We start from the raw sequence: 131281 nt of genomic DNA on the forward strand, positions 1-131281 counted from the left end.
GCCCCAACTTTACCCATATGTGTTTTGGGACTAACTTGGACGGGATCACTTTGGGATGGGTTTAGATTGATCCCGCCCAATACCCAAATCAATTTTCTACATATTTTTTTCCTTTAATTCATTTTTTATTTTTTATATAATTTTAATATTTTTGACTTATTAAATTTCTTTTAGTTTTATTAAATAAACATGCAAGTGCTTTATACTCAGGATTCCCGCCAAAAATTGGATTAACAAATAAAGGAAAAGATAGATATACAGCCATATTCTAACGTATATCAAGATGGCTAAGGTACTTAGGGTTTTGAATATTTATCTTCATCATTGTCCAAGAATGACAGGTCTAAACTGATTGAAATGCTGGAAATTCTTGTGAATAATGAGTAGGAATACTACTAGATTATATTCGTTGGTGTGACTATAAAAATTGTTAAAGATAATTTTTGAATTTAAGACTCCGTTTGGATTGACTATTTTTTCAAAAAATAAGTTTTTCAATTACAATATTACAGTAATGTACAATAACTCAAAAAACATCCCATCCATATTAGTATATCAAATATTTCAAAAAAAATTTATAGTAAAAATTTTTCATATACACTATTACAATAAAATATTTCAAAAACACCCTCCAAAAACAGCTAATCCAAACGGAGCCCTTGTTATTTGGGCTCAATGGGTACCCAAGTATTTCCCAAAATTTCCCATCAATTAATGGGTACAATTGGGATTTGTCTCATTTCAAACTCAATATCAAATTCTAGTATCCATCCCACCCAAAGTCCTCATGGGTATGGGTAACCCATTGGGATTAGGGACAAATTGCCACCTCTAGTTTTTAGTTATAAAGCTGATGCGGGTTTAGTGAATCACAAAAAGGAACACAAAACAGATAATCGTAAAAGATGAATTGATAAATGGGAATTATATTAAGAAAGAGTCAAACACAACACAGACTCTCTCTCTCTCTCTCTCTCTCCCTCCCTCTCTCTTGTCTGTGGGTACTACTTTTTTTTTTATTTTTTTTTATTGAGATTGAAATGTAACACTTGTTCTCGAGAATAATGCAATTTCAGAATACAACAATAAAGGTTTCGCCTTAGATTTAACTGCTATCTTTTAATCCTTCTTACCGTACGCCGACCTCTTCCTTGTTGTAGCCATAGCTTCTAGGTCAAATTTTAATAGTTCATTTTTTCTATTTTATTTCCTACATTTAGTTAAAGAATTATGGAACTGAAAGACTTGTGGTTTTTTTTTTTTATCTTCGATGTTTTTGGTTTCTCTTGTTTTGTTGAGAATTTATAGTCTATTAAAATTTGACTCGAAGCTATCGGTACAACGAGGAGCAGGTCAGCAAAGGATTACAAGACAACAATTAAATCTAGGTTCAATTAAATCTAGGATTAAAGCTCTATTGCCGTCCTCTGAACTTTGAAGGTTGCGTTATTTTGGAAACCCAGAGCGATGCAGTTCGATCTCAATCACACAACGTGCCCACAAACAAACAAACAAGAAGGGAAACAAAATTAGATTTTGTTGGTTTTTTGTTTGACTTTTTCTTAACACAGTTGCCATTAATTCATCTTTTGCGACTACCACATATGATATGGCACTTTAGCTTGATTTCTCATTACTTGAACTCACATATTCTATGACATTCGCGGGTAATTAAAATTTTGTCTAAAAAACAATGTCCACGTATAAAAATGGCTAGGCTGAATGTTGTATTTCACTTCTATACAACTGTATTATACTTATTATATAGGAAAATTTTCGATCAAAAGATCTCATCTTGGGCAGTATTCATGAGACTTTATTTTTTCTTTGCTAGAAAACAAAACATGTTTTTGTTCTCAAAATTAGTCTGTCAATTTTACCAATTCATATTAACTGAATAAATACAAGTCTATGCTAAACTTTACCATAAGGTGCAACACATGTGCATTTCACCCATCATGTCCACGATACAAGCGAACGGGTGGTATAGTGGCCTTACGTATTATCTGCATGATAACATCTAAACTCTGCATTGGCTACTCAGGCTCGACAAACTGGTTGCTCATGGTACTTTCATCCGTCAGATCTCTAGACGATCTCCAAGAAAGATCCTTGATATCACATGGGAGGGTCCTCAAATACTGCACATTGTTGTTGGCATAGTTAAACGAATCGTTGTGATAGTTGATTTTTCCTATTTGAAATTTGGAAGTTTTTGGTTCAGTAAGCTCTAGTAATTTAGTTGTTTAGAGTATGGAGTAACTAATTGATTGTTTTTTGTTGTTAGAGAAAAACAAGCATGAGAAGTTGAAATGAGTTATTGTAAAGATAGTTTTAGCTAATTTTTATGTCAGTCTCGACAAAAGAGTTGAAATATACTTTATTTCTATGATTAATAATAGATTCATCTTCTCTCAGATATTTATATATATGTTAAGTATCTTCCATGAAGACCCAACTACTTAATTGGTTGGGACGTTAGCTCTTTTTTTTTTTTTGGCTGGGTAGGTTCGACATCGGTTACCACCACAGGTCTAGGTAGGCATCCAGGATCATGGGTCACTCACAGAGATAATTATAGATCGCTCATCAATACAGTTCTCACATCGATAGCGGAATTTGAACACATGACCTTTTATAATCCATCCTTACCAACTAAGTCAACTTGTGTTGGCGTAGGGGCTTTAATTGGGTTATCATAAGATACCTAGTTCAACTCTAAAACCTTTGCCCTTTTCCCTTTCTCCTTATAAGTTGTGGAGTCCCCCTTGAACCAACAAAAAGTCCTCCGTGCATTTTATGTGCCAACTATCCAGAATTATGAATTTTTTTTTTTATTATTGTTTTGATTGGGGTCGAGATACCATTCCTTAATTTATTTATATCGAGAAAGAGTACAGCGAATTGGAGGGGGGCCAAACCTGACCTCTGTTAAAGTAAAAGAGACAGCTAAGGTAATATGCAGATATGAAAAAAACTGCTATTCTAAACACAAAACAGATGAATTGAAAAAAATCATCCACATGAGGGTGTGCCCCACATTTGTGGGATTTTGAGTGAGCATGGGAATTTGGTTTAACATCTTAATGTGTTTGCATTGTTTTACCTGTTTTTGAGAGCTGTTTCCTCGCTTTCTTTGAAATAACTTGGGTAAATTGCTTCCTCGTTTTTGAGTGAGCTGTTTATTGTCTTCTGAATGAGTTTTGGTTTCAGCAGGATCCTTAAATGGATAAGAGACAACCAACATGACATATAATGTCACCCACATGACCATATATCTGTTATCTTGCTATCATATATATTCTTGCTTGAATAAAACATTTGCATAAATGTAAGAAGCTATTTCCACTCAAGATTGTATTTATTTGAGTAAAATATAGAAGCTCCTCGTGGTTTCACCAAAAGTCAATCAGCCACCCTTTGGTTCAAAATGTCCGCACTTTTACTTTTAAATTGATATGAAATTTCATCCTTAACCTCTATGTGACCTGCAAATGACGTATTATTATTTTTTAAATATTTTTTACTTTTCATTTTTTTCCTTTTCTTTATGGTGCTCAAATTACTTTAATTTAACTATTATGGGTTTTTTTACCAATTTCAAAACTTTTGAAACACTTTTAAAATTTTAAAAAATTATCATCATCCATCTTTCTCTTTTCTCTTTCATCCTTTCTCAATCTCTCTACTCGGAGAAATTTCCAATTTTGTGATGAATTTTAAAAAAATTCTACAAAAGGGGTAATTTTGGTGGGATATTCCGTAGGGGGGTCTTCGCATTTCGCGAGAATTTTTTCTAGAAAATAGTAAGACCTAAATGCGAGCTCCTAAATGTTTTTAAAAAAAATTCTTCAAATAGCTCGCATTTGATAAATTTGACCTCCAAAAATGGTATTTAATTTTTTTGTTAGATTTCGCATTTATAAGTATGACTTTCAGAAAATTAAATTCAAACTTGCTAGAAAAAAATTTTAAAATGAAATTTACGAGCTCCCAAAAAAATGTAAAATTAACTGTAAATGTTGTTTGTTTTGTAGAATTTGTCTTTACTAAAATGCTGTCGGTAGTACAATCTTATTTTAAAAGCTCTACTAAATTCTTATATTTCGGAGAAATGTTAGAGAAATGTTATTTAAAAATCTGTAATTAGCAGAGGAATAAATTTTTTTTATTTTAAAACTTGCACGTGGCTAAAGTCATCAAATATGTGCTCTAAAAAAAATCATATTCACAATAATCTTTTTAATATAATTTACTATACATGCATATTTCTTTTGTATTAAAAAAAATTGGTAATTGTATGGTTGGAAATACGTTATTTTATTATAATACATTTAAATGGTGAAAAAAGTACACATGCACAGTTCTTTCTATTTCGTATATCAATGTAAAAATAGAATGAAATTGTTAACATGTAAGGTGTTGACTATATTTTATGAATAAAATACTAACTTTTTTTTCCTTTTTTATCAAATAAATTTTTTTTATCAAATTCTAATTTTCCTTTGTTATTAATGAATCGTATTTATTTGTTGACACCGATGAATATTAGTTATAAGAATCTAATAGTTAATAGTCATTAATATCTGGATGAATTTCAATTGTAATTTTAGAAATTTCATAACGCAATGTTAATTTAAAAAATCGTATAAGTTATTTTTATGAAGTGCATGTTATTTGTTTGGTAGTTGAAAAGGAAAAGAAAAAAATTAAATCAAATATCTAGCGATTAAATCTTGTGTGTTTTACCTTTTACAATTATTTGCAAGATTACTATTTTGATTAAAAATATAAAGCGATAATCAAGGCAAATTTATTGTCATGCAAAAATTCTAAAAACCCTAAGTGCTGAAGTCGTAAAACACTATATTGTAAATCTTAGAAACCAAATCCTTGTAAACCCTAAAACATTAAATCAAGGTTGTTGGGTTCATTAAAATCCATTAACAAATATTTGTGCGGCACGATAGGATTACTATTTTAATTAAAAATCTAAAGTCCTAATCAAGGCAAATTATTGTCAAACTAAAATCCTACAACCCTAAAACCGAAAGTGCTATTCTCCTAAAACACTAAATCTTGATCTCTAAAATCCTAAAATCCTGAATCCCTCAAAATAGATGGAAAAGTTGTGAGAAAGGGAAAGGAAAACGGGTGTGCCACTTGCTGAAGAGAGAGACAGATCCAAGCCTCGGATCCGAGGGTTGAATATAGATCCGAGGTCGGATCTTGAGGATCCGAGGTCTTCCTATGATGGATCCGGGGTCGGATCTTCTGACCTCGGATACACTCCTCCAGAAGTACAGACGAGGGATCGGATCTCCCTTTGCTCTCACGGATCCGAGCTCGGATCCGTGCCATTAAATTTCCAACTTTTTCGCTTCTTTCCTTTTTCCTTCATTTTTGCTTCTAATTTCTTGTGTACTTTATTCTCTGGACAATCCTTACACTTGTTTTAGCTCGTGCATGAACTTCATATATCGATATCCATCACAATTTCACAAAATTAATGCATTAATCCACTCATTTAATCCACTCATTAATCCACTCACAATTTCACAGAATTGAACATTTTGGCCATTAACACATATATTGGAAAATATTTTAAAAATTTTTTACAGAGTTTCCCCATAAAAATGGACAAAACTCCCTGTCAACAACCTCAATTTCAAGAAAATTAACCACAATACAACATTTTCAAATAAAATTCCAACATTTTTAAGCCATAGACAACTCAAATCATGCATTTCAAGACACAATCCCCATAAGATAAAGTAATCCCTCACCCACACTTAAATTTAATAATGTCCTCATTGTGAAGAAGGTAATAGAAACTGAAACTTCCGTCAAAATAAGTGGTGATTCAATTTGAAGCCATTAATCCTTACGATCATCCAAATTCGAACACAATGAAACAAAAGAGTACAAAAAATCATGAGTAGCACAAGAGAATCCAAAATGAAAACTACAAAGTTTAAACCGAACACAATAAAAGAAAAATTACAGCAACAGAAGATGTAATCAGCTAAAGATCTTCATGGCTGCTCAGAACGAGGGTCTACTGCCTCCTCATTTCCATGAGGACCCTGTGATGTACCAATATGCCCCTCCTCCTGCTGAGGCGTCGGAGTAGGTGACCGGCGGATATGGAAATGATTCTCGATCGCACGAAGACGACGATCATGTCTGTCGAGTCGCTCTGTCTCTGTCATCATCCTCTCGGTCTGGTTAATGCGCTCGACGACTCGTGTCTCCATACAGCAGATGGCATTGAGGAGCTCTTGCCACTTGAATCGCGGCGGAGGTGGTGGTCGTGAAACGGGTGGAGGAAGAGTCTGCTGTGCCCCTGTCTCTTGAGCTTCTGGTTCCTGCTGAGTGTGAGGTGGGGGCTGTGCAAAAGTCGAAGCTTCTCCAGTGTTTCGAACTAGAGCAGCTCCAAAATCTGTAGAGATACTCAAGAATTTGAGTATTGAGACACTGATCTCGTCGGTGGACCTAGTGACTATGGCTCGCTCGATTCCAAGAGGAACCTTGAGCTTCTCAAAAATGAGGGATAGCAGTCAAGGGAATCCAAAGCAAGTCTCGTCAGCCCTCATGCGAGCTGTGGTCCACATGTAACTGATGATGATGCTGGGCAAAGGAATACCAGTCAACTGCCCACCCACACCATGCATCATCTTATCCAAGAAGTACAGGTCACTATTGCGGAGTTCTCGTTTTCCACTCTTCTTGGGTACCACATTGAAGGCGAAGAGATAGAAGATCAAGTGGTACCTATGCTCGAAGGAGTCGGCATATACGGTGAGCTTCTTTGAACTTCCCCGCTCCCTATATTGACCCTTTAGACGTGCTACCGCTTCTCCCACCTGCCAAGGGTCGCGTGCCTTGAATTCCTTAGTCAATTTAACCTCCACTCCTTTGTCTTTGAGTTTGGCGATTTTGGCGACTGTATCCTGGTTAAGAGCCACTCTCTTTTCTCGAACCCAAGAGACGATGAGGTTGCCACTGTGACTCTGTTTGTTTTCTACATTGACGTAGAACTCCCGGACCAGGTTGGGGTAGTAGTGTTTTGGCAATTGAAGGATGTTCTCCCATCCGAGTTTCTTGAATGCCGTAGAGATGTGGTAGTGCGCATCCACCTCCGGTGCCAGGTGCTTTTCAATGATAATTTCCTTATCTAAACCTGCTTCGTACCACTGTTGATTCTCGAGTGACGTGAATCTAGTGGTGTCATAATGTGGAAGTGGCTCGTCGCGGCTAGTGAATGCGGTCTTCCGACGAGACCGAGGTGGTGGCTCAGGCGAAGGAGATTCTTCCTCAGTCGACTCTTCATGTGAGAGAGTGCGTTCCTCGCTTGAAGATGGTGTAGAAGTACGAATACGAGCCCTCCTTGTGTAGCAATCTATTTGTAGTCATAATTTAAAAGTTTTAAAAAAAATTTGACAGAGTTTCTCCTATAAAGCGGTCATAACTCGCGGTCAATCAAACATAAAAACTCCCAGTATCCTGCATATGCAAAAGCATTAACACATATAACACACCATCCGAGCATTCCCTTAACAAATATATCAACAAATCAATGGATAGGGTATGTAGCGATAAATGAATAAAACTGTTGGGCTGCACGTTTAAACTAGTTAATTCAATACTTATCATAGTCAAGAACAAATCATGCATTTGACAAATGAACAATGTCAGTCAATAATGTAATTGTTTGAAATAAATCCTAAATCGAACACAAATGAACTAGATTGAACCCTACGCCAAACTAGAGTGCACTGACATGAGTTTCCAATTTCTAGGAACTCAATCAAATCAAGACTTATAATTCGGACAATTTCTCCTATTGTGACCCGTCTGATGACAGTTTCGACATCTTCTTGGTTCGTCTGGATCCCTTTCATCCATCTCATTCCGAATTCTGCTAGCTCGAACCCGCCCTGCCCGACGTGCAACAAACTTGCTCCTGTCTGCCTGCAGCTCCCATCCAGGATGGAGCCAAGTATCTTGATGCGGCAGTGGGTTAAACTGCCCTGAATACTGCACGGCCCACATCGTTTTGGTAAATTGCTGATCCACTAGCAATCCCGGATTGTCACCTCTATTCCTGCACACCGCCAAAACTTGTGAACAAGGAAACCTGTAATTCTGTCACTTTCCACAAGAGCATGCGTTATAAAAAAACCTGACAGTTTGCGTATTGCCTCATTTACCATCGACACGCCGGCCTGTGATAACCTTGTATACGCCCGATGGGCTATCGAACTCAATGACTCTGTGGGCGCCTGCCTTCTGCTCAGCATTCTTAAAACGCTGCCATATCTTTGGGGGAAATGGATTGCGACAATGTGAAGAATCTTCCCTTCTTGTCTTAAATAACTCAACTGTCCAATGGAATGTCATATCAATGCATGCACGAATTGGCAAATGGCGTGCCCCGCGCAAGACATTATTATAACTTTCGGATATGTTGGTATTTAGAATACCCCAACGATGGCCATCGTCGTGTGTTAGGCACCACTTTTCAGGACTAATGGCTGACAGATAATTCCAAACATCTGGAAACATGTTTCGTAGTTCTCTTCTGAACATCCGCCACTTGCGCAATTGTCTTGCCCTTCCCATTACCCAACACAACTTTTTAAGGTGTAAATCTTTGAAGTGTGTCATCAAATTACTCCTAACATGTCGCAGGCAAAACCTATGGTAGGCCAAAGGTTCCTCCCAATAGTCAAAGTGTGTCATGGTATAGATGATACCATTGTGGCTATCGGAAATGACACAGATAGGATGTCGATCAAGTGCCACATTATATCTTAATTGTTCCAGGAACCACGACCAACTGGAAATCGTCTCCTCATCAACCATGGCATAAGCAATTGGCAGAATCTTGTTGTTCGCATCTTGAGTGACTGCAATAAGGAGTTTGCCCTTGTATTCGCCACGCAAATGAGTGCTATCAACACATATAATCGGCCTGCACATGTGGAATGCTTCAATAGCCGGTCCAAAGCCCAGAATACATAGTTAAAAGTTTTAACTCGATCCGAACTATCCGAATGATGTGACCATTCCACCACGGTGCCTGGATTGGATTGCACCAGGGCATCGAGATACTGTGGTAGCTCGGCAAAGTTCGCTTCCCAAGATCCAAACACAAGCTCAATTGCTTTACGTCTGACATACCAAACTTTTTTGTAAGACACATCAACCTTCAAGTTTTCTTTAACGAAACTTAGTATGTTCTTGACCTTCAACCCAGGATCATTTTCAATGCTACGGAGTATGTGCCTTGAAATAACGGAAGCCGTCAGGCTTGTATTGTTATTTCTAATCATGTCGCCTAAGCAGTTATGGTCATTGACCCATTTTGTAATTTGCCACATTTCATGAGTCTTTTTCTTTACGGTTCTAACACACCAGTCGCATGGTGGATACGATGGCGCGGTTGAAGTGGAAGGAGTTCTTTCAATTGATGATTTGCATTTAGTAAACCACGTATTACTCTTACTCTCAATAACTCTGAACTCCCTATTATGATTGATCGACCACATCCTAACTGTCCGACTGAGCTACTGCTTACTCTCAAACCTCATATGGAGGTGTATATTATTATTCTCCTCATTGAATGTGACAATACGCTCCCATCCCATGTGGAGAAATATGGCATGATGGCCCTGAATCTCCAAAACTTCGAATCGAATCCAAGCCATGAAAATATTCTTGGGCACCCATGGACCCTGATGTGAGTCTTGGTTCTAATGAATCCATAGATCGATCATTATGCATATAGTGAGATGCCGATGAAGTCTCTGGAACGATTGAATTAGAACCGAAGTTAAACTTTGTTGAATCCATGAATGCATGTACAAGCGACATCATTGGACCAACATTAATTATTGGTCCAGTGAATACGCTATTAACTACAGGCATTTGAACGATTTCTTCTTTCTCGATATAAATCTCCGCCATGTATGAAACTCTTTCGATCCAAAGATCGTACATTACCTCAAGAGTTTCATCATCCACCACTGCGGAAACAGTATATTTGGAACTCTCCAACGGTTGACGAAGAAACAATTTCAGCTTGAACATCCTTTTATCGACCCCAACATAGTGATAAATCCTGTCAACCAACTCTCCGTATCAAATTCTATGCCTCAAAGTGAATGTCCGGTTGGAAGTACGAGGCAAATAACAAACAAAGTCACCCTCGTAATGTATTTCTCCTCCCCAATATAGGTTTACCCGCAGAGATCTTTCTACAGACATGTCTGCGAAATGAATCCCTATTTTGAGGACAATAAATTAGAATTAGTAGTCCAAGAGTCCAAACAAAATGAAAGAGGGTGGACTCTAGGTCGAAATTGGCACTATTAAATAGACTAATTTCGATTCAAATGTTTATGAAAAAATTGAAAATAGGTATGAAATATGCTATAAATGACGATATGAATAGCCTAAAACTCCCAACGAAATTTTTAGAAAATTTGGACAGATTCTCCCCTAAAAATAGACTAAAACTCCCTGCCAACCAATCCATAAAATAGACTAAAACTCCCTGCCAACCAATCCAAACAGGGTATATATGAAGTTGTAATGACATTTGCCACACTACATATTATCAAGAGACCCTATAATTTTCAAAGTACAAGTATAAGAAAAGTACGAGAAGTTATATATATTTGGGCTCCACATTCATTGACTACAAGTGGGCACTTGCCACCCAAATTTGGTACATAACCCTTGCCCCCACATTAAGTATTACAGACTTTGCCTACTACGTGCTTATCATTTTAGAGAATTATTTTGTACATTAAAATAGTCAGAGATACTGTATTATTATCAATTTAAATTACACAAGACTTATTAAAGTACTAATTATTGTAATTATTATCATTTCAAATTATACAGAGCGTATTAAAGTACTAATTATTGTAAATGGCTTTGATAACTACATTAGTGAAAAATAAGTACTTGTCAAATATATTTATATACACTTGTTAAAATACGACAATAGTGTCTAAATGTATATAAAAAATAATTAAATGGCATGCTAAAACTGTTAAAGCAACGGAAATGCATCCAAGACAACTTCAATGCTCGGCATCAATTTTTTGGTCACGCTAATATATATTGTAATTTTAGCAAATTTTATTTTTTCATTTTAGTTCAAGGCCCTTATTTTTCTAAAATCTTCTCTACGAATGCAACTCTAATGTACGATTTACCCATAGCTACCCTAGAAAAATTCGTTTCTCATTTGCATGTCATGTTTAATTCCCTTAATTAGAACCCATTTTGTATTTTAAATGGAACTTGCCCCTTTTTTCTTTTTTCTGTTTTATCTTCTTCAACACAAAAAAATAGACTTTTTTTTAAAACGCTATTTCAAGGAGAAATTTCTAAAATTATGATGAATTAAAAAAAAATTCTACAAAATGGGGCATTTTGAGTATGGGATTCGGTCCAAAGGGTCTTCGCATTCAACAAATGCGAGCTCCGTGAGTTCGCATTTGCTGAATGCGAAGTCTCCTTGAATTTTTGACCAACGAAATCCAAAAAAAAAAACAAAAAGATAACCAGACCTCGCATCCATAAATGCGAGGTCACTGAAATGCGAGGTCAGTGAAAAGAAACAGAGCATAAGATCTGCTATGTCCGCGAACAAATCCGAGCTCGGATAATTTACGGATCCAAGCTCGGATACTTTCTGGAATCCCTCGGATCCAACAGGCTTCGGATCCGTCTCAACAGATGATCAGACGAGCCCTCGGATCTGAGTGAAGAACTATGGATTCGAGGTCGTATCACCCCCTCAAAGGGTCCGAGGTCGGATCCGTCTGGGCTGAGTCGGATCCGAACTCTCCTGCACTAATTGCAGAAACTGCAAATAAACTACAAAAAATTGGAAACAGAAAAATTGCAATAATTCGAAAAATGTAACGTATATCCTCAAATCTACCACAAAATTTGCAAAAATAAGCACAACCAACATCAAATTTAAACCCAAATTTCACAACAAATCTGAACTTGCCGTTGGATTCAAGTATTAATTAAACTTAAAATGCTATAAGTGAGGCATTGCAAATGGAAAAGGCTCACATTTATGCTGTTTGGCAGTCGCAATGGGAGGCAATGCTGGCAAATGTTGGGTTGGCAACGGGCTGTGGCTTCCGGCGGAGCAGAACAACAGAGATGGTGGCGCCGCTCCTCCTATTTCTGCCGTTCGGCGTTTGGGCAGCACAGAATAGGACAAATGGTAGCCAGCTCCGGTCTTTGGATGCTTCGAATGTGCAGAACCCGGCTCTGTTTTCTTTGTTTTGCTGTTCGAATGCTCAGTTTTCTTCGCAATGGCTGTTTGACAGTTTTTTTTTTTTTCAAAACGAGCCTCAATCTTGTTTTTTGCTAGCTTGAGCCCGCGAATTGCTGGGTTTGGTAGTGAGTACTGAGCTCGCATTTCCCGAATGCGAGCTCAGTCAGTGAGCTGGCATTTCGCGAATGCGAAGACCCATTTCAAGAACACGAGCCAAAAATCGCCCCAGTTGTAGAATGTCTTTTCTTTTTCATCATAAACTAAGAATTCACCCCTCTACTCGCCACCATCGCCCGGCACCAGCCAACACCATTTGCCACCATCCTTTTCTCTTCTTTCACCTCCTCCCCACTTCCCCCTTCTTTCTCCACTTTCTCTTTCCCCTCTCTCCTTCTCTTTCCTCCCTTTTCTCTCTCCACTTTCCCACCCCTTCCCCTATTTCCCTCTCCTCCATGGTGACCAGATTTCTAGAGAAAAGATCTGGCTCAGTAGAGAGAAGATCTAACCAAATCTTGTCGCAACCAGAAATCTGGTCAATGGGAAGATGGGAGATAGAGGGGCACAGACAGAAAATTGGGGAGAGGAAAGAGGGAAAAGAGGAAAAGGAGGAGGTAGGAGGAAGTGGGGGAGAAGGGAGAGCAGAGGAACGGGTGGTAGAGGATGGCAGATGGTGGTGGTAGTGGCGGTGAAATAAAGAAAGAGAAGAAAGAAAGAAAAAAGTAGAAAACAAAAGGAAAGGAAAACGCAAAAAAAAAAAAAACAAAGGAAAAAAAAGAAAGAAAAAATTAAAAAAAGAAGAAATTGACGAAAAAGGTACCATGTATTTTACCCTATTTCTTTTGTTGGGATTAATCTTCTTTCCTAAGTTTTTTTGGTGAGAGATTCATCTCTTTTACAATTTCCTAGTGAGATTTCTTCTTCCAATATCTTTCCAAGAAGAGTTTTCTCATCTTTTAAGATTTCATTATGTGAATTTTTTTTTTGTGAAATCTAAGAATTGTTAGGCTATATCTAAAGTTTCTCACTTCTAAATAATTTTTCTTTGGGTTTGAAATATTTTTCTATTAGATATGACTATTAGAACATTTGCACAAATCTATTTGGCTGCTATAATCAATCTAGATAGAAGACATTTTGATGCTTAAATTTTATCTTTATCTTTATTAGCTTTTTAAATCCGCTTTGTAGATTGATTTTCAAATCTATATGCATTCATTGCAAATTTGATGTAATTTCTATTATTAGTGTCAATTTAACGCAATTAAATTTTGTTTTTGATCAAAAAAACGTCAGTCGTGATGATGGATAAAATTACCTTGATTACCCAATTCAAGAAGTTAAGCTGATGGATAAAATAACAAGATAACAATAAAGAAAGAAAACATCATTCTTATTTATTTGTTTATCCTTTCACCCCTCCCCGCACCTTCCCAAGTACAAGAAAACATCATCCTTAATTGAAAAGAAAAACACTTAAAAAGAACCTTATCCTCAGTTGAAGAAAAAGTATAAACAAAATTAATTGACCATGTAGAACGAATATTGCACGTATGTGAATAGAAAAGTGAAGGCAGAATTTAGCCCCCGCGTTCTAAATTTCCATCTCGAATGTACTAATAACTCGTACCATTGGTACTAATAACTTCTAGCTTTAGTATTAAATTTCTACAAGTTGTGGATAGAAAATGGAGAGGTGTGAATTTAGTCCATCCTAGGTATGAATTATCCTTTGTACAAACTTAATTACGTAGCATTATCATACTAAATGTCAAATATTTATTGATGGAAATCTTGACTGGAAAAAGATCGGTGGATGCAGAATTTGGCGATGGCAATAGTACTCTGTAGGTTGGCTGAGAACTAAAGATTAAGAGTAAAAATGGTTTTCTTGATATTCTGGACCAAAATGCTGGTGCATCATGTGGCCCGTGAGGAAATGATGCTATTGCAAAGAATTGCGTTAATCTGCACCAGTCGAAATCCGGCTGATTGTCCAACTATGGGGGATGTAAGTATCAATTTAGCAAGAGGCCAAGCCAAAGAAGAAACTACCCGGAGGTGGTGTAACTGGAAGCGGCCTCGATAGAAAACATTACATCACAAAATATTATGTGCTTAGCATCACCCAATTATTATTTTGCTATTCATTGATAGGAAGGAGGGGAACTACGAACGGTTCTCTCCTTTTCTTACAAAGCCGTTTTAGTCCTTTTTGGAAGCCTCTGAAGGTCGGGATTTTTAATTTTTTTTTCCATATGTTAAACTGAAAATAAAGGCAATTTTATGACCTTTTGAGTTTTTTATTAAATACCAGTCTTTCAATAAAAATCATTTTTTTCTGTCAAAATTTTAAAATAGACCAAATTATATTTATTATACGGGAGGAAAAAGGTATGAATGACAAAATTCCACAATTGATCTATGAATGCTAACCAATCTGCTGTGAATATAAGCACATGTACAGTGCAATTAAAAATGTTTTCCTATCTTGTTATTAATATGAGAAACGAAAGCACATAATGAAAATGAAATTGCAAGCAATAGAGTTTTAAGCCCGAAGATAGGAGTTTTTTTTTTTTTTTTTTTGGATCCGAAGATAGGAGTTCAATTACTCTAAAATTATTAATTTAGTCTGTACTATTTGTAAATTTAATTTGCTATGATGGTTCGTTTGCTGTATAGAATTCACATGGTTATCCTTTAAATACATTTATTTTTCTAAAAAGAAATACTCTATTTATATTCAAGCAAAAAGGAATGATATATTCTTTAATTTTGTCTTATAAATGTGTCGTTAAATTAAAAGCATAATCTTTTTGCTAATTTATTTGAGAATGCTAATCACTACTAAAAAAATAGAAAATCATAGAAAGCAATTTTTCTTTGGCATATTACTATTATTTGATAGAATGATTTATGAAAATACTGAATCACGTGCAAAGCATGTGGCATATTACCATTTAGATACTAAACACACAAGTCTAATATCTAAATAAGCATGTTTATAAAGTCATTAAGTTTGTGATTTACAACTGGATATGAGCATGTGACCACAGGCAAGAGGTCGAATTCTACACTATCGAGCCTAATAAATTTAACTCGACAAAGTCAAAGTTCAATTCAACTCAACACATTTATAGCCTCTATTTTGACATCTTAAAATCAAACTTAAAAATAGAAGTCTCTATGTTATTGCTTAGTAGCAATATTTTAGTCTAATCAAAATTTTAGTAGTTTATTGGAGTAAAAAAATGGTATTGTTTAGGAACTGATATTATGTTAATTAATTTATTGTAGTTGTTAAAACTTATTTATCAAGTTATCTAATCTATAAATAGGAAATCTTATTATAGCCAACAGTTAAGAAGAGAGTAAAGTTTGATGGACTTGTTCTTAGAGTGTTATTGATATTATATATTTGATTTATTCCTCTTTTTCCATATATATTTTTATGCATGTAAATTGCTTCCCCATATTGATTTTCTGAAATTTATCTCCTATAGCTTCTTGGTGTAAATTTTTGAAGCATACACCTAGTATCAAACACTGGCATTGGTCAATGTCTTGCCACAAATTGCATGATCAAGCACCGAGGATGATTCTACTTGCTTATCATTTGGCCGCCTTAGTTCTAGTTCACTCCCAACACATTTAACACTACCATGTACCAAAGAATTTCCCGAACATATATCATCATCTAGCGCAGGACAGGTTTCCACTTTCTTTCTTTTTTTTTTTTTTTACAAGAAAACCCACAACTTCTTCTTGAGAGTACGCATTGAGTAAATTCCGACCCGTGTAATAGCCTACCAACTACATGGAGAATTAAGATGTTCTAGACAAATTTTGTGTGACGGACAGATGTTCTAGGAGAGATTCGAACCCGAATTGATAGAAAAACATGACACCAACTCTACCATCTCTATTATCTCGGCCATCTCTGGCTTCCACTTTTTTGTCTTCTCTTACTAAATTTTTTTGCAATTCCACATTCGCAAGGCCCCTATCTGCCCCAATATCAGATATTTCATTACTAGAAGCAGATGGATTTACAATATAACTACTAGAAGTAGCAAAAGCCATTGAATCCCCTTCTCCATCAGATAGGTGATTAAATCAGTTGGTGTTCACTACAACAGCAGATGGACGTCTGATTTGGTTCAAGTCTGATAACTTCGTCGACCAGATGGACGTCCGCATCTCTGCTCTGCTGCGACTTCCTTACCTTTTCTGGCTCTTTTCTAAACAGATTAATGCCCTACATGTTTTGTCACTGAAATTTACCACGAAAACAATGTAGGAACAATATCCACTCTAAACAAATATATATGAGTTGCAGAATTTCTTTTTTCAAAAAAAAAGGAAAAAAAAAAATAAGACGCACTCAAGAAACATAGAGTAGCGGCTGAAATGAAAAAGAAATATAAGAATTCTGCTAATGGTTAAAGGGAAAATAATATCACAGAGGAAAAAATCCTAGGCTGGTTTGTAGAATCCAAAAATTCGACCAAAAAGTTTGTAGAATATAAAAATTCGACCAAAAAGTAATTTTGTGTTTTCTAAAGGGTGTCCATTAAGCACTCGTTAACACACTTAAATTCCACCACCTACCATACATATTAATAATTATTATCCTTACTTGCATTTAAACACTTTCTCTATTAAACCACCTACCGAGCCTCATCATTTTATTGTTTGCACGTCACCTAACTCACTTGCCTCTTAGACCTCTGAATATTTTTTTGACTTGTGACTTCTAAAAATCCCCAATTCCTCAAGCATTCAACTGCCACAATATCAATCAAATCTAGAAATTGGGGGAAAATTTTCTTAAATCAATTTAAGAAAGTACCCTATTTAAATCAATTGGGAAAAAATCAATAATTGGAAAAACTATGATATATTTGACTATTAGACTCTTAAAATTTAGTATTAGGACACTCAGCGTGTTATGTTCCATACTTTCCTATTTATCATTATGCTCGTGAAAGCTCGATATTCTTAACCGACATCTAATCTGTACTCCACTTCTGCAACCAATATCTTTCTTTCGAAATAAATTTGGAATGATATTCGACAATGTCTCAAGTTTATTTTGTATTGACTTCTAATATTTCACACATGCACCAATTATGCACGCCTCAACCTCTTTCTTCATTCTTCTTTTTTTTTTTTTGGGAAAAACTCTTCAAGCATATGTACCATAATGTACTTTAGTATTTTTTTTTATGTGAATTCCTTAGTGCCATATTCAAGATCTTGAGGTTGTCTGAGACAATAGTTACAAAGAAAGAACAAAGTTCAAGCACTGAAGAGAGTGATGAGAAGCTAGGAGGTTCACATTTGATAATTCACCAGTTTTTGTGCCTGGCGCAATATTTTGATGGTGAATTTGACTGCTTTGGGTATTGGATTCTTGAATTTCATACAAGGGAATGGAGGTAAAATAGAGCGGGGAATAGGAGAATTGGTATGTAGCACATAGGTGGTCTTATGTTTTTGGCCATTCTTGAAAGGATTACTTGGAAAGGAAAATATGGGATTCCATAATCCACAGTTTGCATGTCTTCTGCTCTGGTATTTGTGCTTGTACAGGTTTGTAGATCAAGCTGGGGAATATGAGACTTTTGTTGTTTTAAAGTTAACTGGTTTTTTTTTTTTGTAGGAAAAAAATCTTGGGCTGGATAACATAAAGAGGGATGAATATGCTTCTTTTTTTTTTTTTTTTTTACGGTTTAGGAAGCATCTTTTTTTTTTTTTTTTTTTTTGAAAACATCGAGTTTCAGGCTACAATAATCTCAAGGTGCGACAAGAGGGCTATGCCCTCCCACTGTGGGTACGAACAAAAGGGGTTCCCCTACTATCCAACTACAAAGTAGCTCTAACCTCTCTCGAGAGTTGCTGAAATGACGTGGTGTAAAAGTCATCCTGGCGATCCATCGTTGCTAACTTATCGGCCGCGGAGTTTGCCTCTCTGAATATGTGCTTAGCTGTAGTATTGAAGCTGTGAAGCAGGGCCCTAATCTGCCGTAACAAGCGACACAGCGGCCATTTTGCCAAGGCCCCTGAGTCTAACTTTAGTATATACATCACTAAATACACATGTATTTAATAGTCTAACAAACAACAACAAGGTACTTTCTCTGACCTAATTTCTAGTGTCATATTTGGATAATCTAATTCTTCAAAAATAGTGCTTTCATTACAATGTTTGTACTTCTTTTTTCAATTCTACCTCTTTAATTGATAGTTTTTTGTTGTTAGAGAAAAAAATCATGGGAAGTTGAAATGAGTTATTGTAAAGATAGTTCTAGCTAATTTTTATATCAGCCTCAACAAAAGAGTTGAATATATACTTTATTTCGATGATAATAATAGATTCATCTTCTCTCACATATTTGTATGAATGAATGGTCAAAATGGTCACTAAACTATCAAAATGACATTGTTTGATCACTAAACTTTTTTTTGGTGGCTAAAAAAGTCACCAAACTGGAAAAAAAGCGTGTAATTTAGGTCATTTGGTCAATTTTTACTGGCGAACCATCTGGTAAAATGGGTATCCCAACTAGAAGAATATTTTCTCATGGATAAAAATGTCCTAGAAAAATATGGCCTTAAATCTCTTCCACCTCAATTTCTTCATCGCAATCACAACCAGTCACGAAATTTGACATAAGAAAAAACAAGCAGATGAAACATTATAGCTATGCCTTCGATAAACCTTTCCCATGAAGAAATTGTTATATTCAGCAAAACGAGAAATGAGAATTTTTAGACCTCCTCGGCTTGGTGCTCTTGTGGGCCTTTTATTCATCGCCCAACATTTCATCATCTTCTGCCACGTCATGATGTATACAAATGCCAGTATCATTGGACCTCATAGAACTCCATTTATTCATTGTTGCACCATTCATGTGTCTCTTTGCCAGCCCGATAGGCAACAACAGTTGCTTCCTTTGCAGACTTAGCAGCACCTACAGCCTAAATTCAATGACAAAGCCCGACATCTGGTAGAGTGGGAAGGAGGGGAGAGGAACGGCAGTAAGGAGGGGATGGGAAGGAAAGAGAGAGAGTAAGGTGATGGAATTGTGCAATAGTGGAGGTGGGAGATGAAGAAGTAGAAAGAAGAAGAGAAGGATGCCACTGGTGATTTTTTTTTTTTATGTTAGTTACATTTTTTTTTTTACAATAGTGAAGGTGGGCGGTGAAGAAGCATAAAGAAGAAGAGAAGGATGCTGCTGGAGATTTTTTAGATCTAAGGCGTGCTTGCGAGGAAAAAATAGGTTGGCCGTATTTTTTGGATATGTTTGCCCTTGCACAAATATTCCTCCAATTAAACTAGCCATGTAACTGGATGATTCACCAGTAAAAATTGACAAAATTACTTGGACGGCACGTATTTTTTAGTTTAGTGACCTTTTTGGCCACAAAAAAGGTTAGGTGATTAAGCGATGCCATTGTTAATGGTTGAGTGACCATTTTGACCATTCATTCTATTTGTATATTTTTTTGGTAATAAAAAGTTTGGATGGATTCGGTTTCATTCACTCCCACGGATCAGCGTAGGCATTGAGGACCATAGGTCGTTCATAGAGGTACTTACAAATCGCCCACCAACACAACTCTCATATCAGCAGTGAGATTCAAGCACGCAACCTTTTATGAGAAAGTGACTCGTCCTTTCCAACCAAACCAACTTGTATTGGCGCTGGGACATTAACTAGGTTATCATAAGATATCTAGTTCAACTCTCAAACCTTTGCCTTTTTCCCTTTCTCCTTATGAGTCGTGGAGTCCCCCTTGAACCAACAAAAAATCCTCCGTGCATTTTATGTGCCAACTATCCAGAATAATGAATTGAATATCTAATATTCTATTTATTGTCTTCTGAATGATTTTTTGTTTCATCAGGATCCTTAAATGGATAAGAGGCAATCAACATGACATATAAATTCACCCACATGACCATATATCTGCTATCTTGCTATCATATATATATTCTAGCTTGAATAAAACATTAGCATGGATATAAGAAGGTGTTTCCACTCAAGATTGTATTTCTTTGAGTAAAATATAGAAGCCCCTTGTGGTTTCACCAAAAGTCAATCAGCCACTCTATGGTTCAAAATATCCACATAACTTTCTTGTACTTTTAAATTGATATGAAATTTCACCCTTAACCTATATGTGACCTGCAAATGATGTATTATTATTTTTTTAAAATATTTTTTACTTTTCATTTTTTCCTTTTCTTTTTGGTGCTCAAATTAATTTAATCTAACTATTATAGGTCTTTTTACAAATTTCAAAACTTTTGAAACACTTTTAAAATTTTAAAAATTATCATCATCCATCTTCCTCTTTTCTCTTCCATCCTCTCTCTCTACTCGACTCCATTGCCCACCACCAACCAAAACCATTTGCCACCAGTCTTTTCTCTTCATTCACCCCTTCCCCACTTCCCCCTTCTTCCTCTACTTTCTCTTTCCCTTCTCTCCTTCTCTTTCCCCCTTTTCTCTCTCCACTTTTTCACCCCTTCCCTTCTATCCCTCTCCTCTTCGGTGACCAGATCTCTAGAGAAGAGATCTGGCAGATCTTGTCGCAACCAGAGATCTAGCCACTGGGAAGAAGGGGCATAAAGGGGGATGGACAGGAAAGTAGGGAGAAGAAAGAGGGAAAAGAGGAAGAGAATGAAGGAGGAGGAAGTGTAGAAAGGGGAGAGAAGAGGAGGAAGTGGTAGGTGATGGCAGTCGGTGATAGTAAAAGGAAGATGGCTAAGGTGGTAGTGGTGTAGTAGTGGTGGCTGTGTGGTAATGGAGAAATAAAGAAAGAGTAGAGAGAAAGAAAAAAGTAGAAAAGAAAAGGAAAGGAAAACATAAAAAAAGGACAGGAAAAAAAAGAGGAGAGGAAAATTCAAAAAAAAAAAAAACAAAAAATTAACAAAAAGGTACCATGTATTTTACCCTATTTCTTTTGTTGGAATTAATCTTCTTTCATGAGTATTTTTGTTGAGAGATTATTCTCTTTTATAATTTCCTAGTGAGATTTCTTCTTCCAATATCCTTCTAGTAAGAGTTTTCTCATCTTTTATGATTTCCTTATGTGAGTTCTTTTATTTTTGTGAAATCTAAGTGTTTTTAGGCCAGATTTAAAGTTTCTCACAACTATTGTGTCAGATCTAAACAGTTTTTCTTTGGGTTTGAAATTTTTTTTTTTTTTTTAGATATGACTGTTAGAACATGTGCACAAATCTATTTGGCTGCTCTAATCAATCTCAATAGAAGATATTTTGATGCTTCAATTTTATCTTTATCTTTAAATCCCTTGTGTACATTGATTTTCAAATCCATATGCATTCATTGCAAATTTGATGTACTTTCTATTATTAGTGTCAATTTAATGCAATTAAATTTTGTTTTTGTTCAAAAATGTCAGTTTCGATGATGTTGGTAAAAAATGAATTATGATAGATAGAAATTTTGTAGCAAAACTTTAATTCCATCGTTTTGGACGTTATTGTCTTACATACATAGAAGCTTAGTACTTTATTGATAGGGGAATACAAATTCTTACTTACATTTGAATTTTTGAAAACATCATCCTCCATATGTTCTTTCCCACTGACTCCGATGTCAGCTTCAGGTCCACGAGCCAGCCAAGAAAAGGGGGGGGGGAAGAAAACGATATATTTGGCAGCTATATAAGATTTTGGACAAAAACATTCAAAGTGTGATAGAATTTGAGTGAATCCTGGTTTCAAAGTTTGTTTTTGATCATCTGATTCAACTAACTACCATTTTAATGGATCATTTGCAAAATTAACTTGATTAGCCAATTCAAGAAGCTAAGCTGATGAAAAAATTAATAAAAATAAAAATAAAAAGCATCATCTTTTTGTTTTTATCCTTTCACCCCTTGCCACATTTTCCATCCCCAACTGTCAGGCACAAGAAAACATCATCCTTAGTCAAAAAGAAAAACACTTAAAAAGGCCCCTATCCTTAGTTGAAAAAAAAATTATAAATAAAATTAGTTGACCAACTAGAACGAATACTACAAGTATATGAATAGAAGGGTAAGGGTTAAATTTACACCCAGCATTCTAAATTTTTATCTCAAATGCACAAATAACTTGAACCATTGGTACTAATAAATTCTAGCTTTAGTGTTAAAATTTCTACAAGTTGTGGATTGAAAGTGGAGAAGTGTGAACTTTGTCCATCCTAGCTATGAATTACCCTTTTGTACAAACTTAATTACATAGTATTATTATACTATTAAAATCAACTCGTTTGGTTTCTACTGGGTAATGGCAATGACTATCACTATCAAGGACCCCTACAATGATAATGGGTTTATTCAAAATTCCTGTATCCATTTACTAATGTTTGGTAATAGCTTATCTATGGTGTCGCGCCCTATTTTTGAAATAAAGCAAAAAAAAAATGGTTTAAAAAATGAGTGAATTCAATTTTTGATTGGGAAAATGATTTTTGATTTAAAAAGAAAACGAGTAAAGAAAAATGAAAAGGGCCTAAATGGGGTTTGAAAGTGCGACGATTTTGGCCCAATTTATAGTTTAAAAAGGGTTTTTGAAATAAAAATCGGAGTCGCCACTCGGTATTGAGTTAAGGTGTACCAAGTCACCTAAAAATAAAATTTTCAAAGAAAAAGTAGAAAACCCTTTTTAAATGACTAAGTCTACAAAAATCAGAAAAAAAAAGATTCGGAAGTCACATTTGAAGAAAGGGAAGGCAATCCCCTTTAAACCAGAAGCGGATCCAATCTTTCATCCAGACTCCTTGATCGTTTGTCCAAAGGTGGTAGTAAGCAAAAAAGAGATGTCTGCAACTCTCAGGGAGAAGTGACTTCCCTTCTTTGTCATGAGTGAGAAGCTCATGCGCTGAAGAAACAACTTCATCAAAGAACGAGCCATCGATCGAAAGCCCACCAAGTCGATAAAGGTCCCAAAGTGTGATTGACAACTCCCCAACGAGCGTATAGAGTGTGTTTGTCGAGGGATACCAATATTTGAAGAAAGCTCGCAAGATATTTTCGCAGTGGTCGTAAGAGAATTGCGACGTTTAGACAGCTTCAAATATGCCGGCATGTGTGAGCACTTCTTTATATCTCCCAAGGATGTCCTCAACCCACTCCCAATAATGGGAAGTGAAGCACATCTCGCCAAAGAAAGACGAAGGAATCTTTCAAGTAGTTTTGTCAATATTGAACGGAAGCGTGAATTTGGCTATTTCTGGATCTCCATTATAAAGTGACGAGTTTAATACGACCACTTCTTCTTCCCTCGACGTAGTGGAGAAGGTCGACGGGGCTACAATTTCTTTGGTCCACTTACTGGTCCAATCTTCAAGATGAAAACATCCTTCAAGAGGTATAAAGGATTCAGCGAAGGTGCCGATTGCTGGTTTATCAACATATAGTGACAACCTCTTTGATTGAGGTCCACCCCGCTCATCCGTCAGTGAAATATGGGGCAATGGCGTGGCGTAGTCCTTAATTTGCATGATAGCTGAAATTTTGTAAAAGAAAATATTAGATGATGAAGGGAACTTCTTACAAAATTTTGGTAGTTAAATTACCTATTCGGTTGAGCCTTTCTCAAATCCTTGAAATTGTTTCAAACTCCTCTTCAAGCACGGTTTTGGTTTTCTATGAAAAAGCAAGTTAATAAAGCTGAGATCGAAATCATGTATGATAGAAACATTTGGGACGCAAAAATAACTAGTGCGAAAATTGAGATCAAATTTCTAGCCATTAGGAATAGCTCAGAAATAATATTTTGAGCCAATCTTCATTCTCAAATAATATTTAAAGGGCCTACATGATTTCGAATAATATTTAAAAGGCATCTCAAATAATATTTCGAGCCAATCTTCATTCGGTCAATTTCAATCTTCCAGCCGAGACCCAAACTTTATTCTCAAATAATATTTTGAGAATTTATTTGGTAAAGCCGTGGGCCTCTAAGCTTCTCAATTGACCAAAGTTTCTTGTAATAATTAAATATTGCGAGTAAAAGACAAATGATGAAGCCGCAAGTACCTAGTAAGCGAAGGAAGTTTTTTTTTTGGATTGCAACCGACGGATGGTGATCGACTCTGGCGGCAGTGGCAACTTGATGATGCGGCTGAAGAGAGAAATAAAACTCGTTCAAGAGTTTGCCACCTAGGCATGGCTATTTATAGGGGAAAGTTTGATGTGAATCCTAGCCAAAAAGAAAGTCTTCTTCCATACGGATTGGGAAGAAAGTCGATTCCTTGTTGGAATGACTTTACTGAGCCAAAACTGATTTGTCAAAGGCCTCGCGGACTATGTTAGTAGTAGCCGGCCAAGTAGTTTGCTATGGCAAAGAATTCTAATTTGGCTTGGGATTGACAATCATGGTTGATATAGGAAAAGTCTTGTGGACCACGAGAGAGTCATATTGGAAATTGAAGCCACCGAAACTTGTCTGATGATGCACGTACCGGTGGACTTGAAGCTTTGGCATGGTATGTTTGACCCTGGGATTGATATTACTAAATTTTGCATGGATTGGTGGTACCCCACATGGCCATCTTATGACCAATTCAAAAATTAGGCCTGTCAATCGGGCCTAATGAGCCGGGCTTTGATGAGTTCAAGCTCAACTCATTTAATTTGAAACATTTTCGGGCTTCGGGTTATGAGTTTCGGATTCGTAAATGTGAAGCTCATACTCAACTCACATAATATTCGGGTTGTGAGCCTTAATCGGGTTTAGCCCAAGCTCACTTATTACTCCTTAATTTTCTTAATATAATTACTATAACTATTAAGTTGTAAAACTAAGTTAACATTTACAAGACTATAATATTAAAACTAAACATGAACAAATAATAGTTCTTAAAAAGTATATAAACCAAAAAATTTTTCAACAATATTTATATTTAATCCATTTAAAATGCATGAAAAATAGTAATAAAACATGCGATCATAAGCCAATACATCTTTAAAAGTTGAAACTTTTTTTATAATCTTGTGATTTAAATCCAAATATGCTTGATGATTTTTGTGTTTGTAGACCAAAAAAAAATCAACCAATAATATGCCAATACAAAAATTTACTCAACCAATAAGAAAAATTAGAGATTTAGTTATGCATTACTAATATTGGCTCTCAAGAAATCTCATGAAAGAATCTTTAGATGTATTTTTGTGTTTTGTAATTTATATATATATTTAGTATTTAGTAAAAATATATTTGGATATATAAATATACATAATATCAAAATATAAATATTATATATATAGGTAATTAAAGGGCTGGGCCTATATCGGGTTTGAGCCTAATAAGGCCCAAGCTCGGCTCACATTTAATTCGGGCCTAATTTTTAGGCTCAAGCTCAGACCGGCTCACTAAATGATCGGGCTCATCGGGCTTTCTGTCGGGCCGAACGAGCCGAACTCGGGCTGGCCCAGCCCCATTGACAGTCCTATCAAAAACCATGACATTGCAAAGCTTTAAGTCCATTCACGGACTTTACTGTAAGGCTTCAATATGGAGTAATCTGGCCTCGGGACTTTCCTAATCATCATCAACATCAAATACTACTTGGAATTCAAATACTACTTGGAATCTGGCAGGCACATTGTTTGGCTTAATCAAGACACGTGATTATGAATCCATATAAAGTGTGAAGTTCAAGTGAATTAATCAAGACCCGTGGCTATATTAATGCATAAATCTCAGCCCTGCGGCTTTCAAATCAAATTGGGAAAAAAAAATGTCGAAACTTGTCCGTTCAAATCTTGCTTTAGTTTTCAGCATTCACGAACAAGTTTCGATGAGGCATTTGTAGACGGTGGAATTTCAATTAATTCTTAAAATTACCATTGGTCTATAAATGATTTTTGTGGCTTATTTCTATCCAATTGGGTATTGCCGTATGTCATGTATACTTGGAAAAATTGGTTATTAAATGGCCAATTATACTTTGCCACGTATCAGGTTGAAGTGTTCCAATCAATTGAAATTACTGGGATGTCTCCGCCAACTAAATCATATTATGTCACCTGTCTATTGGATAAATATCTAAATATTTATTTCTTATTAAAGGGATAATATTTAGAGTTGTTTAATCCAAGTATATTTCTTATATACTGTAATAGTTTGTCCAATCAAACGGCGCCATGTCATAGGTCCCTACAAGTTTGGCCAATCAAGGGACTACTTATTGGTATTATTTCTTTATTAATAAATGCAAAATAAAGAGATAATATTGAAGATGGCACAATCCTAATATGACTGCACGTCTTGCAAGACAAGTAAAGTGGTATACATGTTTTCAACCTCTACCTCATACCACAGTTATAAATAGGGGTCTCTCTACCAAATCGACACACAGACACACCAGGAGGCATCTCATACACTCAAGCGATAAAGCTCCAAGCTACGAAGGTCTGGGTCTTCAAGAGCTTCAAGTCTTCCATATATCAAGGCTTAAGCCTCCAAATATTTTCAAGTTCTTCAAATCTTCCATATGAAGATTTGAAGAAATCGGTGGTTGATCCAAGAACAAGCTGTGAAGCCCTTGGATTGGCGTTCGAGGAAAAGAATCGAAGGAAGCTCTCTATAAGTTCGAGAAAATTTCAGAGATTGTACCCACATATTTTCCTAAATTTGTATATTACATATTTGTCGTGTATTTCTTTTTTCTTGTCGTTTTGCAGACTTGAAATTTAATCGCGTACACTATCACATGGGAGAGTCCTCAGATATTGCACATTATTGTTGGCATAGTTAAACAAATTTTTGTGATTGTTGATGTTTCCTATTTTTAATTTGGAAGTTTTTGATTTAGTAAGTTCTAGTAATTTAGTTGTTTAGAGTTTGGAGTAACTAGTTGATAGTTTTTTGTTGTGAGAGAAAAAGATCATGAGAAGTTGAAATGAGTTATTGTAATGGTAGTTCTACCTAATTTTTATGTCAGTCTCAACAAAAGAATTGAATATATACTTTATTTCTACGATTAATAATAGATTTATCTCCGCTCACATATTTGTATATGTGTTAAATACCTTCCGTGAAGATCCAACCCCTTAATTGGTTGGGACATTAACTAGGTTATTATAAGATTCCTAATTCGACTCTCAAACCCTTCCCTTTTTCTCTTTCTCCTTAAAAGGTTTGGAGTCCCCCTTTAACCAACAAAAAATCCTCCATGCATTTTATGTGCCAATTACCCAAAATTCTGAATTGAACATTTAATATTCTATTGATTGTCTTCTAAAAGAGTTTTGGTTTATCAGGATCCTTAAATGGATACGAGGCAACCAACATGACATATAATGTCATCCACATGACCACATATCTTCTATCTTTCTATCATATATATTCTTGCTTGAATAAAACCTCAGCAGTGATGTAAGAAGGTGTTTCCACTCCAGACTTTAGCTATGAACGTAGCAAAGAGGATTTGAATTACCCAAAATCACATATGCAGAGGTGGAGTTGGGCTTCTGTTTAACAATATTGTATTTTCTAGCTATTAGTCACGACGACATACTTTCATTGAATATAGTAGCTGACTCCAGATATACGTTGCGGGAGAAAAATCGAACCTCATCCTCAGCTGAAGCTCCCTGGGATTGCAGATTCATTGAAAACACTCTCCAACAGAAGCATATTCTGTGAAAATAGCCAAATTGGTTGCCATCAAAATCACCATTTTAAATCTAACAATTTTTTTGAATGCCTTAAAATCTTTGGTCATTAATCTGCTTCTTCACATTTTACAACCTACTCTTTGGTCGGCTTATCTCTAACAAGTTTGGCCATGCCGAAATTACTCGACAGGATGTCCCTCAAAAAATCATAGCAGTTACTGTTCTCTATAAAACTTACTTTCTTCTTTCCTCTTCCAGCCAAAACCTGATTTAACTCTTTTATGGTAAAGAGATCAAACAAATCTAGCCTTTCTATTTAGGGACCTCTCTCGAGAATTTATTTCTGTGAGTATAATACAGTGTGGTTTCACCAATAGTCAATACGCCACTCTATGGTCTCAGAATTATCCAAATAACTTTCTTGTACTTTTAAACTAAGATGAAATTGCACCCATAACCTGTATTTGACCTACAAATAATGTACTATTATTTTTTAAAATGTTTTTATTTTTCATTTTTTCCCTTTTCTTGTTTTTACAAATTTCAAAACTTTTGAAGCACTTTTAAAATTTTTAAAAATTATCATCCTCCATCCCTCCCATCCTCCCTCTATACTCGCTATCACCGCCCGCCACTAGCCAACACCATCTGCCACCACCCTCTTCTCTTCTTTCCCCACTTCCCTACTTTCCCACTTCTTTCTCTACTTCCTCATTCCCCTTCCTCTTTCTCTCCTTATCTTTTCCCCTCTTCTCTCCCCATTTTCCCGCCCCTCCTACTCAATTCTTATTTAGCATAGAGAAATATCCAAAATAATTTTATAAATGCTTATTTAGCATTTTTAAGCATGTTTATATGATCAAATATGGGAATGTAATGATCTATGCAATGTTTTAATTTACGCATATTCCAATTACATGATCAATGTAATAATTAGTCTTAGAATATTGTTAAGCATAATTGAATGGTTTAAATTGCTAAAATGTGACTTGTTCATGATGCTTGCATGTATACATTCATTATATGGTGACATTTTAGCAAATTTGAATTTGTAAACTTTAGAGAATGGCTAGTTTATCTTGTATAACAAAATGATGCATTTAAATGGAAGTTTATTGCTTAATCTTCATATAAACCATGATTGGATGATGAATTTTGAACGTATGAAGAATTTAGCAATTTGTATGGAATTTAGGAGTGAAAAATGTGTGAAGTGAAGTGTTTTATTGTACCTTGAGGAATTTCTTATCAATTTTATACGAATACATCACCAAGACAAAGGCATAATGTTACGAATCGTCGTTTTATGTTTATTAATACCTTTGTTCTTGTCTTTGCTTCTCTTGAACCGTAGTAGTTTGTTACTCATTCTTAGGTTTCTATTACTAATGGTTACAAATGGAACTCATGAAGCTTCCTTTTTGTAGAATTGCGGCAAATGGATTATAAATTTCATGATGGATTCTGGAAGTTCATATTTGTGCACTTCAATCACATTAATAGGGGAGTATTCCCTTCTTTATCTTAGTTTCCTCCTTTACACATTGAGGACAATGTTTATATTAAGTGTGGGTGGGATGGGAGAATTGAGAGTATATGCATTATATGTGATTGACTTGTTGGTTGAAAATATTGGACTTATGCTGGAAAATGTTATTGTGCTTAGAAATTTTTCAAACTCAGGTTTGTTGGCAAGGAGTTTTGTCCATTTTTAAGGGGAAACTCTACCAAAATTTTTTTAAAATCTTGTCCAAAATTGCAAAATTACCTCAAAAGGTTTCAAAATTTTTCAATTTTATTCAAGGGGTAACAAGTTCCATATCATTAGTAACTCAAATTCCTTCTACTTTTGAGATGAATATATGTGGCTTGACAACTTCTTTTCTCATTTAATTTGAAAATAACTATTATGTGATTATTTGTGCATTTCTAGGAAAGCAGATCGTGTAAAGTGGAGAAAGTTATGCCTAAATTTTGCAAAATTGATGAAATTTCTTCTCTTTACTCGATTTTATATAGTTAAGTGATAAATAAGGTCAATAATTGTAATACTCTTCTCATAATTATTCTTTTGGGGGAATAATTATTATCTTTATTTTGAAAAAAAATAAAAAATAAAAAAAGAATAAAAGTTATTATACTCCAATAGTTCTTATACTTAATAATCAGGAGTTTTCATCTACAAATGTTGACTTTCACGTAAAACAATACTAGAATTAAAAGTATGCAAAATAACTTGAGAATGTAAAGTGTTGAATAACCAACGATTTTTATCTAAAAATGTCGATTTTCGCATCAAAAGACACTTTCACAACTTGAATAATATTTAACTATGTTATATGAATAAAATCCCTTGTTGAACTTGAGAAAAAAGATGATCATGGGCTTAGCTAGCATTTTTATTGACCATGGGAATTACTTGCTTGTGAAATTGGGTAAGGATGAGAAATGGAATTAAATTAGTTATAATTACGATATAATTGGCTCTCCTTTACTTGATATTATGAGTACTTGAGTTTAATTAAGTGATTGTATAATAGTTATTTACCTTGTTTTGAGGAAATGAAGTTAAATTGTACATATGTTTATTTTCAAATTTTTGAATCATTATTGGATTGTATTTCTAATTGCTTGAGAACAAACAATGGTTCAAATGCAGGGGAATTATATTATTATCTTACACACATATAAGCTTGGTAATTTATTGATAGGGGAATACAAATTCTTACTTACATTCGAATGTTAGAAAACATCATCATCATCCATATGTTCTTTCCCACTAACTTCTGATATGTCAGCTTCAGGTCCACGAGCCAGCCAAGAAAGGAAGGGGAAGGAAACAATGATATATTTGGCTGCTATGTAAGATTTTGGACAAAAACATTCAAAGTATGATAGAATTTGAGTAAATCCTAGTTTCAAAGTTAATTGTCATAATTTGATTCAACTAATTACCATTTTATTGGATCATTTGCAAATTTAACTTGATTAGCAAATTCAAAAAGTTAAGCTGATGAAAATAGTAATACAAATAAAAATAAAGAGAGAAACATCATCCTTATTTTTTTTACCATTTCACCCCTCTCCACACCTTCCCATCCCCAACTGCCAGGTACAAGAAAACATCATCCTTGATTGAAAAGAAAAACACTTAAGAAGACCTTTATCCTTAGTTGAAAAAAGAGCAGCCACGGATTTAAGGGGGGGCTGGTGGGGGCTTAAGCCCCCCCCCAAGCCGCCGGAAAACCCCCTATATATAGCCTGGGTCCATCACCAAGGCAATGATGTTTGCCCCATACCTGGCACTACCAAGATTGAGAACCTCGATCAGAATATAGGAGCTTTGTCTGTAAAACTGTCCGCAGAGGAAATGGCAGAACTCGAATCTATTACTTCGGCTGGAGTCAAGGGTGAGAGATACGGGCCTGAAATCAGCACTTGGCAAAGTTCTGAAACTCCACCTCTGTCAACCTGGAAGGGCATATGACGAGCAAGTTTGGTTTGATATTTCGTGGACTTTTGTTCAGCTTTAGCTTGGAAGAGCACATGAGTGCAAGTTTGGTTCTATATATATTTCGTGAACTTTTTTTTTGGTTTCGCTGTTTAACGTCTTGTGGAGTAATCACAGGGTACAACATGTGCAGTATTTGAGTTTTGCAGTAATCACGAGGTTCCCGGGTTCTGGACATAATATAATCGAGGGCTCAAGGGCTGGCCCAAATAATTTTACTATAAAGGTGATGCAGTTGTATCTTGAACCAATTGTTCAATTTGTGGTTAGCATGTTAATTTCCTATTTTCTACTTTAATGACGACACTTGCTATTTGAACTTACATGGGATAAATCTATTACTATATAAAAAGCATGATGAGTCTTTAGTGTCCTCGATTCTATAAAAGAACGTAAATTTCAATTTACTTTTAATAAAAAAGGATGAAATTTCAATGTATGCTAACATAACTTTTATCTTTTTTTAATTGAAAATAGTTATATTTATATTGATAATTATATTTTTATTTTTGCACAAGTGACATATTGGAGCATCTTCTCATAATGTGCAACTTAGGTGGTTTGTGATGTTATAAGATATTTAATCAAAGGTTATTTTTTGTCTTAATTTTAGTTATGACTATGTTACATATTTATAAAATAGACATACCTTTATAATTAAAGTTAATATTTGATATTTTAAGATATCATATATTTAAATAAAATAAAAATTATTTTGAATATAACATATTAAGGTAATTTTGTTTGAAAAAATTTTGGCCCCCCCAAGGAAAAAATCCTGGCTCCGCCACTGAAAAAGAGTATAAATAAAATCAGTCGGCCAATGAGAACGAATATTGCACGTATGTGAATAGAAAGGTAAGAGCTAAATTTACACCCCACATTCTAAATTTCCATGTCGAATATACAAAACTTGTACCATTGGTAGTAATAACTTCTAGCTTTAGTGTTAAAATTTTTACAAGTTGTGGATTGAATGAAAATGGAGAAGTGTGAACTTTGTCACTCCATCCTTAGTAATAATTATGCTTTATATAAACTTAATTATGTAGTATTATTATACTAAATGTCAAATACTTATTTTTATATGGATGAGTAGTACATCACCTTCATTTAAGTATTATTGATTCGCACATTCTCAAATCTAAATTAAATGCACTCAAGCAACGTGGCAATTTTATTAAGAGTGAAAATTACTTTTCTAATATACAATGATTTGTTACGTTTCATGTTCTTCATTTAGGTTAGTGGAAAAGAAAATAACCTATTGAATGATATTTAGTTGGTACTTGGTAGTTTAACCATTTTACACCATTTAAACATGTGGCCTTTCATTGGTGTTAAGTTAGATTAGTAATTACAATCCCATGTGGCTTCCTTGTATCCTTCCCCTTTTGGTTTAAATTGTTGCGGTCACATTAGTTTTGCAAAGTACAACTCCTTCAATTTTAAAGGTTCTCAAATATTTAATTACATTAAAAGAAAACAAGTACAAGGAATCTACTATAGTAGTAAAATCCTATATGATTTTTGAAGAAATGACCAAATAGTGACTCATAGCACAACAATGCCATCCCGAGAAGATCTAGGGAAGGTTAACAATTTTTGGGCAACTTGGAGAGCTTCCTGAGGATGGCGACTCCGACTGGGTGCTCTTTTGAAGCTTCAATGACCAATTTTTGCAGCATCAAAGCATTCTTTAGCATAACCCCTGCAAACTGAATAACATTTTCAGTGTTCTTTTATCAGAGCCATACTTCTCTCTTTTTTTTTTTCATCAATATTTAGAGAAATTAGCCTATTCTTTGAGACTTTAAACTTTAAAAAAAAATTCAAGTAAACTTATCCAAAATAAAACACTTCGCTTAAACTTTTAAAAAAAACATTAAGTTTTGTTTACCAAAGAAACTAAGAAAGCTTCATCCTTAACCATAAAAAGAATGCAAATAAATTTAGTTGGCCAACTTGAACGAAGATTGCACGGATGCAAATATGGAGAATAAAATATGTGGAACCCTTTCTCAATTTTGTCAAAAAAAATTGTTATATGCAAAATATTTTTGTATTAAAAATTGATACGCAACCTTAGTTAAAATCTCTTCCACTCAACCCATCCCTTCCCGCTAAAAAATGGTTATAAGTTTGTCCTCAACCATGTTATTAAGATTCTCTTTAATAGTCTTCATATCCTAAATACATTCATTTTGGTGATAATGTTTATGTATCAACCCAATTTAAGATTTATATTATTTATTTTAGAAAAATATAATTTCTTCTCATTTTCAAACAATTTCTAAATTCTAGCATCACAAAAATGGTATTTTCTAGTTAATTATTCCATATTTTAGGCTAATTTGATTTCAAGGAGTTATTATTTTTAAAGTAGTCAACAAATTTTTATCTCATCGAAATGTTAAAACATACCTACTTCTGAATTTAATGAGCAATTATATCACTTTAAACATATAAAAAATAGTTAATCTAATATAAATTAATAGTATATATACGTACAATTACAGTTGAATGCATGACATGTGAATCAAATTTGAAGTTTAAACTTCAATTTAGGTGAGTTGTCTCAATAATAATGGTGTATACACTATCAATGTATAAAAGATTAGTTTATAAAAAATCAGCTACTTCATATTATCTTTTATAAACCAAAATGTAACTTTTTATTCTTCTACATTTAATGTGAAACTAAATCTTAGATATTATTCTTATATAAATAGTACAACAAATCTTATGACTTTTATGTAACCAAATATTTTACTAGAAATTTTTTCCTAAATATACAATGCTCTTATATTTAACTTAAATTTATCACTACAAAGAGTTTTGCCAATGATATAATAATTTTGTATTAACAAATAATTAATAATCACTACATGATTTGTATATTAAAGAAATAATTAATTATCACTACAGGATTTAGTTTCATGTATGTCTTAATATTTTATGAACCTACAACATTACCATCTACAAGTAATCGTGCAAAAAATCATTATTCTACATTTACATTTCCAAAATTACAAAATTCAATATAGTTTTCGTATTCTCCACAAATACAACTTATTAAGACTACTTCGTGTGAAAAATATATGCATATTTTTAAAAAATTACAAGTTTGGAGAAAATTAGTATTTGCAGCTTTATATTAAAATCTCATATTGCACCCCATTAATACAATATAAGAATTTTAGATGATTTCACATTATAATAATCATAAATTGTTTGTTGTAAGTTTTGAATTATCCTTACAAATTTGTGATTCCCGTGCATTGCACGGGCCATAAAGCTAGTAAATAATATCTAAATGGCACTTCTTTTTTTTTTTTATCTTTTTACCTAGTAACATCCATATACGTTTATATATTCCAATAGAAAATAACCAAAAACTTTATATTTATTTTTTTTATGGCAAACCTCGTACACGAGAGTGGAATGCCAACCCCAATTTATTAATAATCATAAAAGTACACGAAGGACTCCTTAAGTATAATGAAATCCTAGCGAACTCTTTATTTTTTTTTAAAGAAGACAAGCGATCAAATTAAGAAACCATAAGCAATTCATCTCAAATTTAGGAACCCTGAACATACTAATTTTTCCATAATTAAGCGCATTAAGAAAAAACAGTGAAACACAGCAGTAATAGGATATAACTGCATTAATGATAGATGGATAATAGGGTCGTTGAGGTCTTTCCAAACGAAGACCCAACCTTCTCCACGGCCTTCACCACATCCATACCCTTAGTGACACGGCCGAACACGACGTGCCTGCCGTCGAGCCATGCAGTCTTCTCGGTGCAGATGAAGAACTGAGAGCCATTGGTGCTGGGTCCGGCATTAGCCATGGATAAAACCCCTGGGCCAGTGTGCTTCTTGATGAAGTTCGCGTCCTCGAACTTGGATCCGTAGATCAACTCGCCTCTGGTGCCGTTTCCGGTGGTGAAGTCGCATCCCTGGCAAATGAAACTGGAGATCACGGTGGAAGGTCGATCCCCTGAAGTGCAAGGGCCTGCCGCTCCTTTCGACGCCCTTAGAAATAAAGATTGCATCACGTGCTTTGCACGTGATATATTACCATTCAGAAATCAAACATACAAGTCTAATATTTAAATAAGCATGGCCATAAAGTTATTAAATTTGAGACATGAAACTAAATATAAGCATTTGACCATAACCCAAACTTCACACTATCTGGCCTAATAAATTTAACTCAACAAAGCCAAACTTAATTCAACTAAACACACATATAGGCTTTTATGTTAGCAAATTCAAACTAATTTACAAAATATAAGTTCCTGAAATTAGTAAAAAGGAAATCTTAAATGTTTAAAATGTTGTATTTGTATCAGTCTTCTCCTTGAATCAAACATATAAAACACTAATATAGAATTCTTGCAAAAGATAGTGCATTGTGAGCCATGGAAGAAATCTTAGAAAAACGATATACAAGTAAATTAGATGGCAATGAGAAGACTAAACTTTTAGTTTAGGAAAAAATAGAAGAGAGATGTCGATCACCATACCAATTAATATGTTTTTTGAGTTTTTTATTTGTACCAAGAGAATCTAGTAGCTCGTTCAAAAACTTAATTAGCATTTGATGATTGTATTAAATTACCAAAGCATTCATCTAAATGCTGCATTTAAGGTAATATAGATTGCCAAACGTATCTTTCAAATTAAGAATCATGCTCCTTCAAATCCTCTATTTAAAGCAATCTAGCAATAAAGTTCAAAGATATTAAGTTACAAATTAAGGAGTCATATATGTTGATTTCTTTTCATCCTATATCCAATATTGCAAAACTTTCTTCGTTGTTGCAATAGTTAAGACTACTCTGCTTCCTCGATGTCTCTAAAGCTAGATCTTATTCTTGTGCATAAGTTCCAAAATATGCTTTTATAAATTGCTATCCAAGTGTATCGTTTTCTCAACCTTTTTTGTTTTCTGCTTTTATTGGACCTATTAGTGAAATATGCAAGTTCCTTAGTTGTGTATTAATGGTTTGGTAAAAAATGTCCTTACCGTTTAATACGCAATGCAAATTGAGTATCAATTGAGTGCTTAACCTAATTTATTTAGTATCAATTGATATTTGATGGTTAATAAGTATAAACTATTTACAAGATTACTCTTCTCTTCTGACGTATAAACAATTTACAGAATTGCTCTTCTCTTTTGAAGCATGAATTGTTTACAAGAAAATTCCATTCTGATCTGACATGACTAGTTGTTGCATCTGCTGTAAAGCAAGCCATCTTTGATGTAAGGTCAACAGAAAGTCAAATGGTTTATGAGGTCTTGGATATTGATTGTGGCATCAATCTAACTGATTTTGGCAATTATTCTTATTTTGTGAATACACTGCCGTGTCACATTTTGTTTAAAAAAATATATATATAACAGATACAGTGGAGTCAGGTTTCATTTAAAAAAAATTTCCGGCGCGAGCATTTTTCATTTAAAAAAAAGTTAGCCCACCTTGCATCACATGCAAAGCACGTAATGTGTTATCCTAAAATATGTGATATATTACCATTTAGAAATTAAACACGCAAGTCTAATATCTAAATAAGCATGGAAATAAAGTCATTAAATTTGAGACATGCAACTAAATATAAGCATGTGACCATAACCCAAACCCCACACTATCGGATCCAATACATTTAACTCGACAAAATCAAACTTAATTCAACTTAACACATACATAGGCCTTTATGTTTGCATATTAAATCAAATTTAAAAAATATAAGTTCCTGAAATTAGCAAAAAGAAATCTTAAATGTTTAAAATGTTATATTTCTATCGATCTTCTTCTAGAAACAGACACATAAAACATAGATATAGAATTCTTACGAAAGATAGTTCATTGTGTGTCGTGGTAGAAATCTTAGGAAAACAACATGCAAGTAAATTAGAAGGCAAAGAGAATACTAAAACAAAAACTTCTAGTTTAGGGAAAAATAGTAAAGAGATGTCAATTACCATACCGATTATTATGTTTGTTTATATGTGACGGGGTTATAATATACGTACAAGTTAAAAAATCTGAAATACAGCCGTTTCACTGCAAGTGTATAGGTCAACTAGTAATTTAGGGTATATATTGGGTCGATCCCACGAGAAAGATTGAACAATTACCGGCACTACTAAGGGGGCGCTTGGTTCAAGCTTAGGAATTGGAATTGTAATTGGAATTATAGACTCTGGTTTCGGAATTAAAACTTTTCATTCCAATATCTTGCTTGGTTCACACATTGGAATTAGCATTATTCCAATTCCTGATGCTTGGTTTGATGAGTGTTTCGGAATTAAATGCAATTAAATTCCAAATTTACCCCTGATATAACAATTCTTCTAAAACAAAAGAATTACACATACGACAAATTAACATTTTCATAATTGTAACTACAATAGTTATTAACTTTTTGATAAAACATAAGAAAATCATAAATAATAAAAAAATTAATACCAGAAAATAAATATAGTGGCTGCATTAACAAGAAGTAAATTCCCAAAAAAAGGAGTTTTTAAACAATCACCCAAAAAGTGACGATTTTTGAGTCTCTTCCCAAAGGGTGAAAAATGCATCCAAGGAATGTGTTCTTCCAAATAAAAACGCAACTTTCAAATACGTTATTTTATGTTTTGGAAATTTGTTTAAATATGAAAAATTGGTTAAATAACCCATAAGATACCAGCTCTTTATGAGAAACTGGCAGGTTTTGTACCAGCTTTATGGAAAAAATTGATTAAATAGTGCCCAAAGGAAAACTAGTATGTTTTGTATTTAACATAAATTAAATATGTGAAAGTTAAAAAAAAAAAAAAATTGCCCATAAGATACCAACTCTTTAAGGGAAACTGGCAAGTTTTGTAGTATGTTTTGTACCAACTCTTTATGGAAAACATACCAACTCTTTATGGAAAAAATTGATTAAATAGCGCCCAAAGGAAAACTAGTATGTTTTGTATTTAACATAAATTAAATATGTGAAAGTTAAAAAAAAAAAAAAGAAATTACTCATAAGATACCAGCTCTTTATGAGAAATTAGCAGGTTTTGTATTTAATACGCTATTTAACCAATTTTTTATATTTAAACAAATTTACGAAAATTAAAATAACGTATTTGAAAGTTGCATTTTTATTTGGAAGAACGCATTTCTTGAATGTGTTTTTCACCCTTTGGGAAGAGACTAAAAAATTGCCAGCCTTTAGGAAGTTAGTTTAAAAACTCTTTCTTTTTGGAAATTTACTCCATTAACAAGTCGTTTGTGGTTCCTACATTAGATAATGATATGAAATAGATCTCTCCTTACATATATGAACAAAAGAAGGAGACTCAAATCACAAAAGCTAACCATACCAAATACAAATCAATTGTCTAATCCAGTCGAGAGTGCCACTCAATGTCTACAATCTCCAAAAGACTAATCATATAACCATATAACAATCACCATAACAAAAAGAAATTGCCATCAAATCATCACTTTCCAGCTAACAATAATTTTACTTCAGCGAGTAGATGGAGGATAAAGGAGGTTAATTACATATTGTCGTTTCATTTCTGCAGGAAGATTGTAGAACACATGAAGCTTGGAAATCTGCTCCGAAAGTATGTCGGCTGCATTCATTACATCTCCACTCAGTAAAGCAAGTTTCATTAACTCAGCAACAACTTGATCTCTTCTATCGGAGACCAATTGCTCACGTTTATCCTCATTTGACATGGCTGCTGCCATAGTTGTGAAATTAACTTAAATTCCCTCCACGAAATCTCCAAATTTGCTGGTGAGAAGTTGCAATGATGCATCAAGATCACCCCTTGTTGTTGATGCAGATTTCATTTTTTTTGACACATTTGCAATGGGAGGGGATTGTTTCTTTTGTTTCTTGGAATTTCTTGTGCTTGTTGAGCTTGGTTGAGTTGATTGCTCCATGGAATTTACTTCATCTTCTTCTACCTTATCATTATCCGAGTTTGACATAGCATCAAGCCCTTCATCTCCTTCCTCCAAATTTTGGACATCTTCCATATCTTGGACAGCTTGTGCAAAATCTTCAGCAACATTTCCAGTGGCTCTGTCTCTTCCATGTACAATTTCAAGATCTCCTAAATATGGAAATTTGACATCCCAAAGGCCCTTCGCATCCTTATGAGTCTAGAGATAGAATAGAAAGATAAATGATAATCTTAATAAAAGGTTGAAAAAGAACATATCAGAATGTAAAAAGTAATCAATTTCTTACCTTGCACCAATCATCATACCACTGTTTTTCACAAGAAATCTTTTTCTCAGCATCATTCCAACTACAACCACTTTCTTTGCACATTTCAACAATTGCATGGAACCTATTTTTCAGCCACTTAACTTTTGATTCAATATGTGGGCTGACTTGTTTGGTAAAAGTAGGTTGCTTACGCAAGATAATTTTAAGCAATTCGCTCATATAATTATTTTTAAATCCTCCATCTGATTTCCACATTGGATCACAAGCCAACTCTTGCAATGATTCTATGAGCACTTTTACCTCTTCACCAGTCCAAAAACATTTATTTTTCCCTCTTCCACGTACAATTTCATCATTCTCCATCCTATCATTTAGAAGTCAACCCATATATATCAATTAATTTTGATACACAATAGCATATAACTGAAATTTATAATATAACAAAACACATAAAAGAACATACAATTAAAAGTCAATCCAAATTTAAAAGAACATACATCAAGTGTCAATCTAATTCACAAATCCACTACAAGAGTATATCAAATGTCAATCCAAATTTAATGAGTCTAAGAGCTAAACATCCATTCATAGCTAAATACTAAGTCCAGCCCTCCAATTGTCAAACATTTCATGTGCTAAATTATTTCTAAAATTTGCCCATTGATCACTTGGCAAAATAGTGGATATGTACTCTACTTCTTCATCACTGTCTTCATCTTCACTTTCATTTTCTTCACTTTGTAGTAATTCTTGTGGATCAAAAGTCATGAACTTCCTTATCAAGTTGTGCAGCAGACAACATGCCATAATTATTCGCACTTGTGTTTGAATTGGAAAAAATGAAGGGGATGCTAGAATCTTCCATCTTCCTTTTAGCAATCCAAAACATCTTTCTATGATATTTCTAGCTTTAGAATGTTTCATGTTGAAATATTCCTCTGGTCTTTGTGGTCGATAACCATTGAATTCATTAAGGTGATATATTTGCCCTCGATAAGAGGCAAGAAATCCATCAGCATTACAATATCCAGCATCCACCAAGTAATAACAACCTTCAAAATTCAATCATGTACAAATTAATACTAGACTACCTTATTTTCGAAAAAAATTGATTGAATGGTATTGAATACTGCAATATATGTTTACCTTGTGGGACTCTAAGACCATTTGGTCTAGAGATAGCATTTCGAAGCACACGACCATCATGTGCCGAACCTTCCCAACCAGGCAAAACATAGATAAATTGCATATTAGGAGAACAAACCTCTAATACATTCGTTGCAATACTTCCTTTTCTCATTTGGTATCTTGATTTTTGTTCGGTGGGTGGTGTCACATCTATTAATGTCCCATCTAAGGTACCTAAACAATTCTATTTTAACAAAAATAAAAAATATAAATGAGTTAAAATGTCTATATTGGATAGTTTAGATGAAAACATACATTTTATTAAATGATTGTATTTTAATGTTTGAATTACCTTAAAATATTTCCATCTCTCATTTGTGCAATCTTCGGTAATAGGCTCAGGCTTCTTAAGTAATATAGTATGCAATTTCAAAACTGCTAGGAGGCAAAGATTAAATTGACGACTCACCGTTTCTCTACTTCTCCAAAATAGACCACAAATTGTTCTACTTTTCTTGTGGTGAGCGAAAACATATACAAACATGGCAACAATTTCTTCTATTGACATGTTTCTTGTAGCTTTCAAACCTCCAGTGTCTCTAATCATTTCACATAATATCCCAAATGTTCGTCTATCCATACGAAGTTCGCTAATACAATAAGCATCACTCTCCCTAGTCAAATTGAATAAGTGTTGCATGCGCTCAGTGACTTTTTCTTCTTTTGATTTTATTTGGCGTCTTCTACTTTTGAGATGAATGAATATTAACTGGTACCACATCATAAACAGTGCAATAACAACCATTATCATTCCTGATAAAATCTGGCTTTGCCCTCGATATTTTTTGCGTCTTCTGTTTTCAATAGGCAAACGTGGCATCTTTGTCTACATAACAATATGACAACCAAATGTAAGTATTCACCAAACTAGATTACGGCATCAAAATCTTCAAATGCATTAAACATCAATTGATCTTATTAAAAGGGCCTAGACATGCATCATACATCCGTAAACACAATGATGTATAGATATAAATAAGCATAAACAAACGAAATTGATGGTTGAAACTTGAAATCCTAATGTACGAATAACTATGAAACTGAAAGCTATTCAAGCAGACAATTTTACAAACAGGTACAGGGCATGTAGAAACCCACCCAAACTATACCAGTATTCACGGATCAAATAACCAAAAGATCAAGAATTGATTGACCTCCATTGAATGCGTAATCCAAGAAAACACATTAAAAACATAAAAATGACAAATCTAGTGACATTAACATTTATCTCACCAAAAAAAAGAACAAAATAATGTATTTGTTGAAGTAAGTGAATTAAAATACATGTATTACAACAAAATACATGGATTAAAAACATGTATTATTCTCACCAATAATAGTGTATTTGTTGCGGAAATAATTTCTTATTGGATTTTGTGACAAAAGAATATGAATTCATGGAAGAAAGACTTTTTTACAAAACTGACAGATTGTGTAGCGTGAGTGGAATAAAAGTGAGAAGGTGATGGGTCCAGAGCATAGCATTTTGGTCCAGTTAGTGTTATTGTATCAGATTCCCTTCTTTTCTTCTTTATTTTCAGCTACCCAGTGAGTAGCCTGAAAAAACAGAGAAGAAGAAAGAGAAAAACTTGCATACGAAAAGAAAATTGCAAAGGCAAGGGAGTTTGTAATCCACTGACCTGGGATCAAGGAATTCACCCTAGTAGAAGACTCTTCAACTCTAGAATTCATTGTCCAAGGAGAGTCGAAAGCCACTGATCTTTATGGTTGTCCAACCGGTGAAGTAGAAGAGGTAGAAAATCTGATGAAGAAGAAGAACAGAAGGTGCGGCGTGTAATGAAGAAAAAAAGAGGGTAGGTTCGTCATAAATGTTTTTGCTCGGGAATGAGTTGAGGGTTTTGTCCAAAACTTCCCAATTTACTCAGGAATGGTGAAAGTCCGATTTTTTAGAAATGATTCCAGAAATTGCATTCCAATAGACTTAACCCAAGCAACAAATAAGGGGTTCATTCCATTATTTGATTCCCAAACCTTTTAACCAAGCAGCCCCTAAATCTTCTATATTATTTAGACTATCAATGAATTGTAACAAGTAAAACCTACTGAACTTATACAAGAAAATAACAAATGAAAGCTCCTTAGGTTATGGTATCCCTAACTACTCATGCAAGTGCTATATTTGGGTCATTGAGTACTACTATCTAGGCTAATTATGGTGTAATTTCTTTATGCATATGAATCCTACTTTTGTAGTGAGTCAATTATACTCATAACTAATCCATACCTATTCTCATGGTTATGAGATTAGCTACAAGTTCATTTCTTCTGTTGAAATTATATTAAATAAATCACTAAAACCACATAGGTGCACCTCTACTCTCGTGAGTGTACTCTCTATATTTAGCACTTCTTGAACCAGTGTTAAATCTCAATTTTTACTGCAGAAACAACACCTTAGATAATCACAATCAATGGTACCAAATTAATCATGATTTAAAGAGTTAAAGTGCTAAATAACTTACTCAATTAATAGCATCAAATAACCAAATAATAAACACTAACAATCATAAAAAGTTCAACCAAACCCAAAGCAAAAACTTTAAAGATACATAATAAACACAAAATCCAGAACTTGCATATTAACTATACTTAAGAATCCAATACAAAAATAAAGAGTTTGAGAAGAGATAACCCATGTCACTTGAGCTTCAAGTCCTCCTTCTTCATCTCTATCTTCATCCTAATCTAGCCAATATACAAGAGTGGATGAGTTATACTACCAACACCTTAGATAACCAAATTAATTATGATTTAAAGAGTTAAAGTGCTAAATAACTTATTCAAATAATAGATTCAAATAACCAAATAATGAACACTAACAATTATAGAAAGTTCAACCAAACCCAAGACATAAACTTTAAAGACACATAAAATCCAAAACTTGCATATTAACCATACTTAAGAATTCAATACAAAAGATAAAGAATTAGAGAAGAGAGAACCCTTGTCACATGCGTTTCAACTCCTCCTTCTTCATCTCCATCGTCATCCTAATCTAGTCAATATACAAGAGTGGATGAGTTATACTACTCTATACTAAACTAACCTAACACTAAGAAAATGAAAGAACTACATTTCTGCAGACTCCAAGCTTCTCCCATATCTCCCTCCAATCTTGCAATTGTTTTGGCTATATAAAGATAAAGGTGGTCAAGAAATGAGACTTTACACTTTTTCCTTACAGCTGGTAGTGGTTGTCACACGTCTAGTATTAACTGTGACTTTTTGGAGGTGAAAACAAGTTGTCTGCATAGAGTGCAGCCTTTTCTGACCACAATCCGGGCAGAAATCCGGCCAAGTTCCGGTCAGATTGCTACAGTGATCTTTTTGTACAACTTCTGTTCAATTTTCAGCTCTACTCCGATTTTGCCTCAAATTCAACTGAACTTTTCTTGATGATAGAAGCTAATTTAACTCTTGACCAAAACATAAAACTTATAACTCTTTGAGTTAGCTTTCCAATGCACCAAAATTACCTTATTTGGATTTTTATAGGCTGATAAATAACCGAAATATGCTTGACTGCTCAATGCCCTGTTTCAGTTTCGACCAATAGAAATTGGCTACTATGATTCGACTTTTTGACCTGAAAAACCTTCAAACTGGATTACAATGTATTCACCAAATTGTAGATCTATCTCTTATCTTCAAATTGGTTCAAGAATCATCTCAATCCGATCACTGTAACTTAAGTTATAACCGAAATACATGGAAAAATTCTGTTCTGATCTAATATAACTTCTTGTTGTAGCTGTTGTAAAGCAAACCATCTTTTATGTAAGGTCAATAGAAAGTCAAATGGTATATGAGGTATTGGATATTGATTGTGGCATCAATGTAACTGATTTTGGCAATTATTCTTATTTTGTCAATACATTGCCGTGTCAAATTTTGTTTAAAAAAAATTACAAACACAGTGGTGTCAGGTTTCATTTTGAAAAAAATTGGCCTACGTGTTATAAAATTAATAAAATGAACTACTATAATACGAATTGAAATAGTAGAGAAAGAAGTAGATAAATGGAGAATGATTTTCTTATTATTCCAACTAATCAAAAAAGTACACTCAAGAGGTGCTAAGATACCTCTATATATATGTACTACAAAATTAAAGGTATATCAATTTTATTAAACACTCATTACTACAAGAACATGAATAGTCATATGAAACGGTTCATCTAATATATGAATAGCTCTTATGGACTAAAACCGTTCATGCAATGTCATTCCTTTACATAATGTAGCAATGAATTATGAATTACTCCTTTTGGAATCAGTGAATTATGAATTAATTTTTTTGAAAATACAAATGGACATCCACACTTTTAGTTGTTTCATAACACTCGCCCTTGAATGTCCATCACACAAAGAATATGCCTTGTTAAAACCTTACTAGGAAAAAATCCAACGGGACAAAAATCGTAGTGAAGGAAAAAGAGTACACTATTCTTGTATATTGATTTCTCCCCCTGATGCAAATATCATTTGAAATCTTTTAGCCGACGCATTCTAATATTTTTCACCAATTTCTCAAATATTGCAGTCGGTAATGCCTTGATAAATAAATTTGCCAAATTATTATCTGAACGGATTTGTTGCACATCAATTTCACCATTCTTTTGCAAATCATGAGTAAAAAAGAATTTTGGTGAAATATGTTTCGTCCTATTTCCTTTAATATATTCTCCTTTCAATTGACCTATACAAGCTGCATTATCTTCATATAATGCAGTTGGGCGATTTTCTTTTTCGAAGGATTTTCATATAATTCAGTCGGCAATGCCTTGGTAAATAAATCTGTCAAATTATTATCTGAACGGATTTGTTGCACATCAATTTCACCATTCTTTTGCAAATCATGAGTAAAAAAGAATTTTGGTGAAATATGTTTCGTCCTATTTCCTTTAATATATTCTCCTTTCAATTGAGCTATACAAGTTACATTATCTTCATATAATACAGTTGAAGGATTTTCTTTTTTGAAGGATAACCCACAACTCTTCCGGATGTAGTGGGTCATTGATTTCAACCAAACACATTCTCGACTAACCTCATGAATTGCTATTATTTCAGCATGATTCGATGAAGTGGCAACTAAATGACCAGCTACTACCCAAGACCAAAATTTTTTGTCCCTGGTTCTTCTATATACTTTGTCCCTAGCACTTCCAAACCCAGAGCCTCCTCCATCATCCCAACTTCAGCTTTTGTGTCTGAATTGCTCTGGGCCAGGAAAGGGGAAAATGGAAAGTAAATTGCTTTTCATGATTATTTCAATGTTGGTGGTTTGGTGCTCTACATTAGTCAATTCACAATTTGTTGGATCTCCTCCAATCTCAAGTCCAACACCAGCTCCAGCCCTAGAACACGTGAACCTCATACAGTTACTTTCTTATGCTGGTCCATTCCACACCTTCCTTAAATACCTTGAGAAGACCAAAGTCTTAGAAACTTTCCAAGACCAAGCCAACAATACTGAAGAAGGCATTACAATTTTTGCCCCAACAGATGATGCCTTCTCCAAGCTAAAGAACCCATTTCTGTCTAATCTCATCGATGATCAGATTAAATCAATCCTCCTTTTCCATGCCTTATCGCATTACTACTCCCTATCAGACTTCAAGAACCTTAGCCAAATGAGCCCGGTGATAACTTATGCCAGTGGACAATACACCTTGAATTTCACAGATGTGTCTGGAGATATATCTATTGATTCAAGATGGACTAAAACAAAAGTCAGTAGCAGTGTTGTTGCAACTGACCCTATCGCTGTTTATGAGATAAAAAATGTTCTTCTTCAAAAAGCAATTTTTGGCACCGACATTCCACCAACTGTAGTACCCGCACCTGCTCCTCATATTGCCCCTTCTGCAGATACCCCTGTTGCTAATGTTGGTGGGAGCAATTCGTCTCCAAAATCATCTCCATCTTCCTCTTGCAAGATTAGCAACTTGGCTATCTTAACTCAATTGATTTTGGCAATTGCAAGTGGAGTAGTTTTAATGTTCTCCTAAGGGGTGATTTGGTCAGCTTTTAATTTATATTGACAGAAAAAGTTCATTGATGCCTTCATTCCATTGAATTGATATAATGTACAAGAGTTCATTAATTAACTCAATTGATTTTGGAATTGCAAGTGGAGTAGTTTTAATGTTCTCCTAAAATAAAAAGAAGTGGCGACTAATGATTGCTTTGTAAATCGCTAAGAAATGGCTGTACCTCCATATGTAAATAGATAACCAATCTGAGATCTTGCTTTATGCGGATTAGATAAATATCCAGTATCACCATAACCAAGTAATTCATATTTGGATTTATTTGAATAAAATAAACAAAAATCAATTCTTTCTTGGAGATAGCGAAAAATATGTTTAATACCATTTCAATGTCATTTTGTGGGTAAGAAACCAAATTTTGCTAATAAATTCACTGCAAATGATATATCAGGTCTTGTACAATTAGCAAGATACATTAGTGCACCAATTACATTGAGATATGGTACTTCAGAATCAAGTGTCTTTTCATTTTCCTCTCATGGTCTAAAAGGATCCTTATTAGGATCTAGTGATTTGACGACCATTGGGGTATTTAATATATATGTTTTATCCATATAAAATCATTTTAATACCTTTCGGGTATAAGCAGTTTGGTGGACAAAAATTTCATCTTTCAAATGCTCAATTTGTAAATCAAGATAGAAGTTTGTCTTTCCAAAATTTTTGATCTCAAATTTCTTCTTCAAATATTCAACACTATTTTGAATCTCTTCACGAGTTCCAATCAGATTTAGATCATCAACATATACAGCAATTATCACAAAATTTGATCCATTTTTCTTGATAAAAATACATGGACATATTGGATCATTGGTATAGCCTTCTTTAGTTAAACATTTATTGAGACGATTATACCACATACGTCCAAATTGTTTGAACTCATACAAAGATCTTTGTAATTTAATAGAATAAATATATTTAAGATTTGATTTGCATGCTTCACGCATGTTAAATTCTTCGGAAATTCTCATACAAATATCATTTTCAGGATTTCCATATAAATATGCAGTAACGACGTCCATTTGATGCATACCTAATTTTTCATGTATTGTAAAACTTACAAGATATCTAAATGTGATAGCATCCACTATAGGTAAATACGTTTTATTATAATCAAATTTAGGCCTTTATGAAAATTCTTGGGTTACAAGTTTTGTTTTATACCTCACAATTTCGTTTTTCTCATTTCTTTTCCTCACAAATATCCATTTATATTCTACTGGCTTTACATCTTCAAGTGTTTGGATTACAGGTCCAAAAACTTTTCTTTTAACCATTGAATCCAATTCAGATTGGATCGCATCTTTCCACTTTGGTCAATCATTTCGACGTCGACATTCATCAACCGATCTAGACTCATGATCCTCGTCTTGTGCCATAATATCAAGTACTAGATTATATGCAAAAATATTATCAATAATTATTTCTCTTCAGTTCCAACTTTTTTCTGAAGTGACAAAATTTATTGAATTTTCTATAATTTCATTTTTTTTTCAAGAATTGGCTCTTTAGGAGCGACTTCTTCAGGAGGTTGAATTTTGTCATTAATTATTGATTTATCCACTCCTCTTTTTTTTCGAGAAATTTTATCTTTGGAACCAAGAGATCTCCCACGCTTCAGGTGGGCTTTAGACTCATTAGCATTTGTAATTTGTCCTTCGGGAACATTAATTTTAATCAGAACATTTTCAGTAGAAATATGTGATTTAGTAACTCTTCTGGAGTCATTAAATGTATCTAGTAATTGATTTGTAGTTTTTTACAAATGTATAATCCTTTGAACTTTTAGTTCAAATTCTTTAGTATGAGAATCAAGGAAATTCAATGATATTTTTCAAGTGATTTCCTTTTTCGGTTAATTTTTTTCTTCCCCTAATGTCAAAAAATGTGATTTATCAAAATGATAATATGCAAATTTCGTAGTAAATATATCACATGTCAATGGTTCTGTATACTTAATAATTGAAGGTAATTTATACCCGACATATATCCCCAAACTTCTTTGAGGGATTAATTTACGATGTTGGAACAGTGCAATTGGAACATGAACTGCACAGCCAAATATTCGTAAATGAGAAATATTGGACTTATGACCAAAAGTTAATTGTTGAGGAGAATAAGTATGATAACTTGTCGGCCTAATTCTCACAGATGTTACTGCATGTAATATAGCATGTCCCCAAGCAGATGAATGAAGTTTAGACCTCATCAACAATGGTCTAGCGATTAATTATAACCGTTTAATAAATGATTCGGTTAGACCATTTTGTGTGTAAACATAAGCTACAGAATGTTCAATAGTTATTCCAATGGATATACAATAATCATCAAAAGCATGTGACGAATATTCACCAGCATTATCTAGACGAATTTTCTTTATTGGAAACTTAATTATTTGAGCAAGTAATCTCGCAAACGCCAAGTTACAAGTAGATAATAAACATACATGTGACCATTTAGTTGATGCATCAATTAGCACCATAAAATATCGAAATGGTCCACATGGTAGATCTACAGATCCACATATATCACTATGAATTCGTTCTCGCAATGTAGGGGATTCAGCCTCAATTTTAATTGGTGATAGTTTAATAATTAATTTTCCTTGCGAACAAGCAACACAGAAGAATTCATTTGCTTTTAATATCTTTTGATTTTTCAATGAGTAACCATATGAATTCTCGATTATTCGACTCATCATTATAGATCCAGGATATCCGAGACGATTATGCCAAACTGTAAAATCATTGGGATGAGTAGACTTCTGCTGTACTAGGTGATAAATTTCAACTGCATTAATTTGTACATAATATAGGCCAGAAGAAAAATAGGGTAATTTTTCTACTACACATTTCTGCCCAAAAATGATATTTGTGATTAATAACAATTCTCTATTTGTCTCAGTCATTGTTTCGATGTGATATCCATTTTTACGGATATCTTTAAAACTCAATAAATTTCTTCGAAACTTGTGAGAAAGTAGTGCATTATTTACGATAATTTTAGTCCCTTCAGGAGGAAATAGAGTGACTCTTTCGGAGCTGTCAATTAATTTTGCACTACCACTGATGGTATTAACATTTATTTTTCCCATTTTCAAATAAGAAAAAGATTTTTTATTTTTCAATATAGTGTGCGTAGTAGCACTGTCAATAAGATAAATGTCATCATCACCATTATTTAATCTCAAATATTTGGTATCCATTTATTCTTCAGGATAAAATTTTTAAACAAAAATAAATATTAATAAAGATGCGAAATAAATATTGAATAGAAAGAAAATTGCATAAAAGATATAAAGTATCATAAAAATATCTAAACAATCATGGGATATTTGTTGACATCTTCAAAATGTTCAAAAAAATCAGTTACATCAAGATGTGTCATATCAGCATCATCATTGTCATTCTTTTGATCAATTAAATTTGTTTCAACACCTTTGTCTTTTTTTTTAAATGATACTTGATGGAGGTCAACAAGATACTCTGTCGTATGACAGGTACGGGACCAATGACCTTCTATACCACACCGGTAGCATTTTTCTTCATAAATTTTCTTTTCTCCATTTTTTTGATCGTAGTTTATAATTTTCACAAGGCACAAATCTACTACAATCGCGTCCACGTCAACGGCCTTCTCCGCGGCCACCTGTATAGCCCTATCCACGATCTCGACTACAATTTTGAAATTAAATTGCATTTGCTTCATAAAATGGACTTGCACCAGTTGGTTGGGACTCATGATTTTTCAGTAAAAATTCATTATTTTGTTTAGTCAGTCAAGAGAATACATACAATAAGTTCAGAATGCTTTTTAAATCCCTTCTCTCGATATTGCTGCTGCAGAAGCATGTTAGAGACATGAAAAGTAGAAAATATTTTCTCTAACATATCTTCATCAGTGACTTTTTCATCACATAATGATAATTAAGAAGTAATTCTGAATATGGCTGAATTATATACGTTGACTGATTTAAAATCTTGTAACCATAAGTGAAGCCAATCATATCGGGCTTTTGGAAGAACGACCAATTTCAGGTGGTCAAATCTTTCTTTCAAATCTCTCCAAAGGACAAAAGGATTTTTGATAGTAAGATACTATATTTTTAATCCATCATCTAAATGATGACGAAGGAAAATCATAACTTTGGCACGGTCTTGGTTTGAAGATTAATTTTTTCGAATAATAGTATTACCAAGACCCATTGCTTCAAGATGAATTTCAACATTCAATACCCATAATAAATAATTTTTTTCAGAAATATCAAGAGATACGAACTCTTGTTTTGTAAGGTTGGCCATAAGGAGTTAAAATAAGTTTATGGGTTAAAAATTTTACCTCAATAAGTAGACTGAAGTTGCCGAAAAAAACACGAACAGAATTTCGGCAGAATCTCGTGTTTCACTTTTATTCAAGGTAAAGGCTCCATTTTCACCTTTTTGTTCAAAAGTAGAGACTCGTGCTGATAACGTGTTGTAAAACTAATAAAATGAACTACTATAATAGGAATTGAAATAGTAGAGATATGGAAAATGATTTTTCTTATTATTCAAACTAATAAAAAAAGTACACTCAAGAGGTACCAAGGTACCTCTATATATAGGTACTACAAAATTAAAGGTACATCAATTCTATTAAACACTCATTACTACAAGAACATGAATAGCCATATGAAACGGTTCATCCAATATATAAATAGCTCTTATGGATTGAAATCGTTCATGCAATGTAATTCCTTTACATAATGTAGCAATGAATTATGAATTACTCCCATTGGAATCAATGAATTATGAATTGATCCTCTTGAAAATTTAAATGGACATCCATACTTTTAGTTGTTTCATAACACTACGCAGGCATATTCATTTTTAAAAAAAGTTGGTCCACCTTGCATTACGTGCAAAGCACGTGATATATTATCATAAAGTATGTGATTTATTACCATTTAGAAATTAAACAAATAAGTCTAATATCTAAATAAGCATGGCTATAAAGTCATTGAATTTGAGACATGCAACTAAATATAAGCATGTAACCATAATCCAAACTCCACACTATTGGATCTAGTAAATTTTTCTTGACAAAGTCAAACTCAACTCAACTTAACACATATATGGCCTTTATGTTGGCTTATTAAATCAAATTTAAAAAAATATATTGTGTTAAGTAAGTTATTGTGCTTGTCAAAATTTGTTTTCCAAGTCATCTAGTCTATAAATAGGAAATCTTATTATAGTCAACAATTGAGAATGGTGAAGAGTAAAGTTTGAAAGATTTGTACTTATGGCATTATTGATTTGTATTGTTGATTTATACCTCTTCTTCCACCTATATTTGTATGTGTTTAAATTGCCTCCCTGTGTACATTAATTTTTTTTCCCTGTATGCATTAATTTTATGAAATTTATCTTCTATAACTTGGTGAAAGGTTTTGAGTTCTACGTCTAGTATCAGGGCACTAGCACTGCTGGTCAGTGTTTAACCACCAACTGCATAATCAAGCACCAAAGATGATTCTAAATGCTCATCATTCGGTTGCCTGGTTTCTGGCTCGCTCCCAACACAACTAACACTACCATGCGTCAAAGAATTTCCGAAACATATATCATCATCTAGCCCAGGATTGGCTTCCACTTTCTTGTCTTCTCTGACTAAATTTTTTGTAATTCCATATTAATAAGAGAGGCTCCTATGTGTCCCAACATCAATTATTTTATCATTAGAAGTAGATGGATTTAAAAAAGTACTAAAAGTAGCAAAAGCCATTGACTTCCCTTCTCCACCAGATAGGTGATTAAATAGGTTGGTGTTCACTGCAACAGTAGAGCATGACAGTTCACTTTCGTGTAGATTGGAGATGGAACATAACGGAGTGCTTTCGACCACCGCTAAGAACAGTGAATATGAAGTGACTTTAGAACCATCCATTGTCAGTGGAGAAAAGTGAAAGATTGAGTGTCTTGTTATTATGTATGATTAATGACACATTGTTGATCTTATTTCACTTCCCCCACACATATGTTTATCTATGTCAATTAGCTTCCTTGCATGTTGAGTGTTAAATTTACCCTCTAGTTTTATGGTCAATTTTTAAGTTCTACAATTGGTATCAAGAGTCAGATTATGAGGTTAATGTTGGGCATTTTCGCTGTTAGAGAGTTAAAATACAAGGTTGCCCATTTTCATTGTCAGAGAGTTGGGGGCACAAGGGTTCTCCTAGAAGTATTTAGTTAATTGAGTTAAACTACAAGATTAGTCCTGAAGTATCTAGGATTAGACCATAAAATTGGTCCAGAATTGTCAAATTAATTACGGTGTTACGACAAAGATCGAAAAAGAATCCTATCAATTAATTATTAAAATCACAAAGTGATGAATTATCAATGAATTTGCATTAAATTGTGTAACAAAAATAATCTATCCAAGCACGTGAATTATTATATCAATTCAAAAGTACGTTGAGCAATGAAAAGAATCTGCCCTAATGCATGGAATATTGCAGATTTGCAGAGGTTAAAGGTCTCTGAAGATAGAGAATTCAAATTTGGTGTTAGTAGAATTTGCAAGGAAGATTATATTATTCATGATTGTATTGGACTTCATTGAATTGAGAGAGCTTGATTAAGGGAGATCGTATTGGCATATAAAATTTGTGAATTCAATTTTGTGAAGTACACATGGTCAACATATATGTGGATCCCTTCAAAATGGATTACAAGAAAATAATTTACTGGACTTTGATATCTAAAAGATTCAATCACTTAGTTTGTTTATACTACCTAGAGAAATTAACTTAATGAATGAATTACTGGGATCAAACGATAAACAGAATAATTCAAAACCAATGAAAGAATACATGAAATTTAGAGGAGAAGAAATTTAGAATAATATGGAGTAAACAAAATCCAATGATATAGAAGTTCAAAAAATTGAAACCCTAGTGCACAACTTTCATATTCTTGCAAGTTAATATTTTTCATGTCCATTGTTTATCATTTCCAAAAACTCTTTTAGGATCAAAAATCAAAAGATACACATATGCCTAATAGTTTATATTTCCAAAAAGATGCAAAAATACTAAAGCTATAACAGGAAATATCACCAAACACATCTGAGCTAAATTAATAGAGTGATGTTTTTTTAACTTTTAGATTTTGTGACTCTTCAATTTGTTAATTCATTATAGGAGAAAAATACCAATAACGCGCAACTCACGTGTTCCTATACTGGCAACGTAATATTGACATATAAAATCAAATCTAAAAAATAGAAGTTTCAATGTTATTGTTCAAACTTCGAAAAAAAAACTAAAAAATCGACTAATCTAATTTAAATTAGATTTTGAATTTCAGTAAAATGAAAATCGGTAAATTTGAAGAATATTTAATGTACAATATTTGGTAAAACAGTACAGAAATGGATATTAAAAATAAATAAATTCCCGAATTCTTAATTACCAGCTGAATTTCTGAAGTATGGGTGTGTGTGTGTCTCTATAACGCCTGAAGCAAAATGTCTGCGATTCAATGTTCTTTTGTTGAGAGCTTCAGGTTCCCTTTTCATGCTTTACTAAATCTCATTCTTGGACAAAAGGCTTGTAAATGGTTTTTAGAGCGAACCTCTTGTAGTTGGCTCGCAAAACTATGAAGCAAGTTATCTTGCAAGTTTTAGCTTTAGATTTAGGTCTATATCCATGTATGCAGTTCTACCATGCATTATTTTGGTTTTTCTTTCACTCCCTGCTGCTACTTTCTTGTTCTGTGGCTTAAATTGCATGGGTTCCTAACATTATTCTATGGCAGTGACTCCTATCTAGGGATAGCAATGGGGGCGGGTGCCCGCGGGAGACTCTTGGGGGGGGTTGGGGCGGGGGCGGGGGGGAATTATTTCCCCCAGCTTAGAAACGGGGTGGGGGAGTATACCCCTGCCCCATCCCCCACCCCGCCACCCACAAAACAAAAAAATATATATATAAATATATATAATATGTAAGTTAATTAGTTATAAACTTATGATAATGATATTATTAGTTAGATGTATTATATAATGTATATTAGTTTATGTAATATAATTGATATTATCAATTATATGAATAATTATACATATCTACTAATAGAATTTATTACTTAGTTATACTAAATTTACTAATACATTTATACTAAATTTCTAATTACACTTAATAGAATAACATTTTTTTCTCAAAAAAAAGCACAAACACAATAAAGAATTAGTGATTGCATTTGTACTAAAGTGAAAACTTGACTATTTTAGTTATATTTATTTCATCATATTGGATTGTATTCAAATAACTTCTGTTTGATTGTTTTTATGAGTTTCAATTGTAAAATTACAATGAATAATAATTTGGTAATGTATTGATATTTTAGTATTTGATTATTTATTAAAATTTAAATATAATAAAATTTTATTAACCCCGCAGGTGCCCCCGCGGGGGAAGCGGGGCAAGGCGGGACAGGGGCGGGGCGGGGCGGGGGGAGCAGGAAATGGGGGACGAGGCGGGGGACGGGGGGAACTAATAGGCAACGAGGCGGGGGGCCCTCCCCCGCCCCAACCCCGCTTCATTGCCATCCCTACTCCTATCTAACTAGATATTGTGATGCAATCTTAGTTTGGCATCAAAACTGGCATCTTACATTCTCAAGTTTGATATCATGCTTGTTTGAACTGATTTCATTGAATTTTGTACAGAAAAAACGATATGTGATCTAGTTTTGGTGTAATAATATTCTAGAGAAAATGAAAATTTTTTGCTTTACTACAATGGCATTTCGGATTTCAAGAATGTGTTAGGACTGGTCCAGGAATAAACAAACTAAAATTAGAACAAAATAAGCGGTATAACCGACCATATAATGGTTAGGCGATAGACACCAATCATATAATAATTAGGCGGTAAAACCGACCATATAAAAGAGTTGTAGCAACCCAATAAAGACAAATAACAAAGCAAAATAAAAGATATCAAAATTTACGTGGTTCGGTCAAATTGACCTACATCCACGGGTGAGGGAGGAACAATATTTCTACTATGAAAAAGAAATACAAAAACCGTAGGAAAGTGGTTTCTAGACCAAAATGGCACTTACAAAAGGTTTAGAAAATATTTCTAAATTCAAAACAAAAGAGTCTAAAATATTTGACTATAAGTGGGTTAGATGACCCAAGAAAATAATAGCCCATATAATACTCTCTTGAGTGATGCACCTATCTTCACCACCAAGCCCATACATTTATAGGTCTCGAAAGAAAGAATTCCTTTCTTCGATGTGGGATGAAGGAATTGGAATTCCTTCCATAAGAACCGATGTGGGACATGCCACATCAACAAATCTCCACCTTGGCGTGTCTCCAACATCGATAATAATAAAACTGCTCCACCTTCTCCACATAAGCCGCAATAGGCCAAATCACCAATAACGAACACCAACCAAATCCAAGCACTGCTTGAACTTGTAAACTGGAAAAGGTTTCGTAAACATATCAGCAGAATTTTCCTTGGTATTGATCTTTCGATCAAGGGCTTTCCCTTCAGCAATGATATCCCGGATAAAGTGATATTTTATATCAATGTGTTTCGTCCTCTCATGATACATCTGATCTTCAGTCAAGTGTATGACACTTTGACTATCACAGTAAATAATAGTAACACCTTGATGTAGACTAAACTCGCTAAACAAACTCTTCAACCACAAGACTTCTTTGATTGCCTCGGTCACAGCCATATATTCTGTTTTGTAGTAGACAAAGTTACGACAGGCTATAGAGTAACTTTCCAACTGATAGCACAACCGCCAATGCAAAATACATAGCCTGAAAGTGATCTTCTCCTGTCAAGATCCCCAGCGTAATTTGAATCTACAAAACCAATCAAAGTGTTATTATTTCTATCAAACTCCAAACATGCATTTGAAGTACCTCGCAAGTGTCTGAGAATCCACTTCACACCCTGCCAATGTGCTTTAGCAGGACAAGACATATATCTGCCAACAACACTGATTGCATGTGAGATATCTGGACTAGTACAAATCATTGCATATATAATACTGCCGACTGCACTGGAATAAGGAACCCGTGTCATATAATCTTTCTCTTCATCTGATTGTGGTGACTGAGCAGCAGATAACCGAAAATAGCTAACAAGAGGAGTAGATACTGGTTTAGTATCTTTCATGGCAAAACGCTCCAAGACTTTTTCAAGGTAATTTTTTTAGGTCAAGAACAACTTCCCTACTCCTCGATATCGCTTGATATCCATCCCAAGAATTTTCTTAACTGCTCCCAAATCTTTCATTACAAATTCACTATTTAACTACAGTTTCAAAGTGTGAATTTCTAACAAATTCTTGGCAGCAATGAGCATGTCATCAACATACAGTAACAAATAGATAAAAAAACTCATCATCTAACTTTCGGAAGTAAATACAACTATTATACATGCTCCTCAAATAACCATGACCCAACATAAAGAAATCAAACCACTTATACCACTGTCTTGGAGACTACTTTAATCCATATAAGGATTTCTTCAATAAGTAAACGTGATCTTCCTTACCTTCAATCTCAAAACCCTGGACTTGCTTGATATAAATTTGTTTTTCAAGTTCACCATGCAAGAAATCTATCTTAACATCAAGCTGCTCTAACTCCAAATCATACATGGCAACTAAAGTAAGTAAAACACGAATAGAGCTATGTTTAACAACAGATGAAAACACATCATTAAAATCAACACCTTGTACCTGACTATAGTCCTTTGCAACCAATCGTGCTTTATACCTTACATTTTCAACTCTTGGAATACCATTCTTTTTCTTGAAAACTCATTTGCATCCAACAATTTTCTTATCTGAAGGCGGCTTTACAAGAACCCAAATTTCATTCTTATGAAGAGATTCAATTTCTTCATTCATAGCAATCAACCACTTTGCAGAATCATCACAACAAAGTGCTTATGAATAGGTGGAAGGCTCACCAACTGCATCAGTTTCTTCTGCAACAGACAAAGGATATGCGACTAAATTTGCATATATTTATGGTGGTCGAATGTCTTTCCTTGGTCTATCCCTGGCTATGGAATACTCCAATTCTTTTGAACAATTTTCAACAGTTGATTCAGGTGCATATACTGGCACTTGTTGAATAGAAGATTTGAATTGAGAAGGATCAGAACTGCCAATATCAAGCTCCACCTCCTTCTGTGTACTATCAGTAGTACAAGGGTTAGAAGACTCCTTCTTGGAAGATAATATAGACAATTCATCAAAAGTAACATCTCTACTAATCACAAATTTTGGAGATTTAGAATCAGGATACCATAATCTGTATCCTTTCACCCCAAAAGCATACCCAAGAAAAATGTATTTTTTAGCCCTAGACTTCAATTTTTCATCATTCACGTGCATGTATGTTGGATAACCAAAAATTTTTAAATTGGAGTAATCAGCAGGAGTATCTGACCAAATTTTGTCAGGAATTTTGAAATCAAAAGATGCAGAAGGAGAACGGTTGATAATATAACAAGCCATATTGATCACCTCTGTGCAAAAGTCATTTGTCAATCCTGCATTGAAGATCATACATCTCGCTCTCTCCAAAAGTGTTCTGTTCATACGTTCGGCCATACCATTTTGTTGAGACGTCATTCTGACAGTGTGATGTCGAACAATTCCTTCATTTTTGCAGAATCTATCAAATTCACCTTCACAAAATTCTATGCCATTATATGTTCTCAACCGCTTAACATGTTTTCCTATTTGTTTTTCAATCAAAACTTTTCATTGCTTGAAAGTTAGAAAAACATCATTTTTATACTTAAAAAAATATACCCAAATATTTCTTGAATAATCATCAATGAAAGTCAACATGTACCTGGCACTACCTTTAGAAGAAGTACAAGAAGGTCCCCAGAGGTCTGAATGAATGTAGTCCAAAGTTCCTTTTGTCTTGTGAACTGCCGGCAACTGGAAGCTAACTCTCTTCTGCTTTCCAAAAATGTAATGTTCACAGAATCCCATATTTTCAATACTTTGACTACCAAGAAGATCTCGTTTGCATAAAATAGATAAGCCTTTCTCGCTCATGTGCCCCAATTTCATGTGCCACAATTTAGTGAAATCAGAATCGGACAAAGTTGATGTTGAAACAGCAGCAGCACCTGTAACAGTAGATCCCTGCAAAATATACAAAGTATCAGATCTGTGTGCCTTCATAACAACAAGAGCACCTCGAGTTATTTTGAGAACTCCACCCCCACCTGAATACTTGCACCCAATAGACTTAAGAGTGCCCAAAAAAATGAGATTTTTCTTCAAATTTGGAACATGTCTAACATTTGTAAGTGTCCTCACAATACCATCATACATTTTAATCCGGATTGTGCCTTTGCCAACAACTTTACAAATGGCGTTGTTACCCATTAAGACAACTCCACATTCAGTTGATTTATATGTTGAAAATCAGTCCATATTGGGACACATATGATATGAATAATCCGAATCTATAATCCACTCATTGTTAGACCCAAAATTATTTTCCGTTGCACAAAAAATGGTTCCATCATTCTCATCAACTGCAATACTAGCCTCGGTAGTCTCACTCTTTTTCTCCTTTTGCTTTTCTTTATTTTTCAATTTAAAACAATCAGAGATAACATGACCCTTCTTTTTACAATAGTTGCATACCACATTTTTATGTCTGGATTTGGATTTACTTCTATTTTTTGTATTTTTCTTTTCAGATCTACCCCGAACAAGCAAACCATCGGTTTGACTCCCACTAGTTTCCCCAGTAATATCTCTATCTATCTGCTCTTTAGATTTTAATGCAGATTTAATTTTTCGATACAAAATGATTTCCTTTTCATAAATCATAGTATCATGAAAATGCTTAAAGGACTGGGGAAGGGAACACAAAAGTAATAGGATCTGATCTTCATCATCAATTTCCGAATCTAAATTCTCCAAATTCATAATAATGGAATCAAATTTATCAAAATGGGAGAGTATAGATGTACCTTCAGACATCCGAAACATATACAAACTCTAATTCAGATATAGCCGATTCTCGACTGTCTTTTTCAAATACAAGAGTTTCAATTTATCCCACATAACCTTGGCCGAAATTTCCGTTGCTACCTCCCGTAAAACTTCATCGGAGAGATTCAAAATTATGTTGGATCTAACCTTCTTATCCATATCAGTGAAATCCGCATCCTTTACATCTTTTGGCTTTTTCTCAATTCCCTAAATAGCCAAATCAACTCCGTCTTGAGCAAGAATGGCATCCATCTTGAGCTGCCACATGCCGAAGTTGACATTCCTGTCGAATTTTTTGACAATCGTCCTTTTTATCGTCATTGTTGCCACAAAATTTGTAACCTGAAACTTGTCTAAAAAAACTGGTCAAACAAATAGGCAAGTCTTGTGAGCGAGCCCCACAAGATGAGCTGGCCCCACGGATAAACAGACCCTACAGGATGAACGGGCCCTACGAGATGAATCTATCTTATAAAATATATCAACCAACACTGATATCAGTTTGTTAGGACTGGCTCAGGAATAAACAAACTAAAATTAGAACAAAATAGGCGGTATAATCGACCATATAATGGTTAGGCGGTAGACACCAGCCATATAACAATTAGGCGATAAAACCGACCATATAAAAGGGTTGTGGCAACCCAATAAAGACAAATAATAAAGCAAAATAAAAGACACCAAAATTTACGTGGTTCGGTCAAATTGACCTACGTCCACGGACAAGGGAGGAGCAATATTTCTACTATGAAAAAGAAATACAAAAGCCGTAGGAAAGTGATTCCTAGGCCAAAATAGTACTTACAAAAGGATTAGAAAATATTTCTAAACTCAAAACAAGAGAGCCTAAAATATTTGATTATAAATGGGTTAGATGACCCAAAAAACTAATAGTCCATATAATGCTTTCTTGAGTGGTGCACCTATCTTCACCACCAAGCCCATATATTTATTGGTCTTGAAAGAAAGAATTCCTTTGGAATTCTTCGATGTGGGATGAAGGAATTGGAATTCCTTCCATAAGAACCGATGTGGGACATGCCACATCAACAGAATGCAGCACATTGTTCTCTGCGTTGCTGTGAGTTTAGAGTTCACCAAATGTACAAATTGCTTTCCTTGCTCATTTCCCTGCAAAGACAAGTGGTACTTTTGTTATTGCAAGTTTCTGCAGAATGGTAATCATTAATCAGTAATTTTAGAGTGCAAAATATTACAATTTACAACTGAAAAATCATTTTGTTTGTAGTGGTATTCACAGTTTTTCAGAAACCAACCTGTTTCTGCCCATAGCGAATTTCTAATCTTCTCGATTGATAATTAGTACAATTTTAGGAGGATACAGGCTCTCTGTAGGTACTGAAAGTTGGAAACCATGCTTCCAAATCATACTTTTTTGCAGCTGCATCGTTCAGGGAACCAGACACAATTTCCACAACTTGATGAGGAATTTTTAGCTACAAACAGGAAAGAACTAAAAAAAGAAAGTGAGACTCACAATAAACAAAGAGCTTTTCTGAAAAATAAGTTGTGAGGTTAAATTCTTAAACAGACACTAAAATGACACTCTTTTGAACCCTTTTTGCCTTTTTTTTCCATATACATGTTTCAACATATGAGATATTATTATTACTATTTTGATTTTAAATGTAAACCCGTGCATATCACGTGTCATAATACTAGTATTCTTTAGTTTAATTATTTAATACTCATGGCCACTAAAAGGTAAAGTATACCAATAATTGTATTCGTGTTATTGCTTCCCGATTTTGTAAAAGTGAGTTTTTGCTTTTGCTATTAAATTAGTTAACGTAAACGCAATTTTACACCATGTTACTTTATCAAAAATCTATTAACCATCAAATTATGGTTATATATGTGTCATTCATAATCATTAGATTTGTTGATTAATACTATTAAACTTGTACCCAAAAAAAAAAATCAGTTGATACCAAGTTCATTGCTTGGTTACCTTCCTTTTTTCCCCCTTCAGAAGGAAAAATAGTTGTTCCAGTTCTCAGCAGCAAAAGAGTTTCTATTTGTTTGACATTAGAAATAACGTGGTAACATGAACACTTTGACTTTTGTTAGTGGCAGCCTACTATTTAGGGAAGCTGTGTGGTAAAGTAAAATGTAGGAGAGTGAGGTAAAAGAAAACAAAAATAATTTTTCCAAACACATTTGCTTATCATGGAAGAAATTTGGAGAGAAAATGGAAAGTTAATAGTTAGTGATAATTATTTGAAATTTTGTATCTAACTACCATTTTTCATTCAAAATCCTACAACTTTTGTATGATAAAAAATGCAAGAAAGTGCAAGAAAATGCAAGAATTTTTTTTAATTTCTTTTTTCTTGCCAACAAAACATGCATGAAAAAAAAGTAACTAACTGATTCCTTCACTTTCCAACACTTTTCCTTCAAAATAAATACTAACTAAAAGAAAATGGAGTTTTGCAAAAATTGAAGTACCAATATTGATATCTATATCTTTATGAGTACATGTGTGTGCGCGGGGGCTTTTTCTTTTTTTCTTTAGCTAGCCAACCCAATGAAATGTTATCTTTTTCTTTTGTTATATTCAAATTTCATTCACTTTTTTTCTTTCTCCATCAAACATGGTTCATCTAAATTATCTTAAAATGATGAAAATGAGGTACAAATAACATTTTGCATTTGGAAATGTTATAAAATAAAAAATGTTAGGTTAAGATCTCAAAAATTAGAGGTGTTGGGTTCAAATTCCCCTTCTTCCCCTCCCCCGCTTTCCCTCTTCTACCGCTTCCTTCTCGCTTCTTAAATCTTACCTCTCTTCTACTGGAAAATTAAATAAAACATAGGATTAATGATAAAAGGAACTTTGTCTTGCATAATCAACTTTCAATAAAGATAACTGATAAGTATGTATTTTGAGTGGTTTAAGTGTGTTTGATTATCTAGTTTTGGTGTATTTTATTTATTTTTGTAGATAATTGATCAGGTTTCTAGTGAAAGTATGCATTTTATGGTCTAAGTATAACAAATTGCATTTCTATGGGTTAAAGTGGTGAAAAATTCATGTTTTTGTAGGTTTCAATGATTCAATTATCAAATAGAATGAATTAAAAAGATAGTTGGATGATTGTTGATAATTTGAAAGGATTTAAAGAGAATTTGAAGTGTAAATGTTCAAGAGATGAAATGCAATCAAGTACAAAAGAAAGGGGGTTTGGCAGTTTTGATACCTATTGATATTTCGATTATATCTTAAATTACAAGTATCGGATTAAGGTGATTCTTGAGTTATTTTAAACCTAATACATAGCTATACATTTCTTATGAGATATAGAAATCCAATTCATGAGTTTTTCTAGTCAAAAAGTCAAAATACATTCGACCATTTTTTGTTATCAAAAGCTAAAATAGAGTTTTGACTAGTTGAGGGGTATTTTGGTCATTTATCAGTCTATAAAGTTTTAAATTAGATGATTTTTGAAGCATTAGAAAACTAACTCAAAGAGTTACAGCTTTAGTGTTTTACACAAGGGCTAGTTCAGCCTCTATCATATAGCAGTTGAAGTTGATGCAAAAATAGAGCAAATTTGAAGACTAATCAGAAATGAGAAAAGGGCAAAACATGGGGTAATACGCGACCTCATGCTTACGTTTTGTAGCTCGCATATTCTTCAAACGAAGCAGTAACTTGCAATTCAACTTGTTCTGCATTCACACAAATTTTCCAACCATGCTTCATCTCAAAATTTCAGCTGTAGCTGTAAAGAAAAGTGTGAAAACTTGGAGAAACACCTTTTGGTGATTTCAAGAGACAAATTTGCCAACTAAAAACAAGTTACTTAGAACTTTAATTCTTCCATAAATAGGGCTTTTGTTAAGCTTGTTTCAAAATTTGGAAGGCTAAAAACACTACCAAAATGTAGTTTTCATTAGCTTTTATTAGTTCATTAGTTTAGTTCATTAGTGTAATATAGTTAGTATAATTTATCTTTCTTGAACTTGTAGCTAGATTTAGATGAAGAATTGAGGTGCAAAGATGGAGAGTTAGAACTCAAATGACAAGGGTGACTTCTCTCCTACCACTTCCTCTTTTGTATTTAATTTCATGCTTAATTATAATACAAGTTTGAATTTTATCATGTTTTGTTAAAGTTTATGCTTAGAGTTTATAGATGAACTTTCTATATCTTGTTAGTGATATTTATTTGGTTATTTGATGATATTATTTTGAACAAGTTATTTATCACTTTTGCTTATATAATCATGATTAACTGGCTATTAATTGTAATAATTTTAAGGTGTTAAGTTTGCAATCAGAATTGAAATTTAATATTAGTTCAAGGAAGCACTAAACTTAGGGAATGCACCTACAAGAATAGAGATGCACCTTTGTGGATTTAGTGGATTGTTTCATGTAATTTCATAGAAAAAATGAACTGTAGTTAATTTCATAGTCACGAAAATATGTATGAATTAGTTATAAGTATAGTTGATTCACTAAGAGAATAAATTTTACATACATTAGGAAATTACTTCATAATTAATCAAAATAATAACATTCAATTAACCGTTAATTTCACTTGCAAGACTAGTTAGAAATTTCATACCTCTAGGAGTTTTCTATTAGTATTTTTATTACTTTTATTTCATGTTTGCACTTTGCAGTGTAGATTTAATTTTTTGCACTTGTGATAGTCTAAATAATAAAGAAATTTGAAAACCACCGGTAATTGATAATCTTTTCTGTGGGATCGACACCTAATATCCCCTATACACGATAAAAACCTGTATACTTGTAAAAAACGGAGTGTTTAGATTTTATTAAAATTTGATACATGGTAGAATCTTATCAAAAACATAAAGACAAATTGATGAAAAGCAGCTGTGAGATATTGATCGATAACGTGGCAGAATAAAAGTATAGTTGAATTTGAAATATGATGAAGTAATATATATTTTAACCACATAACTGGTTTAAATGCATGTCAAATTAATATTGCAAGTTAACTCATAGTAGAGAAGTACACCACTACGCACAGGTAATAACTAATAAACTAAAGCCACAATTATTTTGTCGGCGATAGTGGGTAAATGGCATCTCTTAATATATTCAAACTCAAAAAAAAAAAAAAACCAAACCACTAAGCAATTTATCCAACTAACCACTTCATTATCTTTTTTTTTGTTTTGATAAAATGCAAATTTTATCAACAAATTACTGGAGATCGTCCACCATAATTTGATTTACATCATAAAAATCTATATTAATTGCAAGTTAAACCTGCACTATAAACAACATATTTATAATTTAATAGAAACAAAGATTTGAAAAATTACGTACAAGTCTAGTTAGAACTGGAAATTATTCCGAAGCTAGTTTTAAAGAATAAAATTGCATTTATTAACTTGCATTTAACTTGAGCTGAATTTAGTGATTTGTATTGGAATTAACCCACCCCAAAATCACACCAAATCCCTAGATTCCTTTCCTAATTTGATTTCCAAACATTTGCTTCCTCAATTTGATTTTTCTTTGATCCCAACCCTATAGCCTTAAAAAGTCCCTCTTGTAGGTGGTTACTTTCTCTCTCTAAGTGGGGAGCCAAACTCACCTTTAGTAGGTGTTTGAACGTGCTTTTTTCAAATTCAAATTTCCCGTACTTTCCTATTCAAGCAAACACATAAAATACAAATCAAAACAAATTAACTCAGTTTTGTTTGTTTTCGATCCACACCTATGTTGCTGCAATGGTGAATTCAGTGAAAAAAGTTGATTATCATGAGTTTGTCGGCCTAATTCTACTTTGTTTCTTTGGATGTGGTTCTGTGAGCGGTACTCTGCGCAATGCTAGATTTCTGCGGAGGTTGCGTTATTGTTATCATCCTCCAGCTCGTTCGTATGTCCTACTTCTTCTTTTTCTTCCATAACTATAGTCTCCGCTTATAGGTGACTTTTCTGTTTTGCATTTTCGTTTTGCTTCGTCTTGTTTTTCTAAGTATCCTTATCTGTGTTTTGTGGTGTGTTCGGTAGTGTTTGTTTTGTTGCCGTTTTGCTGTTGGTCTTTGTTGCTTCTGGTTGCTTCTGTTTCTGTTTGGACAGGTTACTGGTATTGTTTCTTTTGGTCTGTGTTCAGTTGGGGATTTCACTGGTAGTGGTTCAGGATGACTGAGGTCTTGGAGGAAATTTTGAGGAAATTTGCTCTGACAGAGGAGGAGGCTGAGGGAGTGGAATTAGATGGTAAGGACTTGGCTCAGGGGGTAGTTGAATGTCAATTGAGCATTATTGGAAGGGTGGGGGGGGAGAAGACTGCGAACATTGCGGGTATAAAGAGTTTTACAAATAATATGTGGCCGTTCGCCAGAAACCTGAGAGTTGTTGAGCTAGGGGTTAATTTGTTCCAGTTTATTTTCAGAAATAACCAGGAAATGGATAGGGTGCTGAGAGGAAGGCCATGGGTATATGATAATTTGCCTTTAGTAGTGTTACCATGGGAGGAGGGGTTAGAGCAGAACTTGGAAGCTTTTAATAGGACTTGGATTTGGGTTCAGCTGTGGAATTTACCTATACATTGGATTACTAAGGACATTGGGAGGAAAATTGGGGGAGTTTTCAGTTCTGTTAAGGAGGTGATTATTCCTAATGGTGGGGGTAAGGAAGGAAAACACTTAAAAATTTTGGTTGAGATGGAGTTAACTAAGCCAATGTTGAGAGGAACCACAGTTAAGCTAGGGGGTAGGACTAGATGGATAGAATTCAAATATGAGAAATGTCCTGATTTTTGTTATTGTTGTGGGGTTATGGAGCATAATGAGAAAAGCTGTAGAGTGAAGGAAGTGAATATGGATAAGGAGAATCAGTATGGAGCTTGGCTTAGAGCAAGTAATGCGAGGAGCCCTATTAGGAAACAGAATACTTCCAGTAGGGAGGAGAGTATGGGTGGTGAAGGGCCACAGGTGGCTAAGGGGTGGGGGGATAGGGTGCAGGAGCAGCTCTGTCTGCCCTGGAAGCTGGTGGAGGTTAATGTTGATACAGTAGTAGAAGGGAGTAAGGAAACTAAGGAGAAGGGTCCAGTGGCAGTGGGGACAGAAATAAAAAAGGTTAGGGACCAAGGGGTGGTTTTAGAAGATATTAAGAAGGAGAGCCTGCAGCCTGAGCAAAAAAAGAGGGGAGATGTTATTAAGGGGAAGAGTAAAGTCACTGAGGGTCTGATTTTTATCTCTGAGGAGGAAGTACAGGAGAATAGCCAGAGACGGGGGATGAGTGATAAGGAACTGTTTGACTCCATGTGGATTGATGGACTCGATACTGACAGCAAGGAAAGGGATAGAGGGGATAAGGAGAGTGACCCTGTGACAGGAAAGCAGGAGCAGGTTGGTAGTATAGATATGAGAGGGAGGAAGTATAAGGGAAATAGAGGGTGGAAGAGGTTAGTTCGTGAGGTTAGTAGAAGGATACCTCTGGGGGATAAGAATGGGGACATAGCCAGTGCCAATGAAGGGGGTAAAAGGAAGCTGAGGGAGAGTGAGGATAAGGAAAATATTTTGGAACAGGGAGAAAACCAGAAGAGAGGCAAGATTGTGAGTAGTGTGACTGGGATGGAACTTGTGTCTGAGGTGGTGGAGTCCTACCTTAATGGGGCTCCCAATTCCCAATGAGAGCTCTGGTGTGGAACTGTCGAGGTGTTGGGAGCCCCTTGACAGTTCCCCAGATAGAGGAGAGTGTCAAGCTCCACTCCCCTGAGTTGATTTTCTTATCAGAAACTAAAAACAAGAAAGAAGTGTTGAATAAGGTAAGGCTAAAGCTTAGATATGATAGACTGTTTGTTGTGGATCCTGTGGGAACAGCTGGTGGGTTGGCTGTTATGTGGAGGAATGATTTGAAGGTTGGTGACATTCTTTATACTGATTTCACTATTGAAATGTTGATAGAGAGGATTGGTAATAGAGATAGGTGGTGGTTGATTTGTATATATGCTAGTAGTGAAGATCTGGTTAGAGAGAAACAGTGGGGGATTATAGAAGAAAGGATGAGTGTTTGGGGTCAGAATTGGGTGATGGCTGGTGACATGAATGATATCCTATCTAATGATGAGAAGTGGGGGGGTAGTAGGAGGTCTGATAGAAGTTTTCAAAATTTCAGGGAGTTTGTTAACACTAATCAGCTTATTGACATTGGCTTTGAAGGGATGCCTTGGACATGGTCAAACAATTGGGAGGGGAGAGAAGTAAAGGAACGTCTGGATAGAATTCTGTGCAGTAGACAGTGGAGAACAGAGCATGAAAAGGCTAAGTGCCTGCATATACAAAATGATGCCTCTGATCATGCTATGTTGCTGCTTGACACTGAGCCTAAGGGTAGAAAATGGAAAAAAAGGTTCTATTTTGATAGGAATTGGATAAAAAATAAGGAGGTGGGAGAGATTGTTTCCAGGGAATGGGGAAAACAGCAGGAGGGATCTAGATTTTTTAAGTTGCATCAAAAAATTAGGAACTGCAGAATAGCTATTCTAAACTGGAATAGGCACAAGGGTAAAAATGCAAAAAAGGAGATTGTTGAACTAAAACAGAAGATTACAGAAGCCAAGGTAGATGGCCAAGCTAATAAAGAGGGGAGGGTGAGGGAGCTTAAAAAGAAGCTGGAGGAGGCTTATAGGAGAGAGGAGGTGTTCTGGCAGCAGAAAGCCAGAGTGAAATGGTTGCAGGATGGTGACAAAAATACAAAAATTTTTCATGCTAGTGTTGCTGAGAGAAGGAGAAGGAATAATATTTCTAGTTTGCAAAGAGGAGATGGATCTTGGTGTGTCTCTGAGCCAGATATTGAGGAGGAAATCAATAGGTACTACCAGGGACTCTTTACTACCATCATCACTCTGATTCCTAAAGTTGAGTCTCCAGTGTCTGTTTCCCAGTTTAGGCCTATTAGCTTGTGTAATGTGGTTTATAGGATAATTTCTAAAATCTTGGTCAATAGACTTAAACCATTCCTGAAACACTGTGTTAGTCAAAACCAGTCAGCTTTTATTCCAGGTAGACAGATCATTGATAATGTTGTTATTGCACATGAATTCATCCATTGTTTGAATAACAGAAGATGTGGATCAAATGCTTTCATGGCTTTGAAGCTTGATATGGCCAAAGCCTATGATAGAGTAGAGTGGCTTTTTGTGCTAAAAATTATGGAAAAAATGGGTTTCTGTCAGAAGTGGAGAAATTGGATTTGGAAGTGTATGTCTTTTGTTGTCTACTCGTTTAATTTGAATGGGGAAAAGAGAGGCTTGGTTACACCTACAAGAGGGATTTGGCAAGGGGACCCCCTGTCTCCTTACCTTTTTTTACTTGTATCTGAGGGATTGTCAGGTTTGTTTAAGAGAGCTATGTCTAACCATGACCTTTCTGGACTCAAAATTGCTAAGCAGAGCCCAGCTTTGTCTCACCTCTTTTTTGCAGATGATACATTGGTGTTTTGCAGAGCTAATAAAGAAGAGGCTGGTCATGTGATGCAGCTGTTGCAGTTGTATGGAGTAGCTTCAGGACAAGCCATCAATGCTGAAAAGTCCTCAGTGTTCTTTAGCAAGAATACTGGGAACTCAGTTAAGGGTGAAGTGTTGAATATTTTGGGAGGTATGAAGGAGGCTAAGCAGAGTAAGTATCTAGGCTTGCCACTGGTTATTGGAAGACCAAAGAGACAAGTCTTTGACTACATCAGGGAGAGGGCCATCAACAGGTTGGGAGGATGGAAGGAGAGGCTGCTGAGTAATGCTGGTAAGGAGGTACTGCTAAAATCTGTGATTTTGGCTTTACCTGCATATGCTATGAGTTGTTGCAAACTGCCAAAAGGCCTATGCAGTGATATTTGTAAAGAAATGGCAAAATTCTGGTGGGGAGATAGGGAGGAAAACAGGAAAATACATTGGATGGAGTGGAGGAGGCTGTCTGAGCTAAAAGGGAAAGGGGGGTTGGGCTTTAGGGACCTCCAACAGTTTAACAATGCTATGCTTGCTAAGCAGCTGTGGAGATTCTTGACAAGGCCTAACCTGTTAGTTAGTAAGATTATTAGGGGCAAGTACTTTAGAGGATCGTCCATCTGGACTATGAAAATCCATGCAGGGGATTCCTGGATATGGAAAAGTATTTTAGGCTCTAGGGAGGTACTGGCAGAAGGGGTACGTAAAAAAGTGGGAAATGGTCAGCAGATTAGGATATGGGAAGATAAGTGGCTGCTAGATGTGGAGGATGGAAAAATAAGGTCAAAAAAGCCTCAACATTGTAATATACAAAAAGTTCATGAGCTGATTTCTGAGGGTAGGTGGAATAAGGGATTGTTGAGGAACCTGTTTGAGGAAGAGGATTGTCAAAGAATACTTAATATTCCAATAAGCGCTTTGGGTGCCAAGGATAGGCTAGTTTGGATAATGACTAAATCAGGAGAGTACACAGTGAAGTCAGGGTATGTGGTGGCAAAAGAGATTCAGGCCAAAGGTAGAAAGGAATTTCTCCAACAGGAAGGCAGCAGCAGGAATGAAGCCAGATCAGGGGTGTGGAAGTTCCTATGGAGCCTGAACGTTAAGCATAAGCTAAAGCATTTTATTTGGAAGTGTCTTCAACGCATATTGCCAGTTAATGAAACAATTAGGAGGAGAACTGGACAAGGGAATGATAGGTGCTGTTGTTGTGGAGAAGGGACAGAAACTATGGAGCATATGTTTTTCTTCTGTGAGCATGCTGAGCTTATATGGAAAGCTGCCCCAATTAACTGGGATGGTTTGAAGGCTTGTAGACATAATTTTTGGCAGTGGTGGAGTGGTTTGATGGAAGCAAAGGCTAGGAAGGAGGGTAGGGAGCATGTTGAGCTGACTATTAATGTACTTTGGCAGATATGGAAATCCAGGAACCAGATACAGTTCAATAGGGAAGGGAGATGTCCAGGTGTGATAGCTAACAAGGCGGTACAAGAGTGGCTAGAATTCCAGATGGCAAATTTAGCAGTAAGGGACGAGGAGGCAGTAGGGAAGGAAAAAGAAAACAAGATGGTTAGAGGGGAACCACCTTCAGGGGATTTTCTATGTTTAAATACTGATGCAGCAATTAAACAGACAGCAGCAAAGGTAGGTTGGGGAGTTGTGGCTAGATGTAGCAAAGGGGAATTAAGGGGTGCTTGGGCTGGTTGTGAAGGTAGGAAGGGAGTTCCTGCTGTTGAAGAAGCTACGGCAATACGACAAGCTCTCATGTTTGTCCAGAGTAATGGATGGATGAACATTATTATCCAATCTGATTGCAGGGGAATTATTGATCAAATCAGAGAGGGGAGCTTAAATGATCATCTGGCAGGAGCTGTCCTCTTTGACATTAAGGTTCTTAGTAAGGGTTTTGGGTCCTGTATCTTCTCTTTTATTAAGAGGGAAGGGAATTGTGTGGCACACCATTTGGCAAAATTTGCCTTAAATCTAGTGTCTGAGATAGCTTGGGTTGATTCTTTTCCAGTTTGGCTAAGTAATTTAGCCAAAAATGATGTAGGAGCCTTTGCTCCAGTTTTGTAATCCTTTGATGAAGTAATGAAAAGTTTCTATCGTTTGGAAAAAAAAAAAAAAAAAACCCTATAGCCTTAATTCTTGACCTAGTAAACAAAAAATTAATTAGTGGAGGAAAGTTTCTAAATATAAAATTATAGAGCTCATTGTGTCCCCATTGACTTAAAATCAGCCAACAGCGTGTAGGCCCCACTCCCCACTTTGATCTTTCTTTTTCTTTTCTAAGATTTAAGAAAAATAAAATACCATAATTACTACCGTTCAAAACCCGCTACTTCTTAATTCTTTTCTTCATCCCCAGCAGCAGCAAAGCATCCAATTGTCCCCCAAGATTTCTTCTATAATTTCTTCAATTTTTTCTGATAAGCGATTGTAAAACAAATAGAAAGATTAAAAAAAATGGGCCAAATTTTGAGTAAAAGGCAGCAAAATCATCCCCACCACCACCACCACCACCGCTTTCAGCACCCGCCACCACCGCCGGCACAACCGCAACCCCAACCAACCCAACAACAACCGCTTTCTTCTTCCTCCCCACCATCAACCTATGCTTTTGCTGCCAATGCCCCATATCCCGCCCTCCATCCGCCGGTGACCGCGCCTCCTCCGCCGCCGCCTCCACCACCTTATCACCCCTCCACCTCTGCTCCCTATTACACCAACTATAGTTACAACTATTCCAATTACTCGAGACCCCCCGTTAATATGATGGGGGCTCAGTCTAATTACCATAATCCTTACTATGTAGGAGGCCAAGGAAGTGGGTGGTTCCGGCCGCCGCAGGCCGCGATGCTGCTGGCACCCTCGCCGCACCTGCAGCCTCCGCCGCCTGCTCCGGTGCCGTACGTGGATCACCAGAGTGCTAAGAAGATCAAGAATGATGTGAACGTTCATAAGGATACTATAAAGCTTGAAGTGGATGAGGGGAACAGAGATTGCCACTTGGTTTCCTTCACTTTTGATGCCATGGTTGATGGAAGGTATTGAAATTTGCAATCTTCTTTTTGAGAGTTATTCAATATTCACTTTGGATTTGTGTTGATATGATTTGGGATTTTGGAATTGATTCTGATCTTTAACTAGGGGAAATGAATGCCAATTGGATGAAAATAGCCGAATTTATTGGTGTGGTAGTTGATAAGCTACTGCATTGCTATTTAGACAATGAAATAATAATTGATAGATCAGAATCCAGATCAATGAATGGAGGATGTTGTTGGTTGAGTAGAATTAGTTATTAAAAGCTACAGGCTTTCTTGATGAATTATAAGAGTGTTAATCAGTACTTTTCCATGTAGCTACTTGTGGTTGTAAAAAATGATTGCTGTCTTTTAGCAGGTGGACATGATCTGCTTGAATTGTTTTAATTAAGAAAAGTGTCGGATGACCTCATTATATGGGCGGTGGTAGCAGAAGATTGATGTTAGAGGTTCTCAATATTAGTATGAGGTTGTTGATTGTTAAGTGTTTGATTTTGCAAGAACGAGACTACATATAAATAGAATTTGAAACTCCTGATAGGTCTTTCAAGAATTTGGTTGGTCCTTTGGCTGTGTAAGGTGTTAGAATGTTTAGCAAGAGGCAGGATTCCTTGTGTTCTATTGCTGCACAACAATGATTTGTTAATAAAAATGAGGTTCTTGTCCTTTGGCAGACAGACGTCTATAGAAGTGCTGCTGGGCTATAAATTACCATCCACTGATCAAAAAAACTACCATAATACTGAGCAATATCCTGGTTAGAGTTTATAGTATGTTTACAGCGAGAATGTTCAAGTTATGAATTTGTTTATGCCGCAAGTAAGGGCATGATTTAAGTTGTATCTCTAAAATTATAGAGCTGTAGGTATTATGCATTTTGTGCAAAAAAGTTGATTTTGGGAAGACTAGAAGACTACTTGAAGCTCATCGTGAAATTAGAAAAGTAGTAAAATGTGCTTACATATTCCAGAGTCTGCATCATTTGCCCCAGTAAGTAATTACAAAATAAACTATACCTCCCCACTCTTTCTAAGAAAATGAAAGAGGGAGGTGAGACCAGCACTAATGCCTATAAGTTTGGGTCATGAACTTGAAGACTAGAAACTTGGCTTGGTTGCATCAAATACGTGTCAATTAGATTACATATTGTTGAATAATGTTTAATGCTAGCAAGGATCGAATTGTTTGGAAAAAAATTTGTTGAATGTGAAAAATGTCGAATGTGATATTCTGGTTTGTTGTTTTTCTTCTTGAGATATTACGCTATGTTCAGTTTGTGAAGGATATATCCTTAATTTTGATTATGCTAAGAAGGGTGACATGCTGAATTTTGGATTTATATGTCTGAAAGAGGAACCAGGAGATCGTTTTATAATGTAGACTAGTGTAGGATATTTCTACAAATGCTTCGTTGTTATTTGCTGTAGCCACTTAATGAAATCGAAATACTGTTATTGTTGAACTTTTCATTGTGAAGTGGCGTTTTCAACATTTGATTTATTTATTTGCCAATATTGCTTGTAATAGTCCATTCAGGGTATGATGTGTCTAGTTCCAGTCCTTCTGTTCCCTAGTATATATGTTTTTTAGCTTGAATGGATTGTGCAGTTAAACAGAGTAGAAAATAGTGTTTTGCATTTGGATCCTGGAGATCTTGCTGTATATATATTCTCTCAGCAAGGGAACTTGAACATCAAGTTCAGTTCCATCCATTAAGATGCTCTACATTGACTCTATCGCATGTGAGTTTCCAATGAGTTTACTATCTAGAAGAGGACAAGTTAATTTGGTGTTGACCACTTGAACCATGTAGAACTTCAGCACCTGTATCTATATGGTATAAATGGAAGCATACTATTTCACAATTGAGTATTAAATGACTTCAGCTGGTTTATGCTTAAAAAAACCCTAACTTGCTAGTGAATCATTTTCTTTTTCTTGTTACGATGGTGTACTTTCCTACATGAATAGCAGATATATTGAACCTACATGAATAGCAGATATATTGATTTGAACATCTTTCTTTCTGCAAAGTAAATTCATTCGATAAGAATTATAAGTCTATATAAATAATAGGTGGTAGTGGATGATAGATTCTAGCTCTTCACTAAGGAAACTATTTTGGGCAAACTGGTGTAACTCTTGAACTCTGCAATGATCAAAAGCATTAATATATCCCTTTTTATCACTTCACACTGTAATTATAGCTAGAAAAGATGTATATGGTGTTTTTTTATTAGAAGTAAAGAGATAGATCTCACTTAATATGAGCTGCAACTTGACCTGCCCAAAGCATCTCTTCTTGCAGAAATTCGTGTTCTTATTCAAGCTTCCCTAACAAACAATCAGTTAATTGTGTTAATCCTTTTAAGAAGTTTAATGTTAATGATTCAGGTTGTTTAATAGCAGGATTGAGCATAGTTATCAAGTTCCTTTTAGTCTGAAAGCTATATTTAGTCTCAATCTTGAGTCAGACTCATTTTCAACTGACCATAGATTGGTGAGGTAGATGGATAGGATCTCATGACTGTACTTATATTTTGCATTAGATTGCTTAATAATGATACTGTGTGTATGATAAATACATCTGGTTCATTCATGCCAATGTTCCTGAATTTTGCTTGGCTAGCTAGTTGAGTCTGAAAGCTGTATTTGGTCTTCTTGGTCTGAAAGCTGTATTTGGTCTCAATCTTGAGTCAGGCTCATTTTAGACTGACCATAGACTGGTGAGGTAGATGGATAGGATCTCATGACTGTACTTATATTTTGTATTAGATTGCTTAATAATTATACCGTGTGTGTATGATAAAGATATCTGGGTCATTCACACCAATGTTCCTGAATTTTGCTTGGCTGGCTAGTTGATTTAATCTCTTATTCTATGGCATATGGTTTAATTAACTTAGTTTACATTTAGGATCTACTTAGATATTTTACTTGAAATATTGTTATAAATAAGAGACCTTGTAAGAGAAGAAATAGTTTTCAAGATTACTCCCTACAATACAAATTTTTTGACAAACTGATAAATTCATTTTTAAAATTTCCTTCTTTTCTCCATCTTTTCTTGAGAAAAGAGCTATCTCAGCACTCAAAGAATGTATTTTTGGAGTGATTTTATCAGTTTTCGCTATTTATCATGGTTACTATTTCCATATGCCCTAAAGTGCTTGTCTTGGTTTGAAAAGTCAAAGAAACACAACTACTTTGCCATCTTATCCCTTTTACACTATTTGCTGTGGTATCCAGAAGTAGTGCATGAATAAACTCTACCGAACTATTTTAGTGTTTGATGGCACTTAAGGGGAATTAATTGTCTGTGGATACGGAACTATTTTTGGAGTGATTTTGTCAGTTTTCGCTATTTATCATGGTTACTATTTCCATATGCCCTAAAGTGTTTGTCTTGGTTTGAAAAGTCAAAGAAACACAACTACTTTGCCATTTTATCCCTTTTACACTATTTGCTGTGGTATCCAGAAGTAGTACATGAATAAACTCTACTGAACTATTTTAGTGTTTGATGGCACTTAAGGGGAATTAATTGTCTGTGGATATGGGCCAGACTGTAACTGTGTGCAGTTGTCCATCACATGTAAAATGAGATAGAGGGTGTATTATATGATGACTTCTTTACCCTTTCTGTTTGTTGCCTTGTAATGATTTTACTGCTCATTATCTTTGATATATATTTTCTTGATGACAAGTGGTGAGATAGCTTGTCCTTGATGGAAGGTGCATCTTATGTGGTCTTCGATAGAAACTTTTGTAAGGAACTTGATTCACTCAAATTTATAATGCCATGGTTTAGATTTGGCTTACGTGGTTACATAAGCTTCAGCCAAAATTTGGCTGATATAAAAGATTCTTTTCAAGTTGTATCTTGATAGGCAAATTGTAGAAAACTTTATCACAAATTAATTTACATTGCATAAATGCAGTGCACTAGTAGTATAGGAACAAAATTTGGAACCTTCACTGTTGCAATATTAATATTAATCTATACGTGTAGATATAAATAGCTACTTGTCTATAAGCAACTTGACAGTGTGCTGATCCTGGAATAGTCTCCTGCACAAAAGTTCAACGGCCTAGTATAACAAAGAGTTCTACTGAATCCACTTAAATTTCAGCTTTGTGCCTAATGCATGGGATGATTGTCCATGTGTAGCTGTTGAGACTTAAGTAGCCCTATATTGGTGCTCTTTTTTATACTGATAGATGGTATACATCCCCTGTCCGACTTTATTATTGGGAACATGGAATTGTCTTCGACTTTTTGAATAATTCCACACTTTCTTTTAATGTTCTTCTGACAAGAAGTTGGAGGGCATATCCAAATTCGCCAGGTATAAATTTGGTAGAATCTTAGCTAGCTGAATCATTTTGTGCACTGGTGGTCAGATTCGAATAGGTTGCCTATTGAGCATTTTTACCATGTCTCCTGATCCTTTTGCTTTCAAGAATACAGTTTAAGTTGATGCAATCAAACTTCCACTGTTCTTTCATGGAAATTCTACTGAGCCATTATTATCATATTGGCTTAATTGAGATTTGATATATGATGATTTATTTGGTTCCATCCGCTTGCACAAGCACAATGCTGGATTTCCTGGAATTTGAACTTCAATGTGCTGTGCATGTTTTCATTTCCTTTGTGGAGACTTAGGTATAGATACCTATGGTTTCAGGAAATTAGCACCTTTGAGATTATTGAGTGAGTACAGTAACAGTAGTCTAGGAAACAGTAGTCTAGGAAATCATTGCGAAATTCTGAAAGTTAGTTTCAGAAATTTGTATTTTACTCTCTGATGAGGGAAGACTGTTTTCCTGTTTTACTTGGGTTACACTAGCTAGCAAGTGAAATGGGTTTTTGGCGCACCACGCAACCTTTCTAATACTTTCCTTCTAATATTTGGAACTATAGGAATCTCCAAATCTTCTTGGCTTATCTATTACAATACTGAGAGATGGCAGGGTGTCTCTGGTTCATTTCTGTCCTTTCAAAAATCAAATGTCTCTGTGTTTTCTTAAGAATTCTTTATTTACCATTTGTTGAGTTATTTGTGTCTGAAATTTTGGGGGAAGTGGTCTTCATATCTTTCTCCTGAAGTCTGAGCTTTGGTCATCTATTGAGTGTTGACAACAAACTTGTGAAATCTTTGGAGTTATCTGCATATTGTTAACTGTTGATTGTTTTTCTTTCACGATTTTGGATTCTGAACTTCAATTTTCTCTGATGAATAAATTTTCACTTGTTTTATTATTTGTCTGAGTTCCATCTTAAAGGCATTGTTTCTTGTTCTTTGGTTACAGTATCACCATTTACTATTTTGCAAAGGAAGGAACCAAATGTACATTCAATCCTGTCCATCCTGAGATGTATGTGCCAATGAAAATTCCTTTCCAGAAAGGATTGGGTCAGAAATTCTGCCAGCCTTCAGGAAGTGGAATTGATCTTGGGTTCTTTGATATAGATGACTTATCAAAGCCATCTGCAGGAGATGTTTTCCCTCTTGTGATATCAGCACAATCATGTTTGTCGTCGACATTGATGGAAGATCAGCTCAATGAGGAAGCAGTGAATACATCTCCTCATGCGCAAATTACTCAGGCGGTTATAGAGAAGAACAATGATGACCATTTCCAGGTTAAAGTAATCAAGCAGATTCTGTGGATAGAGGAAATTAGGTATGAGCTGCGGGAGATCTTTGGCATCAGTAACTCAGATGAACAAGCTATAAATGACAAGGACTTGGGAAAAGAATGTGTCATTTGCATGACTGATCCAAAGGACACAGCAGTTTTACCATGTAGGCATATGGTAAGCATTTTGCTTATACCCTTTTCTTGTTCAGAGGTTCAAGTTACATCTAAGTTTTTCTGCTAAGTAGAAAGAAGCATTGTAGTTTTAGGCTACTTCATTTAAGTAGTTTCTGTGCTAAGAATGCTGAAAAGTTTCTTGGGGCCTGCGGGGCTTTGCTTCTCATGATATTGGGTTAGGGTCGGCTCATAAACGAGGCTGGCAGGTGGTCTTTTGGGCACACAAAAATCAAACACTTAATTGGTTTAATTTTATGATCTAATTAATCTGCATAGCTTGCTTATTGAGATTTTTGTGCAGAGGCAAAAAACTCTTAGTAGGAAGCATGTTTCCAATACCAGCCCATCTAATCTCCAGTGCTTTGAAAGAAAAGGAGCAAAGATGGAAATTTATGTGAATGCAACCAAAGAAGTTAATACATAGTCTAATCACGGAAGACTATCACGCTTGTCTCCTCTTGATCCATCATGTTCCTTTCTGGTCTATATGTCTTGTTTAATATTTCTCTTGCATTTCAACTTCTTTAACACATGTCTTGCATTTTCAGTGTATGTGCAGTGAGTGTGCCAAAGAATTGAGGCTGCAAACAAACAAGTGTCCTATATGCCGCCAGCCCATCGAGGAACTTCTGGAGATTAAGGTTGATGAAGGTAATAACCAGATGTTTGCGTAACCTATCGATATCTGTTACTTTTTCTTGCATTGTTTACCTTCAAAATAACCTTTTAATTGACTTGCTTTCTGCTTCCTTTGGTAGCTGTTTCATGAGCTGGTTTTCACAAGGGAACCTGTAACTGTACAAAATCACAAGAATATTTCACAGGTGACTTGAGCTTCTGTACGAGTGGGTTGGCAGAGTACCAAATACACCTGACATTCGGGGCATTCTGGTTTTTAGCGCTTGTATATTGAATAAAGAGGAATAATTGATTCTCTTTGGTTTTATTTCTTGATTTATATATAGCTTTCTCTATATATTCTCATTTGTTCAGAAAACTTTTGTTTGGCTTCCTTTTTGCCATGTTAACATGTTTAACCGAGCAAGAGTGCAAATCGTTGCTTCCTGGATCAGTAAGCAGTCAATGGGTACGTTATGAAAGAAGAATACTTGGCTGGGAATATTTGCCGAAGAAGTAAAGTTTAAAGGTTGACTGAAACATTTTTAGTCTTCAGTCTGAGGTGACAAAAGCCTGGAATACTGTGAAAAAAAAAGAAAAGGAACTTGTCACGTGTGAAGGGAACATAATTTTTTTTTGAGTAGAGATAAAGTGAAAGGAATCGGTTATAATCCCCAGGTTGAGTGTCTGGATCTTGTTACCTTTGTTTGTTCTTGGCATAGGTAAAAGTTTGATTCTTCTTCCCTAAGTGCTGCAGTGCCTTGGTCCTTGTCTATGTAGTCTTTTTTTAGCTTTGCTGACCAAAGAAATGACAGATAGAAAGAAAATCAAAGTAAAAGAATTGACATTCTGCCTATTTCTGTCTGGGCTTGGTTTATAAGTTTTGCTTGCAGTTCCCTGCATGACTGCAGTTTGCCAAGAACTGAATCTCCTTTTTCTTTTTGTTAGCTCATCAGTTCATCACGACAGCACAAACAAGCACGCGCACACAAACATATAATGCACCCTCACAACAGCATAATGTTGTACAATTTTGTTTTTACTTTCAATTCGTCTTCTTTATGCTGTAACATCTAAGACAACTGTGTATGAGTTGGTTTTCATCATGTTTGGATTGTTATAAAATCATGTTTTCCCTATTTTCGTTGTTTGGATTGTGGTTTTTCGTAGAAAATTTTTTACATTTTTTGTGAGCATAATTTCAATCATTTTTTTATCTTATATACATTAAATTTTTATCATACATTTTTTTAGTAAAAAAATTCCTCAAAATAGCAATTCAAACTAGTAACTCACTAATTTATAGGCTTGTGGAGTGGTAAGGCTTTTTATGCCCTATAGAGACCATTAGAAAAGTACATGAAGAGGTTTCATGATCTTTGAAATTCATATCCCATCTTTTATTACAGTAGTTTGTATTTCCTCCGTTCCATTATTATTATCATTTTTTATTTTATTAATGTCTCAAAATAAGAGTCATCACTTCAAATTTAGCACATGCTTTTCAGCATTGTCATTTGAAAAAGGCAACTTTTGAAAATTTCAATACACATCTATCAAAAGTATATTTTGAATTCAAAGGATATTTTTGTTAATTTACTAATGTTATCTCATCTAGACATAAATAATTACCATATGTCTCCGTAAAAAAATTGAATTTTCAAGGAGGTAATTGTTTGTGGCTTAAAAATTTACAACTACTAGTTTTGATGATTTAATGGTAGATGGAGGGTAATTGGCTTGGGGGTCCCATTCCATTCCTGATGTACTTTCTGGTAATCTGAAAACTGGGTCCTCAACAGTCATATCGGGTAGAATGGGTTTGGACCATGACAAACTTGTCAATTGTCACGGGGCTTCATTATTCTTCCTAATGAACCTGCTCCATTGAACTGGTGGTGGACCATGCCCATAATTAAAACCTAATTTTGGCGTTGCTCGGCCCTGGCTCCGACAGGGGCCGCCTTCGTGGGGAGGATACCGAGGGAAAAAAAATAACAAATCACTTGTATGCATCACACTGCAGCCATAAATAAAGCTGTCTCCTGATGCCTCTGGCACTTGTCCAGTAGTTACACAACTAGGCAAGGGTAGGGCTGAAAACGAATGGAGCGAGCTTGCCAACACTCATGAGCAGCGCAATTTGATCGACACTGAATTCAAGTTGAGTTCAAGCAAGTCTTTAAGTTGAGTTTGAATTTGAAAATAATTTTATTGGAAGGCTTTTTGAGCCTTATAACATACATTTATTTAATTATGTTTTATATTTATTAGAGTAAACTGCATATTTTGTCTAGTTTAAGAAATATTTCATTTTTATGTGAATTCGAGTAAGTTCGAGTTCGAGTCCAACTAAGTTCACACTCGAGTTCGAATCTGGTGCTATTAAGTCGACTTGACGTGCATTTGAAGAGTATGTTCTTAGAAAACTCTAAGTTCGAGTAAATTCGAATTCGAGTCTGTTTCGAGTCCAGTAATATTGAGTTGAGTTAACTCGACTCAACTTGATGTGTATCCAAAGAGCACATGTTTTTAAAAACTACAAATATGTTTTTCTCAACTATTTTTCCACTTTATATATAGATTTATATTTAAAAAAAAAATTGGTACAGTAAATTTCTACTAAGAATACCTGAAAACAATTATCCAAAGTCGTAGTAGTACCTTGCATGTTACTACCGTTCAATGAATGTGATTGATTAGTTATTAAAACCACCACACAATAATATTATTTGAATAGAGTATTATTTGAAATAATTACTGTAACTTTTTTTGTGATGCGATGCATGTGACATAAAAAGATGGTTGAAAATATAAAAAGATGGATTAGGAAATGTATTTATGATGCAAGCGAAATAGTATTTGACAAAATTTAATATCCAAACAAAGCATTGCATGTCACTAATGTTCAATGAATGTGATTGATGAGTCATTTAAACCACCACACTATGTTTTGGATGACAAACGAGCTCTAATCAACACAATTCATAAACTGTGCGACGACTAAGGAGCTCAAGAACACAAAATGGGACTCAAGACTTGCGTGTCAAACCACAAATGAGCTCTGACGCGCACAAGATGAAACACGAGAGAGGTCATGCTATTGATGAAGTTGTGATGGACCTAACCCCAACCGAGTTTGTCAAGCTGCGGCGTGACTTTTTGAGTCATTACCATCACCATTCATTAACTTTGAGCAAGCCACTTTCTTCCCTGTTACAATTACAAGAGATTGAATCAGTGTAGTGTATGATTCTGATTCTAAACCGATCAACATCATCTCAGCTACCCGGTAAATGAGCTCCAATCAGTATTAGATTATGTCCTAGCTATAAGCACCATATCAAAACTGTGGTTTCTGGAGCTGTTAAATGGGAAGAACCAGCTCTCAAAACCAGATAAGATCAAGTTATGGAGAGGGCTGATTGAGGGCGTAATCCAATTGAATTGGTCAAGTACTAAAGTTGGTTGACGATTTATGGCCCTTCATTAGGTTTGAGTATGTCGCTGTCTTCTTTGTTATCCTCCACAATGCAGGGTGGGTTTAATGATCAAAAAAGGATAAACAGAAACAGTACTAGTATATTTTGTTCACTATAGCTACCGTAGTTAATTGGGTAATGATTAGAATTGGAAATAAATAATGCTTGTCAGCTTGGATCGCACCAAAGGAAAAGTGTTATCTTTAATTCCAAAAATAAAAAATAAAAATAAAGTTTGGTAAAAGAAAGTGTGACTTTTGTGAGAGTTAAACATCAGAGTAGTCTTGTCGATATTGCAACTTTGAAAGATTTATTTTGTTTGATTGCTCATTCTTGAACAGTTAAAGCCTAGTGTCTCATTTGATAAGAGGTTCCTAATTCCTTATCCAATTCAAGAATCTCCTTTTGAATCTTGTGCCAGCAACTTGATAATCCAATAATTTAAATCTCATTCAACCGGTAACTTTTCTAATTGAGTTGATAAGTGGTAAATTATGTATTAAGATTAGTTTGTTACATATTCAATAGATTTGATTTTGTTAATCCTTTGCTTCCATTTCTTGTCTCCCAATTACTCCCCAAAACCCCACTAAATATATGTGTGGATCTAAAATTTGTTATGAAAGCAAGAATTAATTCAAAGTTGTTAGCTTCATTTTCCCTCCATCGTACGATAAGACCTCTATAATACGGTTTATCATTCTAATTTTCCAAGAGACGATAATTAACTCATTAGTGGTTAGAATGTTAAACACCCCAATTAACTCAACTAAAACTTGAGAATTTAGCTCAACTAGAACTTGAGAATTAATCTTTACATTAAAAATTTCCCAGTTGAAGGGTAAGAGTCCTTAATCTCGTTTCCTCGTGCAATAATCCTCTTAATTAACATCTTTGTTTGAAAGAATTTTTGTTGCATATATAGTAATATACTGTACGGTATGGAAGCAAATTGGTCTAAAGCTGGCCCCGACAAGTTGCTCGGGTGGTCGTGTAGCCCTCATTAGGGTGAGACGGCCTGGATTCGATCCCGAACTCAGCAATTCGGTGTAATTTCTTGAGAATCGGTAGGGTCCGCTCTCCTCGGGATTGAAGGACTAGTCGGGTGCAAGCCGGACACTCCCAACTGAAAAAAAAAATGTTTAAAGCTCTTGTCATTGTCGTTTTATCCAACACCTTGTATTTATTCTACTCACTGCTCTGGAAGCAGCAAAACTATATATATATATATATATTCTTGAAGAAAAAGAGTCATGAAAAGAAAGAATTCCAGGATCTGGCAATCTGGGTTACGTGTTAGCAGAGAAGAAGCTGTTGTTCTGATGGGAAGGAATTGAAGGGCTTCTGTCATTGATTGGATTTTGAAAACTGTAAAGATGATTCTTCAAATATTATTATCTTCAGAAATGTGGAATGGAGTTGACCAGCCAGTCTATCCAGACAAGATGTATTTCTACCAAACATAAGATATGGGATCTGTCAGGTTTGTTACTTTGTTGGCCACAGTGGTGGTTGAAAACTTGAATAAATTTGCTGCTGCACAACAACAGAACTGAATTGTCTCAGTACACAGTACTGTAGTGTAGTCCACACTCCATTCACGATTTCAGTAGTAAATAAATGGACAATTTGATCATTTATTAATGTTCTTGATTTTTCATTGGTTCTTCGTCTCAGCACTCTTTAATCAATGGGCACATATCATCCACATGAATTCTTTAAATCCTATCACGAGAAGGGTCAAACTCAAACCCCTTATTGGGTGCCAAATTCTGTCTACAAATGCACTACTATTGGCTGCAGTATTAGTTTCATTAATGCAAGATTTCAGGAGATTTGCTTCCTGTCCAGTGGTGCTTTGGAATGATCATGACCTAATCCCCTTTACTTCATTGGATTAACAGTTTCATAACAAAGACTATATATGCACCAACACTGAACCAAGTGGGATTGAGCTTGGGATTCTTTATAACTGTATATCATCAAATGGAAACTTTTTACGTTTTGAAAATTTAGCCAATAATAATCTCTCTCATTGTGTTGCAGCTGACTCTTTAAATTAAGTTCGATTTTTTTTTTTTTTGGGGTAATCCGGAACATGTTCCGAATCGAACCCTTAGAACCACGGCCCAACGCAACGATCCCAGACAAGTCACGAAAGTTTAAATTCAGGATAAGATTCAAACCCAAAACCACGAGAATCTATGAAATTAAGTTGGATTTGATAAACATATTACAGATGGAAACGAAAGTACGGAACTTCGGGACAAGATTCACAGTGGTCAACTATGTGTCACGTGCAACTTAACGTGCGTGGGGGATACATTAGTGCTGAACCTTAATTTTAGGACAATTCACAGCCAATTAAGATCTTGCTAAAATTTCATAGATTGTAATTACTATCAAATTCTTTCACAAGGGATGAAAGTTTCGTGGACCATATGCAAAAATTAGAAAAGATTGCAACAAATTGCCTCATGTCAGAAGTCTTATGACGGTTTGGACTGACTACTAAGCATACTTATGAGCCCAAAAGTTTCATGCTAACGTATAAAGACTCTACTTGTTAATTTATGTATTAAGTTGAGTCAACTCGTATGTGCATATGGAGTCAAGTGAAACTCTTATAAATGCACGTGAAATTCTCTCATTGGTTTTGAACTAGACTCTGTTGGATTAGCTATTTTCGGAGATATTTTTAAAAATCTTACTGTAGCAGTGTATACGAAAAAATTTTTACGATAAAAGTTTTTTGAAATATTTGATATATTGTATGAATGAGAATTTTTTGAGTTATTGTATATTACTGTAATATTGTATTTAAAAAACTTATTTTTTTTTAAAAAAAATGGCCAAATAGAGCCTACTAGACATGTCGACCAACATAAAATTTTTGTCATCAATACGTATATAGCTCTACACTGAAGCAAAAACTAGTCACAAAATTCGCGTGAGGTTTTTTTTTTTTTTTTTTCCCTTTGACTCAACTTTGTCATTTTGAAAGATTTTACATGAGAAGAGTAAGCCCTTATACTATAAGTCAATATCTAATCAAGTGGGTAGCAAGTGGAGCTTTCCCACTGAACTTTTCAACGCCGTCCATCATGTCTTTAAGTTTGATTTCTTGTTCAAGTTGAATTGTGGTAGTCCATGTCGGTCTGAACTTTAGAGCCGTAGTGGTGTTAGGGTTTTCTCGAGTAGGATGGTCGATTTAGACTTTAACGCATCAAAATTTGACAAATATAAAGCCACATTTTATATATGTGGATTCTTCAAATTTGACTTATGGACGGTGAGGGTAATTATTTAAATTCAACAAATTTTTTTTAATATACATCACATTATTATAGTAATTCTTTCAACAATAAAATTCCCACAAACTCTAATTCAAACGGATATATCTCATTGCAGCCAACTCTTTAAACTAAGTTAAAGTTTCCTAAGCTTTTTACGGAGTTATTAGCAAATTCTTTCTCAAGGAATGAACTCTTTTTGCGAGAGGGCAGTTGGGCTTTGATACAATTTGATCCTATTATTTTACTTTTCACATTACTTGATATATAATTATATTACATTGCTGTATTCGGAGTAAAAGTTGTGTGCATGAATAAAATATTTGACAAACATTCAGTATAACATTATGATGTATTTATACATAAAAAATTTAAGCATATATAACGACTGGACAGAATCGAACAATGTACAATTGTACTGAGTCCTTATCATCTTTTCACCTTGTACACGTTTTTGTATGTCCAGCACCTTATGCAAAATTATTAGAGGATTTGTAAATCTAAGCTAAACAAAAAATAGTCAGTTGATTCGAAGTACTTTATTATTATTATTATTATTTTTTAGCTTCAATTCAACTTAATTTATCCTTCAAAAAGCTTTACGTGAGAAGAATATGCCCTTCATCTCGTAAATTAGGTTCTTAAATAGTCCTTATGATATAACATATGATTCATATCAACTAGATCAGCAATTGAAAATTTCCCATCCAACATTCAACACAATCCATATGTGGAAATCATCACACATATTCAATTTGAACTGTACAAGTTCAAGTCGGCAGGGGACAAATCTTTCTTTCATCACACTACAAATCAATTCATCATCTGTAGCTGTGAACTGAAATTTTTCATTTCACACTAAAATAACTAAAAGAAACAGCACCCATAGAACAATTATATATTGGAATTAAGGCTTTTTTAGTAGTATGGTCGGTTAAATCTTTAAAAATTTAAAGTGCCCACATTTGAAAAATATATATATAAAAAGTCTGTTTTAGGGTTATTATCACTTTATCCCCTTAAATTATATAATTGCTGTCAATTTACCCCCTAACGTTATTTTTATCCCTTAAATTATAGGGTTAATCACATTTTATCCCCTTAAAGAATATCCCATTTTTCAGTTTACTCCCTAACCTTTAATTTTGCTCACTTAACCCCCTTTAGGACAAAATTACCCTTGCATTATTTTGACTTTTCATTTATCTTGTTTTCCTTTCTTTTATTTCTTTTTCTCTTTCTTCTTTATTTAATTCTTCCTCTTTCCCACAAAAATCTTCACCTTAATGATTGAAATTAAAAAAGAGAAATTGCAGAGATCTATCTTCTCCTTAAATAATTAAAAAAATATTCAAATCACTTTCCTAAAATACAATTTTTTTAGCCTTTCAATTCTTTTAATTTTGGGTTTTCCTCTTTTCTTTCTAATTTCTCATTTTATTTCCTAGAAAATATCTTAAGATGAAATTGTGACCTGATTAATAATTATCAATTGATATTTGTGACACTTGGCATCATACAAAAAATCAAAATTAGTTTTTGATGCCTTTTTAAACCTTCACCCAAAAATATACAATTACAAACTTAAAACAAAAATTTTCGTTGAAATGGAATTTCTATTGGGAAGGATGAGAGAGAGAAGAAAGAGAAAAAGAAATAAAAGAAAGGAAAACAATTTCATCTTATGATATTTTCTTGAGAATAAAATGAGAAACTAGAAAGGAAAGAGGAAAACCCAAAATTAAAAGAATTGAAAGGCTTCAAAAATTGTATTTTAGGAAAGTGATTTGAATATTTTTTTAATCATTTAAGGAGAAGATAGATCTCTGCAATTCCTCTTTTTTAATTTCAATCATTAAGGTGAAAATTTTTGTGGAAAAGAGGAAGAATTGAATAAAGAAGAAAGAGAAAAAAAATAAAAGAAAGGAAAACAAGGTAAATAAAAAGTCAAAATAATGCAAGGGCAATTTTGTCCTAAAGGGGATTAAGTGAGCAAAATTAAAGGTTATGGGGTAAGCTGAAAAATGGGGTATTCTTTAAGGGGATAAAATGTGATTAACTCTAAATTATATCACTGCTATCAATTCATTGTGAAGTGCGAAGGGTAATTGGTGGGATGTTTAAAGAATTGACAAAATGTAAAATTATGGTTGATTACTACATCTTTATTTTCACTAGTAATAACTCACGTGCTTTGCACGTGAATATATTTTTCAAAATATAAAACCTTTAATATATTAAATTTTTGTGCAAAACTTTTATTATTGGCATAATATAAACTTAGAAACAATATAATGAACAAAAATAAGCAATTGGTAATTGTATAAAATGTTTATTGTGTACAAAGCAACTAAAAGTTTATTGTGCATTCTACAGTTATAAAAACTTCGAAGATGGAATATTATCATATTTAAACTAAGTTGTTGGTAAAATATTAACTAAGAAACCATGTGATAAACAAAATTAAACAATTGCTAGTTGTAGAAAACATTTATTATATACAAATTAATTAAAAATTTATTGAATTCTGAAGATCAAAGATTATCATATTTAAACTAAGTTATTGCATATTTTACTTGGATTGTGCGGTAAGAAGAGGAAATTTTCTATGTTTTGTCAATCCAGTGTATACAACAAAAACTCATCAAAATACATATTAAAACATTAGGATTTGGATATAATAAATATTTATCAATTTTTGTAGTTGTAAACCTTTTCTGTTATATTTTTTTATAACTATCTACAATTTTTTTTTGAAATTTTCTTAGTCAATATGACATAATATAGTGAATTTAGTTATCAATTTAACCTTTTATTTTCTCATTAACTGTTTATAATCTTTTGTCTTCTTATTAATTGTGATTTTCTTCTAAACCAATATGTATATAAAATATAGTTAACTTTAATTATCACGCATAAGAATATAATAATTGGGGATAATTTTAACACATACAATAATTGGAAACAAAGAAAATAATTGGTGAATATAGATGTAAGTTGATAGTTTTTAATTTTAATTACCGATATTTTTGAGATGTAATTTATTGAAACTTTTCATTTTTCTTTTTAGTGTCATATGCAATAACTTTAATTAAAAGACATGAAGGTAACTTAGGCATAACAAAAATTAAGATCAAACTATACTTACACTTGCACTCCCTATTGCCAAGACTCATCTTGGTAATTCGAGTCCTTTTTGTGTATATAAATCTTATACTATCTCTTGTTTCTTTTTTCAGATTTTTGAGGAAAGGAAATAATCAGCAAATATCTATGTGCATGTATAAAATAGGGAACAAAAGGTAATTGCAGGATTTGTTACATTCCCTGTTGATGCAGACAAGCACTAACAGCCAAGGCACAAGAAGTTAAAATAAAAAAAAGTTGTTGAGCAATGATTTTCATTTTTTCTTTGCCTCTAAGATCGGACCCTCTTTGGCAACCAAATCATTATTTGGTCTTAAAAGCCTAACCCGTGAAGAAAATCGTGTCCAATTTCCTTTTGCCCTTTGAAAACACCCCTTTATCTGTAAAAGAGATCTGAATGGGGACATAATTTTTTTTTCTTTCAAAATATAGAACACAAACCCCACTAGTATGTTCAAGCCCCATCAAGAATCATTATTAAAATGCTTTTTGGGAATGACATTATTGAGCAAGTTCCAAAATCACTTTGTTTTTCACCAAATCTTGACCGGTGAACATGATTAATTTGTTCATTTTTTCCATTGATTTGTTAATTTGTTCACTTTTTGGATTAGTGCTTAGGATTTTTTTTTTCTTTGAGTAGATTAATGCTTAGGATTTTCATCCCAGAATCTTGAATATGGAACATGTAGTTATATGATAGAAAAAAAATTACATCATGCACAAGTAATTCACCTACCCATAGAAAGAAAATAAAAAAGGTTAAAGAGATAGGCTATTCTTAACTAATCATTTTTTTAGGAGGTAAGTTTCTTAATCGATCTTGTTTGGAAAGTCATTTTCCACCAAAAGAATGTCAACGTTTTCTATAAATATATTTTTCAGTTACTTTTTTATTTCACATATATTAAATCGTTGTTTGGTTAAATAAAAAAAAAGGAAGGGAATTAACAAAAGAAAGGGATCGTTTCATAAAAGTCCCTCTGTTGCTTTCCAGATGATCAGCCTGGTTCTCGAATGGAACAAAATACTTTTGACATGATAACTCGAAAAAGCCCAACAGAAAATAGAAAAGTGCTTTCGTTGTGCTTTAAAATTCAACAAAAAAAAAATTAGTTTTGAAATACTTGGTGCCATTTGTTTAAGCTATGCGGATGCAGATCACCAAAGAAACAAAGATAAGGGATGCCCTGGTTTGAAGAAAACAAAAACAAAATTAAGAATACTTTTTATGCAGAAGGAAATTTAGGACTAAAACTTGCCATTATGTTTAGACCTGTGATTTTGTCACAACAAAAGAGGGAAAAAAAATGAATCTCTTAGTTTTTCCACGGCCCTAAATCTCTTAAAACCAAACAAAAAAACTCATCTAAGAAAACATATCACAGACATGGAAGGTTAGCTATCGCATCCTTGTCTAAGGATGGGCTCCTTAACATTACAATTTTGAACCGGTTTACATTATTTGATATTAACAAACTGCAGCGCGTTTGTTTGGATAGAGTATTATTTGGAATATTATTTGGAATAAATACTGTAACACTTTTTGTGATGTGATGTATGTGAGATAAAAAGGTGATTGAAAATATAAAAAGGTAGATTGGGAAATGTGTTTATGATGCAAACGAAATATTATTTGATAGTGTTCTATCGTAAGAAGCCTTGATTGATCTTAGCTTGACAACATGATTTTATTTCAACAAATTTGCATTGATGACAAAACATACATCAAATATAAGACAGATGTAATCAGACATGAAAATTAACAACAACGTTACATTTTTTAGAATTTGCGTATGTTTCAAGGTTAATTATGTACTTTTAACATAAAGAAAGTTGCTAAATGATTGCCATTGGTAACCATTTTGAAGCCATTCCCAATAATTCCCGTGAAACTAGCTTAAGAAATTTTGGTCCTTTATTTATTTATTGTTTCTTCATTTTCATATACTCTCATATACGATTGGATTAAACTAGTTTAGTAGCAAGAGTATCATTTCACAAGACTCTAATTTCATGGTATGTTTAGCAAGGACTCCTATGTTTTGCTTTAACTCTAATTTAACGGTCTGTTTAATGAACACCCCTACGTTTTGGTTAAGCAAAGCAGACTAATTAGTGCCCTAAAATCTATTATATTAATCCAAAACCAATCTACAATCAAAACAATTTGATAAAATGACCCTATCATCAATTAACCCGATAATATTGTATTAGTTCTGATACCATATTAAAGCACCTTGGTTTTGATTTCAAAACTAGTCAACCGTGTGCATCGAGCGGTTCAAAATTTTATTAATCATTTCAGAGTATTTTGACTGACAGACGTGAAATTATTTTATTTGTTTAATATGTAGTTATATATACTGAACAGTTAAATCGATTCAAAACGTTTCCCACTATTAGACGAAATCCCGATTGCGAATCCATTTTCGGCCACTTAAATGTTACTCCCTCCGTCCCACTTTGATAGTCCTGTTTCTTTTTTCACACAGTTTAAGAAAAAATAATTAATTTTGTTGGAAAAGTAAATTTAGATTGCTATTTTTCTAAAATACCCTCACATTAAATAGAGTACAACTTTATGGGAACTTGAATTGATGGTAAAAAAAGAATCAACTCTCATTAAATGGGGTAGGTTTATAGTAACAACAACTTACATTGAATAAGGGCATTTTAGGAAAATTAAAATATAACTACATTTTTCAATTGGAAAGTGGACTACAATTTAGGACAGACAAAAAAGGAAAACAGGACTATCAAAGTGAGACGGAGGGAGTACCTAATAGTCACGCGTACTCTCCACTACATTAAGTCGTAACGCAATAATAACCAAACCAAGCTTGGCCTTATTTTGGAAGTTTCTTTTAACGCCAAGAGGCGCATTCACGTGTGTGTACTGCCGTGGCATTTGCCCTCTACCTACCTATTCATTCAAGAAACACCGATGACGTTGGCCTACGCTAATGTAAAATTTAATATATATATATATTATAAATTTAATAATAATAATATATACACTGTCAGTATTTATAAAATTTACTTTAAAAGATGTCTCATACCACACTAAAAATGAGTGTCTTTCTTAGTAATGAAATCCTTTGAAGAGAGAAAAAGTCATATGGAATTAATGTTAAAAGGGTTTTTCAAAACTCAAAAGGAAAAAAGAAATTGTAATGGTGATGTAAACAAATATATTTGGGAAAATAACTCACTATCCAAACAAACCCTAATTAGGGACAAATATAATTTTAAAGAAAATGTATATAATGCACGACTTGACTGCAGATTTTTTTAAAATTCTTACAAGTTCTTAAGTTCCCCTTGTTTCCTAATTTTTTGACTCTCACAATTTGCACTAAGCATTCATTGCTCCCTCAAAATGAAGCAGGTGTAAAATTGCAAACAAATCACATCTCAGTTCGCTATTTTAAGTTAAAAAGAAAGTAAGAGATGCTAAAGGAAGTTAATTTTATTGTACATTTGTTCTAAGAATGTAGATTGATATCACCTAATGGTTTAGAGGACGATTTTTAGAATTTTCTCCGTTATCAGATTCAAGATTCGGAAAAAAAAAAAAAAAATGCAGATCGATGTCATTAAACTCTTGGCAAAAAGAGAAGGGTAAAATTGTACAATGGCATTAAAAATCTTTGATTGGACCGATGGGTACACTGAACCTTACCTTACAGCTCTACTGGTGTGGCTATGGGCTGTCCATTCCATTTAAGGTAACAATGAGAGCGATGTCATGCGTTAAATTGTTCTGCAAATTGGAATTCGCTTACAAAAATCCAAAAAAATAAGAAAGAATGCATGACGGGTTTCATTATTAATTAATAGAGATATCATGAATCCAGCATACAAAATTAGGTTAACTTTCTAATCTATCACAAAATTAAGCAAGAAGTCCAAGTGAATTTTAAAGCATAGAAATTATACATGCACATGATGTAATTAAAGCATCAAAAGTGGAACCTTCCTGCTGAGAAGATATTTTATTGAAGAGTTTTGGACCTACACCACCACCTATTCATAGCCTAACACTTTAAAAAGTGTTGTTGATTCAAGATTAGATTCAAGTTTGCAATTAATTATTTACAAATTTTCATCAATCTTTCAATTTAAAAACTATTTTTCTTGATGCCCTAATTGACATACTTGTGATTGGGACTTGGACCAAGTAAAGAATATTCACCTTGTCCCGTGCACTTGAGAGACTAGTTCTTCAAATGGTGAAGTTTTCGAAATGCAAAGATCAGCTTATTGGATCAAGGCATGAATATGATACAAATGCAAATGGATCCATTGGTATCAATTCTTTAACTTTAAACAAATTGATTGACAGATGACATTTTGGTTAAGGCGAGAAGGGGCTGTTTTAACAAACAATAGCAACCTTATTATGCTTGCAAGTCATTGCTTTCATCAATCTCTTGTCTTGCAATTGCATCTTGATTTGTGTGTTTACACCAATCTAAATATGTTTATGTGACGGTTTGAGTTTAAATATTTGCATGATCACATTTTACAAGAAAATCGAGTTGACCAACTTCGTATGAGATGTGAGAAGTTTGACATGTATTTTCTTAATACTAATTTTTTTTATGCACTATCAGTGTTTAAATATATTTTTTTTACAATAGTAAATTTAGATCATACCACGTAACATGAATTTAAATTCGAAATTTAAATCGTACAGTTGTGACATACATTTAAAGTTACTAGTGTAAAAAAATCAGTATACTACTACACTACCACCAACAACCATAAATAACACACACACACACACACATTACCGATAGAGGGAAAGGAGGAGGGAAAATACCAAGACTATTGTCAAAGACTCACCAACGGCTTTTAACCACCCCATGATTTTCCTTATCCACCAACAACCATAAATAACACACACACAGACACACTACCTAAGGGAAACCCACGGCCCAACCCAAAAGGCATGCTGACTTTCAGCATACACTGAAGACCTTAAGCAGTACACACACACTACTCACAATCGATGTGGGATATACTACGCTGCCAATATATAAAAAGTTAATCATTTTCTTAATTGGTTGATTATAAACAATTGTAATTTTAATTTTAATTTTAAACGCTTCCAAAGTGTCAAAGACTACCCCAAGAACGATGATGTTTGGGAAGAGGCAATTCTCTGTGTCCCAACTTTTTTCACTCGGTATATTGATTACTGTGACTACTAATTCAATTACAAAAATCTGCAAAATGGTGGTAGTTAAAAAACAAAAAAATGTTTGAAGGGTTAAATTTTTCCTGGGGTTTGGAGCTGGCAAGATTCTTGCACGTTTAGGTTACATTAAACTATAGAACCTGAAAAATCAATGTTAAACTAAATTAATGTTAAACTAAGTACCTCAAAATGTCTCTTGCAGTGTTTAGCAAATCGACGTAGACCAGCTTTCCTACTGACAATAATATCATATGCTGTCGACCTTTAATTCTTGTTGACTGTTTTACTTATGCAGAGAGCAGGGCCTTGCGTTCTAATTCTTTCATGAGATATTTTTTGAGTCAAACATACTTATTAATGTTTCATAGTAGTATTAAGGAACACGAATTACTTAAATATTTATTTTTTAAAAGAAGAGAATTATGAATCAAGAAAATTGACAATTATTTGAACTACCATTGAATCCTAGAGAAATATTTAATAGAAAATTATTAACAATTATTAAGGAACATGAATTTTTAAAAAATATTTATTGACTTTTACGGAAGAAAATTATGAATCAAGAAAATTGACAATTATTTGAACTATCTTTGTATGCTAGAGAAATATTTAATAGGGCAAATGCTGGACTTAAAAAAAATTATTCATATCCAACCAAATAAGCAATTTTTTTTGTTTCATTTACTTCATTTATGAATCAATTTACTTATTATCTGTTTGGCAACCATGAGCCACCGTGCATTATTATCAAAATTTATTTACTTGTATCATTAACTCATTTTTAACAATTTTTTTTTATCGTACATACATCATATAAAAAACGTGCTTCAGTATTTTCTCAAAAGATTATTTCAAATAATCTGTTATTCAAACACATTATCTGGGCATTCATTTCAAATTATTATAGTAATGATAGACGCCTAAGTAGAGTTTCACTTTTGCAGTAGAATAGCATCAATAATCTGGTAATTAATGAATAAAAACAATGAACCAATTGTAATACTTAAACCTTAAAGGAATACTGATTAATAAACCAAAATTTCTCAAACGGAATGAAAATCCAAAACGGTAAGACCCAATGAAACGAGCATAAATATTCAGTTCAATTCGGTTTCTGTTAATGTCCGCATTTTCTTATTTTGATAAAACAGATAACAAACTTTCACACTATCTTTTTGTGTAAACCACTTAAATTATCCCAATAATGTATTTCTCACATTAAAAAAGAAAGAAAGAAAGAAAGAAATCAGAATAATGCACAAAATGTGCACGCAAGATAAATCCAGTAAACATCAATATGGCTTTTAGTACAATTCAAGTAATCATCTGCAAACCCTTTAGGACATGGCGGGCAAGTCATGCAACTCAAACAAAATTTACTATTCTGAAAAAAAAGAAGAAAAAAGGATTTCCATTGGAAGAAGATATTTTTGGTAGGGGATTGATATTTGTCATTCCCCTAGCTGTTAATTGCATTTCTTTGTACTTTCTTAATCAAATGTAAAAGACAAGAATACCCTTCATTTTCATTGCAATCATTAACCATTCCATCTTCCTTTAGGCCATAACTCGAGTGGAAAATACGGGCAATTTTGTCTTTTAAACAATCTATAAAGGGAAAAACATTAATATGACATTTACAAAAGCAAAAGTGGCAATATCACCTATTTTTTGGTAAGCAAATTTTGTTGATCAAATAATAGTCGGAGGTTCAAAGTTCAAATCTGAACCTCATAATTAAGAATAGGAACAATATGGAAAAAGATGAGAGGATTAACAAAAAATTTATCGAAATGACAAGATTAAACCTTCAAGTCTAGGTGCAATCTTGCGAAACCCAAAATTTATAATTTACTCAAAAATTTTTGTGACATTAACATATTAACTATAGCATCTTTCTTCTTCTTTTTTTTTTTTTTTCGCTTTTGTGAAAGAACATTTTAACTATAGCATCAACATCAAACCCTCCAACAAATTAAAACAAACCTAAGTAAGAAATTGCTTAGTGTGGTCCTTTTTAGCCTGTCCTCCGACCATATTATATATATATTTTTTGTCAGCGATTATTTTTTGTCCTCCGACCATATTATAGATGGCAGAACTTTCCTGGTAAACAAAATAACTTTAAAATCTACTGCCAAATGATTCAAGCTGTCACATGGTCATATCTGGTCTTGGGTTCCCACAAGCACAAGCAGTACTGATACCGGTTGTACCATAAGAAAGCTATCTTCTGGAGCTGCTATTGATATCGAATCCGCCATATCGTGCTCCCTTTATTGTTTGAGACAGCTCATGGTTTGCACTGTGACTACACTCGCTTCACTTTGCTTTCCTATGCTAATTCCAAATTATAAAACAGCACGAAACCCCATATAACTAGGTAGCAAAGCCAGAAATACAGAAAAGAGCTTAAATAGTGTTTTATTCTGGCAAAAATTATATGCTCCCAACGGACCCTTCTTTCTCTCTTTTCCTTTCCTGAATTTGAGCATTGCATTTTCTTGTTCTCTGCTAAGTTTCCTCAAGAGGGGTTCATCTCATTTAGCTTCTTTCGTCCAAAAGGACTTGTTTTTTGGTTGGAAGTTCTCATTTTCTTGTCAGCAATTAGTCTATATTTTAGGGCTCCTTGCATCTCGTTCTGTAACAAAATAGCAGAATGAGTAAACAGGACTTCTTGAAGACTCAGGTATTGTGTTACTTCTTCCCATGGGCTTTCTCTTATATTAGATTTAGGTTCTTGTTTTTGCTTTATTGTGCATGACTAAGTTTGTAGTACTACTCTTCCATTTTAAGATATGGTAATTGGCTATTCTTGTTACATGAAGTTATCTGGAGCAATATTTGTTGTTTCTTTCAATTTTTTTGACAGAAAAAATGAGAAATTTACTGCAAAGATTTCAACTTGGAAGGATTCTGGAGTTGTAAAAGCTAATCAAGACTATTTTTTCCCTCAAAGTGATGATTTTTAGAAAAAAAGAGCCAATAAATCTGTAGTTTGAGACCTGATGAGGATATTTTCTCTCGGAATGTACAAAGATTTTGCACTTCTTTCTCATCTTCAATTTCCTTTCCACAAATTTCGTGCAGAGTTGTGTTCTCAGAGTGAACATCGATTGTGATGGTTGCAAGGACAAGGTCAGAAGGAAATTGCTGAAAATTGATGGTAAGTCACTCTTTAGTTAGTAATTGGCAATAGAATCTTTAAATAGTTGCTCAGAATAGGTAAATCTTGGGCAACTCTGTTCAAGTGCGTATGACCCCTGTGGACTCACTGCTGACTCTTTGGTAAATATGATTTTGCAGGAGTTTATACTGTTAAAATAGATGTAGACCAACAAAGAGTTACTGTGACGGGGAATGTTGATCCAGCTACACTGATAAAGAAGCTTGACAAGGCTGGAAAGCACGCAGAATTGTGGGGAGCACAGAAAGGCGGGGGTGGTGCATTCAACTTGAACAACCAGTTCAAGAATATGCAAATTGATAACTTTAAAGGTGGGAAAGATAACAAATCTCAAAAGGGTGGCCAACAAGCTCATCAGCTGCAGCAGATGCAGAATCTTAAAGGGCCAAAGGATCTGAAATTTCCTCCCAAGGATCAGAAATCTGTCAAGTTTAGCTTGCCTGATGAAGATGATGAATTCGACGATGATGATCTTGACGAGTTTGATGATGATTATGATGATGAGTTAGATGATGAATTTGATGATGGTTTTGATGGTGGTCATCATAAGCATCCATCTGCAAAAACTATACCTATTATGGGTGGCGGTGGCGGTGGTCATGGACCTAACAAGGGGTCTAATGGTATAATGAATGGTTTTTTGAAAGGTGTTTTCAATGGTGGGAATGCCAAGAAAGGTGGTGGGGCTGATATATCTGTGCAAATTAAAGGTATGGGAGGTAATAATGACGGTAAGAATGGCAATGGAGGTAAGCATGGTAAGGGAGGCAATCAAAATCAGGGTGGTCAAGGTGGTAAAAATGGCGGTAAAAATGGTGGGGGCATGCCAGGGGAGGGTAAGAATGGTGCGGTAAATGGTAAAGGTCAGCATAATAGCAACGGTGGAGGAAAGATTAATGAGAGTTGGGGTAAGAATGGGGGAGGGAAGATGAGTGGGGGCATGATGATGAACAATTTACCCCAGGGATTTCATGGCATGGATATGAACCACAGAGGACCAGTTCCGAGGAATATGGGTCAAATGCCCCAAATGGGCGGCTATCCAATGGGTCCTGCCGGAAATATGCCGGCGGTGCAGGGACTACCGGCCGGTGCAGGGATGAACGGTGGGTATTATCAAGGTATGGGACAGGGGAACCCTTATATGAACCAGCAATACATGGCTCAAATGATGATGAATCAACAGCAAGCTAATGGTGGTCATGGCATGTACCACCCTATGATGTATGCCCGCCCCCCGGCCCCCATGCACTATGGACCACCGATGATGGCGCCTCAGGCCACAGATCATTATACTCACATCTTCAGTGATGAAAATACTGACAGTTGTAGTATCATGTAAATTGGAATTGCTTCTGTTTTGTTCTGGTTTACTACTTAGCATAGGATATGAGTTTGTGCTATGTTTTGGTTTGTAAGTTAGAGAGTCGCAAGTTGCAACAATCCAATGCTACTACTCAGAAGTGGTTAGTTTATCATTTCTTTCTTCTCTGTTGTTGTTCTGCCTTTTCTCTTGAGTTGCCTGTCTATACTTCGTGTACTGTGAATGGTAGGTTTCAGTAACATGCTCAGAATACAATTAGATCAGTACGTAATCAAGCTTAACATTGTAGCATTCTTTCATTCTTTGGTGAAAAATTATGGAAGGATTTGAGTACTGACGCCTAGAGGGATGACAGATTTTTTTTTTCAAAGAGCTAAATTCAAAAGCTAGAAACGGGAAAAGGTAGGGGAGCCATTCTAATTTCTAAGCTCTAGCCCCAGGTATGCCCTTTACTCTATTCTTTTTGGTTGTGTGGGGTATGACGGGGGGGTGCTTTTTACTGCACAGTGTCCTTTCTTATCAGCCTTTCAAGATTTTTGACTGTTACCTAATTCTTAGAGGATATTTGTTGAAGAAAATTTTTATCCTCATAATTCTTCCTTAGGGCAGAATTCAAATCTATGCTCCTGTTGGATTGCTATTTTCTAAACGCTCAAGGTAAAAAGGGACACAGACTCCATGAAAGGCGGTGGAGAGAATCACTTGGGAGACAAGATTAATTCCTCACAGCTCCATGTGCCAGCTTTTCTATTCTGTTTTTTGGTTTTATGATGGAAATGCATCATTGCTTCTGTTACTTCAGACAGAAGGATTTTTCTGTAATATCAATATGAGGCTTCCATGAAACCGCCTTCATGAGTTAAAAATATCTATTCCCTCAGCTACAATGAATCTGTTCATCACTTTGGATTGTGAATTATTTACCAAATTATATCTGCTTACATCATCATTACAATTTTCAACGCACCTTTTTATCTTCTCAATTACCTTTTTATCTCACATACATCACATCACAAAAAAGTGCTACAGTAAAAATATTTCAAATAATTCACAATCCAAACAAACCCATTATTATTGTCTTCATTATGGTTCCGGGCTTTCAACTCTAGCTGCCTATACCAAGATTTGACAGAACAAAATTTTTTTTTTAAAATACATTGGCTGTTCAAATTCAAAACTTATTGGATCTACCTATACGGGGAAATCCCTTCAATCCCTTACTTTTTGTTTTTGGCTTTTAGCACTCGATATCTCCACCTTCAGCAAAAGGCTAATTTGGATTCGATTCGGGGAGCGTCTGCAGAGTTCGACTCTTACTTGAGGACGAAAATTTGACTCAAAATTTTTCAAGGCGCCACATGCAGAAAAATTACCTTTCATTTCATGAGTAAAGGGGTATATTTGAAGGAAGAAGATTAATCCACTCCCACTTGCTTTTGTTAGTACAATGGGGAGGAAAAATAGGGATTGCTAGAGCAAAAATAACAAGGCTACACCTCTTAAGTCAATTTGGCGATGATATCTCATTTGATTTGAATATTTTCGATATTTTACAAACAAAAAATTGCTATGACATTAAAATTTGAGTTTCGACAACACAGAGGATTCCATTGGGTTTCACCCAAACTCACGTAAAATAAAGCCCAAGTCCTTCAAGTCAAGTCATAAATGTTGGCTCTGCCTCCTTCTATTACAGCCCAAACTGTTGGGTGGGATTCCATTGGGTTCAATTTTGATTTTCAGCCATTTGACTTGACTTTACACCTTGGATATAGTGTTAGTATCACTCTCACACAGAGGAGAGGCAGGAACGGTTGGTTGCTGGAAGCAACTGTTCCTGAGGTTCATGGCCACGATTTAACCACAAAAAAAAAAGTAAGGTTTAGATTGTATCTTGTACATCGTTTTTCACATCATGTGTGGAGCTCACAAAATTTTGTTCTATAGTTACATATTGTTGAAAGTGAGTTACACCGTGTGCATATAAAGTTATTTTTTTGTGTATTTTGCACAAAATTGGCCTGAACGATTTTCCTGACAACTGTTCGGGCCGTGTCCGACTCTCACACTCTGGCTTGGGTCACTACCTTTACAAACCATTGTGACTCGCATGCGTTGGGATCGGAATTGTTTGCATTAGTCCAATCAAGGTTGATAAAACTGTTAGCGGTAGAAAATTATTTGGCCCAACAAAGCCAACAAAGCCTGTAGCAAATTTTCCTACTTCAAATTGTGCGCTATGTAAAAGTGTAAACCCCTATACCCGAGCCCCCACCGCCACCCCCAGCCCCACCCCTATGTATCATCATTGATCTAGTGCTTGTACTCTAAAATATAATACTGCTTTCACTAGCTATTATATAAAATGATTCTAACACTTATTGGATATAAGTTTCAATTTCTCATTCCTCTACTGGCTTCAATTACGACTTTAAATCTCTCAACTCCTTCTTGGTTCACTTCTCTAATATTCATGTCCAAAACTCAAGCAACTCGAACCCTTTTCAAGACTAGCGCACTCGTTTTGCCAATGTGCAAAGATTCTACTAGTTTCCTTCATGTTGCCCACATACTCAAGAGGGCTCCTCGGATATCTATTCCATTTCTTCTTGATCTCAATTCAAGATTTTTATGGGTGAATTGTGAGCAAAACTACTCATCATCAACCTATATAGCTCCCTCTTGCAACTCCACTCAATGTTCAAGGGCCGGAGTTCACTACTGCCACAAATGTCCCTCCAATTCTTCTAGGACTGGGTGTCATAACAGTACATGCTTTCTTTTAACCAACAACCCACTGACTCGTCGAAACGCCATTGGAGAGCTTGCACAAGATGTTCTTTCCATTTACAGATCTCAAGGTCCAAAATCAAGTCCATGCGTGAGAGTTCCTTATTTGCTTTTTGCCTGTGCACATTCTTTTTTTGGGTAATTAGCCTGTGCACCTTCATCTTTACTTTAAAGACCATTGCCGGAAAATGTTCAAGGAGTAGCTGGATTTGGCCATACTTCACCTATATTTGCCTTGTGCCTGTCCTCTTCCTCCAAGAGCAATGGAGTCATTTTCATAGGACAAGGCCCTTATATTATGCGCCCTGGAATTGATATTTCGCGATGAATGGGCTATCCGCCTTTAACAATTGGTTTTCAGGAGGGCAAATACATTATCCTGGTTAGATTGATCAAGATTTTTTTTTTTTTTTAAAGCCAGTTCTGCTCAAATCAGCTTCAATTTCAGGATCCAGGGCTTTTCTAGGAACAATAATTAGTGCAACAATTCCATACACAGATTTGGAGCACTCATTATTCAGATCTTTTGCGAAATTGTTCATGAATCAACTCATAGGAGTTCCTCAGGTGAAACCAGTTTTACAATTTGAGGTATGCTTCAATTTCAACTACTTAGCAAGTACCAGAACTGGCCCTGAAGTTCCTAGAATTGATTTCATGCTGCAAAATCAAAAGTTTAGCAGGACAATTATTGGCGAAAATTCCACGGTACAAGTAGAACAAAATGTCTCGTGTTTAGCCTTTGTTGATGGAGGAACTAACCCCACGGCTTCAATTGTCATAGCTACACATCAACTGGAAAATAATCTTCTTCAATTTGGTCTTGCAAAGAACTAGATTAGGGTTTGCATCTTCGCTACTTTTGCGTCATATTACCTGTGCTAACTTCAATTTCACCTTGCATTCGTACCATTTGTAAAATGGGAACTGAGATTGATGTTTTATTCTGTTGAATGTAATTATTTTGAAGTATTTGGAGATAAATTATGTGCTCCTTGATGCGAAAGAAAATCTTTTTTTTTTTTTTGCGTGCTGAACTTTATCGCCGTCTTGTACACACATGCAAACGGGTGCAACGTTTTATTGCCAACTGCAAAATGTAATTTCAAGAAAGAATTTTTTTTACTCTACCTTTCAAAATTGATTCACATTATAACTTAATCCATGCTAACATACATAGTATGTATGTAGCATTAATTACATGCAACATTGATATGTTTTTAAATTTTCATAAATGGAATCAATTGAAAATTATATATTTTATCACCATGCTCAAATTGATTGTGATTATTTTCTTGCAGAATTAGCTCAACGGACCGAATTAACTCTCATTCAATGTCTTTACTTGTGTTTTACTACTAATTAGTACATATTGGATTATATTATTGTTCTCTTTGTTCCATTGACCTCTTGAACTTAGTGTCCAACAACTTGTCGATTTCTGAGAGATAGTGTTCTTGATCTTGACATCCCAATTCATTGCATTTGAAATTATACAAATGCAAGTTAAACTTGTTTTTTTTTTTCTAATAATTTCAGATAAAACATTCCTCGGAAAGAAAAAATGTAACTGGTGATGGAACTATTCTAGACTATTGCAATTGCATTGAGAAAATTAAACTGACAAGAGAATTCTCACTTTAACGGGTATGCACTTCTCACCTTCCTTTGACAAAGCTGGAATCCAGTCTGGAAGAACCTGGTGGCAGTACTAGCTAGTGAAGTTTTATCCCCTCTTTGCCAGATGCTGCCTCATCAAGCACTCCTTAGCTGCTTCTACCTCCATTGCCATCATCACACCGCTGTCTTTACCCTTGTTTGCTCTAAGTTTGGTTTAAAGACAACCTACCAAATAGAAAGAAAGAGAAAACTCATCCACTGATTAAGTCATCAAACTCAGATACTTACACGAGAAACAGAAATCATCAAGATTGTCTCCATTCCCACCCCTTCTTGAAGTTATCTTCCCCCATTCTTACCCGTTACAAACTTTATAGCTATACATATAGATCAAGCCATTTTCCTTGTACTACCCAAAAACCACATCTCAGAAACACTGATTCTGCTAATCTTCTCTGATTCCTCTTATGGCTTCCCGCTTCAATTTTATTCTCGCTTTCTCGACTCTCGTTTCCCTTCTGTTTGCATCAGCACCTGGAGCTGCTCAAGCTCCCTTCAACCCGAACGCCCTTTACCTCCCAGTGCTGAAAGATAACGCCACAAGCCTCCTTGTTGTCGATATCTACAAAAGAACACCCCTCAAATCAATCCCACTACTTGTAGACCTGAATGGCAAGTTCTTATCAGTTAATTGTGAGCAAGATTACCTGTCATCCACCTATAATGCTCCAATTTGCCATTCAACTCAGTGTTCACAAGTTGAAAATCATTTCTGCCACACATGTTTATCCCAGGCTAAGCCTGGTTGCCATAACAACACTTGTGCAGTCTTGGCAACAAACCCTCTCACCAACACAAATGTAGTTAGTGAACTTGCACAAGATACACTAGCAATTAAGACTATTGAGGCCTCAAATCCAGGCCCTCTGGCTGTTGTCCGCTACTTCCTCTTTGCATGCACGCCATCATCTTTTCTACAAGGGCCATTACCGCAAAATGTACAAGGAATAGTTGGATTTGGCCACAATCAAGTTTCTTTACCAAGGCAACTAGCGTCTCACTTTGGATTCCCGCAGAAATTTGCCTTGTGTTTATCTTCAAAAACCAACCAAAATGGAGTCATCTTTTTGGGGAACGCATCTTATAGAATTGGAGACAAGGACATCTCTCAAGGTATGCAATATACCCCATTAACTATTGGATCACAAGGAGAGTACCAGATACTAGTGAAATCAATCAGGATAAATCACAAGCCTGTCCAATTCAACAGACCTTTGCTTTCAAGAACTAGAAGCTTTGGTGGAACAGTGATCGGCACAACAGATCCGTACACCGTTCTTGAGCACTCAATTTTCGAAAACTTCACTCAGTTCTTCACGAATGAATTCACTGCCATTGGTGCATCTCAGGTGGATCCAGTATCACCTTTTGGAGTATGTTTCAATAAATTGCCTCCTCCGGTTCCAAAAGTCGATATAGCTGCTCCCATCATCGACTTTGTGATGGAAAATCGTGACACTGCCTGGAGTATATTCGGTTCAAATTCCATAGTCAAAGCAAGGCCTGGAATTTGGTGCTTAGCATTCGTTGATGGAGGATATAAGCCCAGAGCTCCAATTGTCTTGGGTGCATATCAGTTGGAGGATCACATATTTGAGTTTGATCTGGCTAGTTCCCAGTTGGGATTTAGGGTGACCCTAAAGGCTGATTACAATACCTGTGATCAATTCAACTTCAATCCTACACCATAAGTTGGCGAATGACCTGAATGATTTGATCACTTTGCCATGGATATATGTACCTTGTTGGTTTATGTTTGTGTCGGCTTTGTAGTTTTTGTTTTGTGCTGTGTGATATTAGCTTTTTTCGGTTTCATAATTGTGCCAATGAAATTTTTTTTTTAAGTGAGAGATCTTAAACAAAGAATCTTCCATTTACTATCCCTTCTACCTTACCACTTAATTCAAACTTCTCCCAAACTTGTTATGGTTACCTAGCTATGAATATGTATTCCTCTTTCTTTTTTTTTTCTTCTCCTGATTACTTTTGCTAAATTTTGTCACTATGACTTATTTGGGGTAACAGCCATTATGATTTATGACTGATTGGAGGGCTGTACAAGACCCGATATTGTATTGCCTAATGCCTACCAAATCTAGAAGTAAACTAATTCCTGTTACTTTAGAAGAACAATTTTGCCCTTTTTTTTTTGTGTCAAAAGGGTAACAATACTAACCTAAACCTGGGCCTAACTTGGCCATGAAGAATGGAGGGCGAAAAAACTTGCCTCCCGAATATTTTCCCTACCCAAATTGGGGGAACATGCAATATACTATACCTTTTGCATTTTATGCTTCAACAAGTACTAGTGCTTTGGAAAAAATTTGGAACATATTTGGCTTATTTGGATAAAGTATTGATTTTTTATTTGTGCAAAGATTACCAGATATTATTGAGCTCAAATTGCTTTTTTTCCCCCCTTAAATTCTATTTAATATCACGGTACAAAAGAGTTAATTTCTTGAAGCTTTAGAAATTTTCTAAGTCATTAAATTTTCTTCGTCATTGATATTCTTTGCTCAGACCAATGACGTGAAAATCATTAATAATAACTCAATTTAGTTAGCAGCTACATTAGCTAATTTTTAATAGTTAAAAAGCAAACTAAACCAGTTTATCATTATAATAAAATAGTGCTTTCCACTTATTGATTAACGTACTTGCATATTGATTAAGATCTATAACCATTCAAGCAAATTATATTGGCTATGCATGCCACTGTCCAACCGGGTGTTTTATTATTTCCCCTGAAACCTCACTGCAATAGGGCTTCTCACAAGGTGCTCCCCATCACTCCACTCCAGTGACCCAAATCCAGACTCAATGTCACCAATTTCCTCCAATGCAGCCCTTGTGAACAAGACCTCATAGGACAAGGCATCCTTTCCTTTGCAGAATATCAGCTTACTCGGTGACACCCTCACCTCCACAAATTGAGGAGCATTTACTTTCGCATCATACACAACATCTGATTTGCTCCCCACATTCTTGACCACCCTTTTATGCTTAGCCACCTTTTTACTACGACTAAAAACCACAGAAAAAGAAGGATAATTCAAGTCTCCAACACTCTCCAATTTCTGTGCATTGCAGTCCACGGGAACCGATCTATCCTTGACAAACACTGCTATTTTAGTTGGACTATACCCAATCGTACACAAGAACCCCACGTAATCACTAGTTCCCATATCGTATACCAAGCCTGGATTAAGCGCCTTGTTAGGATCGACGTGACCTGACCCATGTCCAAATGGGATGGATTCTTTGCCAGTGGAAATGTCCATAATATTGTTGCCCCTGTTGTCAACGTTATAAGCAGTCGTCATAAGAGCTGATTTTATAGCTGCCGGAGTCCAATCAGGAAAGGCTTTGTGAAGCAAAGCTGCTAATCCACTTACATGAGGACAAGCCATGGACGTACCGGACATAATGTTGAAATTCACTCTTCTCTTATCAATGTTTTCCAAACTGGATGGTCCGGCCAGCCTGGTCCAACCGGCTAAGATATTCACGCCGGGAGCGATAACATCCGGTTTTAAGATCTCCGGTGTAATAGGATTTGGACCACGGCTCGAGAATGCCGCCACCCGTGGCGCTGATATTGAGTTCCCAGTCACCGTTCCTCTAAAGATAATTGTAGCTGTCGCAGAGGAGGGATGAGACTTGAGGTAGCTCTTAATTTTGTCGCCGGCTGTTATCCCCACCATCGTAGCTGGAATTAGGTGGGCTTCCGCCCTGAGGTCTTCCCCGGAAATGGCATATTCCTCAGTGTCTGCATGTATCATGCCAACACCACCGTCGTGTTTGACTGCCCATCCTTTGGCAGCTCCGGTAATATTACCTCCACGGTCACATACCACAATCTTTCCCTTGACCTTGGAAGGATCGAGTTTTCCTTGGAAACAGAAGTTGCTTCCGCAATTTGCGGCGTAAACAAGTGGAATCTGAGCATCCGACAGAGGGAGGCCGGAGTACAGCGACACGCCACTGAAAATTCTTCCATCTCCGATAACAACGTCAGCTGGAAACTCCCGGTCGATGGTGGATGCACCGACAGTAAGAATCCAGGGTGCAATATTGTCGGCAGTGTAGGGAAGCGGGCCAGAATTTCCCGCTGAGCAAGAAGTCACAATCCCTTGCTCCATAGCGCCAAATGCACCGATTGCAATGGGATCAAGGTCGTACTCCCTAGCTTGTTTGCCACCCACTGAGAGTGAAATCACGTGAACTCCATCGGAAATGGCTTGATTGATGCCTGCTAATATATCGGAGTCAAAGCATCCACCTCTCCAACAGACTTTGTAGGCGGCAATCCTGCCTTTAATCGCCATTCCTCTCGCTTCCCCTTTAGCATATTCATAGAAGCCAGCATTTTTAACGGCCGAACCAGCTGCCGTAGAAGCAGTATGCGTTCCATGACCTTTGAAGTCCCAAGGCGACTTCGATTCTCCCATTTGTTCTATGGACTTTTTCATTTGTTCCTCATATCCTCTGTAATAAGCTCTGGCGCCAATAAGCTTTTTGTTACACGAAGCTGAGGGAAAGTCCGAAGTCGTTTCACATTCTCCTTTCCAGTATGAAGGAACAGGAGGAAGGTTTTCGTCAGAGAAGCTCGGATGATCAGGCCAAATGCCAGTGTCGAGGACACCGATGACGACGTCCTTGGCGTAATTGGAGACTGGCCAGAGGCCAAAGGAGTCAGCGAGGCCCATGAAGTAGGGGGTGCGGGTAGTTTGAAGCTGGCGGATGCTGTCTGGGACGACAGATAGAATGCCATGGTGACGGCGGAGCTCTGCGGCCTGGGAGATGTTAAGGCGGGCAGCAAAGCCATGGATAGCGTGTTCGTAGGTATACAGGAGTTTAGTTGTGGGCTGTTGACGATCGGTGGAGAGAGGAGAGAGGGAGCTGAGCATGGAGGAGTACCAGTCGTGGTGGGTGGTGAAAAGGGATGGCCTTTGAGACTTGGAGACGTGGACGATGTAGGTTTCATGACTGTCATCGGATGAGGCAGCAATCATGCATGCATGGAGGCAAAAGAGGAAGAAGATAAGGAGAAATAAGGAAGTTAGAGAAGAGAAGGCAGCCATTAATTGGAGACAAGATGCAGGGTAAGAAAATATTGCATGCAAAGGGGGTTTGGTTGTTGAACATAATTGTGGGGATGGGGATGATGATGATGATGATATATACACAAGAAGCTTGGACGGTTGGAGCAGATGGCTACGTATCTTTGTGATAGATTGGCCTTTGTGTTGTTTGGGCTAGGGCCGCAAACGAGCGGAGTTGAGCCGAGCCAAGTTTTGGCCTTATCGAGTCGAGTCTTGACTTAATTTTATCGACCTCGATGAGCTGGCAATTTTTAAGCTCGAGCTCGAGCTCGAAAAAAATAAAAATAATTATTTTATTTTTTAAAAAAATAAATAAAATAATATTTTTTTCTTAATAAATAATAAAATATTAAGGATATTTATGTAATTTTACTATTAAAATAAAAATAAAATATATATATATATATATATTCGAGCTCGCGACAAGCTTAATGTTTTGAGCTCGAACTCGAGCTCAATTTTGACTCGACCAACTCGAGCTCGAACGCGAGCGGCTCGATTCGTTTGCACCCCTAGTTGGGGCACGTCCTAAAACCATACTAGTCAGCAGCGGAGGTAAAACGCTAAGGTCAGTGTCAATCTCCGACAACGTATAGAATGCAGTAATAATGAATTAAATTAAATGAAAGTTTATACAATAAACATATTTTTTTTCGAATGTAAAATATGTTTTTACGTTAAAATTATACTCAAATTTAACAATAAAAATCACTCTACTAATTTGTGTTTAGAAACATGGACAGAATTTATACTTGGATTAATATCCATATTTTTAACACTCTTGTAAAGGATAGTAATTATGAGTTTTTAATTATTCGAGGCCGGGGAGGAGAAAATGCACAAGAAAAGAGAATTTTATAGATTTTGGGGACAATGCACTTAGAAAAGAGAATTTTAAAGATTTTAAGAGGGATAAATTGGAAATAGTTTTAAACTTTCTAAACCCAAAAAATAATTTTATTAAAGTTTATGGGGAACACGTGGCTCCACCACTGTTACTGATTATGCTAGTAGTAATGGTATCTTCAAATTCTTTAATTGCCTTTTCAACATTTTTATTAACACTGGCTTTGAGTTTAAACTCACATGATATTGTTGCATTAATCTACCTCGAGGGTTTGATCAAATATAAACAAAGTACAAAAGATATTGCAAGTGCGTGGTAAATTAGATTCTTGACCATCCAATGCTGCGAAAATACATTTCAAAAGGTCCAGTGATGAGTAGTTTTTAGACAATTATAGCTTAGTACGTGTACCTTGTTTGGATTGCTGTTTTCTGTCAAAAAATTATGTCGTTTTCCGTAATCACATTTCCCTATTATCTTTTTCTCTCACATATATCAAATCGCTACAGTAATTTTTCCATGAAAAATCATGAAAAATACAATCCAAACACAAGTATACCACACATATTATTGTATCCCGCAATTATCATATCAAAAGATGGAGTGCCATTGATAATCATCTTTAAATTATGCAATTATCATATATCATAGAATAGGAATAAAAAGTGTCACAAGTACTCCACAAATTCTTTGGTAAAGGAGGTACTAGAGATTTTATATCTTTGTATGTGCCTGAAAAAATTCCTGTTATCCAAATTAAGAAGAACCATAGCGGAGGAGCAGAAGAAAATTGGTCAATTTGTTCAATGTATATTGATTGAGTTTGAGCGAAAAAAGAAACTATTCCCTTTTTTACCAAAGTTTTTTAAAAAAAAAAAAAGTGGCAGAGCTTTTATTTTTCATTACTTTTCCTCTATTTCTTCTTTTCCCTTTGCAAATTCCTAAACAAGCCATGAATTACAACTCTAGTAAGTGAAAATTTGCATCATTCCCATAAAATATATGCTCGTATGTATAATTTGAAAAAAAAATTTAGTATTGTATACAAATTATGAATGTTTTAAAAAATTTTATACTTTGAACTAATCATATAAAAAAATGTCATTAACTTTTATAGTATAGTACTTCACTAATCATACTTCATTTTGAGGCAAAATTTTAATATTTGTATAAGGATTTATCATGTCTTTCCTGTCATAGTACGAAATAGTATATTCATAGATATAAAACCAATAAAATGACTAAAGCTTTAGTTAATTTACTGTCTCCTATGGAAAAGCATGAGAATAAAAGTTGATGTTAATGCAGCTTAACATCTTAAAATTATGGTCAATTCACTTGCATTTTTAGTTTCATAGCTTTCAGATGTGTTCTCAATCTCGGAGTTTCACCAAATTATAATTAAACGTAAAAAATTTGTATAGTATATATGTACATATGATCTTCCATATTAGCATTAATTCTTATCCTGTACTATTATACTAATTAACTAAGGCAAAGCACCTAAATAGTCTTGGAACTTTTAAATTTGTATATTTTGGCTATTAAATGAATGATTTAATCTTTTTTTGTCAATTTAAGCGGTTAACCCTTATATAGAATGTAATAAAGTGATGTACATGTGATCTTCTTCTTACTCCAACCATGTCCGGTGGTTGCTGCAAATTCTAACTGCCGATCAATGACCATTGACCATCACCATTCTATTTGTCGAATGTTGACAAAAGTATGCTCTTATACTCCATCTTTGGCGTAGATTCCAAATTGAGCTTCAGTTTTTAGTGAATCTTTCAAAATAACACTAGAATTGAAGTCAAAGGTAGAGTTTATTTCACCCTTTTGCAAATCTTTTTTAGATCTCATCTATCTATAGTGTGATCGCATCAAAACTTCAGAATAGAATATAAGTGGTCATTCACCGAAGAAAGGTCATTGACCGGCCACCTGGAGTTGCAACAGCCACCTAATATGGTTGGAGAAATAAAAAGAACAAAACTGCATCAGTCTTTTGGTGTTTCCTCAGTGTTAGCAGTTTAAATTGATGAAAATGTTAAAAGTATACACTTTTTGTAGGTTTAGAGAGAGGCCAGTGTCATAAAATTAATACTACCGATAGTATATATTCAAACATTGAAGTTTGAGGGCTGTTTAGGTTTAGAAAGCTTGAAATCTGGCTTTGTTTGAGCATCGTCCACTTTCTTACGGAGTAGTTTTTGCTATACTGAGTGGTGTCGGAGATGAATATATTATTAGAGTAAATCTTATATACATCAATAGTGTATACACGATGAGATACTATCATCGTTTGATTTATGACATATGTGTAAAAGTTAAATTTCATATTCAAATTTTACATAGCTATCATCTATCTAACGCTGACAGTGTATACACTGTCAATGTAGGAAAGATTAATCCATAGTATACACTGTCAGCGTAGGAAAGACTAATCCATATTATTATACTAAACGAAACATCAATACAAGATTCTAAAACCAATAGCATTGTAGAACATTTTTTTCTTTATTTTTATCACTTAATTCGTATATTATATTGTTTTCCCAAATGTTATAGTTAGTCACAGTTCATAATTATACATCGTGTTAGGGATCGACCTCATTATTTGCTAAAAACAAAAACTATGATTACAAACACGTTCTTCTTAAGTTCGATTACTTTAATTATTCGAGTGGATGGGCGGGGGCCGGCTACTTGTCATTCTGGTGTCAATCATTTGGAAATATCTCGTTTATGCCTGTCTTACTCGTATATTTTGCTTTGGGCATGGAAACCAAAGATGTCCGAAAGTATGTCTGATCAAGAACATGATGGACAGGAAAAAAGTCTTATCTGCAGGGCTGCACCTCCGCCAAGGGACGAGTGTTCCTGGTGGACCTTTGGCTAGTATTGTGCTCTAGGGGTGTACCAAAAATATCTGCTTATCCGCAACACTCGTTCCATTTGCTTTTGAAATTAAGCCGAGAAAGTCTTGGTTGGATGATTAAGGTTGAGATTTCAAGCATTAGAAGTCCTAAATTGTAATTCCCTTATATTTATTTCGGTTATTAAATTTCACTTTTCTCCTGTTAGAAAAAATTACAAAAAAATAAATTAAAGGTAACTGGATTGCATTTTTTTATTGAGGCATAAGAGGACTGGGTGCCTGCAAAATGTGAATTGTAAAACACAGCTCGTAAGTTTGAAAACTGATGGATTTAAGTCGTGCCTTGATGTTCATATGCCATTGCTTCTACCTATTGTGGAAAGAAAAGGTAACTTTTCACTATGGCCAAATCTGCATTTAACAATATATAGGAGACTAACTCAATTAGTGAATGGAAAAATAGGAGAGCAATCCGGAAACCGAGATAATTTATGAGGATAGGCAAATGAGATATTTACAGCACCACAAATTTATGTCTGTCAATGGGGCCGAACCAACTCGAGTTCGGCCCTGAATTAAATTTGGGCCTAAACAATACGTCTGAATTAAGTGTGAATCAAGTTTGGGTCTTATTAGGCTCAAACCCTATATAGATCCGACCGTTTAATCTGCATATATATATATATATATATATATATATATATATATATATTATGATTACAGCACCACAAATTTAGGACTATCAATGGTACCGGGCCAACCTGAGTTCAGCCCGAGAAAAAAGCCCAATAAACCTAACCTTTTATTAAATTGGACTGAGTTTGAGTCTAAACATTATGTCCGAATTAAATGTGAGCCGAACTTGGGACTTATTAGGCTGAATCTTGATATAGGTTCGATCTTTTAATCTGCATATATATATATATAATGTATTCATATTGGATATATATTAAATATAATTATATATAATATTAATAGTTTATACTTATGAGTTATGTGTCAAAATATATTAATATATATAAGAAATATTAAATATACAAAATAATGTCAAAAGATTCAGAAATACAAATCTTAGTACGAGTAAATTGAGGATCTTTGAAAATATAAAATCCCAATAAACCTAACCTTTTGTTAAGTTGGACTGAGTTTGAGCCTAAACATTATGTCCGAATTAAATGTGAGCCGAACTTGGGACTTATTAGGCTGAAACCCGGTATATGTTTGATCCTTTAATCTGCATATATATATATATATATAATGTATTCATATTGGATATATATTAAATATAATTATATATAATATTAATAGTTTATACTTATGAGTTATGTGTCAAAATATATTAATATATATAAGAAATATTAAATATACAAAATAATGTCAAAAGATTCAGAAGTACAAATCTTAGTACGAGTAAATTGAGGATCTTTGAAAATATATTGATTGTCGATCATGTTTATTACTATTTTTCTTGTAATTTAAACTAATTGGATATATTATTGTTGAAAAATTCTTGATTTATATACTATTTAATGAACTGTTATTGGTTCATGTATAGTTTTAATGTTGTGGTCCTGTGGATGTTAAATTAGTTTTAGAACTTAATAGTTATACTAATTATGTTAAAAAAATTAAGGAGCAATAAGTGAATTTTAGCCAAACTTGAATTAGACTTATAGTCCGAATATTTTGTGAAAGTGGTAATAATTATGAGTCGAACCTATACTTGTTAAAATCCGACTCAAATGGCTTGGTTGATAGGCCTACACAAATTACGATGAGGAAACAACAATAATCATGAGGAACTGCCAAAAGTTGGATATAAAGGAACTCGCAAAGGCCAAAGTCCACTAAGTTAATCAAGGGATAATTGCAGAAACCTTCCCAGAGGTTTCTGACATTTGCACTAACCTCCCCTGTGATTTGAAAAATTATACTGACCTCCCCTGAGGTTACATAATCATTTGCAAATTCAGTCCAAATGATTAAAATATTGTTTTAGGGAATGAAATTAGAATTTTGTACTAGATTTGTCCTTTGCGCTACACGTTCAATGAATAACAAAGTACTATAAATTAATTAACAATTAATAAACTTTAAGGAGTATAATTTATGGACAAATATGAATTACTCATTTAAAGTACCGGCTCTTTACAGGTATTTTATTTTCAAATATTTAATTTATGATAAATATATCAATGTTTGTAAGTAAAATTCAAAAAGTGTTACAGTAATATTCTTGCAAAAAGGAAATCGGTAGGTTATTTATTCAATATAAATTAAATATTTTTTAAAAAAAAGAAATGGTCCATAAAATATTAATTCTTTATAACTTCCATCCATTACATGAGTAAAGTATTGGCTCTTTATGGGCATTTTATTTTGAATCATTTAATTTATGTTAAATACATAAATGTTTGTAACTAAAATTGAAAAGGTGTTATATTAATATTTTTACGAAAGAGAGATTGGTAGGTTTTGTATTTAACAAAAATTAAATATTTGAAAGTAAATACAAATCTGTATTTGAGCGTAAATATTTGTATTAAATTAAATATTTGAAAGTAAAATACCCGTAAAGAGTCGATACTTTAAATAGATAATGCGTATTTGGCTATAGACTATACTCTTTAAAGTTTATTAATTGTTAATTGATTTGTAGTACTTTGTCATTCATTGGACATGTAGTACAAAGGGCAAATATGGTATAAAATTCTAACTTCATTCACTAAAACAATATTTTAATGATTTGGACTGAATTTGTAAAGGATTAGTGAGCTCAGGGGAGGTCAGTGTAATTTTTCAAACCACAGGGCAGGTCAGTGCAAATGTCAGAAATCTCAGGGGAGGTTTCTGCAATTATTCCTTTAATCAATGTGCTAAGTTGGTTTTAAAGGAACTCCCAAAGTGCACTAATTACGATGACGAAACAATAATAATGATAAAGTAGAAACATTCAACAATAATAATGATAAAAGTAGAAACATTCCGGGGACTCAACTCTTCCACCATAAGTGCGTGACCAATAACAGCCCTCCGGATGTGTTTCTGCATTCATGCAAAATGTGAAACAGAACGTGAGCTTCTATTACTCAGTAATTTGGCTATGGCGGATTTGGCTAGTATTTACACGAGCATCACTCTTAAGGACTTCTAGTTATTACTTCAATGGTATTCTATATTAGTTATCTTTTCCTTTTTCTTTTGGCCCAAGGGGAGAGGGGTTAGGAGAGGGCCTGAAAGTTAAATTTTACAGTTATCTGACTAGCATCCTATCCTTGCTCATATATTGTACTATCCTTTTATTAGCAATAAAATCTCTATCGTTTCCAGAAAAAAAAAAGACTAGCATCCTATCAACTAAATTAGGTCTTGAGGACTTCAGGGTTTTGTTTTTAAAAGTTTTTGCATGTAAATGAACATGTAGGTAAAACTTTTTTTAATTTGCACAACAAGAATAGTTAGTTGCATGTCAAATATACAGATTTAGAATTTCAAATTTACATAGAGTTAAATTGCTTCCGATTGCCACACTTCAAATTTTCTTAAAATATATACTTGTGAGTAGAACTTTTTTTTTTTATATATATATTTACATAGCAAGCCTAGTTAGGTGCATGTCAAAGGTATAGAATTAAAATTCAAATTTAAATAGGGCTTAAAATGCTTCCAAATGCCCTCACTTCAAATTTTCCTAAAATATATACATATAACCCATATAAGGTGTTAGCCCTCGGGGGCTTGGTCTGGTGGTTGAGGTTGCTGAAGATGGAGCCTCAGGTCCCTGGTTCGAACCTTGCTGCCAGCAAGTTGCTGAGGGTGGTGAATAGTCTGCGGGGTCCACTCCTTGCGGGACACACCAAAAAAAAAAAAAAAAAAAAGGTGTTTATGTTTGTTATGTGTGTCGGCACAGAATAAGCATGCAAAATAGAGGGAGTGGATCAACATACAATTCAAACAATACCATTCACCTAAACTTCTTATTCTGTGCATGCAGGATTGAAGAACCATATAATATATATATATATATATATATATATATATATATATATATATATATATATATATATATTAATAAATACATACATACATTCATACGTATGTTACACGTATCCAAAGAGTAACTACTCAGTTTTGTTGTCATGCGAATTATGTAATTCGCCCACAAAGGAACACATGGTTTAGAACAAACTCGTATTATAGTATATTAAAGACTTTTCATGTTAAATACAATTGAAACAAAAAAAAAAAAGGTTAATCGAAAGTTTGGGCCATCGAAAGTCTCAAATCTAAGTGGCTCGCAAGAACCAACTTTTGATCCAGCACACAACAAACTCATACCAGTTGATTCTTCGTATCAACTTTTGGAGGCCAATCGCAAGGTTAGTTTTCAAAATCTAAACAGCCAGTTCGCTATCCTTGAAAGTCAGCCAAGCTAACAAGTAAATGAGAGAAATGCTAGCATAAAACAGATATGGCATCTGTGACATCTCTGATGAAACCTATCCATAGATTTAACATTATGGAGAAGTAAGATCTTGTTGGTGAATTATGTTTATAGTTGCAAGATTTTTGGGTCAACCATGACTTGAATTCATCTTGGACCTAGTAATAATTTTTTATGCTCTCAAATTGTTTGAAGAAACAACCAATAGAAAATCTTAGTAAAATTTACAACGAGCTACGGCTGGACACCATGGCTGGGCTGAAGGGCCAGGGGGCTCCCCATCCGCCAGGAAGTCCTTTTCCCAACTTTTTACCAAACTAGCCGCCTCACCCATTCAGCTCCGACCAGTGACTACCTACAAAGGAGAGGCAGCGGTCTTCTTTCCTAAAGCTGATGCGGAAAAACTCGCTGCCCCATTTCAATGGGCCTTAGTGGGGAAATTTTCCCACGGCAGACCATCACTGGAGGAGATACGGAAGTTCTTCTCCACGCTCAACTTGAAGAACCAGGTAACCATTGGCCTGTTGGACTATCGTCATGTGATGGTGAGATGTTTGGCAGAATCGGACTTTACCAGAATCTGGACGCGAGGGATTTGACAGCTGGGCAAATTTCCTATACGGGTTTTGCGATGGACGAGAGATTTCCACGTTCATAAGGAGTCCTCCCTAGCTCCAGTGTGGTTCTCATTGTCTTCGTTGCCGGTCCATTATTTTGATAAACATTATCTTTACTCGATTGTTAATCCTGTGGGGAAACCGCTCTTCTTGGATGTAGCCACGGTTGCCGGAACGCGGCCAAGCGTGGCGCGGGTTTGCGTGGAAATGGATTTGCTGAAACCACTTTGCTCCAGAGTCTGGGTGGCAGTGGAAGGAGAATCTGGCATCTGGCAAAAGCTTGTGCTTGAGGACCTGCCCGTATATTGCTCTGGGTGCTGGCGCTTGGGCCATTCGGTGGGAGACTGCAAGAAAAATGCTAAGAAGCAGGGGGTGTTGAAGACTAGTGTGCAGCCTCTTTGGGTGCAGACTCAAGCTACAGCCATTCCCCTATCACACGTGCACCTCGACAAACGGGTATTGCTCCATGTCCCGCTGGATGCAGGGAAAGAAACCCAGGAAAGGCAGGATCCTAGGTCATCGACGGGGCAGGAGTCTGAGGGTGATGTGTCGAACCAGCGGGATAACGTTTCTTCTAGGCAGGCCGTAATAGAGGCTCGGCCTGTTGCTATGTAGCAGGAGGAGCGCAGTGAGAAAGGCTCGCTCCAGGAACACCATTCCTCAGGAGCGACGGTCGACGGGGAAGGTGAGCTGCCTGATTTGTGTGGCTTAAGCGAGGAGCAAGACTTGCATGAGGGTGAGCAGCCTCCTAACCAGTACCATTCAGGCGTGGCGAAGGTGGTGGTTGCAGGCCATATCGATGCTGGGTCTATAACGGGAGCATCTACTGAATCGGGATTGCCGCACCCAGCTGGCGGGGAGCATTTGGAGGTGCAAGGGTAGCTCCATGGCTTTGAGATGCTTGCCGTGCATGGGGGGGTTGCCTCTTCAGGTTTCGCAGGAGCCGAGCAAGTGCCGATAGGTACGAACATAGACACGGATAAAGGAAGGGCCATTGACCTACCCTGGGTTGCGGGCAACCTATCGCCAAGAATGGTGACCATACCTGAAACTGAGCCAGCTTCGTTGGTGGTGGAATTGAACATTGATCATGATGGAGGCATACACGATATCACCAAACCGAGGGCAATGGGAGCTCGCATTCGTATGCCGTCTGATAGAAAGCTCAGGTCAGCAACATCTTCTCAAAACTCTTGCCAGGATTTACATCGTGATTAACGAACTGTTATGGAATATTAGAGGGGTGGCTCGTGCCCTAAATTTGCGTAGACTTCGTAAATTAGTACGATTACATGATGTTAAATTTGTGGCTATATCAGAACCTAAGCAACCTATTTGCAGTGTTGATCACATTCGCATGCGATTGTCGTTTGATTCAGTAGTTGTTAACCCTTCGAAAAATCTCTGGGTCTTTTTTAGTAGCCCGTTTATATGCTCGGTTGTTAGTAGTTCGGTTCAACATATTACGTTGTCGGGTCCTTTGCTCTTCTCATTTGTTCATGCAAAATGTACAATGGAAGAACGTCGGAAGTTGTGGCACCACTTGCTGAGGGATAAATCCAACGTTTCGCTTTGATGCATTGGGGATGATTTTAATGTGGTAACGGCTCCCCATGAAAAATGTGGACGACGGCTTTATTCCATGGTAGAAGGTGTAGAGTTTCTGGTGTGGATGGAGGAGACGGGGGCTTTTGACATGGGATTTTCAGGATCGAGTTTCACGTGGAGTAATAACAGGAGGGGGCGAGCGCGAATTTGGAAGCGGCTGGATAGACTGTTAATCAATGCGGAGTGCCTAGATATTGCTTCGGCAATATCTGTTGTCCATATGGCACGGCACCCTTCGGATCACTCTCCACTAAGAATATCTTTTGCGCTACGACTAGACAACAAACCACGACCTTTTCGCTCCTTGAATGTATGGACAGCAAGACCAGACTTATTGGAGGTAATTCAACGTGTGTGGAATGAGAACATGCAGGGTTTGCCCTTGCGGATTTTATGTTCTAAATTGATGGCGACACGGCAGGGCATTCAGGAATGGAATAAGCAGTCCTTCAGGAATATATTTGATACAGTTCGGGAGGCAGAGGCGGGGGTATTGAGAGCCAAGGCGGCTGTGGAGAATGAAGCCTCGGAGGTTGCATAGGTTGAGCTACAGAGAGCTCAAGCAGACCTTACGAGGTCGATAACAGTCAAAGAGCAATATTGGCAGCAAAAGGCAAGAGTGAAGTGGCTTCGTAGCGGGGACCGGAACACCAAATATTTTCATGCGGTGGTCAAGCAGAGGAGAGTGCAAGGAATGATTTACAGAATTAGGACGGCAGATGGGCAGTGGGTGGAGGATGACGACACAATAGCAAATGAGACGATCGCACACTTTTCGGACTTTTTTTCAAGAGCCACGTCCTCCGCCTCGGACAGGCTAATAGATTCAATTCCATCATTGATCACGGGGGAGGAAAATTCGATGTTAGAGGAGGTGCCGACCCTGGAGGAAATCAAACGAGTGGTGTTTGCAATGGATGGGGATAGTGCTGCGGGATCAGATGGGTTTACAGGTAGGTTCTTTACACTTGCGTGGGACATCATTACTAGTCATATCTATAGGGCAGTGATTAGTTTCTTTTGTGGGACGAAGTTACCTCGGTTTGTCACATCTACCTTCATAGTGCTCCTTCCAAAAGTTCCAAACCCCTAAAATTTCTCCAAGTTTCGACCGATTAACCTCTGTAATTTCTTTAATAAACTGATTTTCAGAATATTGATGGGCCGTGTAACTCCGATTTTACCAAAACTCATCCTCCCTCAGCAGACGGGGTTTGTCAAAGGGCGGACCATCACAAAAAATTACCTATTAGCCCAAAAACTGATAACGGACATTGGTAAGAAGTCACAGGGGTGTAATGTGGATTTAAAACTGGACATGGCGAAGACGTATGATCGGATATTTTGGTGCATATTATTAGTATTCTGCGAAAATTTGGCTTTGGGAAAAGATTTATAGATATGGTATGGCATCTAGTTTCGAATGTCTGGTTCTCGGTTCTTATTAACGGGGTGTCCTATGGATTTTTTAAATCTAGCAGGGGGTGCGGCAGGGAGACCCCCTATCCCCCGTACTTTTTATTATTGGGACGGAGGTGTTATCACGCGACTTAAATAATTTAACTTGGCAAGTGGGTTTTATGGGATTTAGGGTCCCAAGGGGCTGTCCTACGGTTACGCACCTCGTTTTTGCAAACGATGTGCTAATTTTTTCGAATCGGTCTACTGCTGCACTAAAAAGCGTTATGCAAGTGTTGGGGGAGTATCAGCATTCATTGGGCCAGTTGGTGAATATCCAAAAGAGTGGGTACCTAATGCACCCGTCCATGTTCTCGGCTCGTAAAAGTGTGATTGAGCTCGTCACACAGTTTTCGAGGCAGGCTTTTTCATTTCAATAGCTTGGTTTCCCTCTGTACATCGGCAGGAGTAAGCCGTCATACTTTCAAGAGGTTGGTCAGGCTATGCTGCGCCGAATCGTCTCCTGGAAATCAAAGTTTCTTTCCTGGAGGGGAAACTAACCTTGGTCAGGCATGTTTCGATGTCCATTCCAGTACACTTGTTGGCAGCGGCTGTGATACTAGCCTCGGTGTTCAAAATGGTGGAACAGGTATGTACAAATTTCCTCTGGGGTGAATTGGAGGTAAGGCTGAAATACTATTAAATTGGATGGTCTTAGTTGTGTTATCCGCTTGGGGAGGGAGGAGTGGGGTTTAGACGTTTAAGTGATGTGTATGCGGCATTCTCTTGCAAGCTGTGGTGGCAGTTTAGGACGGGTTCGTCGCTCTGGGCAAGTTTTCTTCGGGCTAAATACTGCAGAGATCTTCACCCATGTCAGGTTGAGTCGGCAGGTCTCGGGGATATGGCGGAGGATGTTAAGCGTCAGTCGGCAAGTGGAGTTGTCTATGGTCTGACTGATCCAGGAGGGAACGTGTCACTTTTGGTATGATAACTGGCTAGGAACCGATGCCTTGTTTCTTAAAATCAAGGTGCATCCAACCCTCTCTTTCAAAGATTTCATTACAAATGGGAAGTGGGATGCAAGTTTGCTCTCCCGGGTCATTCCTCTTAACCTTATCCCTTCGGTCTTACAACATCCAGTTCCCCAGTATGGGCGAGCGGATGAGGTCGTTTGGAGCATGTCTTCATCTGGCAAATTCTCTATAGCATCGGCGTTCGAGATAGTGTGGCAAGGCCGAAGCTCTTTATTTGTTCACTCTCATATTTGGCATTGTCGTATTCCGACGAAGGTGCCCTTCTTCATGCTGCGCTTGTTGCTCGGATGACTGCCAATTCCGGACGCCTTCTGTAAGATGGGATTTCAGATGCCTTCCAAATGTTTCTGCTGTTGTTGACCTTGGTCGATCAATCCTTGGTTTTGATGATTAACAAACCAAAATATAGATTTGGGCTAATGTTTTTATGTGAGCAATTTGTTAGAACAGATTCTTGTGGCACAAAAGAAGAAGCAAAAACAGGACACTCATGTCGGACGTCCGAAAGGATGAAGAACATCAACGGACGCACGCATCGGACGCACATCGATCGCATCGGACGTCCGAGAAATTTCGCAAAGATTTGATGACTCTCTGACGACGTTCGGACGCAGGGTTCGGACGTCCGACAGGTGGTTTGGACGCAGGGTTCGGACGTTCGACAGGTGGTTCGAACGTCCGACAGGCCAACGGCTAGTTTTGACAGCATTTAATATTTGACCGTTGGAGAGTCTTTTGGAGCCATTTCTCACCTTCTATAAAAACCCCAAAGCACAAGAAGACAAGGGACTTTTGCCAACACAAAATACAAGCTTACAAGTGAGATTTTTGAATAGAAAGATTCTTTGTTGGTTGTATAAGGGGTTGGGAAAGTTGGGTTGTGAGGTTGCTGAAGTGAAGGTTACTCTCTAGGAGGAGTAAAACCTTGGTGAAGGTGAACCTATCACTTGAAGTGGTAAAACCTTGGTGAAAGTTGCCTCATTTGTATAAAATAGTTCTTAATTGGGTGAGTGATCTTTCAAGTGTAGGTTGTTGAGGGTTAACTAGAATAGTTGTAAAACTCCTTGGCTCAACCAAAGAGTGTTTGGGGTGAGGAAGGAGTGAGCCTTCACTTGTACATCTTGGTTAGTATCGTCATCTATTGAAGAGGCTATTGGATTGATATTTGGTTTGCATTTCTTATCTTTTCTCTTTAATTAAGTTTTCTTTATTGTGCTTAAATTTGATATATGTTTGTGCATTATTGTGATATTGTTTGTACTCATTGGGTTGCACCAGACCTTACAATTGGTATCAGAGCTTGGTCTCTTTTGATCAAGTTTAACCGCTTAGAGTAAAGATCATGGCAACCATAAAAGTTTCTTTTTTAGAAGGGTAATCTATTGATAGACCACCTATGTTTAATGGTTCTCATTTTAGCATGTGGAAACAAAGAATGATGATTTTCTTACAATCCGTTTATATTGAATTATGGTATGTGGTAGAAGATGGTCCTTATGAAGTTAGAATAGTTGACTCTACCACCAATTTGAGTAGATTAAAGACTAGACAAGAATTGAATGAAAAAGACAAGAGATACCTTTCTTTGAATGCCAAGGCCATGTATATATTGTGCATTGCATTAGATGTAAATGAATCTGGTAGGATTAAAGGTTGTAAATCAGCTAAAGATATTTGGGATAAATTGTGTGAATTTCATGAAGGTAACCAAGATATTAAAGAACAAAAGAAATCTTTACTTGTTTCTCAATATGAATTTTTCAAAATGCATCCTCTTGAAAATGTTGATAAGATGTGTAGTAGATTTTGTGACATTATTCAAGATTTTAAATTGCTTGGAAAAGAATATTCTTTGGGTGAGAAAAATAGAAAGATTTTGAATGCCTTGCCAAAAGAATGGGAAAATAAAATAAATGCTATAGAAGAGGTAAAGGATTTAAATTCTATGTCCATTGAATCTCTTGTGGATACACTAATCTCTTATGAATTAAAACTGAAATTCAAAGTGCAAGAGAAAGAAAATGCAAGAATGTATAAGAGAGGCATAGCTTTTAAAGCATCTCAAGTGGGGGATAACCCATCCTTCATGGGTAATGAAATCATGGAAGTGGACAATGATATAACTCCTCACATCAAAAGTTTCAAGAAGATCTTCAACAAGAGATGTTCAAGAGGAGATTGCAAAATTACATGGGATGAATGCAATTCAAAAAGAGAAAAAGAAGAGTTGGCCCAAATGGCACTAATGGCCGTTGGAGAAGATGAGGTAAGTTCTTATCACTCTTCTTGTGATGAAGATAATGAAGATGATGATGTGAAAATTCTTATAATTAAAATGCATAAAAGTTTGAGAAAATCTTATGCTAAAAATAAAGATTTGAAAACAAAAATAAATGATTTGTTGGAAGAAAACTCCAATCTTTTTCAAGAAAACAAATGTTTGAAAAAGGAAAATGATGATTTGAAGAAATGTAAAATGGCTTATGATTGCAAAAATAATTTGAAAAAGAAGTTGGAAGAGAAAACAAAATTTTATGAAAAAATGTTGGAGGAACAAAATTTGTTAAAGAAAAGAATTAATGACTTGAACGAGTTTCTCCAAAATGAAAAAGAAAAGTTCTCTCAAACAAAAGAAAGAAAATCTTTTCAAGACACAAATAAGTTTGCTATGATAAGAGGTAAGGAAATTAGTTGCATTAAATCCACCTTTGTGCAAAATACTTCTATCATGTGTCACTTTTGTTGCAAATTTGGACATATGCAAAATGATTGCTATGTAAAGAAAAATATGAGAAAAGGCATGAAATCCTTGTGGATTGCTAGATCATGTCGTATTAACTCCCAAGAACCCTATAAAGAAAGGGTACCAAATGAAATTTCTCATATTTAGGTACTTCATGAAGATTTGATCCAAGGAGTGCTGAATGGTTGTAAGTACATTTGAAAATTTTGATATTCAATATGGTCTTGATTTGAAAAATAAAGGGGGAGTTTATTTTTTTTGATTGATGCCAAAAGGGGGAGTAGGATTTATTGAAATTTCTTTGTATGTTGGCACTTTCTAAGGGGGAGTTTTATTTGAGCTTATTTGATAAAAGAAATCTTCATTTTGTTTGTCATCATAAAAAAGGGGGAGATTGTTGACCTTGGTCGATCAATCCTTGGTTTTGATGATTAACAAACCAAAATATAGATTTGGACTAATGTTTTTATGTGAGTAATTTGTTAGAACAGATTTTTGTGGCACAAAAGAAGAAGCAAAAACAGGACACTTATGTCGGACGTCCGAAAGGATGAAGAACATCAACGGACACACGCATCGGACGCACATCGATCGCATCAGACGTCCGAGAAATTTCGCAAAGATTTGATGACTCTCTGACGACGTTCGGACGCAGGGTTCGGACGTTCGACAGGTGGTTCGGACGTCCGACAGGCCAACGGCTAGTTTTGACAGCATTTAATATTTGACCGTTGGAGAGCCTTTTGGAGCCATTTCTCACCTTCTATAAAAACCACAAAGCACAAGAAGACAAGGGACTTTTGCCAACACAAAATACAAGCTTACAAGTGAGATTTTTGAATAGAAAGATTCTTTGTTGGTTGTATAAGGGGTTGGGAAAGTTGGGTTGTGAGGTTGCTGAAGTGAAGGTTACTCTCTAGGAGGAGTAAAACCTTGGTGAAGGTGAACCTATCACTTGAAGTGGTAAAACCTTGGTGAAAGTTGCCTCATTTGTATAAAATAGTTCTTAATTGGGTGAGTGATCTTTCAAGTGTAGGTTGTTGAGGGTTAACTAGAATAGTTGTAAAACTCCTTGGCTCAACCAAAGAGTGTTTGGGGTGAGGAAGGAGTGAGCTTTCACTTGTACATCTTGGTTAGCATCGCCATCTATTGAAAAGGCTATTGGATTGATATTTGGTTTGCATTTCTTATCTTTTCTCTTTAATTAAGTTTTCTTTATTGTGCTTAAATTTGATATATTTTTGTGCATCATTGTGATATTGTTTGTACTCATTGGGTTGCACCAGGCCTTACAGCTGTCATGATGGAGCAAGTGAGACGTTGGAGCACCTCTTTTCGGAAGGACAGATTGCAACGGAGGTATGGACCTTTTTTACTAGTTTAAGTGGTCTCAAGACTGTCGTGTCAGCATTGCGGGCTCGGGTAGTGGCTTGATGGTTGGTGGCTCCGAGACCGGAGAAAAGGCGTCTCTTCTTCAGGATTTTGCCTAATTATATTTGTTGGCACATATGGAAGGCAAGGAACAATGCGGTATTTGAGGGGATCGGGATGTGCTCGGTCACTATTCATCAAGTCATTATGTCGGACGTTGTAGTAGAAATGAAAATTCATTATAATTAGAGGCTGGGAAGGGTCACGTTTCCCTAGCTGTATAATTGGTCGGGTCAACAAGCGGGCGGCATCAACTATCAAATTGTACTGTGGCAAGCAAAAGAGCAGGGAGGTTTAACGCTAAATATGGACGGGTGTTCCAAGAGCAACCCAGGTTGGAGTAGTGGGGGAGGGATTTTTCGGGATTCTTCGGGCAACCCGATATTGGCTTATTCGGCGTTCTTTGGGAGACGGTCCAGTTTGCACGCAGAAGCCCTGGCAATGCTAACGGGACTGCGGCTGTGTGTAGAGAAGGATTTCAGCAGTGTTGACATCCAATCGGATTCTCAGGTTTTGGTAGGGATTGTTTAATGCCGCTTCCGATGCCCGTGGTAGATTCGTTGCGTAATAGAGCAGATCTAGCAAATGGTGGAAGATGTCATGGGGGTTTCTCATTGTTTCCGAGAGGCTAATCGTGTGGCGGACATTCTGGCTAATGTAGGTATTTATCATCAACAACATGCCTGTATTGTATATGAGCATATCAATAGTTTTCCAAAACTAGCTAGGGGGGAGTCCCGTCTGGATAGACTAGGCATGTCAGCTATTAGGAGGACAGCATAGGGGGGACATTGAGCTAACATGTGTCGGAAAATTTGTAATCCTGCTTTTCATCTTTTTCCAATAAAGAATACTTTATTTTAAAAAAAAAAGAACTAGATTAAGGTTTTACAATCTCCTACTTGTTTATCCTTCTTCGAGAGAAGCAAAGATTGTAAATTTGTATTTCAGTAACCCAAAAAAAAAGAAACAAAAAAAAGGAAAGAAAATGCCTACAAACTATTTACCAAGTCCAAAGAGCTTGAGCCGGGGTTCGCATCGTAGAGGTCTCAAGGAACTCATTGTTGCTTTTAAAGTCAAAACCACCCTTCCTTGCAAATTTCCAGAACTTATATTCTTATTTAACTTAAGAGTCAAAACTCTATCAATCTTTTAACATTGAAAGAAGGATTTGACCACGAGTAAAGTGGCTTAAGTGGAATAAACATGAAGAATCCAAATAATATGGCAAAGATTATGTAAAAGGTCGTGAAACAATTACCAGAAAAGAGAAGATTGAAGAAATCCTAATGACAGAGAAGCATGCAAGAAAAACTCAATTGTTTGGATAGGAGATTATTTTGGAATAATTTTTTTAAAAAATAAAGTAGCACTTTTTTGATGTGATATATGTGAAATAAAATGGTGATTGAAAAAGGTGTTGATGATGCAAACAAGATAATGTGTGTAAATAAAGTGTAAATAACGTGCAATCCAAGCACTTATTTTAAATAATGTGTAAATAAGGTGTAAATTATTTTACTCAGAGGATAGAGATTATTGATCTTATAGTATATAAGTTTGAGTTGAAGCAATGTACATATTCATCAATCCAACTTCCCTACAACCAAAGGAACACATTCACTACTAAGCATATTTGAAAAGATCGGTGAATGAGACTGAGAGTTCATATTTGAATAGGAGATGGAAATTTAAGTTAAAATGGTACGTGATTTACATATCGGTACTTAATTATTTTTATTATATTCTTGTGTAGGATTTGATTAGTCATGGCAAACTGGGCACATGCATCCAAAAAGGAAAAAACACGAATCTGAAAAACACATCCATACTTTTCTAATTGTATAACATAATATAATGATTTGAAAACATTTTAATCTTTGATATTCTTTGCTCAGTCTTATGATATGAAAACTGAAATAATCGCTAAATTTTATTAGCAACTCTGAATTTTTTTACTAAACAACCACATTAGCTAAATCTTTAGAAGTTAAAACACTAGAATTCCACACTGGTTAAGGTCTTTGAATTGCTTACTTGTTTGATGATAAGGATTAAATAGACAAGTGACTATAAATAAAAGAAACTACGTTAATTATAAAAAAACAAAAACGTGGGGGAACTTCTAAATTTTTTCTACTTTCCCTCTTGTGAACTCCTAATCAAGGCATGCATTACAACCCTAGTTAGTAAAAGTTCGCATTCTACTACGTCTACGTTCCTATGTATGATTTGAAAAAATTTTGGTATTACATGCCTGTCACAAACACACTGAAAAATCTAACTTTTCAACTAATCATATCAAAGACGTAATCAACTTTTGTCATTTTATACTTGAGAACAATACTTCAATTTCAAACATACTTTAAGTTTGTAAAAGGATCTTCTGAGTTATAAGCAAATTGGATGAAATTCATATTTCTATATATTTATAGATATAGAATGTATAAGTTTTTTTTTTCTTTTTAGCCAGGGAATGATGAGATTTAAGGAGTGAAAATGGGAAAAGTAGTATTAGACCCAAGACGTTTGATTGCTAAAGCCATAAAACCAATAAGATGATAAAACTTCAGTTAAAATAGTGCCTCACACAGAAGGATAATGCTTTTATATTAACACAGTATAATATCTTAAAATTATAGTAAGTTTACCCGCACTTTTAGTTGATGTCTGCATACTTTTCTGATACGTATTTATGTTCATAATCTTGTCAAACTCATACTTCTTACACCAAATTATAAGTATATAAGAAAATTTTGTATAACATAGCTTTTCATAGTATTCCTATCCCTTATTATACTAACTACGGTAAACAACCTAAATAGGCCTAGAACTTTTAAATTTGTATACTTATGTCCCTAACTAGTGAATGGATGACCAAGTATTTCTGTCATTTGAAACTGTTAACCCTAATCAGATATACTAATTAAAATGACGTGGTCATTATCTTCTTCCTCTAACCATGTCTGGTGGGTGCTGTAACTCCTAAGCACCAACCACCAGTCAATGACCTTTGACCACCACCACCGATGAACGATCGATCATTGCTGTTCCATTGTCAAATGTTGGTGATATTAAGCTCTTAACTCCATTTCTCACGTAAATTTCAAATTTAACTTCAGCTTTTAGCGAATCTTGTTATGTAATACTAGATCTAAAGTCAAATGTAGCACTTATTATTAGGGATGGCAATGGAGGCGGGTGACTGCGGGCACCCGCCCCGCGGGAGGCTAATGAGGAGGGGGTTGGGGCAAGGGATGGGGCGAGACGGGGGCAATTTCCCCCCCCCCCCCCCCCCCCCGCTTAGAAATGGGGCGGGGGCGGGGGAGTGTACCCCCGCCCCGCCACCCGCTTAAAAAAAATAAATATATAAAATATATATAGGTATATAATTATATATATAATATATAATTTAATTAGTTACAAACTTATGATAATGATATTATTAGTTATATGTATTATATGATGTCTATTAGTATATAGAATATAATTGATATTATTAATTAAACTAATAATTATATATGTGTACTAATACAAATTATTAATTGGTTATACTAAATTTACTAATACATTTATACTAAATCCCTAATTACACTTAATACAATAACATTTTTTCTTAAAAAAAGCACAAGTACAATAATGAATTAGTGATTGTATTTGTACCAAAAGTGAAAACTTGACTACTTTAGTTATATTTATTTCATCATGTTAGATTGTATTCAAATAATTTTTGTTTGATTGTTTTTATAAATTTCAATTATAAAATTACAATGAATAATAATTTGATGATGTGTTGATATTTTAGTACTTGATTATTTGTTAAAATTTAACCATAATAAAATTATATAACAAATTTTTATTAGCCCCGCGAGAGCGGGGGCAGGGGAGTTCGTAGGCTGCGGGGCGGGGGATGGGGGAGGGGTCCCCTGCCCCAACCCCACCCCGTTGCCATCCCTACTTATTATCACCTGTTTTTAAATATTTATAAATCCACTCGCTTTTTTTCCTACTCTTATCAAGTAAGATTCATAGAAAATATTGTCTAAGTTTGAAATGAAAGCAAAAAATGTAGTGCATGAGTATAATTTTATTAAAATTTGTTTGTAGAGTACCCTTGAGTTGGTCAAGATGGTAGAGCTAATGTCATACTTTCCTGTCAATTTGGATTCAAACCTCTCCTGGAATATCTGTCTGTTGTACAGGACTTGCCTAATGCGTCTTAATCTTCCTTGTGGTTGGCGAGTTATTGCACGGAACGGAGTTTATTTAGTCGTCAATCACGAATGAAAGGTCATTGGCCGGCAACATGGAGTTAAGCAGCCACCTATTGTGCAAGGACCGAACTAGGAGCACGGAAAACCATCCTCAAGTTCTAGAATTTCATACTTTCTTCATTAAAGAATTTTAAGAATTTTTTAATTTTTCATTTTTCTAAGCACAAATTTCCTCTATATATTTAGCTATTCGACCCTCCAGAAATTTTCAAAAGTTTTTATGTTATGTCAGAAATTTACATGTGCATTCATGAAAACTGGAAATGTAATAGGGATTTTTATCTCAGTAACTAGCTTTTTTGCGCAAAGCGAAGTTTTGCCATTAAGCTACATCTTTAACTTGACTAGTTTTTGGCAGCCACGCAAACGCATGGCGGTGACCAAGTACAGTTTAGCAATTGCAAAATATGAAGTAGATGTTATTAGTTTATAATTCTAGTGCTTCAAAATGAAAAGTTGTAGGAGTTAAATCGAAATAATAAGTTGGTAATCTCCATAGTTATTTATAATGACCACATAAAATTCTTAATAGCATCAGAATGATGTTATGATATATCCTTAAAGTAAGAAATCAGAAGGAAAATCATGGGAAGGATGGAGGGAGAATCAGTTGTTTATGTTTACAAAGCCAAACTTTATAATAATGCACTCATTGATATTAGTCTAAGTAATTAAGAAATTCAAATCAGGCATGAGTACAAGAAAAACAACTGTGAAAAGTTAAACATTGCAGTCCGAAATTAACTCTGCTTTGTATATGTTTGGGACAAATTCAGCAACCGCTTTCCTTCCATTGCATCTAATAGCATCCTTATCATGCCCTAGTCAATATAAGTGGATTTCCGAATATCAAACTGCATTTCTTGAAAAAGAAAATCTTCGATTGGAAAAGAATACAAGATAATGAAATTCAACAAATAAAGAGTACAGGAGAAAGAAATTTTTAACTATCAATATAGCCACAATATGTATACCCCTAGCAAACATAGCATGCTAAGCTAATAATATAATCCATCATTGCAAATCGAAATCTATGCACCTAAAAATCAAATATCGGCACCTCCATATCAGAGGTAAAAACAAAAATATAGACAACAAACACGCTTTTCTTTTCAATTATGTGTAATCTTATATTGATCAACTTAGCCCATAGAAGGCAAAGAGAAAATGTATAAAGTCAGGAAAAAGATACTCCTATGTTCTAAAGCATGCCTCTAAGAAAAAAACATTTCCATTTCAAGGACGGTATACATGCGTGCATTACATTTGCAAAATTTCGAATTAATGATTCATTTATTCATGCTTACAAATGACTATTTTTTCAGTCGGGCTAGTTACTCCATTTGTACATTATTTTTGCTCTTTAAAGTTATTAAAGTTGTTATCAACCAAGATACAAAGTGCTTAGCAGATTTTAGACAAGCTTGTCTCTAGGAATAAATTTATTTGTCCGATCCTGATCATTCAAAAAATAGAGTTTAAATCATTTGTTGTATAGTTTAAAATTGAGTTGTTCAGTTTTCATTGCAAAACAGAGGGAGATAAGCAACTCAACCTACCAAACCAGATACATGGTAGCTCTGCAACAAAATCAGTGCATTAGCTTGAAGGCTCAATCTATCGGCCATTTACATTTATTGGCCATAGGATATTTTTACCATCTGTTTCCTAGCTTTGATTATGTCATTGTTCTTCTTCTGAATAATAAAGCCAAGAAAGACAAAATCTTGCTATCGAATATACAAATAAGCAGATAGGATAATATTGTTAACACACGCAGGAATAATCAATCTTCCC

The 131281-nt window shown here is 35.2% G+C and overlaps 8 protein-coding genes and 1 pseudogene across 9 annotated transcripts; 7 read left to right on the forward strand and 2 right to left on the reverse strand.

The window, feature by feature from the left end:
* Positions 1 to 8205: 8205 nt before the first annotated feature.
* On the reverse strand, positions 8206 to 9338 carry LOC113724588 (uncharacterized). Its single transcript, XM_027247475.1, has 2 exons — positions 9070 to 9338; positions 8206 to 8977 (listed from the first exon to the last, which is right to left on the reverse strand). Exons 1-2 carry the CDS (start codon positions 9336 to 9338, stop codon positions 8206 to 8208), a joined length of 1041 nt encoding a protein of 346 aa, XP_027103276.1.
* Positions 9339 to 46043: 36705 nt separating this feature from the next.
* On the forward strand, positions 46044 to 46950 carry LOC113723708 (fasciclin-like arabinogalactan protein 7). Its single transcript, XM_027246688.2, has one exon. The coding sequence runs from the start codon at positions 46180 to 46182 to the stop codon at positions 46948 to 46950; it is 771 nt and encodes a 256-aa protein (XP_027102489.1). The 5' UTR covers positions 46044 to 46179.
* A 20743-nt stretch (positions 46951 to 67693) lies between these two features.
* LOC113724589 (uncharacterized) lies at positions 67694 to 71578 on the forward strand. Its single transcript, XM_027247476.1, has one exon. The coding sequence runs from the start codon at positions 67694 to 67696 to the stop codon at positions 71576 to 71578; it is 3885 nt and encodes a 1294-aa protein (XP_027103277.1).
* A 235-nt stretch (positions 71579 to 71813) lies between these two features.
* LOC113727593 (probable E3 ubiquitin-protein ligase LUL4) lies at positions 71814 to 79369 on the forward strand. Its single transcript, XM_027251843.2, has 4 exons — positions 71814 to 72549; positions 77866 to 78373; positions 78921 to 79023; positions 79131 to 79369. The coding sequence occupies exons 1-4, from the start codon at positions 71969 to 71971 to the stop codon at positions 79139 to 79141; spliced, it is 1203 nt and encodes a 400-aa protein (XP_027107644.1). The 5' UTR covers positions 71814 to 71968; the 3' UTR covers positions 79142 to 79369.
* A 16893-nt stretch (positions 79370 to 96262) lies between these two features.
* LOC113727594 (uncharacterized) lies at positions 96263 to 98796 on the forward strand. 2 transcript variants are annotated; one of them, XM_072076266.1, is made up of 3 exons: positions 96263 to 96416; positions 97209 to 97284; positions 97425 to 98796. In XM_072076266.1, the coding sequence occupies exons 1-3, from the start codon at positions 96414 to 96416 to the stop codon at positions 98645 to 98647; spliced, it is 1302 nt and encodes a 433-aa protein (XP_071932367.1). In that variant the 5' UTR covers positions 96263 to 96413; the 3' UTR covers positions 98648 to 98796. The 2 variants fall into 2 exon arrangements, with proteins under 2 accessions (XP_071932367.1, XP_027107645.1); XM_027251844.2 differs by lacking the exon at positions 96263 to 96416 and adding an exon at positions 96423 to 96807.
* A 2251-nt stretch (positions 98797 to 101047) lies between these two features.
* Positions 101048 to 102345, forward strand: LOC113724590 (gamma conglutin 1-like; annotated as a pseudogene).
* Positions 102346 to 103405: 1060 nt separating this feature from the next.
* On the forward strand, positions 103406 to 104979 carry LOC113727595 (gamma conglutin 1-like). The gene has a single exon (XM_027251845.2). The coding sequence runs from the start codon at positions 103507 to 103509 to the stop codon at positions 104788 to 104790; it is 1284 nt and encodes a 427-aa protein (XP_027107646.1). The 5' UTR covers positions 103406 to 103506; the 3' UTR covers positions 104791 to 104979.
* Positions 104980 to 105837: 858 nt separating this feature from the next.
* On the reverse strand, positions 105838 to 108238 carry LOC113724591 (subtilisin-like protease SBT1.4). Its single transcript, XM_027247478.2, has one exon. The coding sequence runs from the start codon at positions 108184 to 108186 to the stop codon at positions 105838 to 105840; it is 2349 nt and encodes a 782-aa protein (XP_027103279.1). The 5' UTR covers positions 108187 to 108238.
* Positions 108239 to 118638: 10400 nt separating this feature from the next.
* On the forward strand, positions 118639 to 119145 carry LOC140035778 (uncharacterized). Its single transcript, XM_072077156.1, has one exon. The coding sequence runs from the start codon at positions 118639 to 118641 to the stop codon at positions 119143 to 119145; it is 507 nt and encodes a 168-aa protein (XP_071933257.1).
* Positions 119146 to 131281: the final 12136 nt, after the last annotated feature.

This window comes from Coffea arabica, chromosome 2c (assembly GCF_036785885.1).
Source record: "Coffea arabica cultivar ET-39 chromosome 2c, Coffea Arabica ET-39 HiFi, whole genome shotgun sequence".
NCBI lineage: Eukaryota > Viridiplantae > Streptophyta > Magnoliopsida > Gentianales > Rubiaceae > Coffea > Coffea arabica.

Bases quoted from the DNA above. Each gene is read 5' to 3' on its own strand.
- LOC113724589 (XM_027247476.1), top strand. From the start codon at position 67,694: ATGAGAGCTCTGGTGTGGAACTGTCGAGGTGTTGGGAGCCCCTTGACA.
- LOC113727594 (XM_027251844.2), top strand. From the start codon at position 96,778: ATGAGTAAACAGGACTTCTTGAAGACTCAG. The intron at 96,808-97,208 runs GTATTGTGTTAC...AATTTCGTGCAG, and splicing joins AGGACTTCTTGAAGACTCAG to AGTTGTGTTCTCAGAGTGAA. The intron at 97,285-97,424 runs GTAAGTCACTCT...ATGATTTTGCAG, and splicing joins GAAATTGCTGAAAATTGATG to GAGTTTATACTGTTAAAATA.
- LOC140035778 (XM_072077156.1), top strand. From the start codon at position 118,639: ATGGTAGAAGGTGTAGAGTTTCTGGTGTGGATGGAGGAGACGGGGGCT.
- LOC113727595 (XM_027251845.2), top strand. From the start codon at position 103,507: ATGGCTTCCCGCTTCAATTTTATTCTCGCTTTCTCGACTCTCGTTTCC.
- LOC113727593 (XM_027251843.2), top strand. From the start codon at position 71,969: ATGGGCCAAATTTTGAGTAAAAGGCAGCAAAATCATCCCCACCACCAC. The intron at 72,550-77,865 runs GTATTGAAATTT...CTTTGGTTACAG, and splicing joins GATGCCATGGTTGATGGAAG to TATCACCATTTACTATTTTG. The intron at 78,374-78,920 runs GTAAGCATTTTG...TTGCATTTTCAG, and splicing joins TTTTACCATGTAGGCATATG to TGTATGTGCAGTGAGTGTGC.
- LOC113723708 (XM_027246688.2), top strand. From the start codon at position 46,180: ATGGAAAGTAAATTGCTTTTCATGATTATTTCAATGTTGGTGGTTTGG.
- LOC113724588 (XM_027247475.1), bottom strand. From the start codon at position 9,338: ATGATTAGAAATAACAATACAAGCCTGACGGCTTCCGTTATTTCAAGG. The intron at 8,978-9,069 runs GTCACATCATTC...CCACATGTGCAG, and splicing joins CCAGGCACCGTGGTGGAATG to GCCGATTATATGTGTTGATA.
- LOC113724591 (XM_027247478.2), bottom strand. From the start codon at position 108,186: ATGGCTGCCTTCTCTTCTCTAACTTCCTTATTTCTCCTTATCTTCTTC.